Source organism: Molossus molossus, unplaced genomic scaffold (assembly GCF_014108415.1).
Source record: "Molossus molossus isolate mMolMol1 unplaced genomic scaffold, mMolMol1.p scaffold_m16_p_19, whole genome shotgun sequence".
Classification (NCBI taxonomy): domain Eukaryota; kingdom Metazoa; phylum Chordata; class Mammalia; order Chiroptera; family Molossidae; genus Molossus; species Molossus molossus.
The window spans coordinates 12664316-12771404 of NW_023425354.1; the positions used below are offsets into that span (position 1 = coordinate 12664316).

The 107089-nt window shown below is 42.9% G+C and overlaps 1 protein-coding gene and 2 non-coding genes across 6 annotated transcripts; 1 reads left to right on the top strand and 2 right to left on the bottom strand.

Moving 5' to 3' along the window:
• Window positions 1-458: 458 nt before the first annotated feature.
• Window positions 459-97969, top strand: TEX2 (testis expressed 2). 4 transcript variants are annotated; one of them, XM_036267953.1, is made up of 12 exons: window positions 459-598; window positions 43863-45525; window positions 58057-58257; window positions 59232-59571; window positions 60767-61014; window positions 69678-69824; window positions 74643-74742; window positions 83972-84104; window positions 89803-89928; window positions 92534-92743; window positions 94662-94782; window positions 96366-97969. In XM_036267953.1, exons 2-12 carry the CDS (start codon window positions 43888-43890, stop codon window positions 96486-96488), a joined length of 3387 nt encoding a protein of 1128 aa, XP_036123846.1. In that variant the 5' UTR covers window positions 459-598; window positions 43863-43887; the 3' UTR covers window positions 96489-97969. The 4 variants fall into 4 exon arrangements, with proteins under 4 accessions (XP_036123846.1, XP_036123849.1, XP_036123850.1 ...); XM_036267956.1 differs by having other exon boundaries at window positions 494-598; window positions 96370-97969; XM_036267954.1 differs by lacking the exon at window positions 459-598 and adding an exon at window positions 28577-28724.
• An 885-nt stretch (window positions 97970-98854) lies between these two features.
• LOC118635165 lies at window positions 98855-98986 on the bottom strand. Its single transcript, XR_004960498.1, has one exon. It is a non-coding gene; the product is annotated as a small nucleolar RNA SNORA76 (small nucleolar RNA).
• A 191-nt stretch (window positions 98987-99177) lies between these two features.
• LOC118635140 lies at window positions 99178-99247 on the bottom strand. Its single transcript, XR_004960478.1, has one exon. It is a non-coding gene; the product is annotated as a small nucleolar RNA SNORD104 (small nucleolar RNA).
• Window positions 99248-107089: the final 7842 nt, after the last annotated feature.

Below are 107089 nucleotides of genomic sequence, written 5' to 3' on the forward strand. Positions count from 1 at the left end.
AGCCAATGTCTGCGACTGGACGGGGATAGCCGAGTCTGACGGCCCTCTACAACCCGAATTCGAGTGGATTTGCCCAGCGGCAGACTCTTGGTTCTCGGCGCCTCAGTTTCTCCCCCAGGCAGGATCTAGTTCTGTTTCCACTTGTTGCCAGGCTGCAGGACAAGGGACTCAAAGTGCAAAGAGCCGAAGAAAGAGCTGCAGCCCGGCTGGGAGAGAAGAAAAGCTCTGACTTCTCCCACCCCGGATTCCCCCAAGTAACCCTCCCCGCAGCCGCCCCTCTCCCCAGTCTCTGTGGGCGGCAGCCCCTTTAACAGACCCGACCAATCGCCCGCCCATCTCCACGGCCGCTCCTCGGCGCGCAGGTAGGGGCTGAATTGGCTGGGCCTGGCGCGCGGCCTGCTCCGCCCCACCGCTCTCTGGTTGGCGGCGGCTGCCGCGGGCGCGGGGCAGGTCCACCGGCGGGGCGGGGCGGGGCGGCCGGTGCCCAGGGTAGGGCAGGCGGCAGTACGGCAGCCGGAGCCCGAGCCGAAGCCGGATCCTAGGCGGCCGCGGAGTACGGACGCCGGCGGAGTACAATGAGGCAGCCAGCGGATCCGGGGTGAGCGCGCCCGGAGCCGGGAGGGCTGTGGAGGGAGGGCCGGCGGAGAAGGCCCGGGCTGGGGGCGGTCCGACCCCGCAGGGTCTTGGGTACGCTCAGGGACCAGCGGCCGTTGGCTCGGCGGGGCGCCGGGTTCGGGCCCCCCAGGGCCCTTACCTGCTGTCACAGCCCGGGGGTTGACGCGGACGCCCCCCGCGACGCACCCCCGGCGAGCCCTTCCTTCCTTTGGGGCGGTGTGGGCGGTGTGGGCTGACCCCGGCCGGACGTGCCGTCCAGTCCTTCTAGCCTGCAGTCCGCGGGCTCCCGGCTCCGGGCTCGGCTGGGGCCCAGGAGAACCGTCCGCTCGCAGACTAGGAAAACAGCTTGTAGTTTTATGAATGGGGCCCCGGGTTCCTGCCGCCCCCTTGCCGACGTCGCGGAACGCTTGGAAGTCGAGAACCGCAGTTACTTTTACGCGGATCTGTCAGAGGCTGTTGGCGCCTCGGGTTGTTTTTCTGCAACTCCTGGAAATCGGGGGTGGCCGTGGGCTGGTTTGCATGCCGTAGACAGGAGCCGGCGGCGTGCCCAGAGCCAGGGATCGGAAGGTTAACAAGTGACATTGGGCTGAGGCCTAACGCCAGGTGTCCTGCCCAGGAGCGCGAGTGTGACGGTGGAGGCTGTGGCTGCTGGTGAGCCCAGAAGGAGACGGTGGGACCGGGCGAGGGAGTGAACCGCCCCCTTCGGTTGCACCACGCACGCTGCCCGGAACGCGCGGCTGACGCGGGAGTTGGTGCAGGGGAGTTTCGCCGCTTGAAAAAGGCTTTTGGAAAACTTCGCCCCTCAGTGGGTTGATGGTTACTTCCTCGGTTGTTATGGTTACAGGGCATTAAATGTACCGGCAAAGTCTGTTTACACCCTCGCTCTCTTACCAAAGCTATGAAGTACTTTGTCACTCCGTTTCACAGACACTGCACAGGGAGGACATGCCTTTTAGAGTTGAAGGAACAGCGTGGGCTCCTTCAAGGCAGGGGTGGTGCCATGTTTATGTTCGAAGTCCCACATCTTGACGCAATGGCTGCTCCGCACGAGAATTGATGGGAACCAGCCTCTTGCGTGTTTTGATGATTTTCATCAAAGGACCTAAGTCCGGTCAGGAGCCAGATGTAAGCTGGAAGGTAAACAATGAGTGACTTTTATATGGAAACCAGTAAGGGAAAACGGAGGAGCAAAAGATCCTTGAGCTCGGGGTCAGGGAGTGTTGGAGGAGTCCAGGTGTGTGGGTTCAGAGCTTGGTGACACAGTGAAGCCTGTCTCATAGGAAGTATTAGAAGTGTGAAACTGCCATTTCTGTTCGCTCTTACCCAGCCCTTAAACTACTTCAGGGTTCTTTAAAATCCTTCCAGAAGTTGGTAGTTGGTCTAAATTTGTGGAAAACAAGTAAGCCTCCTGAGATGATGGGGACAGAGTGGGTCCTTGCCATATCTTTCACAGGGGCTCTCCAGGAGTGTCAGTGAAGGCTTGAAGCAGGGGTGTGGAGGGGCCCTGGGTGAACTCAGCTTGCCTGCACATTTATCTGTAGGAAAAGGGTCTGTGTCTGAGAAGAAGGAGATTAACAAACTGATTCAGATCAGAGGATGGTGGTAATGAGACAACTGACAAGTAACGTAAGGGCGGGGACCGATGAGAGGGAAAGGAAAGTGCAAGAGTGTGGTTGGGCCGAGTGTGCTGGGCCTTGTTGAGGGTTGAGGAGCCACCTTGTGTGAGAGGATTGGAGACATAGCATACACCAAGAGTATTATTTGTTAATTAGAAATTATGTTTTAGAATGTGTCTGGAGGAGAAGTAGGAAAGACTAGGCTTTTAGGTAGAATAAATGTATAGGATATTTTGGAGTTTTGGTCAAAAAGAAATTGCTTGTAGTAAAAATATTCAACTAATCTTTATTGAGAATCGTGTGTGCTAGAAATTGTGAAGCACTATGGGTATAATGGAGGGGAAAAAATGGCTTAAGAGTTTGTTTCTATGGACTTTATGATTTACCTTCCCTCCAAGTCAAAAGCTCTCATCTTTTGAAGGTTTTCTGAAGCTCTCCAGGAAACAAAAGGGAGAAAGGCATACAATATTAATCTAAGAACAAAAGAGAGCAACAGGGAGCCCTGGCTGGTTTGGTTCAGTGGTTGGAGCACTGACCTGCATACCAGAGTCCTGGGTTCAATTCCGACCAAGGGCATGTACCTTGGTTGTGGTTCATCCTGGTCCCAAGTGGGGTCATGCGGGTGGCAACCAATCAATGTATCTCTCTCACATCGATGTTTCTCTCTCTCTCTCCCCCACCCTCCTTCCCTCCCTCTCTCTCCCTCCCTCCCTTCCTCCCTCCCTCCCATCTGAAGATAAATGGAAAAATATCCAGGGTGAGGATTAAAAAAAATAAAAGAGAGAGCAACAGGGAAATTCTTTTTACTGTAGATCACTTTTGGTATCAAACTGAATCTTCAAAGACTGGTTTTTCTGTTAGGTTTGGTATAAAACTATCTTCATCCTCAGATGTGTCGAGTTCCTGATCTTTCTTTTTTTCCCCTTTTCACTATCAATTCATTTATTCAGAAGTTTGGAAATTCATGAAACAAATAGTGTCCCAGTCCTTCAGGTGCTTCTAGTTCATTTTCTTTGCCTGAGTATCCCTCAGGGTCTACTTTCTTCTGTCTGATCCTCATTCTCTTCTGATGGTCCCCTTTGGGAATTGTTGAGGTCACAGGGAATGTTTCTTCTTTGATTCTGTCCCAAAGTGGAAGCAGAAGGTAGCTAGTTTAGAAAAGAGCATTTGTTGAAGTCCAACACTGCCATATACTACTTTTCCCATATATATATATATATATATACACACACACATACATACATACACATACATACATGTATCTCCTCTCCAGCCTTTGAGCAGCCCCCTAAGGGAGGTAGCCTCATTTTGTATAAGGGGGAATTGAGGCTCAGAGCATTTCAGTAACTTGCCCAGGGTGATAAGTTGGCTAGATGGTGGAACAAGAATTTCTATTGGGACTTTATGATTTCAAAATGTGCTTTGTCCTTTAGAACATGTTTCTTTTCCCAGAAGAGGAACAGCAGTTTATTCAACGTAGTCTGGCACAGTGCCTTCTTTGGACATGTGAAAGGTCAGGTTCAGAGATGTTTAGAGAATTGTTGCAGTTAATGTGCTCATGGTAGAGCAAGAATTAGCACCCCATGTCCTGCTTCTCTACCTGGTACATTGTTTTTTAAAGATTTTTAATTGATTTTTAGAAAGAGAGGAAAGGAAAGGAAAAGAGAGAGAAATGATGTGAGACGGAACATGGATCAGCTGCCTCCTGCACACCCCCTACCTGGGCATGTATCCTGACTGGGAAATCAGCAACCTTTCAGTGCATGGGATGATGCCTAACCACTGAGCCACACTGGGCAGGGTTCTACCTGATGCATTTTTTGGGGTATATCATGTGGCCATGGGGAAGTTTGAGTTTACTGCTGTGAAGAGTGATTGGACTTACCAGGTCTGTATCCCAATGGTTCCATTTTACCAGCACTGTGACCTTGGGCAAATTATTTTCTCTCTATATATCAGTTTCTTTATCTGTTAAATGGGAGCAGTATTCACATTTCAATAATGCTAAGACTGTACAATTTGTCTCATTTTAACATTTTTGGGAAAAAAAGTGGCTTATAATCTGTGGAGTCTTACAGTTGTAGTTGTCAGTGATTTCCCATTTTTGTACATAAAATAATGGTGTCTTACAATCAGTTTGATCTTAGATTAGATGAACTGTAGTAGTACATTCTTTTTTTTTAAAGTATGTTTTATTGATTTTTTAGAGCAAGAGGAAGGAAGAGAGAGATAAAAACATCGATGTGAGAGAGATACAGCGATTGACTGCCTCCTGCACGCCCCGTCCTGGGGATTGAGCCTGCAACCCCGGGCATGTGCCCTGACTGGGAATGGAACTGGGACCTCTCAGTCCATGGGACGACGCTCAATCCACTGAACCACACCGGCCAGGCTAAAGTCTATGTATTTTATTTATTTATTTTTTAATCCTCATCTGAGAATATTTTTTCATTGATTTTTTTTAGATAGAGTGGGAGTGAGGAAGGGGGAGAAAGAGAGAGAGAGAGAGACATTGCTGGTAGTACATTTTTTATAGGTAATTGTGAGGATTCCATGAAGTCACTCATGTATCTTGCACATAGGGAGCACCTAGTAACAGTTGATGCTGTGGGATGACAAAATGGACAGTTAACTGGCAGGTGGCTCTGGGGAGCATCTGGTGAGATTTGCCACTCAGAGCCCAGGCGGTATTCCATGATCTGTGGGCCAGAGGAATATTTTCCAGTTTGTGTGGGGCTCTGTCCTTTGGCTGACTTTTGTCCCCGTGAGAAGCATTAACTTAAGGAGCTAACGAGCCATGGACAGACAGCTCTCTTTGTCCTGCCTATTTATTAAGGTCTTTGTCAACTTTAAGTCCCAAGTTAAAAATAAATACCATTATAAGAAGATTGGAAACCTATGCTGATGTGAATACTCTTACATATGAATTTTAAAGCATGTCAAGGTTATATAGAAGATTGTGTGTTGCCCTGGCTGGTTTGGCTCAGCGGTTAGAGTGTCAGCCCGTGGACCAGAGAGGCCCAGGTTCAGTTCCCGCTAGGGGCACATACCTCGGTTGCAGTTTGTCCCCAGCCCTGGTTGGGGTTGTGTGGGTGGCAACCACTCGATGTGTCTCTCACTTTGATGTTTCTCTCTCTCTTTCTCCCTCTCTCCCTCATGCTCTATCTGAAGATAAATGTAAAAATGTCCTCGGGTGAGGATAAAAAAAATACCTCTTCTAAACTGCTTATAATGCTTAACTGCATTGTGTGAAATGTCCATGAGACATTAATCAGAAGGATGCTAGGAGTCATGAAGTACAGAAGGCATTGGGTCCAGTAGAGAGAGCACTGGAGTTGGCATCAAGAGACCTTGCAGTCCTGGGGGTTTCACCTATTGTCTTGTTAATTCTGTTTAATCCTCACATCCCTCTATGAGTAATAGATACTGTTATTAATCTTATTTTAAGATGAGGAAACTGAGATTCAGAGAAGTTAAGTAACTTGTCCAAGCTCAGAGAACAAGGACCAGGGCTTGTGGGTAGACTAGAACTCAGGCTTATTTATGCTGCTCCCCAGTACAAGTTCTAAGGTTGTTTCAGGTGGACCCTGCCTCATCTTGGAATTTTTTCAACTCATGCACCCTGGAAGTTTTCCCAGTTTAAAAAGGAAGATTCCTGCCCTGCCGGTGTGGCTCGGTGGTTGAGCGTCAACCCATGCACCAAGAGGTTACTGGTTTGATTCCCGGTCAGGGCACATGCCCAGGTCATGGGCCAAATTCCCAGTGTGGGGCATGCAGGAGGTGGCCAGTCCATGTTCTCTCTCATCGATGTTTCTATCTCTTCCTCTCCCTTCCTCTCTCTCTAAAATCCAGAAAGAAAAAAAATAATAAAAGGTAAGATTTCCCCTGCTTCGAGGTCACAAATTCTAAGCCTTTTATTATGTACTGGCACCTGTCTAAATTCTGAGTTCTCAGTCAGGACATCTGCTGTGTATTGGGAGATCTTTGCCAAACCTAATGAATAACCCTTATGGAAGTTGCAGAAGTCTTGAGTCCTTGAAAGGAAAGTTTTTCTTTGGTGAACAAAAGGGATAGACCAGGTCACTATGAGTATAAGTGGGACTGTTTTAGGAAGAATCTGACCTTTCCGTGTTGAAACTGGTGGTAGGATGGGAAAGGTGGGTGGGCTTTGAAACAACCAGGTAGCCTTTGTCTATTGGGTTTGCCTGGATGTTTGTTCTAAGGACTCCTAAGAAGATGATTGGAAGTAACAAACAGTGCCTTCCGGCTTATCCTGACAGTTGAGAACAGCACAGACAGAAGGAGCTCTCCAGTCATAAGCTTATTTAAGATTTGAGATTTAAATCCACCCCTTGGATTGCTCCTGCAAGTAACCTTTCAGAATCACAATATGCATTTTATAAGAGTTTCATTTCTCTTTTGTTAGTTAAAGCTGACATAAGCTGGCCTGTTCTCTTATTCAATTTTTAATCTTGTTTTACATTTAATGCTGTCTTTTAGGCAGTGTTCCTAAAGCTGGTTATATTTATCATTTGGGGCTTGAAATAGAGAATTTGAAAACCTTTCCACTGACTGAAGAATGATTATCAGTCTTTCAACAAAAATGTAAGCGTCTTCTGGAGCGAAGCATTGTGTTTGGCATTGGAAATCTACTGGGGAGCAAAACAGATGTGTTCCTGCCAGCACATAGCACATTATCTAGCCTGGACAATAAATAAATCAACAAACATATGCATTATATATATTAAATTGTGATAAGTGTGAAATCTCCCTCCTCTGAAGAAAAAGGAATGGGTATTGAGAAAGAATAAAAGAAAGGAGCCACCAACTTGGAGTGCTGGGAAGAGCATTTCCAGAGAGGGAGCAACATGTGGAAAATATGGCCACGACGAGGAGGGACAAAGGGAGAGGGGTGAAGATGGGAAAGACAGGCATGTCACAGGAAGAGCAGCACAGGGTAGAGGTGAACTGAGGCTCAGCAGCCAGACACTGCTTGAGGGGCCTTGGGAATTTCTTCAGCTCTTGGTGCCTCAGTTTCCCACCTCGGAGTGGCTGTGAGGATTGCATGAACTGGTGTCCCCAAAGACCCAAGAGGAGTGCCTGGCATGTACAGGGAGGGCTGTGAATAAGGGTTTGCTGACTCTCGGGCAGTGGGGAACTTGACTTAGAGTGGATAAGCTTCTGTTCTTGATCAGCATTTCCATCATTCCATGTGTAAAGTAACCATAGGGCTGAAGGTAAGACTAAGATAGCTAAAATGCCTGTCCGCTGGAGGGATTCTAAGGTAGTTTGGTGATGGACGGTCTGTAATAGTTGTACTTGGGGAGCACCGGTGGGTGCAGTGCCCAACTTGAAGCAAGGGTGGACCGGAAGCAGTTGATTCTCTGCTCCTTCCTGCAGTTGTTTGCGTTAATGTTTGGATATGAAAGGTAGATTTTTAGCTTTATGTTCTGATAAGAGGAAGCAGAGGTCAGTGGCCTTATTACCAGTTGATCAAACATGGTGACTCAGAGCTGCTATGTGGAGTACCCACATGAACCCCATCCCAGTGTAATTCGATGTGGTGCTTTGTCACCTGGAGGAACAACCACACCTTGAGATCACACAGGAAAAGAACATCATAAAATGAATCACTGGCTTTGGTTCTTTGGCTTGGCTTGGATGTCTGGATGTTCAGTAAAATACTATGAACCCAGCTATATCAAAGTTGATAATTAGTCTATAGCATATTTGTTAGAACTTATGGAATATATATATAATTGCATTCATTCTTTTTTTAAAAAGAAAATTTTATTCTGGAAACATTTTTTATTTTTTAATATTTTCTTCTTTATTGATTTTAGAGAGAGAGGAAGGGAGAGGGAGAAAGAGATAGAAACATCAATGAGAGAGAACATTGATTGGCTGCCTCCAGCATGCCCCCCACTGGGGATCTGGCCCACAATCTGGGCATGTGCCCTGACTGGGAATCGAACTAGCAGCCTCTTGGTGCATGGGTCGATGCTCAACCACTGAGCCACACCAGCCGGGCTGGAAACATTTTTCAAATTCACAAAAATTAATAATAATATAATGAACCCAATGTAATGATCATTCAGTTTCAGTAATTATTGATATTTTGCTAGTTTTATTCCAAAATAGTTCCATGTTTGAAGCATTGTTGGTGGATTTTCTCTCACAGTAGAAAACATGGTAGATGTGGTCCTAGAGAAAAAAAATGTCTGCATGCTGCAAATTACAGGATTGGTGTTAGTTGAAATTCAGAATCTGAAATGAACATTTCTTAAAAGCCTTTTATAGACTTGCTAATGAAAAGCAGGCATTAAAAATTAGAGTGTTTTCAGTTAATCTATGTATTTACTAAATAATCTATTGACTAAGTATTGGATAGTGTGTAGGGCATGTATTTAAAAAAGTAAGCTCTAGCCTAGCTGGTGTGGCTCAGTGGATTGAGCATTTTCCCATGGACTGAGCGGTCCCAATTCAATTCCAGGTCAGGGCACATGCCCAGGTTTCAGGTTCCATCCCCAGCAGAGGGCGTGCAGGAGGCAGCCCATAGATGTTTCTCTCTCACATTGGTGTTTCTCTCTCTCCTGTCCTTTCTCTCTCTCTCAAAAATCAATAAAAACATTAAAATAAATAAATAAAAGTAAGCCTTGGCTGGTGTGGCTCAGTTGGTTGGAGTGTCCTGCAACCCAAAAGGTCATGGGTTTGATTCCTGATCAGGGCACATACCCAGGTTACCGGTTTGATCCTCCATCAGGGTGTGTGCAGGAGGCATCTGATTGTTGTTTCCTCTCACATTAATGTTTCTCTCTCTCTCTCTTTCTCTTTCCCTCCTCTCTAAAATCAATAAGAGTATGTCCTCAGGTGAGGATTTAAAATTTAAAAAAAAAATTTTTATTTATTAATTTGTTTTTGTTACAGATGTTTCTCATTTTTCCCCCATTGACATCTTCCTCCCATTCCCTCCCGCCCCATCCTCAGCTTTGTTGTCTATGTTCATTGGTCATGCATACATGCATGTAAGATCTATGGTTTATCTCTTCCCCCACAACCCCTCCCCCCTCCACTCCTCTGAGGCTTGTTATTCTGTACCCCACCTCCATGTCTCCGGGTTAATTTTGTTCAGCAGTTTGTTTAGTTCATTATATTCCACAAATAAGTGAGATCATGTGATATTTGTCTTTCTCAGCTTGGCTTGTTTCGCTTAGCATAATACTCTCCAGGTCCTTCCATGACATCTCAAGAGGATTTAAAATTTTAAAAAAGTATGACAGTCTCTATCCACAGTGACTTGTAAAATCGTGGACCTTTTGTTCTCCACAAGGAATCACAAGGTTATTTTCAAACATTTAGTGAATGAAATTTACACAAAGCCCAAACTATGAAATTGACTAAAAACCAGTGTTGCTGGTATCTATTAATTTAAGTTCAAATTATAGCATTTACTTGTAAAATCAAAGAGGACACAGTTAATATGTTGAAAGTCTCTTTATGTTAAGCTTTTGTGTATTTTTATAAGTGGAAATTCAAATCAACTATGCAAGACCCTGTGGTAATGACTTTTGTGGAACTCTGTCCCACAGACCTTTCGGTAATGTTAGAAGTGTGCCAGATCTGCGCTGTCAGTCTGGTAGCCACTAGCCACATGACTAACATTTGAAATGTGACTAGTGCAATTGAGAAACTGATGTTTTAATTTTAATTAATTTTCATTTAACTAGCCACATTGGACAGTATAGCCCCAGGGTTTATAAAACCATCAGCCTCCATGATAAAATGGAATCCAGGACAAACTAATTTCACCAATAAATGAAAGAGCACAATTCAAATGTAGTTCCTGAACTTAGTGCATTTTAGAGAAAAGGAGTTTGATTACATAGAAAGAAGAACTGCCTATTGGGGTTTATGGTCTTCCTGTAAGAGCATGGTTTTGGTGGTTCAAAGACCTGGAGAGGTTAGATTAGATGTCATGTCTTCTGGGGCTGAAGATCTTATGAAATGAGAAGGGAATCACCTGAGTGGAAAGTGCTTGTGCTGCTTGTTGCACTGTGGATTGACCCTGCGAGGTAGAGAGGAGTCTGTTAAGTGATTCATGTGAAGGTTTCAGGAGGTAGGATGACCCAGTTTTGAGAGTTGTATTCTCTGCCAGGAGGATTTAGAGGCTCAGAGGAGACATGCCAAGGGTCTAGGTCACCTCTTTATCTCCAACATATAGTAGATGCTTGGTAAACATGTTTCAAAAAAGGATGACAGTTTTCAGGAACAGATTTAAGAACAAATAAAAAGAATGGCTTTAAATTTATCTAGAAATTCTGACAAATAAATGCCAAAGGAAATTTAATACCAGTGAGCTGCAGAGTGTGCACAGCCAGTGTTTTCTGCTAGAGGAAATTGACATTCCTCTTCACTGAAAATGCAAGCTGGCCTTTAGGCCTTAGCAGTGTTGGTTTTCATCTTTAAACATCTCTCGAATGGTGTCTTTCCAACTCTACTGCCACCTCTCTAGTCCAAACAACCATCTTTTTGCTTGGAAGACAGCAGCTGCTGCCGTACTGCTCTCCCCAGAGCCACTTCTGCTCCTTTTTAATCTGTTAACCCCACTGCAATGAGTGGTTTTAAAAATTCCTAATATGACCATGTCGTCTCCTTGCTCAAAACCTTATGAAGTCTTCTTGTTGCTCTTGAGATAAGAGCCACATTCTGAACCTGTTCTGAAAAGCTCTTTGATTCAGCCCCTCCTACCTTTACCTTCTACTTCTGCCTGCCCCCCCCCCCCCCTTCTTCTCCTGGTTTATTATCTTCCAGGCACCTTTCTGTCCTCAACTGGAAGGAAGCTAGCCATTCAGGAACTAAGCCACCTACTCCTTCTTCAGGAAATAGCCGCCACCCCCTCACCTCACCATCTTTTTCTCTGATCCTTTAAATCACTTCTCACCATTTCTTATTCCGTATTTGTTAGTAGACATCTGCTTTTCCTCGTCCTCCACAAGGGCAGGGACCTTGTTGATTTGGCTCACCATTATAGTCTGACCCATTGCACACGCTTCTAAATGTTTGTTGGGTGATGAATGAATAAATGAATGCAAGCACACTAGAAAACAAGGGGAAACTTGAGAAATGAAATTTAAAACTTGTGTTTATTAACAGGGTTGAATAGTTTTCAGAGTAGAATAGCCCAGGAAGGGAAATAAGAGGGGGAAGAAAGAGTCCATGGGGTTTCACTGTTGTTGGTCTTACAAAAGAAGCATTTTCTGTGCACTTGACCCAGACTTTGAAAGGCTTTTGCCACCAAGTTACAAGGGTGGCCCTCTTGTCAGGAGTCATCATTGTCTCACTAAGTATGTCATCGGTAGCATGGGGCTCCAATTAGAGACCTCAGGGTTGCAGTCTTAACCTGTGCAGCCCACAGTCAAGGATGTAGTAATCTTCTTCTCTTTCTAGGAGGAAGGGGTTCTGCCTGTTCATATTTGTCTTTCTCCTCCCTCTTACCCAACTGTCTTCAGAGCCATCAGCAAACCAGAGTACTCTGCCCCTGGGGGGGTGTTGGCCAGGTGTTTGTTAATAGCCTTAAAGAGGCCTCTTAGGCTGCAGTAGGAAGGAATTTCTGGTTGCAGCTTGGTGGGGAAGAGGCTTCCTGGTGCCTGGAGAAAGAAGGCAGCTGTGTTTAGACCTGATCCTGCAGCTGGGGAAACTTGTGCCCTTCTGAGGCCAACTTCTAGATGAGAGGAGGAGCCTAACAGTGCTCATGAGAGCCACTTGTCTTGGGGGAGGGACTCATAGACACCTGGATCTTCATGGGGAACTTTGAAGTTCTAAATAGGAAAGGGAAAGACTTGAGGCAGAGATAGTGGTTAAATTTTTTGTGTGATTGTGATTCTGAAAACTGATATGGGATGTCACTAATTGGTGTTTTAGGTAATGTTTCTTTTGTTTTGTTTTGGAAGGAAGGGACTGGTTCCCTAGACCAGGTACTTTGATAACCAGAGAAGAGATATTTCCTAAAGACCAGAGTGATGTGTTTTCTGGGAGACTTGCAAGTGTGGTTAAGAAGGTTTTAAGCTGAATATTAAGGGTACAGAAGAAAAAAATGTACAGGAAAATTGCAGAACTATATATCATAGAGACCTGGGCGCTCTAGTGGTACCCAGGAACTCTCAAGTAGAAGTTAGCACCGAAGCTGGTTGAGAACACTGCTGAGGGGAGGGATGGGAGGTATCTGTAAACTCATGCCTAAGGGTGAGCAACAAAATGCCTTCGTGCACTGGAAACCATAACAGTACAGCCAGGTAAATCTGATCTGGTGGTAGGTAGGGTTGGAATAGAGCAAAGTAGTGTGGGTACATCTGGCTCCAACTGGCTGGTATGGTTCATGCACCAAGAGGTCGCCGGTTCGATTTCCGGCCAGGACACATGCCCAGGATGTGGGTCCAATCCCCAGGGGGGGCATGCAGGAGGAGGCCAGTCGATGTTCTCTCTCATTGATGTTTCCATCTCTCCCTCTCCCTTCCTCTCTCTTTAAAACCAATAAAGGAAAAAAATCTGGCTCCAGAAGAAAACCCTAGGAGAGAGGTGTGTGCCCTGATCATGGAAGACTGATGGAAAACATTTCAGTTATGATGGGAAGAGCAGGGCGAGTTACATCATTGTAGGACTCTGCCTGCCAGACTGGGGGGAAAATGATTTTTTTTCATAGACAGATTTTAAAAGAGGTCCCCTGGCAGGTGTAGTAGACCATATAGATGTTTGAGGGAAATTTTATTTAAAGTGGACCATGTAACCCTAACTTGCTGATAACTTTACCTCTGAGAGCAGGCAGAGGGAAGAGAGAGAGAGAGAGAGAGAGAGAGAGAGAGTGTGTGTGTGTGTGTGTGTGTGTGTGTGTGTCGTTGGGGGTGGTGCTGCTTGGACCTAATGATGACAAATAAGGAAAAGCTGGTTGGCAGGGAGGATGGGGTAGAGCCTTCAGAGGGCAGGGGAGCCAGTGACTAGGAGCCTAGGAACAAGCACAGAGCTCGTTCATGCAGGCTGGCTCCACAGAGCCTGCTCTTAACCACCAGTCACGGGGCTGAGCATCTTCTACCTTACATTGTTGTTTCCTTTAATAAATGATGGACCTGCCCCTCATGGAAGCTGCAAGAGGAGCCAGCTTGGTGTCCTTGAATCCAGATGCCTGTTAGAAATGACCTCTTGAAGATTAGCCTACAGCAGTGACTAATTTGATGTGGGCCCTCCTTGGTTTCCCATCCAGTACCAGTGTTAGGAAGTCTGAAGGGAGCTGTCCTCAGAAAAGGTCGAGCTGCTTTTCCTGGCTAAGTTCTGAGGCAAGAGCGGAACGGAAAATCAGTCAGAGTACTAGAACACCCGTGGGAAAGGGGTTGCTTTAGTTTAAATTTCCCTGGGGAGGCTAATGTCTGGGGATATGATGAATGTTACTCGATTCTGATGGGGTAGGTTAATAGTAAAGCAGGAACATTAATTTTATTTTAAAGCTGAAACTCCCAACAGAAATGACTATTGATCATGCTCTGAGCCAGGACCAAGCTCATTTGGTCAGCCTAGCTTTTGTCGTGAGGCTTGACTGTGATCGAGAGGGTTTGGCAGAGGCTAAATATAGCCTGAAGTGAATTTTATTTCACGAGGTCTGGTTTGTGGTATGAAAATCTTACGGAAGGAAGAAACACATCTTGAGTTTCTGAATTAGGTGATAAAAATTGTTTTGGCAGCAGATGTAGCAAGTACAGGGCCTAGAATTTTCTGGGGCAGATGGTCAAGAGGTTCTTCTAATGATATGAATTTATAATGCCAGAATGTTAATTTTGAAAAGTAAAATATAAAGCATGTTTAAAATACACATTTTTTTTATACACAACTTAGAAGAAGTCTTCCAGAAATTGCAGGTTTAACATAACTCTACTATGGCCTGATAAGAATTTTAGCTGTTTTGTGTTATTTGTCAGAATTGACTCAGTAATTTCAATTTCCCCTCCCAGAAACGCTCTCCTGCTCATCCGGGCTCCCTTCTATGCTTCAGATGGGTACCCTAGCCTTCTTACCCAACACTGCTGAGTAAGCACAGAGCAGGTGGGAACTGTTGAGTGGTTAATGTTGAGTGAGAAGGGTGCTTTATAGCAACCTAAGGAAAAAAGGTGCCTTGGGGGGGATTTTTGCCACGTTTTTCTATTTTAGGAGTTTATTTATACAGGTGCCCAAATTGGGATTTAAAATGGGAATCATGTTTTTGTAACAGTAAAGCAGGGGCGGGTGTGTAGTTCAGCCCTTCAATTCTTGTTTCTGCCTGTCATTGTAGGACACCCATCACACTCACAGTGGCATGATGCTATTGCTAAGGGAGTGGCCCTGTTGAACAAGCAGAAAGCCCCGAAACTGGCTTCAGAAACCTTCATCCAACCACTAGGATGATTTCAAGCCAGATTCCTTGAGGCTTAAGAAAAGGCTGATTAAATAGATCGTCCCCACATTGAGTTAATATAGGCTGGTTATCCATTGATCCCTTGAGAATTCAGCAGATGACTTGGCTCAGAAGACAATGGCTGTGCTTGGGGATTGTCACTGGGCAGGTCTAGACTCTTGTAGGGAAAGTCAGCCTTCTGTGAATCTCAAATGAAGTCCTTACCCACTTTGCCACTCCTGTTAAGAAAGGTCTTTGAAGAATCTTAAAGCAAGTACTATTTGAATAGTACTACACATGATAAATTATTAATTATAAATGGTTAATTAGGTTCTTTTCTCCTAGATTAATACCTTATAAATCATTGTGCCAATTTTTCTTTTTCGTTCTTTATTAACTTCAGTAAGCACTTAAGTGTGTTTTGGAATTTTAATTTGTTTTTTAATTTTTTGGTTATTTTGGAGTGTCTAGAAAGGAAACAGCTATTTTCCCATTAAGATCTTGGCACCAGGAGTAAAAATAACAGCGAAGCATTGGGAGGCACTAGAAGACTGTCATCTTCTGGAGCAAGACTTCACCCTGTTCTCCCTCCTCTGCTCCCAAAACCAGCACCCACCATCCAAAAGGTGGAGATGAAAACTCTATCCCTCTTACTCAAAACAGTGTAATGAGTTCTTTAAGTCAGGGTTTCTGATCTTGGGGACAGGAAAGGAAAATCTGTCTTCTCAAAAGCTGACTGACATCGTATGGTACTTATGTATGCACATTTGATGGTGGCTGTGGGGTCTTTGATAGTCATCAGGCTTTCAAAAAGCCCTTGAAAGAGAAAGGTTAAGGAAGAACTCCAGCTCTAAAGTCTCTTGTACCTCTCTTCTAAAATGCTCGAAAGCCAGCTTTTTATTTTTATTTTTTACTTTTTTATTATTATTTTTTCTTTTGTGTATGTGCTTTATTTTTTTATTGTTGAAATAAAACAGATGTCTCCTTGTTTTCCCCATTGATCCCCTCCTTCCCACTCCCACCCCCCTCCTGCCTTCCCCAGCCTAATGTCCATGCCAACTGGTTGTGCACATATACATATACGTTCTTTGGTTTATCTCTTCTCACCCCTCCCAGCCCCCATCCCTCTGAGGTTTGTCAGTCTGTTTCCTACTTCCATGATTCTGGATCTCTTTTGGTCGACAGCCTATTTTGTTCATTATGTTCCACAGATAAGTGAGATCATGTGGTACTTAACTTTCTCTGACTGGCTTATTTCGTTTAGCCTAATACTGTCCAGGTCCCTCCATGTCATCTCAAAGGGTAAGAGATCTCTCTTTCTTATAGCTGCATAGTATTTCATTGTGTAAATGTACCACAGCTTTTTTATCCACTCATCTGCTGATGGGCACTTAGGCTATTTCCAGATCTTAGCTATTGTAAATAGCACTGCTCTGAACATAGGTGTGCATATATTCTTCCTGATTCATGTTTCAGGCTTTAAAGCCAGCTTTTTAGAATGGAGGGACCAATTGGTAGTAGGGGAAGAACGTAGAGCACAGACTGCAGGTTCCTGACTGGTGGGAGTCCACACAGGCCAGCCTGGCTTCTCCTCCTCACAGTTATACCAGGCTATCCCTGGATCCCTTCTCTTTCCTCACTACTGGCCTCTCCACCTTCAAATACTGAAGATATCCTTTGTGGGAGAGCATTGGATAAACTTGGCCTTCAAGCCAGGCAATTTGTGCCTGGATATTTTCTCTTTGGTTTCCTTAGTGCCTTTTGATCAATGCCCTGATTGACACTCTCCCCGCACCCGCTCAAGTTCTCAAAGGGCCTCTCTTTTCATTTTTCTTGAGTTTATCACTTTTATATTGCCTTCTCTTCTTCCTTTTTTCTCCTTTTCCCCCTCCCTTAATGCATTCTGAGTTAGTGTGTTCCCTGTCATTGGCTTTTCTGTTAGGTCTAATAATTCTTATCTACTATGAGGTAGACAGAGGACCCAGGGGGCTGATCCTTCCAATCCTGTGACTCTGGGTGGTGGATTCTGCCCTTTCCTGGAATGCCTGGGGGTGGGTCTCAACTCACCCCTTCCAGCCCAGAAGTTTTGCAGCCTCTGACTGCTCAGGAACACACATTTGTCATCGCTGTCCACTGGCTCTTTTTTGTGTGGACTTCATATGTGTCCCATGGTGGTGAGCTCTGCTCATGAAAGTATGATTCTGTTTTATATTACTTATTCCATTTTCTCCCAGAGGCAGAAAATACAGAAGTTATTGCTTTCAGAAAGTTAATTCTTCCAGAGGCAGGCCAATATATACGACAACGCTAGTGACAGATGTACGTTATTGCAATAGAACTGTTAGCAGAAATTTAAATTCCATTCAAAGATGATCATCTTCTACCTTCATAGTGTAAGCTTCTTCCCCCCTCCGAATTTCTCCCCCAGTGCTCTGGGGGTCAGGGATTTGGTCCTGAAAGGGTTTTGGAGGAAGGTCTTCTCTTGCTACTCCTGAGGATTCATTAGTCCCTTGGCAGCACACACCTTCACGCGAGGGTGAGCATGTGATCTGGGAGGCCTCTGCTTAGGAAACCAGATCTTTTAATTGATAGAGCCACCTCATGAGCTAGTAATGCAAGCGGTTGGTAATTACAAAAAACCTACTGTGAAATTCATTTAAAATTAATAAAGAGCCAGCACTGTGGATTTTAAATACAGAGGAAGTTAAGATGTTGGCTGTCAGTTATCTTGCCAGTCTTTAAACCTTCCCCTTTGCCCCCCATTGTGCCTGTTGGCTCCCTTCCCACTCCACTCTATTCTGTTTACATTCCTCCAACATGACCTGCTTTAATAGAAAGCTACCAAAAAATGCAGAGTATTCCCAAGTCAGTTGTTTGGGATTATCCATTTTATGTTCTTTTCAATGAAGGCAGAGAAGCGAAAGGTCCTGTGTATTTAAAAGAAAACAATAAAACCCGTGGAGAAGAAAAACTTGGGAGTGAAAACCAGCTAGATGAGTAGAAAATGTCTGCTTTTCCTGACTTTAATTTTTTTTTAAATTTAAAATATTTTTATTGATTTTTACAAAGAGAGGGGGAGGGAAGAGAGACGTGGGGGGAGAGAGAGAGAAACATCGATGTAAGAGTGAAACGTTGGTTGGCTGTCTCCCGCACACCTCCCACCCAGCATTAAGCCAGCAACCTGAGCATGTGCCCTGTATGGGAATCACACTGGCAACCTTTTGGTGTATGTGACGACATGAAACCAACTGAGCCACACTGACCAGGGCTGATTTTTTTTTAAAGGAGCATTGTTCAGTACTCCATTGTGTATATATGTTAGCATTTGAAGGTCTCTAGATCAGTACTATATATACCATGATGAATAGTTAAGGAATTTTGAAGGCTATAATCTTTACTGCTTTGGTGACCTTTACTTTATAGGCATACCGTCCCCTGATTTAATAGGAAGGATCTCTGGTCTATATGTGCTTTTATGTGACTTGAAAAAGAAATAACTATTCCATTTAAATAGATTTCAATTAGGATAATGGCTTCAAGACATCTCACAATGGTACATTTCCTAGACTCTTAAGATAGAATTGTCAAATTATAGCAAATAGAACTAGAAATTATTTTGCAATTTTTTCAGTGGATGGTAATTTCTCCTTCTGTACATCTAGTCATTCTGAAAATAATAGTATAAAGGTACCTTTTTCTAAAACCGATTATTTTCCAAATATAATGGGCGTTTGGTTTAGAAGAAATGGTAGAGGAAGATTGTAGTTCAGGGGAACAAGTAGACAAAAGTCATTTTCATCCTCTCTTTTTTGTACTTTTGACTACATTTTTGAAGAAAGACCAAAAATTGCCGTAGGTGTGAAAGAATATTGGTAGCTGGGTTGCCTGGAAGTGAAAGTGAGATTTTCAGTGGCTTGTAGAAACAAAGGATGTGTGATTACCACAGGTCCAGCAGCCAGGGGTGGTAGAAGTAGAGAGTTCATGTAATCTATAGGATATTTAAATTTGTATGATATTTAAATTTCCATATTAGAAAAACCTCATAGAGAGCAAGAGTTTGTCAAAACAAAATACGCGAATTTTGAAAAATGGGAGGGGAAATGTACATGTATTAATTATTACAGAATGTTGAAAAAAGTTTAAATATCTGGGACACAGTTTGTTGAGGGAGCCAGAGAACAGTGGGAACAGTGACTAAAGGGTTACGTGTGATGTGAAAATGCTCAAGCGAAGGAAATCCTGCCTGGGAAGAAAGTTTCTGTGGAGATGTGCCCTGCGTTTTGAGTGATGTACTGAAGCGTTGGAGACTCAACATTAATTTTGATCTTTCTTAGGAAGCTGTATAAAGTAATGTGTTTCTGAGAAAAAGTAGTAACTTATTTTGAAGTGTGAAAGCCTTGCTGTGGAAACGCCAACATCCGTGAGTCCAAAACAAATTCAAGAACCAACAACATCCCAAGCGCAGACCTCACCGACTTGCCATCTTGATTTCAGGGACTGCATAGCCGTGCAGTCCAGCAGGTGGTTGGTGGGCACCCCAGAAATGTGAGGGAGCCACACCCACAAAAGGAGCGTAGCAGTTAGTATTCTGGCTTTCTAGTATTTGTTCTGGGAAAAAGTGTTTGATTCTAAAACAATTCTCAACTTGAAAGAAACCTTGCTCACCAGGGCGGCTCTGACAAACTTTGGTTTCCCGAAATAACCCAAAGGAGAAAGTCCTGCAGCCCTGAAAAGAGTGGTGTTTAACTTCTTTTGGGACATACACCTCCTTGAGCCTCTGAACACTGTGAATTCTCTCCTCAGAAAACTACACATGTACACACAGCCCAAATTTTGTATGCATGTAGATGTTAAGAATCCTTCATTTCAAATAGTGAGATGCAAGGTTTTAAAGAGAATGTTAGAAAGGAGTTCGCTGCTCTTGCAGATGCCATTTTTCACTAGAGAGTCGAGGTGCTTGCTTGAGAATGTACCTTGTGGGCTGGTCCACAGTAAGGTGCAGCAGGGCTGGAACATGCAGCCGGGCCTCATTTTGAGAGAGTTGTACTGTTTGAGAGGAGTGTTTCCAGAAGGTGCAACTCCTCATTCCCCTCAAGATCTGGGGCCCAGTATTTCCTGTCAGAGACTTGGTGGAGAAGGTCTTCTTGTCTGAGGGCAGTTTTATTATGTGTATTTGAAAAAGCAATATCAACTCTGCATTTACTTCCCTGGTTATTTATATGCTTGTTCCTTTTAGAGTAGAAAGACTGATATGTAACCTTTGACCTAGAGGGTTTTTAGAGCCTGAAATTCATAGATAAGTTGCTTGTTACATTAGTTATAAAGGAGGCATTGCATGCTTTATTGTGCATAATGTGATTTCCAAATTCTCCCACTTGAGAATATATGTTTTTAAGAAAGTACTTTGTGAAAACTGCATATATTGGATATGTGTTCTGCTTTCACATCCTCTGCTGTATTCTCCAATAGGCGTGGCCTTTGAGAGAAGTTAGGAGTGGGGGTGATTCTGCCGCAAAGGCAGGGCCTGAGCCACAGGTCTAGAGCCTGGAGTCCTGTTGGTGGCAACAGCTCTTTGATTTCCACTTCAGAACCCCTGGTAGTTGGTGACTTGCAAAGGAGCATTTATTTATACCATCAAGATCAAAGAAGTTACCACTACCTAGGAATAACCCTCTCTCCCCAACCCCTTCACTCGCTTTTTTTTGAAGGATTCTTTTCTTTGATACAGCAGCTAGAATGGAATTTCAGTACCTAAAAGAAATGCATTTGCCCAGCAGAAATAACAATATTCAAGGTGGTTCTTTGACAAGGAGAGGTAGGTACCATGGCCACAGATGTCAATCAGGAAGGCTTATGTTCCTGGAAGGATTCGATTAGTAGAGATGATCTGAGTTTTAAGTTAGAGCTCATTTTATTGTAGCAGTGGTAGCAGTAGTGTTATATGTTACATACTCCAGCAAAGATACCCAATTTCTAAAAATATATTCAACTGTAAATGATACGTTTATCTTCTGTACTAGATAGAATTTTCTGAAAAGGACATAAACAGGTTACGTAAGTATTGTGTACAACACTTTGTTTTTAATTTTACTTTTCAGTTGCAGTTTATTTAAAAAAAATTTTTTTTCCTTTATTGATTTTTTAGAGAGAGAGGAAGTGAGAGGGAGAGAGAGATAGAAACATTGATGAGAGAGAACATCGATTGGCCACCTCCTGCATGCCCCCCACTGGGGATCGGGCCCACAACCTGGGCATGTGTTCTGACTGGGAATCGAACTGGCAGCCTCTTGGTGCGTGGGTTGATGCTTAACCACTGAGCCATACCAGCCGGACTGAGTTGCAGTTTGCATTCAATATTATTTTATATTAGTTTCAGGTGTACAGCATAGTGGTTAGACAATCACATCCTTTGCAGAATGTCCCCCTGATATTTCAGTATGTGCAGTGTTCATTCATTCATTCATTCATTCAACCAATAAATATTTAGGTGTCTACTCTGTAGAACATTGAGGACATAGCAGTGAATAAAGTTTTTGCCCATATAAAGCATATATTCTATGGGATGACAGGCAACAAGTAAGTAGCCGTAGAATGCAATGTCAGGGGTAGTATTGTTCTGAACAAGGAGAGTAAGGAGATGGGTAGGGTGTTCTTTTAGAGTGAGGTGGTCATGAGGGTTTTCTGAGGGGGAGACATTTGAGTTGAGTCCTGCCATTATTTTTACTATACCAGATTTGGGGGATTAATAATCATCTTTGGGACCATGGAATTCAGTGGTGCTTTTTTTGCAGAGATTTTTGACTGATTAATTTGAAGGAGTCAGGACTTCGGTGTCAGTGACCTTTTGAGAGAGTGATTCAGCCTTATCTGGTTCCGCGCTATTTTTTTCTTACTGCCAGTTTCCCTGCGACAAGAACAGGAGGAGGGATGAAGTTGCTCTGGCCTCTTGGCTATACTTCAAAGCAGACTGAGCATCTCCCTGCTCTCCAGGTTGGTTTGGAGCTGCGCCACTGAACCTAGCTTACTGATGGTATGCATGGCCAGTCTTTAAAATGCATGAACCGCCCTTCACCAGTCACTCCACAGGTCTGACAACCTGAATGCTCTCCCTGGATCGGTTACCACATACAGAGGCCAGCTAACCTCAGCTTGGACCTGAGTCCCAGAATTCTGGGGTCTGGGTACAGGGTGAAAGATTGTGGCTGTTGGCTTAAGACTTTTTTCTTGAATGTCATTTTTAAGCATGAAGCTCAAAATTCTTAAACAATCTTTCAGGAAACAGTATACTTCTGCCAGTGATGCTGCCACTGTTCAGAATACTTTTTTGCATGTGACCTGTCAATCAGCCCAGCAGTTATTCCCATTACTCCATAGTCCCAGGGTATATTAATAACCAGTATTTGTATAGGGCTGCGATTGACAGACCCATTGCCATACACCTTTCTTTAATCCTCATGACATCCTATTATTGCTGTCCCTTTGCAGACCAGGAAACTGACTCTGTACCAGTCAAGGAAGGAAGGGAACTAGTCATACAAGGGGCTTGTATGTACAGGGGCTTGTGGAGAACTCCTTTCACCCCACACAGATGTTGTGAGGTGGCAGGATTTATTTTTCCCATTTTGTAGGTGAAAATCTTTCTGAAGCTCAAAAAGATTATATAAGTTGCCTGAGGCCACACGAGGGGGCGGGGCAGAGCTGGGGTTTGCTCCCAGTGTGTGTAAGTTGGAAATGCCTGTTCTTTCCACTCTAGCAGGTGCCTACCTCCTCTACCTGAGGCTCCCTGCTTCTTGTTTCCTCTGTATGTCCAGCTCCACCCTCCTCCTCTTCAGTGTCACCTCAGCCATTTTGCCCAATATGAGCCAGCGGCCTACCTGAACCTGTGCCAGTGCAGGGTGTTGTGGGCAGGGCTGTGGGCATGCAGTGCCAAGTTGAGAACTCCTGCTAAGGTACCTGGAGGTTAGTTAATAGACTTTATAAAGTGTGTTGACAAAGAGCTTTATACACACACGTGTGTATATATGTGTGTATGTGCATGTGTGTATATACATTTCTATAGAGGAAGGTTTACCTCTATATACCTCTAGCATATCAGACATTTATTTACAATTTTAAATGCTGTATAATCAGTGTACTTACTAGTTTGTGTTTTTTCTCTGTGATTATCATGATTTCATTGCATATTGTTCCATTTCTTTCTTTTTTTAAAATCCTCACCCAAGGATATTTTTCCATTTGTTTTCAGACAGAGTGGGAGGAGGAGAGAGAGAGAGAAACATCAGAGAGACACATCAATTGGTTGCCTTCCGAACAACCCCAACCAGGGCCAGGGAGTGAACTGCAACTGAGGTATGTGCCCTTGACCAGAATCAAACTCGCAACTCTTGGGTCCACAGGCTGATGCTCTAACCATTGAGCCAAACCAGCCAGGGCTGTCCCATTTCTATATAGTTGCTATTTGTGAGGACTATGTAATGTTTCTTGTTAGCATGCATAGAGTCCTTGGTTGACCATTGAGTTGTTAAGCTTTTGTGTCCTGGCAAGAAATTTGTCTCAGCATTTTTTCTTTAGGAAAATAAGTTCTGAGTCAGACATAAGAATTAAGGTTTTTTAAAAATATTTTTCTTTATTGATTTTAGAGAGACAGGAAGGGAAAGGGAGGGAGAGAGAGATAGAAACATTGATGAGAGAGAACATAGATTGGCTGCCTACTGCATGCCCCCCACTGGAAATCAGGGCGTGTGCCCTGACTGGAAATTGAATCGGCGACCTCTTGGTGCATGGGTTGACACTCAGCCACTGAGCCACACCAGTCGGGCAACTTTAACTTTTAAAGAGTTTTCTAAAAATTAATAAAGGAGGGGAAAAAAAGTTAAAATTATCTTGAGGCTAAGAATGTAATTGCAGAATTGCAGATGATCATACAAATCTTTTCGAAATAAACTCCCAACATTCGACCTCCACAATAGAAGATTGGGACCAAGGAAATAGGTGCTTCTTCCCTTCTGGTCTTGGTTATTGGTAAAGGGAGTTGCCTAGACTGGTCCATTTCTGACCTTACTAGTCACTACTAACCCTTAGGCAAGTTTCTTCATTTCTTTGTCTTAGTTTCCACATTTGGTGAATGAAAACACAATTCCTGACTCATAGGGCTATGAGGATTAAATGAAGAGTGTGTTGATGTATCTGGGACATAAATCTTCAGTAAAAATGAATTCTCTTACCCTGGCTGGTTTGGCTTAGCGGTTAGAGCGTCAGCCTTCGGTCCAGAGAGACCCGGGTTCCCTTCCCGCTAAGGGCGCGAACCTCAGTTGCAGTTTGTCCCCGGCCCTGGTTGGGTTGTGTGGGTGGCAACCACTCGATGTGTCCCTTTCACGTCAATGTTTCTCTCTTTCTCTCTCCCCTTCCCACTCTATCTGAACAAAATATTGAAAAGTGTCCTCGGGTGAGGATTAAAAAAAAAAAATAACTCTCTTTTCTTACTCTTAACTCAAAATTTTGAGTAAATTAGTACATACCAAGTGAGTTGTTTAGGTGATGCAAAGACCCCTCACTGCTCATTTTAGGAAACAGTTATTTTTCCTTCTCTATTTTAACATTTCTTGTTTGCTTCCTAGTTTAAATTAGTAGCCAGCATTTGAAGGATTTGTGTGTGTACTTGTGTGTGTGAGTGTAGAATAGTAGATGGAATTAAATTTCTCTAGAAAGATATATTCCAAAAACTTGAACTTTTGCAGATATTTCTGAAGCGGTTTTATTATATATGTTTCTTGCACAGTATTGTTAGAAGTTCCTGACTACAAAAATTATTTAATCATCCAACAAGTTCTCTTTCTGCTGGTTTTAGGTTTTTTGTAAGGAACCATTAGTCTCCTGTCTGGGTGGATATGTAATAGTATCAGTTACTGAACCAGAGGTTTTTTTTTTTCTCTATATTGATTTTAGAGAGAGAGAGATTGAGAGGGAGAGAGAGAGATAGAAACATCAATGAGAGAGAACATCGATTGGCCGCCTCCTGCATGCCCCCCACTGGGGATAGGGCCCACAACCTGGGCATGTGTCCTGACCGGGAATCGAACCAGCGACCTCTTGGTGCATGGGTTGATGCTCAACCACTGAGCCACACCAGCCAGACTGAACCAGAGTTTTCAACACCTTTCTGACATCCCCCCCTTGGAGGTCACCAAGTATTTGCCTCTAAATTTCAAACTGAACCTACTACATTCCCCTTAAATCTGTTCCTCCTATTCTCAGGCACAGTGACCTTCTTGTAAGCCTGAAGTCTTGTAAGCCCAAAGCCTAAGGTTTGTCCTTAAGAGCACCTTCTTCCTCACTCTAGATCCTACCCACCAAGTCCCATGCATTTTATCTTGTAACTCTATCTCAAGTCCTTCCTTTCATTTCCACAGCCACTTCTCTTGTCTGGGCTACCATTGTCTCTCACCTAAAATGTTTTAAGAGTCTAACTGACCTTCCTGAACCTTCTTGCCTCTTTCTAGTCTGCTTTTACACTGCAGCCAGAATGAGCTTTTCAGAATGTTCATCTGATCACCTTCAAAGCTGCTTCCTGACCACTTGTAGTAACCCTTCAGTTCGTCATTGCTCTTGGGATAAAGACCAATTCCTCGGTGCGGCTTTTAAGGCCCTCTGTGACCTGGTCCCTGCTCACCTCTCCTGTTTACCCTATATGACATCCAAGGTGGGTTCTTTGGATTCTTCCATTAGGCTGTGCTTCTACCTCAGATCCCTTGTCTTTTCTGGACTGCCCATGTTACCACTCCATAGCCAACTTTGATTCATCCTTGAAATGTCAGCCCAATTCCCCCTTGTTTCAGGGACACTTCCATGACTGACACTCAAACTGATCAGGTCTCCCTCTGGCTATGAACTCTTGACACCCTCATGTTCCTTCATAGCTCTTGCATTGATATTTTGATTGTCTCTCCCTCCTAACCCCTCTCCGAGCTCCCTAAGGGCCACTTGAGTACTGTGCTGCTTTGTGAATTGTAATGCAGGTTAAAATGACAAATACTTAATGTTAAATCATGACCTCCTTTATCAGAGCATAAATTCCATGTGTCCAACTAGAAAGGTTTGGCTTACATTAAAATGTTTGTGCAAACAGACCTGTAACAGTGCATAAACTGTGAAATTAAGAGAGCCTTACATCTATAATCAATTCCAAATGCTTGTTTTATATACATAATACATTGAGGAAAAAATAAGAGTTTGTCTTTAACTAGGTATTATTTTTTAAATTTATTTTTCGGTTACAATTGACTACAATATTATATCAGTTTCAGATGTACACATAGTGATTAGACATTTATATACCTTACAAAGTGATCATCCCGAAAAGTCTAGTACCCATCTGACACTAGGTGTCATTTTTGAAGTTATTTTTTGTATGGTAGTACCTTGAGACATTTAGATGAATATTTTGTGGAGCAGTTTACATAGGGAAAATCTAAGGTAGCAACTGTCTGAGACAACAGTATAAAAGGGAAGACAGAGACATCAGTAAAGTCACTAGGTAATAATATGGGTTGAATATTTGCTATAGATGGAGCCTCTCAGGGAGCCTCATCTGATGTAGCCTCTCTTAGTCTCAGTGAAGTCCCAGCTAATTGTCACCAACTTCCCTAGAGGTGGAAGTATGTTCCCATATGCATACAAAAAGAGATGTGCAGTATTTTGGGGCGGGGGAGTTATGATTTTATTTTATTTATTTTTTATTAAAGAACTTCATTTATTTTAAAATAGTTTCAGATTTACACAAAAATCACAAAGGTAGTACAGAGAATTCCCATGCATCCCCACCCAATTTCCCCATTATTAACATCATACATTATCATGGTACACTTGTCACAACTACTAACCCAATATTGATATACTATTATTAACTAAAATCCAAACTTCATTCAACTTTCCTCAGCTTTTGCTTGCTGTCCTTCTGCCAGAAGACCATGGTACAGTTCCCCCATGTCTCTCCAGGCTCCTTTCGGCTATGACAGTTTCTCAGACATTTTTGTTTTGTTTTTGATGACTTGACTGTTGTTGAGGAGAGCTGGTCAGGTATTTTGTGGAATGCATGGACACGCATCTGCGTTTGGAATAACACACTGTGCGGGCAAGCAATTCTTTGCAAAGCATCGCAGGGTCGGCTGTGCTCCAGACTGACCAGCGCAAACCTTCGCTTCACTGTTGTCTGTGTCCATTGGTTGTGCACATGTGCATGTAACTTCTTTGCTTTATCTCTTCCTGCCCCCTTCACCCCCTTGCCTCAGATTCTAAATATGTCAGTTTTAAAATTTGTCCTTTGACTTCAACTATTGCAAGTAATATGGTATTTTTTTTGTCAATTCTTTTTTCTCTTTGCCCTGTCAGTGTGATCAGTTGTCTCATTTCTGCATTACTAGGTTATTCCGTACCCACATTTGTGTGAGCCCGTTGTACTGTTAAATATGCGAGTCTTACTTAAGTCCTTTCATTGTTGTTTCTCTTAACGTCTTTTTGTTAGCCAAGGACCAGCTTTCCAGATGGCCATGAAGACAGTCTTCTCCTGCGTTCGCGCACCTTCGGAACTGTTTGTGGGCCTTCTAGCTGAAGGACATTGACTGATCCTAAATCCTCAGCACATTCTGTTTCTTACATGTCTTTGTTGTGTTACAAAATTTGCTTGGGCTCCAGCAGAAAGAGGGAAAACTGGACTAGAGCTGTGTGAGGAGAGTCAGGGGTTCATGGCACTGGGGAGAGAGCTGGGAACGAGGCCATCAGGAACTCTATGCTGAGTCATTTTCCCACCATTTTCCTCAAGAAGCTCCTTCCCACCAGAGCAGCTTTAGCCTGTGTCGGGAGTTATGATTTTAGTTCATGCAATAGAACCTTTACTTCTATGTAGCAATGAATTAGAGGGTGGGCTAGGATAAGTAGTACTGAGGACTGATGAGGGCCTGTTGGATTTCTTTTTTGCTGCACACTGTGGTTTACTCTACTATGAGAAAGTCTTCAGAATATGGAGCATATTACCTTAATAGGTTGATGGTTATCCCAATCAGGCTTTGAGGGGCTGATGACAGTAGAGAGACTAAAGTATTTTTAGCCTGTTCTGTGAATTACTGCAACTTTTAAAAAACACTTTCAGTGCTTTCCTGAGTTGTCTTTAGAGTCAGGGTCCCTCCAGAATTGATGCTCCCTCTGGATAGATAGGGTGAAGATCTCTGTCTTTCAGTGATGGGCTTGGCAGGCAGCCAGTGCTCAATAAATGTTGAATGGATGAGCTCTTCATTGGAGTACAGGGATCTGTAGAAAGCTTCTATTGGCTCTGAATTGATTTGTCCATAAAAGTATCTGACTGAGGCAGTATAGTGCAGTGGTGAAGATCGTGGCCTTGGAGCATGATTTCTAGATCTGCTCATTAGTAGCTTTGTGACCTTGTTAAGTTGCCTAAATCACTTTTAGTCTTTTTTCTCGTCTGTAAAATGTGGAATAATAATAGTACCTACCTCACAGAGTTGTTAGACTTGAACAAGATATTGTTGGTAAAGACCTTAGAGGTTGATTCAGTGGGATGCTTACTTAACTATCCTAATCCTCACAGATTAGGACTGTGTCTGACTTGGATCTCTGTGGTTCTCAGCCCTCCTTTCTTCCAAGAAATAATTCCTGCTGCTTCAGTTGTCTGGGTCCTGTACTGCTTAGTACATAAACAGTATTCTTTACCATGGAAATGTAAACTGCTGTTATAAAGTTTTTGGAGGGAAAAACTGTGTTTTCTCAAGAAAAGAATAACTGTAATACATCTTTATTTCAAAGGAATAATTGCCAAACATAGGTTCTTTTGAGAACAAATAATAATTTCCTTTGGCATACTTTACTCCATCATATCCATGGGGAGAGAATAGCTTTATTATAACAACATTCCTATGCTGTCAATGTCCAAACTTTAGTTTAGGAAGTGCTGTCCCACTTTTTTTCTTTCTCCCAACAATCTAGGGCTGGGGTTTGACGGATCAGAAAATCCAATCCCAGTGAGGCGGCCACCAGAGCCCCAGATCTCTTCAGCTGTCCCAGGCAAGGTACTTTGGGTGGCATCTGAGTGGGATTTAATGGGATCCTAATTGCAAATGGATGGCCAGAAAGTTCTCTTGTTTTAGTGTTCTGTTTTGGCAGAGAGTACTCTCTGAAGACCCATGTAAGCTAGAAGAAAAAACCCACCAACAAACTCAGCACTAATCATCTGGAAAGGGCGGGATACTGCTTAGTTAGATAACTGTTAGGCAGTTATTGGACCTGTGAACAGAAAAACATCAAGATCACAACTTTATAGCCTTCCTGTCATTGAAACATCAATGGAGCCCCAGTAGGGCCATCAGGTTTATTGTGCCTCCAGAATTAGACAGTTTGGTTCCAAGCTGTGTACTCTTATTTCTGGTTATGAAATACAACTTGTGCTTATTTTCCCTGATCTGCCAAGAAACAGCTTTTTCTCTTGTTCCTTTGTACATCCAAGTTTCTTTTTTATTCCACTTGCTTTTCATTTCTGCCTTCTGTCTTGCTTTGGGTCTTGAGATAGCAATAAAACATACTTTTAGGAATGGGCAGCTGTGGAGGCCCTGGGTGGGGTCAACTCTACAGCCTGGGTTTGGGGGGGATGTTGGAAGGGGGTGGCTAGGACTAGCCGCAGGAGATGATGGTACATGTATCAAAGATCAGAAGCAGAACTCAGTCTAGTCTGATTGTGTCCTGTGCCCATGGAATCAATGGCCTACCTTTGATTTCTCCTCTAAAATATCTGAAGTAGTTGATTGACCTTGATGGAAATGGGCCTTTTTTCATGTAGGCACAGAGCAGAAGCCTCTTACAAAACAGTTGCCTCTAAAGTGGTGCCTTCTAACATAGGTGTAGACTGGATTAACTAGTTACTGGTGTCTAGGGATAGCTGGTATAGAATCTCTAACTGAGCTCTTGGTGATTCTGTCACCTTTGTGTGTGTGTGTGTGTGTGTGTGTGTGTTTAAGTTAGTGTAATGTGTTCATGATATTCCAAGTTGATTAAATTCCATGGTAGGTATTGGTGGTGGGGCGGAGCAGGGTGTGTGCACACACACACACACAGGCTGTAATTACTGGGGAATGTTTTTCTAATAATATGTCTTCCAATCTCTCCTCCTCAATTAATAAATCCTGAGATGGGGAGGAATAGCTGGGTCATCTGTGTGATGTTTCCTAGGATTTTCTGATATACTTCCCTCTACCCAATTCCAAAATGTATCTGCCCATTTAGAACTAGGATTAAGGCCCTGGCCGGTTTGGCTCAGCGGTTGGGGTGTCCGCCTGTGGTCCGGAGAGACCCGGGTTCGGTTCCCGCTAAGGGCATGTACCTCGGTTGCGGTTTGTCCCCAGCCCGGGTTGGTCGTGCGGGTGGCAGCCACTCGATGTGTCCCTTTCACATCGATGTTTCCCTCTCTCTCTCTCCCTCTCTCTCCCTCCCACACTATCTGTACAAAAAATGGAAAAATGCCCTCGGGTGAGGATAAAAAAAATAATAATAATAAAAAAAGAACTAGGATTAAGAAAGTAATTAAGGCTGGCTGATCAGTTGTCCCACTGCAGTCTGCTGGGTGGAGCTGACCTGGGATGGTGGTTCCAGCCTGGACACCTGCAAAGGAACCCATGGGCACTAGGGGTACATTTTCATTTCAAAAGGCTTAATAGAAACTATACATTTACCTGGGATACGGACACAAAAGCTACCCAGATCATCAAGTTTCCTTGCTTTTGTTTGGATTGCAAGTCTGTATGGTTTCATGCCGATTCCAAGTTCTGATTGGCTGTGGATGACATAATAGGAATTTCTGAGACAGGATTGGTCTAACTGTAGACATTATTCCTAGGCTGGTATCAGGTCTCACTCCCAAAACTAACATGCTCATTACCTTTAGAATGAGGTTGACCTTGAATGTGAGTGCCCTTGACTATCAAAATAAAGCAACTGGATTGTTTCTTGCTTTCTTAACTATGCTTATCATATTCACACCTGTAGCAGTGATTTGATTTCATAATATTATTATGAACCCTTTAATGTGGATTGTTGGGTAAAATTTGGATCAGCATTGAAATGGAAAAATTGTAAACAGAATTAATCAATTGCTGTTCAGCATCATTTGTTAGAATCTTGCAAAACATATGACAAGCATGGGGAAGGGACAGAAAAAAAGAGGTTGGTGAAACTAGATCTTATCCAGTGTCTTTATTCTTAAAATGATCCTTTTAACCAGCTCGACTCTAAAAGCAAACAAAGATAACGAACAATAAAGCACCAACTGTTATTGCTTAGTGTCTGTAGCCTCCTAGGATCTTGTTGATTGTACATTCTTTTTATGTAATTGTGTTTGATGTATGTACATATTCCCAAATTCTGCTTTCTCATATTGTGTTACAATGTATAGATCTTTCCATATTTCTACTTTGCCCCTGTGTTTGTCATTCTTAATGGTCACAGCTGCCTGAACTAAACCTGAAGTCAGACAGTCAGAAAAGTCTAGTTCAGGAGATTAGAAAAGGCTGGAAACAAGCTGTTTCATCCTTGATAACATGGCTCTGGGGTCAACTCTGGCCAAGTCAGCATGGAAAAGAAAGATGTGCTCATGGCTGCTGCTGCTGCTGATAATAATAGCTTACATATGCTAACTGTTATTTCTTAATTTTCCCAGCATCACCTGTGAGGTAGGCACTGTTATCTCCATTTTATTTACATATGAAGGAAAAAAGGCTTTCTGCAGTAAGTTGTACAGGGTCACACGCTGGAAACAGTGGAACTGGGATCTGAAGCAGGGTCTGTTTAATGTTTGAGTTATTAACCAGGTTTTTCTGTGCACCATGGGGCCCATCCAGTTCTCAGCTCACTTAAGAAAACTAACCTCTTGCCCTGGCCGGTTTGGCTCAGCGGTTGGAGCGTTGGCCTGCGGTACAGAGAGACCCGGGTTCGGTTCCCGCTAAGGGCACGTACCTCGGTTGCAGTTTGTCCCCGGCCCTGGTTGGTCGTGCAGGTGGCAGTCACTCGATGTGTCCCTTCACATCGATGTTTCTCTCTCTCTCTCTCTCTCCCCCTCTCTCTCATTCCCACTCTGTCTGAACAAAAAATGGAAAAATGTCCTCGGGTGGGGATAAAAAAAAAAAAAAGAAAACTAACCTCTTTCCACCTTAATCCTCACAACAGACACATCTACTGTTGTACATTAAGGTCACAGAGACTTAATATTAAAACAAGATAGAGTAAATGCTGCAGGCAAGCTGGAGTCCCTAAGAACTATCCACATTAGAGGTTTGTTAGTCTTCCTAAGGACAGAGTGGTGTAAATGGCCAACCCATACTCAGTCTTTCCTTTAGTTCTGTTCGTTAGTTGACCTTGAAGTCTCTCAAACTTGAATGGGACCAGCAATGATATGTGAGGTCATCTGAAGCTTGTATAACAATACTTTGTGGGAGACTCATGATTCTTTTATATCAAGCATATGAAGTCACACAAAAATATATATTTAAAGTATCCAAATATTTGAATGTATTTTTATGTACATGCACAATCTTTTTTTTTTTTTTAATCCTCACCTGAGGACATTTTTGGATTTTTATCTTGAGATAGAGCGGGAGGGAAAGAGGGAGGAAGAGAGAGAGAGAAAAACATTGACATGAGAGAGACACATCGAGTGGTTGCCACCCACATGACCCCAACTGGGGCCGGGGACAAACTGCAACCGAGGTATGTGCCCTTAGCAGGAACCGAACCCGGGCCTCTCTAGTCCGCAGGCCGACGCTCTAATCGCTGAGCCAAACCGGCCAGGGCTACAGTCATGTTGTTTTTTTGTTTTGTTTTTTTTATTATCCTCACCCGAGGACATTTTTTTCCATTTTTTGTACAGATAGAGTGGGAGGGAGAGAGAAGAAGGAGAGAGAGAGAGAAACATCGACGTGAAGGGACACATCGAGTGGCTGCCACCCGCACGACCAACCAGGGCCGGGGACAAACTGCAACCGAGGTACGTGCCCTTAGCGGGAACCGAACCCGGGCCTCTCCGGACCGCAGGCCGACGCTCTAACCGCTGAGCCAAACTGGCCAGGGCTACAGTCATGTTTTTAATCAATCAAAATGGAATTCTTTTATAAAACTGAAAAAAGAATCTCAGGGGTAATTTCGGTTATAGGTAGCTTTTGCCCTGACCTTAGAACCTAACCCCTACTGGTGAGTGGCCACCAAGTTCCTATGTATGTTAATTAGAAGTTAGGTGTGCCCTGATTTGTTTTCTGGACAAATTAGAAACTTTCCCATGTTCTTCCTGATACCTTTTTCCATGGCTATGCTTAGAAATCACTGAAGCAGTCCTTCTGCTGCATAGGTTGGTCTGGGAGGAAGAGGTTCCTCTGACTGCTACCTGGGTTCCTGTGTGTCTGGGGGTAGGCAGGTCCAGTTCCTCTGTACTTTTCCAGGGTCTTGCTTCTATTGAATGAGAAAATTTCACACATGAATTAAAGCAGACTTGGGCTGCATGAGAAATTGTAATTCAGATGATAGAAGTCTGGTTGGGGCAGATGGATGAGAAGTGTCAGGGTTTACTCCCTAGGCTTTGGCTTCTTGTTCTCTAGAATTGTCTTTTTCCAGAGTGTGCACAGGCCCTAATTCTAGGGTCTTGGATTATCTGAACTCAGAATGTGTTTTTCTTTTGAGTTATGTTTTAAATGGTGGTTCTTTGTAGTTGTAAAGGTACATTTATACTCTAGTTAACTTATAGTATGGACTATATACCTTTCTTGGGCCTAGGAACCTATTTCCCATTTATTTTGCTTCAGGATGAATGGATTTTGAATTTCAAACAGTTGACTTACTGATGAACTTTTGAGACTTAACTTTCTCTTGGTTGAGGACTCATTTTTTCTGACTACTTGTGTGGCATAAACTTCATAGGAGGTCAGCTGAGAGTCTGGAGTTGTTTAGGGGGAATTCCTGAGGTTCAGTTCAAGCATCATTGCCTTCGTGGAGGATGTTAGGCCTTGACAAGGCAGAGGAGAGAGAGGAAGGCATTTTCAGTACAGGAAGTTGCATAAATGGAGGTGGGAAGGAGGATGATTTTCACATGAACCATTGGCCCATCAGACCCAACCAGAATGTTAGGAACACTTTGGAGAATAACTGAAAATAAAGTTGCATAGATAGAGGGGCTGTGTTATGTTGGGCCCATAAAGCCAAGGAGATTAAATGAGACATAAGAACATGATAGGTTTTTGAGTAACAGTATAATGATGAGCATAGTATTTACATTTTTTTTCTTTATTGATGTTAGAAAGAAAGGGAGAAGGAGAGACAGAAATATCAATGAGAGAGAACATTGATTGGCTGCCTCCTGCATGCCCCCTACTGGGTATTGGACCCACAACCTGAGCATATGCCCTGACCGGTAATCAAACTGGTGACCTCTTGGTGCATGGGTCGATGCTCAACCAGTGAGCCACACTGGCCGGGCGATGAGCATAGTATTTAAAGAAGTCTAGTCTAGTGGCAGAATGCCATTTGAGCTGGAGACTGGAGGCAAGGGATGAAATCAGAAAGAAACGATGAAGTGTGAGGTGATGAAGGAACTACTCAGTCAACTAGGGGAACAAAAGGGGTATGGAAGATAAAGAAGAGAACATCAGGGATGACCTTTTAGGGTTAGGGCCTTGGTGGTTGGAAGAGTAATAATGGTCCTTGATGGATGCAAGAGAGTTAGTATGGAGTCGGGTTGGGGTAGGCAGGAATAAGGAAACAAATGGGTCTATTGGCTTTATAATTACGCCTCTTAGGACTTGGATAGGGTGGAGAGTAGAGAGGAATGGATAGAAGAATTTCTAGCCAAGGGATAGGAATAGTGGTGCATATAATTGGGCATGGGAGACAAAATGGTAACTCCTACCACCTTCCTAGTAAATTAGGGACAAGGCCATCTGCTTTGAGAAAGGAGGGAAACAAAATTGGAGACCTGGATAATAGACAAGGTGGGAAGAGGGGCCGGGTCTGACTAGGAAATAATGAGGTCATTCAGGAATTTTCTGGAAACGGCAAGGACACGGACCAGGTCTGCATGGACCACCTCTTGGCTGGGGTCTACAGTAACTCCCACCTAACCCTCTCCTCCCATCCCCTTCCTAGCTGGCATGGAGATCCCTGGCAGTGGTAGTGACTCAGGCCTGGTGGTGGGGATGTCTCACATGCAGTAGATAGCAGTGCTAATGATTTAAAGAGGGTGGTGTAGATGGTGATTTGGTCTGAAAATACAGATGGTGGTTTGGCCTCGAAAAGTAGGCCAGCTCTTCGCTTACTTTGCTGTCCTCTCTAAAAAAAAAAAAAAAGCCAAGTAGAGTCAGAGGAGAATTGTTTTTTTGTGTGAGAGAACAGGGAGTTGTGTCCCTTAAGGATAGGTGGTTGCTGGAGGGCTCTGCAGGGTACATGGATGTGGTGTAGTTTGAATCCACTAGAGGTTGAAGCCAAGAGGTTGTACTTGGAGTGATGTTTGGTTGGAATAAGAAAGAACAGAGTGTTGGGGTAGAAAGTCCAATAGGAGTTCTGTCCTTATCGCAGCCAGAGCAGAGGCCTCCTGGGCAGGAGTTAACCTTTTGTACAGTTTGGCAATGGGTGGAGGAGGGATGCGTGATGCTGGAGGAGGATTCACACCTGTTTTCTGTTGCCACAGCCCATGTGAGTGCTGATTATCTGCAGCTCATTCTTAGTTGAGTCTGTCATTAGTAGACACCTGTGACCAGAAGTAAGGGCTGTTTCTATGGCTCTGTTAAATAAACAAGACAAGTCCAGAAGGTCTAGAAGTGTTTATTAATGTGAGACGAACTGTTTCAATATTAGAAAAATATTTTGACTTAATTGCCTTCGGCACATTAAACAGTTCAAGTGCACTCTGGTTTCCTTTGCTGGACTTGAGCAGTTGCCAAGAATTTCTCTGGTGCAAAATGGAAAAGTAGGACTCTAAGTAGGTTCTGTTCCATGGAAGTTGAATCATAGAATCATAGATGTTGAGAATTTAGAGCTTTCTGGAAAATTTCTTGAAGACAGTGGAGGAGGGTCCCCGCAGTTTACAGTGAAAGAACCCAGAGTTCAGGGAGAAGTGGATGAGCTCTTTCACTGGCGTGAGGGTCTTCATCCTCCGAGCTCCTGCCTGCTGCCACACGGCTTCACTTGGTATGTAGTTTTGGTGACTGATTCTACTACCAACTGAGCAGTTGCTAGAAATGGGGAAAAATATTCACACCACATGTAGTAGAGAAAGTGTTAACTATCCATGATACATAAGTGAATAAGAAAAAACCCTTGGGCAAGAAATATGAATGACAAATGAACAGAAGAGAAACAGATGGGGAAAAACTTGAAATGATTATCAGAGCATTGAGTGCCATTTCCCTATGTATCAGATGGGCATTAATTAAAAATAATGTTCAGTCTTGACAAGGGTTCAAAAGATGGACACTTTATACACAGTTGGTAAGTTGGACAATTTGGCAAGACAGTGTTAGAATTGTAAATGTGCGCTATCTTTGACACATCGACTGCACTTCTAGGGATACAGTCTACAGATAGACTTGCCCTGTGCAGGGGATTTATATAGAAGGCTTTTCAAGGCAGCGTTTTTCTAATAGTGAAAACTGGAAAAACCTCAAATTTCTATCTAAAGGAATAATTAAGTAGATGATGGTATATCTGTACTGTGTAGAAAAGTGTGTGTGTATGTACCTGTTGACTTATGTGTATATCATAGGAAGAGGTTCAAGAAATAGTAAGTGAAAGTTAAACTGCAAAGCAGTATGTATTGTATGATTTAACACTAAAATAAAAAACAGCTTGTGTGCATTTGTAAATGCATACAAAAAGGACCGGAAGGATACATTCTAAACATGACTTTGAGGGGAACAGAAAAAAGTTCACTTTTTTCCTACATATATCTGTTTTTGAAGTTTTTTATGATGACCTGGAAATTGTGGGTTTTTAAAAAAAAGAACTGAAAATGTATATATGCTATTCAACTGTATAATTTTACTTCTAAAAATATTTACTAAGGAAATAATCAGAGAGACAGTCAAAGGTTATGTATAGTATCATAAAGTAGTGCAGCATTGTTTGTAACAGCAAAAAATTCATGGTATCCTATGCTGAAATGGTTAGATTATGGAATAGTCACTTAATATAACTATTCAAAATCATGTATAAAAGAATCTTCCTTGACTTGAGGAAACACAAGAACAGTTAACATTTGGGGAATGCTCTGTATCAGGGACCATGCTCAGTGCTTTACATATATTGTTATTAGCTAATATTCTGAACAGTATTCCCTTTCCCATTATACATGTTGAGAAACAGAGGCTTGGTTAGGGTGAATAATTTGCCTGAAGGTCATTCTCCTACCGAGTTGGGAGAACTAAAGCCAAAGGCCTTCATGGTACTTCCCAGTCTAATCTTGAATATAAAAACAGATCACATACATAGGTACGATGTTATTTATTTTATAAAAATGAATCTTTCTGTGCCTTAAGTTTTCTATGAGTAAGATGTGGGGGGTGCTAGTACATTTTTATATTCTGAAGATAATTATTTTATTTTAAAGAGTGATGTGCATTTACATGAAATTTTTCCAGATTACAAAAGTACTGGGAAATAATTAAAAGTAGAAAATAAAACTGATAAGCATGTTGTATAGAGAAAACTAGCCCCCCCGCCCCCGCATGTATATGGATGTGAACATTATCTATGTACTTAGCAGTTACTGCAAAATTGTTTTTAGAAAACTTTTTAGTAATTGTGTTCCAACTATTAGTGTAATAGAGGGTTTCTCTCACACAGTATATTTTAATGATGGATTTGATGACTGAAGTTGATTTGTTTTCCAATTTTGTGTTGTGTTTAGTAAGTTGAGTTTTTCTGTTTGTTTGCTTATTGACCATTTGAATTTTTGGGTGAATTGCCTGGGAAGTATCTATTGGTGATGCCTTCCTATATTTAACCTTAGGTTGTATTTTTTCCATTGATTTTTTTTTTTTTTAGATAGAGCGGAAGAGGATGAGGGGAGAGAGAAACATCGATGTGAGAGAGACACATTGATTGATTGCCTCCCTCACCATCCTGACCAGGGCAGAGAATCAAACCTGCAACCCAGGTACATGTCCTTGACCGGGAATCCAACCCAAGACCCTTTGGTCCTTAGGCCAGCGTGCCAAAATGGCTAGGGCTGAATAAGGAACATCTCAGATTCTTTTCTAGGTTCACCTGTTGTTAACATTTGACCCCTTGAACATCACCTTTTGAAATGCATTATTTTGTGACCACAGCCACCACCCTCTTCTCTTCCTCCTTCTGAATTTGGGGCACCACAGTCTTCTAGGTTCCAGACATTCATTGTCCTGAACCAAATATTTACACGCAGTTTTCAAACTTCTCAGAAATCTACTGTGGTTCTGATTCTAAGATTTAACTATATGTTAATACAAACACAAAACCTTTGAAGGTTTTAAACTACAAATTGTTTCCTGCCCTTCAATTCAAATCTTAATTTTCCCACTCCCCCCAGTGCAGCCCCTCACTGTAGCTGAACGAACTGTTTATTGACCCTCTTGTTCTTATTTGACTGACTTAATCCCATCTCAATTTCATCCCCTGTGCTGTTGTTTCATGTATCTGCCATATTCTTTTCTCCGCCTCTTCTTACTAAGTCCCAAATTACTTTTCTGCTAAAAAAAAAAAAAAAAAAAAATGAAAATTATTCCCAGACTTCTGTACTCGATTAGCACTATCTGGTCTGGGCATACCTGTCCTGAGTTTCATTACCTTAGGGATTTTTTTGCTTTCATATAGATGACATTATATGATGTCCATCTTTGGTTCCTTGAGGTCTCACAGTGCACGGCACTGGCGTTATCTTTTGTAAACCTCCATAGGCCTGTGTGGTTGTGCAGGAGGTGTGACCTGGTTTTAAATGAGTTACTGTGAACTGAATTTGGATTTCATTATTAGAACCATCTATAAATCTATAAAGCAAAATTCTAATTGTGTTGATGCTTTTGAACACCTTTTGCCTTCAGGGACAAGGTAGGTAAAAGCTGGAGCAGTGGCCTAAGGGGTGGACCTGTTGTTTACTAGCAGTGCTAACTCTGTGTTGTGTTTTTGGTGGTACAGGCCCCTGCTGGGTCCTGAGAGACTTTGAGGGACCCTACTAAGGGAAAAGGAGTTTTGAGTTTGTAACAATTAAGGTCTCAGTGCCTTGGGGGGATTGCCTGCACTGAAGTACTTTCTTTTCTCTCTCTCTCCCTTCTTTGTAAATGAAACTAAGGCTAGAACTAGTTCATTATCCACAATGTTGATATTGATTTTTGTTTACAAGGTGGAGTATTAACAGATTAGAATGGCTGCTGGCAATTCTCAGCTGCTTCATTGAATTTAAATAAATCAAGGGATAGCCCTGAAGATTTACTTGAGATTTTTAGGCTAAGTCAGACCTTACTGTGGTTGATTTTGACCAGATTCACTGTTTCCTCTGCAACATCAAGGTGGAAAAAATAGTCTTGAAGGCCCCTTTCCTACCTTTTTTGGGGGACAATTTATTTATTTATTCTCTTTATTGATTTTTTTGAGAGAGAGAGGACGGGAGAGGGAGAGGGAGATAGAAACATCGATGAGAGAGAACATCGATTGGCTGCCTCCTGCATGCCTCCACTGGGGATCGGGCCCACAGGCTAGGCATGTGCCCTGACCAGGAATCGAACCAGTGGCCTCTTCTTAGTGCATGGGTTTAGCCACACCGGCCGGGCTTCTCTACTTTTTATAAAACTAATTCCTATTTTAAAATGCACAGATAAGTGCCCTGGCCAGTGTGCTTAATTGGTCAGTTGGTTGGAGCATCATCCTATACAACAAAAATTGTGGGTTTGGTTCCCAGTCAGGGCACATACCTAGCTGTGGGTTCAGCCTGTAAGAGAAGGCAACCAGTCTCTCTGTCTCTCTCTTTCTCTCTCTCTGTCTTTCCTTCTCCCTCTCCCTCCTCCCTCCTCCCACCCCAAATCAGTAAGCAAGTCCTGGGGTAAACATTAAACAAAAAAAGCACAGATAAGAGGTGTTAAGAAATCCTCTGCAATACTATGCTGTTGCCTCTTCCTCTGCCAAAAGAAGTTTTTGAATGAAAACTATTGACTCTCACAAGCCCTGCTAGTGATGGTACTCATACATCATATGTTCAAGTGCAAGCTTGTGCAGAGTCCTTAAATATTTAACAGGCTGAATTTTACAAAGACAAAGAATCTTAATAATGACTTGGAAGGATTTGTGATGCTCCTGAGAAGTGAAGCATATTCCAAATCCAGCTCACCTGTTATGATGCTATATATTACTGTTACATTCCATATCTGGAGACTATAGGCAGGCATACCTTGGAGATATTTTGAGTTCGGTTCCAGACCATTGCAATAAAGCAAGTCATAATCTTTTTGCTGTTGGAAGGGTCTTGTCTTCAGTTTATAAAGAATGTGGCATCTGTGATGCGCAATACAAAGTGCAATAAAACAAGGTATGCCTGTATTTTAATTTTCAATTAAAATTGCTTCCTTTCCTCCTTGCCTCCCTCCTTGTTTTCTTCTTTCAGCACTTCCTCTCATCTAGTATATGCATTAGAAATTAATAATAATGATGATATAATGGCCACAATACTATTTGTTCCAAAGTGGAAGGATCCAGTAGTTGAGTTGGTGATAAGTGAGCAGCCTGGAGGGAACTATTTTCTCTCTTTATGGCTTTATGGGGCCCCAGGATTGAATTGTTTCAAATACAGCTGAAGGTAGGAAGGACAATTATTAATAGAAAATTAGCCCCTGCCTCCCCCTGCCCTGGCCGGTTTGACTCAGCAGTTGGCCTGCGGACCAGAGAAGGCCCAGGTTCGGTTCCCGCTAAGGGCATGTACCTTGGGTACAGTTTGATCCCGGCCCTGGTTGGGGTTGTGTGGGGGGCAACCACTCGATGTGTCTGTCTCACATCGATGTTTCTCTCTCTCTTCTTCCCTCTCTCCCTCCTGCTCTATCTCAAGATAAATGCAAAAATGTCCTCTGGTGAGGATAAAAAAAAAGAAAGAAAGAAAATTAGTCTCCCCCCCAAAAAAAAGCCCTTCCCAGATTCAGAGGATATTGTATCTGAGTTAATAAAAATACCAACATTAAGTCTTACAATAGTCTTTCATTTTTCATTGTACAGTATGATTTATTGTGGACTTTTTTTTTATTGCCTAATGAATGATGATAACCTTTTTGAGTGACTAGAAATAAAATAAATTTCATGGATGTTTGGTATTTTAACTCTTGACTCTACTGAGGTTGGTAGCCTTGTTGGAATTCATGATCGGGAGGGCAATTGGCCACTGGCTTCCTGTTTGAGGCCTTTATTTTTTATGAGTTCAAGTTAAATAGGAGGCATTGATTTGTTCCGGTATTTAGACTGGATAGATCCTGCATAAGTGCTGGGGAGAGAAACCTTTGTTAGAGGTTTTCTCAGTCTTGGTGAGAACAATGACCATGTTTACTAGGCATAGTAACTTTAATGGGGAGTTACAGTCAGGACCTTAGGAAAGACCCATCAGCAGAACAGTTTGAGGTCTCCTGCTTCCGGAAACATACCTGACTAAGGCTAAGGTTCAGGGAGCATTTGGCTCTAAACAGCATTTTTTTCCCCAGAGGACCAACTCATACTGTTCAACCCCCAAATTGTGCTCTCTGTATTTGTACCTGTGCCCACAGTCACCTTCACTTGCAGCCACCATTACCCATGAAGCAGCCTCAGAACAGCAGAGTCTTAGAGATCATCCTTTATCTTACTAAGGCCATTTAAATGACGCTTATTTTTCAACCTACCGTATTGAGAATTATCAAGTACCAAACTTCTTTTTAAATTACCTCTATAATTTTTTTTTCAAATTACCCTTATAAAACTAGGTGACAGGTAAATGAAAAAATGTGTTGCACTTAGTATTTTTCTTATTACTAAGCCTACAAACCCGTTGAACACTGTGAAGCTCTTGGAATCTCCTCCTCTGGTAGCTGCCAGCTCCTGGGTTTAAATTGCTTTATCTGATGGATAGAGATTGTTGCCTTTTCCTGGATTCAGTGGGGATAGGAGACCTTGAGGGTCATGAATGAGCCTGGGCAAAACTCCTTTGGAAAGTTTTTATGAAAGTAATTTCTCTGAAGTATTGATACTGAGAGTGTGCAGTTTCAGATAGAAGTGTCCTTATTATGACTGGACCTTTTGTTCTTCTCATCATTAGATTATTTATAGTGATTCAGGATCACTGTTTTCTGTCCCCCCATTCACCTTTTCTCATGTCAGTAGTATCAATTGGCAGCATTTTGAATATGAATATTTGGCAGAAGATTTAAATGTAGAAGTTCTTCAAATTAAAGAAACAAGCAAGCACCATAATGTTGATTGTCTGTGGCAGCAATTTTCAAACTTTTTCATCTCATGGCACACATAACTAATTACTAAAATTCTGTAGCACACCAAAAATATATTTTTGCTGATCTGAAAATAAAGGTATAATTATGATTCATTTACACTGGACGGCTATTGATGGCTGTTATCATTTTTTTATTTGACAATCTGAGTGAAAAGAGGTCAGTTATTGTATACCTGGCTAGTCAGGTATTGTATGTTTTAAAAATTCTTGGGGCACACTGGTTGAAAATTGCTGGTCTATAGTATATTACTTGTATAAGTGTATTATGTTGGGTTGTGAACAGCCACCTATAAATATAAACATGTAGGATTTTAAGTCTGGAAAGGACTTGTATCTTCCATTTTACAAATGAAGATTCTGAGACCCAGAGAGGTGTTGGCTTTTTCAAGGTCCCTGAGAATGAGCTGGAAAAGGAGGAAGTACCAGAAGCCCCATTTCCTGGTCCCCAGGCTGTTCTTTCTACTCCCCCACGATGCTTCTCTTGTACCTATGATCTCCCACTGCTCTCCAACACCCACCTTCTGCCCTGGAGGTAGAGAATAGACCCAGGTGGCAGGATACACCATGCCCACGCTCATCTTCATGCCTTTGACCCTTCTTTCTAGTCATGCCCATTGTGCCACAACCTACTCATCAATTTAAAAGACTGAGCAAATGTTTTACCTCCCACACTGATCTCACCTTCTTCTGAATACCTGAAGTTCACTCCTCAAGTGTGTTTTAGCCCTTTTAACAAGGTCTCTTTCCAGATTGTGGTGTTAATTTAAACCTTATAGGGCCTGTTATGATTCCTGGTGCCCAGTAGATGGGCTTTAACAAGATGGGCTCAGTGTCTTATGTTTTGATGCCCAGCTTTTCAGGTGTCTGTCTTCTCTTCAGCTAGCTACTAAGTTCCAGAAGGGCAGAAGGCATAGCTTCCTTGTCTGTCACCATAGCCCTAAGAAGAGTTGTTGGTTGAATCTTGGATTCAGTTTAAAATATAAGTTTGCTTGTTCCTGAAGCCTCAGAACATAGGCATCTTCATGGCTGCCTAAATACTCTGGTTTTATGGTACCTACCATTTGAAGAATGAAGAAGACAACAGGTCATAGTAATTAGTATACAGATTTCCCTTTCCACTCTTGGGTACTTTGCTACTTATTTGCAGTGGCAAGATAGTATGTGTTGGTGGGAGATACGAGCCAAGTAATTGTTAGGATTGCTGCAAAAATTACAGTGGAAGCAATCACCCTCCTGGGTTAGCTTTTTATAGGCAGAAAACCATGGGTGAAATTTTTGTTCCAAGATTCTCAAAGTCATCAGGATGTTGCGTTTTATCTTGTTGGGCTTCTGAAGTAATGCAGGTAACATCTATTGTGCAGGTATTTCAAGCCTTGAAATATGGAATTGCTGAGAGAAGTGAGCTAGTTAAGAGGGAGGAAACAATTTCTCGGATGTTGTGAAGTAAGACAGATTGTATGGCATTTTTTAACACTGGTTTGTAGTTTGCTCATAAAAGAGAATGCCTAACTGGAATGTATCTGGTGAAAATTAAACCATTAAACCTGCTCAAGTGAAAAGCAGTGGCCATCTGCCAAGTAAAAGCATCATCACCGTTTCGAAGTGAACTTCATCTGTGCTCCTGTCTGCACATGACAGTGTCTCCTGTGGAGAAACCATTTTCTGACTTCTGGTTTTCTTGCTGTTTTCACAGAGCCTAAGCCCTTGTGAAGCTGGCAATGACAAGTCTGAATGGTCGCCATGCCGAAAAAGCCATTGACATGCCAAAACCATCAGCCCCCAGAGTGCACGTGCAGAGGTCCGTGTCCCGAGACACTATCGCCATCCACTTCTCGGCATCCGGGGAGGAGGAGGAGGAAGAGGAGGAGGAGTTCAGGGAGTATCTTGAGGAGAGGCTGGACGACCAAAGCATTGTAACGGGGCTCGAAGCCAAGGAAGACCTCTATTTTGAACCTCGGGGTGACTATGACCTCCCCGGCCCTGCCTCCCAGCCCATCCTGGCAGACGGACTGTCCGGGTCCCCTGCCGTTTTGCCTGTCTCTGAGAACACTGTAAAGCTGTTGGAGGCCCCTCCTCTGGCGGTGCAAGTATTAAGTACAGTGCCATTGGCTCTGTCCCCAGGGTCATCTTCATCAGGGCCCTTAGCTAGTTCTCCCAGTGTGTCATCCCTCTCTGAGCAGAAAACCAGTTCTTCCTCTCCATTGTCCTCTCCTTCCAAGTCTCCTGTCCTCTCATCCAGTGCCTCATCCTCCACCCTTTCCAGCACGAAACCCTTCATGAGCCTTGTGAAGTCCTTGTCGACCGAGGTGGAGCCAAAAGAACCCCCACACCCTCCAAGGCACAGGCACTTGATGAAGACATTGGTCAAGTCTCTGTCCACAGACACCTCCAGGCAAGAGTCAGATACTGTGACCTATAAACCACCTGATTCCAAGCTGAATTTACACTTGTTCAAACAGTTTACCCAGCCACGAAACACAGGTGGAGATTCCAAAACTGCACCTTCTTCCCCACTAACGTCTCCCTCCGATACACGCTCCTTTTTTAAAGTGCCCGAAATGGAGGCAAAAATTGAAGACACTAAGCGACGCCTTTCAGAAGTCATATATGAGCCTTTTCAGCTCCTTAGCAAAATTATAGGGGAAGAAAGTGGCAGCCATAGGCCCAAAGCCTTATCTTCAAGTGCTTCAGAACTCTCCAATCTTTCCAGCTTGAATGGTCACTTGGAAAGCAATCACAACTACAGCATCAAGGAAGAGGAGTGTGATTCTGAGGGGGATGGTGACGGAAGCAATCCCAGCATCCCCAGAAGTGACTACCCAAAGCCCACTGATGAGCCCCCAAAAGAGGTAGAACAGAAAAGTTCCCAGGTGAGCAGTCTAAAGGATTTAGGCCTGAAGACAAGTTCTCTAGTCCTTGAGAAATGTTCTTTGTCTGCCTTGGTGAGCAAAGAAGACGAAGAGTTTTGTGAACTATACACTGAAGAGTTTGATTTGGAAATAGAGGGGGAGAATAAAGTTGATAAGCTCCTAGATACGCCTCTCAAGCCAGAGGAGCTGGCAGACGATGATCCGGCTCTTGACAGTGACGAAGAGGTGGACTCAGCCATGCAGCACCCAGACTTACCAGTGAAAACGCTGGGCTTCTTTATACTGTGTGTCTATGCGTATCTCATCCTCCCCCTCCCCCATTACGTGAGTGGACTCTTTCTGGGAATCGGCCTGGGATTCATGACTGCAGTTTGCATGATTTGGTTTTTTACACCACCAAGTGCTCATAAATATCACAGACTACATAAAAATCAAAAACACTGGAACACAAGCTCTCTGGATATCAAGGAACCAGAAATACTGAAGGTAAGCAAGCCTCTCCACCGCAGCTAGCTAGTGCACGCATTAGCTCCCAGAGAACCTTGTTTTAGACTCGCATTAATTGTTTTAGTCTGTTGAGTTCATTGTCACAGATTTTTGCATAAGCAATATTTTTAAGACTTGGGGATCTCTTCATTTTTCAGGCAACCAAGAGATTTATCAAGTAAACCTCATTATAGTTCAAGGTTTGCTGATTTACCAAGTAGTTTTTCAAGGATCTCCATGGCCCTAGAAAGTAGCATTTACATCCAGTTTCTGTGTCAGTTTCTCCCTAAACTTTCCAGGGATTTGCTACTTGCTGAGGATTCGCTATAGCTGACTTTGTTAGGATTAAATATTCTTGAGACCCTGAAGAAGGGTTAAATATTCCCTAATGCAAGAGAAGGAAAAGAGGAAGAGTAGGCAAATATGTCAGCAGTTGGCCACTGCTATTTTTCCTCTTTCCTGTGTGCACAGCACGACACGGGCTGGAGAAAGAGACATAACCTTTCAGTGCGTGTCAGATCTCAGGATCTGGGCCTCCTGAGGGGTGCCACTAGGGTTCAGGAAGACCGTATTAGAACTTCTATTTATATATTTTTTTGCATATTTAAAAATTTCTGTCTATTATGCATGTTTAATAATATACATGATATAAAAGTACACTTATAGCTCATATAGTTCTTAAGTTATAGGTATGTACACACATTTACATATATATGTTTTTTAGAAATTGTGGTAAAATAGACATAACAAAATTTGCCATCTTAACCATTTTTAAGTGTATAGTCCAGTGGTATTAAATACATTCACATTGTACAACCATCACCACCATCCATCCCTATAACTCTTTTTACCTTATAAAAGTGAAACTTTATACCTGTTAAGTAATAACTCCTCACTCTTTCCTCCCCCCAGCCCCTAGCAACCAGTTCTACTTGCTGTTTTTTTTGTTTGTTTGTTTTTTTAATATTCTGAGTACCTCATATAAGTGGAATGATATAGTCTTTTGTCATTTTGTGACTGGCTTATTTCACTTAGCATAATGTCCTCAAGGTTCATTCATGTTGTAGTATATTGCAGAATTTTCTTCCTTTTTAAGACTGAGTAATATTCTATTGTATGAATATATACTACATTTTGCTTATCCATTTATCCATAAATGGACACTTGGGTTGTTTCCATAGTTTAGTTATGTGAGTAATGCTGCCATGAACATGGGTGTACAGATACCTCTTCAAGACCCTGCTTCAAATTTTTTTTGGATATGTACCCAGAAGTGGGATGGTGGGATCATATGGTAATTCTGTTAATAATTTTTTGAGGAACTGCCTTACTGTTTTCAGTAACAGCTACACCATTTTAGATTCCCACCAACAATGCATAAAGGTTCCAGTTTCTCCACCTTCATATCTTTGCCAATACTTGATATTTTCTGTATTGTTTTTTAAATAGTTTTTTTTTTTTGATAGTTGAGAGCTTGTTTGATTTCTCTGTTAATAGGTTTTCCTCCACTCATTTACATAAGAATGCTCAACAAATGACACCACGGTATTTCTTTATTGCAAAACAAACAAACAAAACAAGGGGAAGACCCCCTCAGGGTCTAAAATACTGTTTGTTTTGGTTTTTAATTTCATAAATATTTTACCTTATTCAAAATAAATACATGGTCATTGTTTAACAAACACAGGGAAAGCCAAAGAGGAAATGTATTCTTCATCACACTAGTGAGAGGGAATTACAGTTAGTGATTTGGTAGATATCCTACTTTTTGTTTTTATTTTTAAACTTCTGCATGTATGAGTATATACATCACATACGTGCATACTCATGCACTCTTTTTGTTTTGATTTAATGGGGTCATATATTTTGCAGTCTGACCTTTTTCTTTCTTTCACATGACAATATGTTATGACACTTTCTTTTTAAAGAGAAGCTAGTGCTAAGTCTTGAGAATGTGACACACTTAAGCTAGTATTAATGTTTGAAGTGAAGCAGAAGTGACTCATTATGCATGGTTGCTAAGTTTTTTCGATAGAGTGGTGCTGTGACTACCTAAGTTACATGCCCTCTAAGTAAGTTACTGATAACTTTAGCAAAGAAAAATGGTACTTATCTTTAACTCCAGTGCCTAATGACTGACTGTGACATTCATTTTAAACTGGTTTAAGTATGTAATTGTTCTGGGAGGATTTTAAAATCTTCACTATTGACTCCAATTACTGATATGTCAAGAGTTTACTGACTATGCAGAGGATGCTGATAGAACAGGATTTTAATGTTATGGCACAGTCTGGTTGCTTTGATCTGATTATTGAAGGCAGCACTGTGATGCTGAGCACCTATAGTGGGCTGAGTGTTGGGTACATTATCTCATTTACCCCTCATCACAAACCTTTTCAGTTTTAAGGTATGTGCTAATGAGGAAATAGAGGCACAGAGAGGTTAAGGTACTTGCCTAAGGTCACAAAGAGGTGAAGCCATGCGGGACTATTCTTTTTTTAATCTTCACCCAAGGATATATTTTTATCGATTTTTAAAGGGAGAGGGAGAGAGAGGGAGAGAAAGAAACAACAATCAGGTTGTCTTCGCTTGGGATCAAACCCGAAACCTAGGTATGTGTCCTGACCGAGAATCGAGCCCACAACCTTTTGGTGTATAGCACGACACTCCAGCCAACTGAGTCACCTGGCCAGGGCAGGACTGTTTTTTTAAGGAAGGTGTTTTGCCCTTAGTGCTTGTATTTGAGGTTGAGAACAAGTACTTCAGTGCTGTCATGGACTGATACTTGTAATCCATGCAAATTGTCTTAGGCTGTTTTATGAGTGTGCTTCCTGATTGATGTTTGAACAACTCTATTTGATCATTTTGGTAATTGTTTATCATTCTTAGCCTTAACTTGTCTATTAGAATAGCTTCATTGCTAATGAGGAAAAGTACATTTTTTACCTGAGATCTTTTGTTTGGCGTTCAGGGATGATTTTAGAAACCTGGCTAAATACGTTCCTTATTTTTAAAAGGGACACCACTACAGATTAGAAGGGTAGGCTGTGTGTTGCAAGCCAAAGATTAAAATGCAAATATTCTTTGGTCTTAATTAATTTTACTGAGTAGGAGATTATACTCTTGGGAACTATTTTTAAAATATGACATTTAAAAACATTTAGCAGCATTGACATTAAATTTGAGACCTTATCACAATAAGGAAAGTATAATGAAGTCTAACTTTGAGCAGATCTCTGAATGTGTTTCTAGGGTGAATCTAAAGAGCTATTTCTTTAAAATAGCTTGATTTGGGGGGGGGGTTAGTCAGCTGTTTTGAATTATTTTCTGCATATCTGATTCTGTTTAGTTGGTATTTATAGAGGATATAATGGTACAGTTCTTGAGGGCACGTTTGGAAACTTTAAAAAATATATTTTTATTGATTTTTAGAGAGAAAGGAAGGGAGAGGGAGAGAGAGAAACATCGATGTAAGCGCAGAACACTGATCTGCTGCCTCCTGCACTTCCTCTTCCTGGGACTGAGCCCAAACCCTGGGCATGTGCCCTGAACGGGAATCAAACCATCAACCTTTTGGTGCATGGGACAACGCCCAACCAACTGAGCCACATTGGCCAGGGCAGAAACTTTTTAACAACTTTAAAAAAACTAAATTTTAATTTTTTAGAAACATCACTAACAAAGAATGCTATAAAAGCTGCCTGTGATAAAGATCTCTAGTAGAGAGGCCCAGCCCCTTGACAGTAATCCTGCACTGAGGGCTCCATGAACCATTTAGGCAGGGAGCTTGGTGCTTGAGGACCATTTTAGACCATGTGTTTTTAAAGCTCTGAGCCATATTGTCTTTGATGGATCTGGGCAGTCTTTGCAGCCTGGACTGAGAGTCTGGTTCCTTTATTGGCTCCTGAAACAATTCAAGGAATATTGCAATTGTCCTCAATGTAACTTCACTTGATGAAGAAAAGTAAAAGTAAAGCTTTTCTGTACTTTATCTGGCTGATTATATTATTCCATCACACAGCACACATTTGTATTTTATTTTTTTACCCTCACCTGAGGACATTTTTGCATTTATCTTCAGATAAAGCAGGAGGGAGAGAGGGAGGAAGAGAGAGAAACATAGATGAGAGAGTCACATCAACTGGTTGCCACCCACAAGACCCAAACCGGGGCTGGGGATAAACTGCAACTGAGGTACATGCCCTTAGCAGGAACCCAACCCAGGACTCTTCGGTCCGTGGGCCGACACTTTAACCGCTGAGCCAAACCAGCCAGGGCCACATTTGAATTTTAAAATGATGCTGCAACTAGTGATGAGTATGTGGGATGGTGAGCCAAAAAGACCAGTTTGCAGCCAAGTAGTAGCTGTGCTCAAAGACTAGTGTGCAGTTGGTCAGGCCTCCTGGTACTCTCCCATCTCCCACTCTGAATCTTGCTGATCAGCAGTTGTACTATCTGGAATAGAAATAGTCAAAACTTCTATGAGGCCAAAGAGCTGTCACAAAGTCCACAGAAGAACTCTCAGAACCTCCTCCAAAGTCTGCTTGTTCTTAATGTTTGGGAATCCATAGCTGATGCATAGCAGCAAATAGGAAAAAGGTTGCCACAGGCATTCAACACAAAGTGACATGTGAATGTGTGAAAGTCCGGAGGAACACTAACATGTTAATAGAAGCTATTGTGACTTAAAACATGGGTAAGTTAACTGAAGGCAGAACCTCGTGTATGCTGCAGAGTCCAAGGGCATCACTATCAGCAACACCCCTGGGGTGATAACCTTCTGAGGGTTTTATTTTGGGTGATTAGTTAGATACTCTGGGCTGGGGACCCTGGGGAAGAGTGGATTTGAGCATGGGGAGAATTTAGAGTCAACACATTGCAGTTGAGATATTTGTTTTTGCTGAGCATTCTTAGCAAGTTGAATGCTCCTTCTCCAAGAATGAGAAGTCACTTTGCCAGGAGTATACTTAATTCAGTGCCATTCCTGCACACCAATGTTTCTACATGTCTGATGAGATGCTTCCTGAAGATTCCATAGAGTTCTTGGATTTATGTTTTGAGTGTATGACTCATGCAGTTTTGAATTATATTCACGAGTAAATTCTTTATCAGGCTTATAAACCACCTGCAGAACACAGCAGTAGGGTGTGTCAGTTTCCAGATTGATGATCTCTTTTTGAGAGAGAGGGCCTACCAGGTTGAGTAAAATTCTATTTACTCCATTGCAAGACTAATAGAAACAAATTTTGGAGAACCTCTTTTCCTTTGGTCATGTCACATTTAGATATTTAATAAGAGGGATTTTATTTTTAATATTTAGATTCTCTAATTATTTTATAGGCTTTGGCTTTGATATATAAAATAATAATTTTGTAGGGAGAAAGAACATTATCAGTTTTGCAAAGAAATTAAACTTGTAAATTTAATCTCAATTTCATGCAATCATTTCTTTTAAGAAATTAGAGTGAGCAAATCTTAGGGAGAAAACAGCCTCATTACATACAGCCAAAAGAGACTTGGGTTGATTTTGGCTGGTCTCTTACAACCTTCAATACAATGAGTACAAGAAATAAAGCATTTATTTCTACACTATAATTAACTGAAACTGTCCTGCCCCTGTAGTGGGTCATTTGAGTTTTTATGTATGGCTTTTATAAACTCGGCTGTTTCCCTTTGGCCAAAATCTTTGGAAATGTTCGACACTATTTGAAATACGGATTTACATTCAGTATTAACCATGAGCCTTACCGTAAGTATACATATTGTGCCTTGAGGTGTCAGGTGAAGATAGAACAAAGCTATCAGAAAGGAAAAACTAAAAATTAGCAAAAAGGCTAATTACTTCATCTTCTTTTTATTTCTATTTTGTACTTTTTATAAAAACTGTATTATATTAGAACATGTACATAATTTATAAGTATGTAGTTGTATATATTAGGGGTACATACTCAAAAATTTTTTTACTGTGATCTAAAAAGTTTGGAGGCTACTAATTTATTTGCTTATTAATCTATTTATCATCTTATAATTTTAACACCTGTTTACATGGCTTAATGTTTATTATTACATGGCTTAACGCTTATAGTAACATAAATCAGATCTTGATTGTTTCAGTGGTTCATCAGAGATCATGTTATTTTCTATCTCATTTGAATGCTTATTATCTCTTACCTCTATTACTGTTTGCCATTGCATTACTAAAAGTGTTCTTTTTTTTGGTACGTGTCCCTAGCGGGAACCAAACCCAGGACTCTCTGGTCTGCAGGCCGACGCTCCAACCACTGAGCCAAACCGGCCAGGGCCTAAAAGTGTTCTATAATCCCCTGAATTGGGAGATGCTGCCCCAAAGGATAGGTGAAGCTGGGATAAAGGCCATTTTCCCAGGCACAGGCAGTCTGTGGCTTTAGCCCCGACTCCATTGCTTTTAGTGACATGGCTGTGAAGGTGACCTTGAAATAGGCAGTTGGAGGATGTGGATGGTATTGATGCTGGCGCTTCCTCCCACTAATGGAGTTTTTTGTTTTGTTAATCCCCACCCAAGGAAGGTTTTCCATTAGTTTTTAGACGGAGTAGAAGGGGGGTGGGGAGAGAGAGAAACTTCGATGTGAGGGAGAAGGTCGACTGGTTGCTTCCTGCAGGACCCCGACCAGGTCCAGGGATCAAACCTGCAACCAAGGTACGTGCCCCTGACTGGGAATCGAACCCGCGAACCTTCGGTCCATAGGCCAACACTTTAACTTTCTTTTTTTTTTTTTTTATCCTCACCCGAGGACATTTTTTGTTCAGGTAGAGTGGGAGGGAGAGAGAGGAACAGAGAGAGAGAGAGAGAAACATCGATGTGAAAGGGACACTTCGAGTGGCTGCCACCCGCACGATTGACCAGAGCTGGGGACAAACCGCAACCGAGGTACATGCCCTTAGCGGGAACCGAACCCGGGTCTCTTAGGACCGCAGGCCGGTGCTCTAACCACTGAGCCAAACCGGCCAGGGCCAACACTTTAACTTTTAAGCCAAACTGGCCAGGGCTTTTTCTTTTCTTTATTCTTGTTGGTGTCTTCAAGCAGCATTTATTTTGAATGTAGACTATTTGCATGAGGCTATCATTTATAGTATGAATTCTGTATGTCTATAGGTATGTTTGTCTTTCATGGGAAAAACCAAATTTGAATCTAAAATTCTGTAAAGTTTAATAGACAGTTCCTGCAGTATTCTTTAACTCCATGATCTATGATACCATGTTTTAACTGATGACTCTAGTTCTGAACCATCAAATAAATACATCAAAAGGGTTTAGGCCTAGCAAAAAGAAAATCCTGCTTATATTTTAACTTGAGGGACAAAAGAAAAGTAATCACCTTTTTGCCTGCTTTAGAGATAATTTTCAGCAGCAGGGACCTCAGGTCATGGCTCTGTTCTTCTGTTTAGGATTTGTACCTTCCCTGTTAGACTAGATGAAGGAACAATACTGGGGATCTGAGTGACAGGCAGCCTCAAATGCCAGCACAGCCCTGTGACAGCAGGATGGCAACCCAGGCACCCCAAGCACTGAAGATGGAGAAATGCCCATTGCTTCCTCAGGCTAAAAGGCTGGTGTTTTTCTCTGGTCAGCTCGGCATCAGGCTGACCAAGAGAGCACTGGCCTTAACCTCCTGATTGGCACTGTAACTGAAAGTGAGCACAATAGTGGTTCTTCCAGACTTTATTATTTTGCAAAAGGTTAATTGTGGCTTTTAATCTTTCCAAGTGTTAAATGAGTCCCTTTATAGATTGCAGTTTGTACTTTCAGCCAGACATGGCTTCTAAGTCCACCAGAGAATGGAAGAGAAAACCCTAACCTTTTTACAAACGGGATCACAGGACCAGACTGTGGGCCAGACAGCTGCAGCCTGGCTGACTGTGCTCATTGTCCCTCAGTGGCATGCACTATTTCCATTTTAACAGTTCCAGCTTCAGAAAGAAACAAGGCTTGTCTGAGTCGCTATAGTGTGGGTTCAGAGCATCTCTGAATTTTGTAGTTGACTACTGAAATGCAATGAGTTGCTGACTATATATACTGTATCTCTTTATACCCACTCCCATGTCCCAAAACAAAATAAAGTTGGAGTAATATCTTGGTAAGAAATTCAGAGTTAAGAATTTAGAACAGCTAAGCAGTGGAGGGTTAGACATTATATAAGGAACAGGGTGAAGGCCTTGGTGTTGCTGCGCTGCTCTCAAGATTTGATATTTGAACACTTAGGTCTGGAAGTTCCATGTGCAGCTTACTAGGGAGTTGGTTAAGCCCCAGGAAAAAATGGGCTGATTGATGGTGCAAAAGGCAGTTAGGTTTTGCACTGGGAAATTGCTTTCTGCAAGGACAGCCTGGTTTCGGGTCTGTAAGGGTGCATTAGGGGGACAGAATGAGAGGGACTCAAAAGTCATGCCTAGCCACCTCTTGGCCTGAGCCTTCCAATGGTTAGTCTGCATCCTGGATGCCTGATTAATGTGGGTTAAGTAGCAGCCCCTGTGAGTGTCTTCAGGTTTCCTATCAAAGCTTGTAGTATTCTGGAAAGAACCCTACATGGGAGTCAGGAACCCTGGCTCTAGTCACAACACATCCCTCTGCTACAGAAGACAGAGCTTATTCAGTTTCTGTTCTGAAAAGCTTTTTTACTCTTAAGATTCTTTCTGAGGTTACTTATTTTCCTCACCATTGCTGTTCTGTGTAATTATAACTTGGTATTTCTTGTTGGGATCAAGTGACCAAGTTGTCTACTTCAAAGTAACCTCCACAGCTCCCTGCACTTCATAGGGTCCCAGCTCGTTCTTTTACTTGTCTCCTCTTGTACACCTGGAACTATAATTACAGGCTGTGAAGGGCACACCAGCCTGTCCTACTTACACATGCTTTACATACAGCTTCTGTTTAATCCTCACAGCCAACCTCTGACTAGGCTACATTTATGTGTGCAGTTGACAAATGTTTGTTACAACTGTGAATGTCTTGTGGAGTTTGTGACCAAGTAAACCAGGCAGCTAACAGATACAGTGCTGGGAGGAAAGTAACCCAGGGCATCCTGGGTGATCAGGGCATCCTGAGAGAAGTGTCATCTTTGCCATGACCTGAGGGGTGACCAGGTGTTAGACTGAAGGTGGGTCGCTGCTGAGGAGGTGAAGTAGGAGCCTGGACCTCGGAGTCAGGTAAGTAAACTTGATTGAAGTATCAGATTTGCCACTCTCAAGACCACTTTTTTTTTAACCACTCTCTAGACAAATGACTTAACCTCTCTCACCACTTTTCTCAACTATAAAATTATAAGGAATTGGCAGAAGTGAAGGAGATAATTAATGCACCTTGAAGTGCCTGGATAATAATATGAGCTTAAATGTCAGCTATTATTATGAATATTAAAGTTAATACTTTTAAAATCATGTGTGTAAGCCCTGGCCAATTTTGCTCAGTGGTTAGAGCCTTGGTCTGAGGACTGAAGGGTCTCAGGTTCAATTCCCAGTCAAGGGCACATGACTGGGTTGCAGGTTCGATCCCCCACCCTGGTCAGGGTTGTGCAGGAGGCAACCAGTTTGTCTCTCACATCAATGTTTCTCCCTCCCTCCCTCCCACTCCATCCAAAAATCAATGGAAAAATATCCTTGGGTGAGGATTAACAGGAAAAAAAAGCAACCAATGAATGTATCAGTAAATGGAACAACATCTCTCTCTCTGTCTTTCTCTCTCTCCCTCTCTCTAAAATAAATAAATAAAAAACTTGCCCAGGTGGTATGGCTCAGTGGTTGAGCATCAACCCAGCAACAAGAGGTCACTGGTTCAATTCCTGGTCAGGGCACATGCCCCGGTTGTGGGTCTGATTCCCAGTGGGGGCATGCTGGAGGCGGCCGGTCAATGTTTCTGTCTCATTGATGTTTCCATCTCCCTCTCCTTCCTCTCTCTCTAACATCAATAAAGAAAAACTTTAAAAAAAAATAAAAGACTCAATAACAAATGTTCTTTTAATAAAAATAAATAAATAACTTTAAAAAATCATGTATAAGATTTGTTCCTTTTACTATTTGCAAATTGTACCTCAATAAATTACTGTTAGCATGGAGAAAGTCATTAGGGCTTGAGCAGTGTGTCAACTTAGAGGGAAAAGAAAGTATTAGCTAATTGAATTCAGCAATATATATAAAAAGGATAATAATAGTGTTGTGCTTGTAAACTGGCTCTTTGGGGTGGGCTGGAAGCCCTTTTTGTACTGTTCATGATTTCATTGTGTAAGAACTCCCACCACAGTCGATTGCAAGCTACCAAGGTGAAGTCACTGAATGTGTAGTTGGGAAGAAAAAATGTAGAATCAGCTCTCATGAGCTGGTGTGATCCAACTTCAGCTCATCATGATCAATATATAATTTCGCCAAGAATGCAAGACTTGTTTAGCATTTGAAAATCAGTGAATGACCCAGCCAGTGTGGCTCAGTGGTTGAGCGTCAACCCATGCACCAAGAGGTTACAAGTTTGATTCCTGGTCAGGGCACATCCCAGGTCGTGGGCCCAATTCCCAGTGAGGGGCATGCAGGAGGCAGCCGATTGATATTCTCTCTCATTGATGTTTCTCTTTCTCTCCCTCTCCCTTCTTCTCTCTCTAAAATCAATAAAGAAAAAAATAAAGGAAACCAATGAATGTACTTCATCATAATAACAAACTAAAGAAAAAGACAAAAACTATGAAGCAAAAATGTACTTGGTTCTACACTTAGCCACACAGAGCCACCCAAACTGATGCTGTGACAATACAGTCCACTTCAGGCCTCACTGTGCTCTGTATTGCTTGTCTCCTTTTTTAATTCATTGCTCTGATCATTGCTGTTTCTTTACAGACACCTAGATCACACCCTCTTCCCATGGCTACTGCTTACTGATTCAACATTTTTTAATAGTACAAGTGACTCTTTGGGAGGAGGGAGAGAGATTCCTAGCTCTTGTAAAAAAATATTGAAGTTTTTAAGTCCATATAATTGCCTCATAAATTACACACATATCTCCCAAGACAAAGAAGTATGTCTAATTTTACTTCCATGACACACATTCAGGGTACTCTTTGTGACAAATGTTGTATGGTTGCTCTAGTGGGGTCATAAGATGGTAAAATGAAGGCTTAATTCTTTACTCGTTTAGGTCAAGAATACTGTCCTATTTTTAATCTTTGTATCAACTCCTGACGTATTACTTGTGTATAGAGAAATTCACTTTATGGATAAATGAATAAAGGAGAAATCTGAGGATTCATCATTTGCAGAGGTCCTCCAGACCTCAGTGTGAGATCAAGTACTCACTGTGGAAATGGCTATTCCTTGAAAAGAATAACAATCTCAACTCCAGTGTAGTGAGTGTTAGCATTTTCCTGCTCATTAGAAAGACATTTATAAAATGGGGGTTGGAGGATGGGGTGGGAAGATATTAATAAAATCCCCTAGAGAACTACTTTTAAAGAGACTGGGCCCTGGCGGTTTTGCTCAGCGGTTAGAGCGCCAGCCCACAGACCAATGAGTCGCAGGTTTGATTCCTGTCAAGGGCACGTGCCTTGGTTGCAGTTCGTCCTGGCCTTGGTCAGGTCGTGCAGGAAGCAACCAGTCGATGTGTCTCTCTCACATCAATGTTTCTCTGTTCCTCCCTCCCTCCCTCCCATTCTATCTGATGATAAACGGAAAAATATCCTCGGGTGAGGATTAAAATAATAGTAATAAATAGAGAGTTCTGGGCCACCCATGTTATCTGAAAAAGTACTGTGGGGCAGTACTTTTACAGCTATGAGATTAGCTTTTGCATAATTTCATGGTGTGTCAGGCTTTTGTGTGTTGTTTATACACTTTAGTATGTTTGCTGTTTTTAAAAAAATCAATGTAAAAGTACATTTATGTTGGCTGGGAGGCCCTGGAGCAATATTTTACTCATTTAAGTTACTATGCACCCTTGATTTTTGACATATTGATCATATCTGTGATTTATTTAATGCCTAATTCTCAAGGATCTGCTTTACTGTATGATTTTAGTGAGATGGAAATGGAGTGGTAGGTGTTCTCTGGCTCCTGGAATGGTAGCATGAGTTAATATGGCCTGTGAAATTTCAAAGATCTTTACAAGGAGGCTGAGAAGAGGGTGTGTTTGGCTGGTTGGGAAGGCCAGGCTGGGTGGGATTACTCACCCCCAAGGTATCAGGGCAAAAGACTTGCTTTGTTGACAAGAACAAAACTTTTGAGTTTCCTGATTTTCTTGTCAGCTTTAAAAAAGAAAACGGAAAAGAACCTTTTATTTAGGATAACGGACATTGTTATTCTCCCCCAAATCCAACTTTTTAGTTATCAAAAACATATCAAATTACTCCTCAGCATTGGTTATCTAAGCACTTGTCTCAGCAACCTCTTGTCATCAATAAATTGACCCTTAAATCATAATCAGGTTTGGTTTTAGTGTCCCAAATAACAGTGGCCATTATTTTCATATTGACTCTGATATGTGTTTATTCTGATTTTACTAATGGAAGTTTTTTCCATTAGGGATGGATGAATGAAATTTACAACTACGATCCAGAAACTTACCATGCAACTTTGACACATTCAGTCTTTGTTCGACTTGAAGGTGGAACCTTAAGACTTTCAAAGCCCAATAAAAATATATCCAGGAGGGCAAGCTACAATGAAACAAAGCCAGAGGTCACCTACATCAGCCAGAAAATCTATGACCTCTCAGACAGCAAGGTGAGCCCAACTAATTTTGGAAACTTATATGAGTAGAGAGCATTTTTTCCCTAAAAAGGTTGTGTTTCCAGTAGTAGTATAATTGAGAGCAGAACCTTTAAAATATTAATGTGCATATGAATCTCCTGAACGTCCTTTTAAATGCAGATTCTAATTCAGCAATTCTGAGTAGGGCCTGAGAGTCTGCATTTTTATGAACTCCCAGGTGTTAGCCTTACCCATGCTGCTGGTCTGAGGACCATACTTCGAGGAGCAAGGGCATAGCACACTCTTCTGACTTTGAGAGTTACTTTTTTAAATCAAACAAAAAGCTATGTATGGTGGTGCTATGATAATAACTAATGAAGTCCATAAATGTGAAAATTATGGATATGCAAAATAACTACATTTTGATAAAAGTATTATATACTTGTGTTTTTGAGAAATGTAAATTGTTATTCCAAAAAGCTGTTGATTCTCTATTCTTATAACTCACATGCGTGATCTTTAAGTTTCTCCAAAATAACAGAAATATTTAAAATAACTTTTGTACAAATTTATTCTTAACTTGAGGGTATAAACTTGAGTTTTCCCTCTAGATCTGGTTTCATAAATTTTTTTTTTCCCTCCCAGCTTATGTTTCATCCAGGGTCATTAAACTCAATTGATATCTGTACTTAGTTGATGAAGATTCACTAAATAATTATTGTGCTATCATTAACTGAAATGTATAGATATTTGAACTCTTGCAAAATTCTTAAACATCTAATAATTTTGGAGAATAATTTTCTGGAATAATTTTGAAGAATAACAAGTCATTTCTAAAATTTTATCCCAATTTCTATAGTCATGTTATAGTTAGGTAGTAATTATTTCACATTCATCATTTTAGTAAAAAATACTATAAAGTTTGCATCTGTGCTCTGCATATTTTAATAAACAATGTAGCAAATATTTAATTTAGTATGTAAATCATTATATCCCTTTCTCTATAGATTTATCTTGTACCTAAAAGTTTGGCTCGAAAACGAATCTGGAATAAAAAGTACCCCATTTGTATTGAGCTTGGTCGACAAGATGACTTTATGTCCAAGGCCCAGACTGATAAAGAGACTTCTGAAGAAAAACCGCCAGCTGAGAGAGACCTGGGAGGCGAGGACCCCAAAAAGCCACCCCATCCTCAGGAGGGAACAAGAGCTGGCCAGCGAGATCAGATATTGTATCTCTTTGGGAGAACTGGCCGAGAAAAAGAGGAGTGGTTTAGGAGATTTATTCTGGCATCTAAGCTGAAGTTGGAAACCAAGAAGCCACCTGGTGTCTCTGGAAGTAAACCAGGTAATGACGTGTGCTAAATGCTTATGTATGTTTAAAGGGCCTATAGGAGAATTGAAATTTCCAGGTAGGAAGGAAGGAAGCCCACTATGAATGGATGACTGTCTGCCTACCACCTACGGTGTGTTCTCATGAATCCTTTACCTTTTAGGCTAATCACCGCAGCCCTTTATACAGAATTGTTCAACCAATGATGGAACCATTTGCAGATGTATGTTTCTGGCCATTGCTGGTTCCTTAGGATTATATTTATTTTTACATATTGGGATTCCTCTGAGAGAAGAAGCAACAGCAGAACCCTATTTGTAATAAGGCAGCTAGTGTTGTCAAGCTCCTGGCCCCACATATGTCCTCCAACAAAATGCAGGATCACCGGAGAAATGCAGGACCCTCTGGCCTCCAGACTCACTGCATTTGCATCAATAACCATGACCTCTGCTGATTCCTATCCCTCTGTCCCATGTCCTCTGTTGGAACTTCCCTGAACTTGACCTGTTCCTGCTTATTACATATACTATTCCCTTTACCTGGAATGCCCTTCCCTTCCTGGGCTAGGAAAATACCAACTATTTCTTCAGGAGGCAGTCCAGAGGTCACTCACTACCTGTGGAAATCAGTACTGGGGTGAGTGCCTCTCGGCGGTCTTGAGCAGAGGTGGTCACCCCCTTCTTTCTGCCCTAAAAGTCCTTTAGTTGTGCTTCAGCTCCGATGCTTATTACAGAAAATTGTGATTTACTTGCCTAGGTGCCTGAGTTCAAAGGCAAGGATTATGTCCTATTCTTTTCGATGTGGAATTGGCCCAGAGAAGTGCTTGATAAAAACCTCACTGAATGGAAGATGGCACATTTGGAATTGCCATGGCTGTGGAGGAATAATTAGCTTTCTATCCTCTTGCCATTTGCCCCTGGTGGTGTGTCAGTCCATCATTTGACCCTAAGAGATCATCAGAAAAAAGAAAAAGGTACCTCCCAGTGTCCTTCATGGCTCCCATTACTCTGAATTGTCTTGGGAGGAATAAAAACGGTTATAAAAATTGTGTTATAAGAGTAGAAGTATAACCTTCTAAATATTTTTTAAATAGTCATTTGGTAGCATTTTAGCTGCTTTTCTCAACGTAACCCAGTGGAGTTTGTTCTACATTTCATTTACTTTGCAGTCCTCTTCATCTGTATTAACAGCCCTCACTTCTTTGCTCCAGGGGTTTTGCCCTCACACAGCAGACACAGCAGTCCCTCGGGACACCTGACCCACAGTCGCAGCAGCAGTAAAGGCAGCATGGAGGAGATTATGTCCCAGCCAAAGCAGAAGGAGCTGGTAGGCAGCGTGCGGCAGAAGATGCTTCTGGACTACAGTGTGTACATGGCCAGGTGTGTCCCCCAAGAGAACCGAAGTCCCCAGAGGAGCCCCGTGCAGAGTGCGGAGAGCAGCCCCACGGCTGGAAAAAAGGTAATGCTAGCTGCCAGGCCGTGGCTTTCTGATCTTCCACTTAAACTGCTTTCTTCATACATAAGTACCTCTGTGTGCCAGGCCCTGCTCTAGGCATTGAGGACACAGCGATGAATAAGAGAGAGGGGGTCCTGCCCTCAGGGAGCTTGTACTCTAGTCAGGGAGATAGCAACAAACATCAGGTGGTGATAGAAACAAATAAAGCCAAATAAGGGAGGATAGAAAGTGGCCAGAACTTCTATTTTAGATCAGTGGTTAAAGAGAGCCTCTTTAAGGAGGTGACATTTATTTGGGCAGAGACCTGACCAAAGTGAGGAAGTGAGCTATGGTGATAGATGTGGGAGGAGCATTTCAGGCGGGGAACCAGCAAGTGCAAAGGTTTGTTATTAGAGTATTCAGGGAACTGTGTTGAGGACAGTGTGGGTGACAGCAAGGGGCAGAGAGGCAGGGTCACATCAGATCAATTCCAGGGGGCATGGGAAGCCCCAGTAGGGTTTTGAGTAGGGGGTAACATAATTTAAGTTTTGAAAGATAAGTGGCTCTCCTTGGGAATTGGCTGTAGGAGGAATAGAGTGGGTGGGAGGCGATGATGGCAGTGGAGATTGGGGTTGAGATTAAGGTAGTAATATCCCTGGCCAGTTTGACTTAGTGGTTAGAGCACCGGCCCGTGGACCAGAGAGTCCCGGGTTCGGTTTCTGCTAAGGGCACGTACCTCGGTTGCAGTTTGTCCCCGGCCCTGGTTGGAGACGTGTGGGTGGCAGCCAGTTGATGTGTCTTTCTCACATTAATGTTTCTCTCTCTCTCTTCCTCCCCCTCTCCCTCCTGCTCTATCTGAAGATAAATGCAAAAAAGTGTCCTCATATGAGGGTTAAAAAAAAAAAAATTATATTAGAGGTAGTAACAACTGGTGGTTTGAAGGGGCTGCTTTTGTGGTATGTGTTGTAGGGGAGCTGACTAGATTTGCTGATGAATTAGATGTGAGGTGTGAGAGAACCAGTTTAGTTTTTTTTACATTAACAACTGGATGATCAGTAGGGAAGTTCACTTAATTGTTAGTAATAGAGGTCTAATTTCTCAGTAACCATTGCATTCTCAAATTCTCAGACTCTTCATCTATGTCCAGTGTTTTTGAAGATTTGCCACCAGTGTTGTTTCCAAAGTGTAACAATCTAGATATTGACTCAAGACCATCTGTGATCAGATAAATAATATAAGCTGCCAGACTTTGTTAGGTTCTTTATTAGAATTTCTCTGACCCCTTGAGCAATCTTGCAAACTAGATGATATTCTCTTCATTTGGGCTCACAGAAGGTAAGTAGCTTAATTTCACAGTTGCTGTGATGGAGTGAGGCTGCGATGCCTCGGCTGCCATTTTGGTAGGTCATTCTAAAACTGTGCTTGAGCCTGGCCAGTGTGGCTCAGCGGTTGAGCCTTGACCCCTGCCAAGATTCCCAGTCAGGGCACATGCCGGGGATGTGGGCCCAATCCCTGGTGAGGGGCGTGCAGGAGGCAGCCAGTCAATGTTCTCATCCATCTTTCTATCTCTCTCTCCCTCTGCTTTCCTCTCTCTCTAAAAATCAATAAAGAAAAAATAAATAAATAAAATAAAACTGTGCTTGACCCCGAGGCCTCTTGCCACCACTGTCATTAATATTCTGAGACACAGCTCCCACCTGTGAAGCAGGAGGCCTGTTTGTTCCATGTTCAGTTACTAAAATGACCTCTTACAGGGGCCATATTTCTGTTCTTAACAGGAAGCATTTGATACCTTCCTCTTTGTGCCTTTAGTCTTGATTCATTTCATTGAGCCTGTTCAGTGTGGAAGAGGCCCTGAATCCTCCTCATGTAACCTACTTTATCAGGGCAAATAAAGACCATATGCCTTTGCTGGCCCATGGCTTTTGCCCTAAGTTACCAGCCACAGTGGGAAATAGACCTCCCTCTAGGCTGGAATGGGTTAATATAAAACTGTTCTGGAAATGTCCAATTTATCACTAGTGAGTCCCCCTCCCCCAAATTCCCTTTCTCTCTGGATTCATCAAACTCAGGAAATAAGGAGCAGAATTACGTGCTGATGTAAGAAAATTGTCTAATAAAAATCTTGCATTTTAAAAGAACTCCTTAAATGAGAACAAACAGGTTTTAGAACATTGTTTCCTCAGTATGAGTTCCATGTGCTTTTTGTATCAAGTAATCACTGGGGTCTGTGGGAGCCCCCAAGGGCTAGGAGACCCTGATGGTCAACAGCCTGGTCTCTCAACCCAGTGTTGCTGGGATGGGGGCGGATTTCTAGTACAAATCTCCTTTCCAGTAAACATTTTTTTTTTCTTCTAAGTCTGATGAAAATCTAAAAACCATATTGTGCTCCTGGCCCCCTTAAACAGAGCAGGCAGGAATGACTTAAACTTTTCTCAATAAAGAGTACAACAAACGGAAATGCAGGCTTGTCATCATACAGGGCTGCTGAGGTCAGAAGGCCTTTCTCCCCCAGTCTGAGCCTTCCCAGGCTGCAGACTGCAGTTTTCTCTCTCGGTTGTCAGTAGGCTGGTGTGGGTCTGTGTTTTCCCAGCTGGCTTTTCCTTGAGCACTTATCCCCATCTCCCACCCCCACCCTATTAGTTTAGCGATTTTAATCTGCATGGGCTAGGAAACCAGAGAGTCAGAATTGTGTGAACAGAGATAAGCCTTTGAAAGAAAGGCATTTGAAGGAAGCGCATGAGTTTCAGTGCTGGACTTCTGCATTCATTTGGCCTGCCTGAAGCATGTGTGGGTCACATCCTGGCTCTCATGATTTGTTGGTTGAGACGATCCTGAATAAGGCATAGGTGTGTGTTTTAGTTATCTATAAATATATAACAAAGAGCCCCCAAAGTGCTGGTTTAAAACAATAATTATTTATTTTGCTCACAAATTTATAATTTGTCCAGGCTTGTCAGTGAAGGCTTCTCTCTGCTCCACACAGTGTCAGCTGGGCAGGCTGGACTGGGGGCAGGAGGATCTGCTTCCAAGATGGCTCACTCACATGGCGGGCAAGTAGATGCTGGTTGCTGGATGAGAGCTCAGCTAGGGCAGAGGGCTGGGGGCCTCAGTTCTTCTCCAGGTGGTCTGGGCTTCCTTCAGCATGGTGACTGGGTTCCAAGGCAAGTGTCCTCAGAGGAAGAGCCAAGTGGATACTATATTGACTTTTATGACCTAGTCTCAGAAGTAAAATAATGTCATTTCCATTGTGCTGTATTGGTCAAGGCAGCCACATAAGCCCTCCCAGTTTTAAGGACAGAGATTCCACCTCTTGCTGAGGGAATAGCAGATTCCTGGAAGAGCATGTGGGATGTGAAATATCATTGTACCATTTTTGGAAATAAGATCTGCTACAGTGTTCCTATACTACTTCTACTGCTTTTCATGCTTTCCTTTACTAGTTTTATTTCGTATTAATTATGCACTTTGAGCAAATAAGGACCGTTTCCCTCATCCTTGATTTCATTTCCTTATTTTGTAAATGTGAAACATTAACATGGTTTCAGAAATCAAAGCTGTACAGACATACCATGGAACCTCCGTTCTCTAACTTAATTTGTTCTGGAAGGCTATTTGAAAACCAAATCACTTTTTACCATTAGAAATATTGTAAGTTGAATTAATCCATTCCAGACCCCAAAATGATTCCGTTTTAACCTTTCTTATATACAGTACATATCTAATGTACTGTTGCCTCTATACATAAACACTTTAAAAACAAAAAGGACATGAAAGGTTAACAAAAAGGAAATGAAATGTACAGTAAAAAATGAAAATTTAATATTAAGCAACAACAAAAGCAAACAAACATGGAAATGTTCATAGCACAATTTCCGGACATTGTTAACAACGTAAGGCTTAGAGGTAAACTGACTCATACTTGCACATTCTCTCCTTTGTTGCCTGAGAGACACGTGATTGATTATACAGGTATCAGCATGGAAGGTTTATCCGGTGGAGAAATGAATTGTTCAAAATGGAAGATGTTCAAGAACTGAGGTTTGGCTGTACTCAGAAAAGTGTCATCTCCTCCCCCACCCTCTTCCCTCTGTTAATCTATGCTGTTCTCACTCACCTTTGTTGTGAGCCAATCTCTATAGTCTCTGGTTAATCCTTTCTGGGTTTATTTCCTTTTCTGTCTTACTCAAAGGGTAGCATACTATGGCTAATCTTTTGTACTTTGCTTTTTTTCCCCACTTAGCAGTACATTCTGGAAATCACTCCACATCAGTTCATAACTATCTCTCCCTCGCTTTATTTTAAACAGCTGCAGAGTACTAACTCCATTGCACAATGTTTCATAGTTTATTCTCTCTCTCTTATATGGACATCTAGGTTGTTTCCAATATTTTGCAATTACAAACCATGCTGTGATGAATAATTTTGTGCATGTGTATTCTTTTGTTGTTGGGGGTGTATCTCCAAGGTGACATCCTAGAAGCGGGATTGCCGTGTGCCTGTCTTCCAGTCTTCAAATCACATCAGGCACTTCCTTGCGCCTTTCCAATGAGAGGTTTTAAGAAATGTTTAGAGATAATATAGGCTGCCCTGGGTGAAGGGTCTTCGCTGTGCCTTCTCCTGGACCCAACAGCCCTTTATGAAACCCTTAAGTGGCACCAGATTTTGTGTGACCAAACCTTAGGATCAGAGGCACTAAGCTCTCTTTGTAACAGAAAACCTGGGCTGGACTCCTAGCCATTTGTAATAGGAAAGATTACACAACAAAATTAAGTAAGTCTACTACTTTACTTTGGAGGTTAGTTTTTAATAAAGTATATCCCAAGAGCTACTCAGTTATGATAGCCTTCTTCACCTTCAGACCATTAACCTCTCCAAACTGCTTTTTGGAAGCCATTTTTTAGAAAGTTGCCCTTTGGCCCTGGCCGGTTTGGCTCAGCGGTTAGAGCGTCGGCCTGCAGTCCGGAGAGACCCGGGTTCAGTTCCCGCTAAGGGCGCGTACCTCGGTTGCAGTTTGTCCCCGGCCCTGGTTGGGTTGTGTGGGTGGCAACCACTCGATGTGTCCCTTTCACGTCGATGTTTCTCTTTCTCTCTCTCCCTCCCACACTCTATCTGAACAAAAAATAGAAAAAATATCCTCGGGTGAGGAAAAAAAAAAAAAAGAAAGTTGCCCTTTGTAAATGTATGTATATAGTTGAAATGGTAAAATTGGTAGTCTTCTCAAATTCCTTCCTACAGCCAAACAGCAATATTAGGAAATGTATGCACATTTATTCTTTAAGCTCTTTAATGTTTATGACATTCATTGGATGTGAGTTCTTTCTAGCAGCCTGTTGAATCCAGATTTTGTTCATTAAGCTGCTTTGATGCATTCTGAATGTTTTGCTGCTCTTGGATGTTTCTTTGTTCCTAGTGAGTCTGTGGAGAAAAGTCTGGATTAGAAAAAGGAACCATTGAAAAGAAAAAACAACCTGCTTGCCAGTTATTTCAGAAAGTTATTTCCACATCATATGTCTTTGGCTTGGACACAAATTGTGAAATAGCCTTTGTTTCTTTCTTTCTTTCTTTCTTTTTTTTTTTGGCTAAACCTGTTTCCTGTGAATAACTAGAGTTGTAAAGAAAGGTTAATAAAGGGTAGACTCTCCCACTTGAGAAGGGAAAGAGGAACCTGTTCCTTATGTAGACTACAAATCTAAGGAAGACATGCAGTGCTCTATGTAGGCAGCAGCGAGGCTCGGCCTGAATTCCCCAGGGGAGGAGATAATCTGATGTGACTCAAAGACAATAACTTCAGAGAAGCTGGACCAGATCCCCTTGGGGGTGGGGTGCAGGTGTTCAGACAGAGAAGTGATTCCATGAAACATGTACAGTCTGTGGCATGTCTGAGTGCTTGCTGGTCACAGGCTTCCGCTCCTCCACCCAGGGCCCGCTGGTAGAAGTGTCTGGGCAATATCCGAAGGCATGACCGCGCTAGAAAAGCACAGAGAGAATACTCTCCAGCCATTAAAATAAGTGAGGGAGAGCCATGTCTTCTCAAAAGAAATGATCAACGTGTATTGTTTTTTAGATTTTCACTGGAAAGGGACCAGTATTGAGATGAGTCTGCCTTGCCATGGTCTGGAATGTGTGGTTTCTTGACTTTGTGTAGGAAATATTTCACAACACAAAGCCTGATGATTTTGAGAGTACATTTTTTTTTTTTTTATCCTCACCCGAGGACATTTTTCCATTTTTTGTTCAGATAGAGCGGGAGGGAGAGAGAGGAAGAGAGAGAGAGAGAAACATCGACGTGAAGGGACACATCGAGTGGCTGCCACCCGCACGACCAACCAGGGCCGGGGACAAACTGCAACCAAGGTACATGCCCTTAGCGGGAACCGAACCCGGGTCTCTCAGGACCGCAGGCCGACATTGAGAGTACATTTTTAAAGCTAGGGACAGTGAAACAAAGGAAAGACCTAAGATAGAAGAGGCCAAATCACAGCAACAGGAGTGAGCCTAGACTGGGCTGCATGGACTCAGGAAAGGGAACTACAGAGGCAAAAGGAGACCTTGGAGACAGGTTCGAGGGGTTAGCTAAGGATGAACTGCCGCTGCCCACTGCTCCCTGGTTGCAAGTCTTGTGGGGACCCTTAGAGCTTAGGAGAAAGAAAGCTCTTTCCACATTGAGGAGAAAGAAGGGGGAGTATAGTTCTGCTCGAGAGAGTTAGCACTGGGTCTTTCGTCTTAAGCATTTTTATCTGTTTTCTGAAGGTGGGAGTTTTTGGGAGGTCTCAGGGGAGGGTCTGAATAGAATATTCAACAGCTTTCCAGGTGTGTTTCTTTAATATTCTGATGAATCAAAATGAGCTAATAGTGGAGTTTGGGATCACTTTCTGGTCACCGTCACTGCTTTACTCTTATCTTGGATTTTCCTGGCCCTAATCCAATTAAGAATTTTTTCTTTATTGATTTTTGAGAGAGGAAGGGAGAGGGAGAGACAGAAGGAAACGTCGATGAAAGAGAACATAATTTTTTTTAAATGAAACTCACCAACATTTATAAGGGAGACCTTTCAAAACACCCAAATTTGAAGGACTCCTGGAACACAGATTATCTCTGTTTACATGCAGTAACATTAGACTGAAAATGCATGTGAAGCCCCAGGTCCCCAAAGAGAAAGATGGCACAAGCTGGGAGTCTACTAGGCCCTGTACAAGCTCAGTGACCAGTTCACCTGGTCAGAGCCTCAGAACTCCAGGCTTCAGAAAAGTCACACTTAGGTACATGCTGTGGACCTTTGAGGTGCTCACAAGGCATCACATCCTCAAGTGTCAAATCCATGAGTACCAAGCCCCCTGTGCACTGTGCCTTGGCCTAGGCACACAGCTGCCCACAAGAGATCACACTGGCATGTGTATGGAGCATGGAGACGACGAGGGTGTCTGGTGTGTGCTATGACTGCAGGCAACCCCTGGGGGCAGGACAAATACATTTATATAAACTATAGAAGTGAAAGGGTGAACAAGTCACAGATTTCTGCATTTCTGGTTCTTTTGGTCTTTGCTTTCCAAGGCTAATTGCTTCTATAAAGTTATAGTCTCATTAGAGACCTCAGCACAGGGAAATGTCTGTCATACCAGGAGCCAGTCACACTGCCTTCTCCCTCCCACAGGACCGAGCAAGTGGAGATCCAGGAGAAGGAGGCTGTGAGTCAGGCTCCACTAATCAACAAGGGGCCTCAGGCAAGGCAATGCAAGGTTCTGAGTCTGTTTTCTCATCTCCAAAATAGACATAAAAGTTCTGTCTTTCCGGCGTATTGTGAGGCATAGAAGAGAGAACCTGAGAAGGAGTCTTATTGTAGGGCCTGGCATGGGCTCAGTGGACAGCAACAGTGACAACGGTGATGACCACCAAGCATTACCTGCACTAACCTCCTAACCTCAGCACGCACTTGTGGATGTCACTGCTGCTTCTTCCTTTTTCTTCACCCTCACCAGGCCAGAGTCCATGGTATCACCATTCTTAGAAATTGCAGACTAACCTAGGTTTGCTCTTCTCCTGCCTCGCACACTGACCATGACAGATGTTTTAGATGGATTATGTCATGTGGAGGAGAGGCCCAGGTGAGAAGAGCTACGGGACTTTCACTGAAGTCCTGAGAGTGGCGCTCTCTAATCCAAGGCTGGGGTTCTCAACCTCACTTGTTCATTATATCAGTGAGAAAGATTCTAAAAATCTTGATACCCGCTTAAATTAGTGTGTCTGGGTGTAGGATAGAGGCATCAGTATTTTGAAGCACTCCCTTGCCCCTCGCCTAAGAGAATCACGAGCCACAGAATCAGGCTGGATGGAAGAGTCCTGGGCATTGGGAAACTGTAGGGCTGCCTGGGGAGGAAGAAAGGTGGGCAGACATTTGCTCAATACCAACCTAAATTGGGGGGCAGGGCAATTTGGCTGAGCTAATTGTATGAAATATTAGCTGATTCACAGGAAGACTGGTAGTAGGTTAAGAAGAGTTTTTATCTGTGATGGTGGCTTTTCTTTTCATTGACATAATGTGGAACTTGTAATTTATAGGGAAGAAATATGACTCACATGGTCGCCCATCTCTATGGGGAAGGACCTTCAGTGACTTTATAAAAATAAGCACCTGTCTTGTTCTCCAGTTGCTTTCTAGCTAATTTTGGTCTCTTTTCTTTTGCCAGTTGCCAGAGGCTCCACCCTCTGAGGAGGAAGAACAGGAAGCCTGGGTGAATGCCTTGCTTGGAAGGATGTTTTGGGACTTCTTAGGAGAGAAGTACTGGTCTGATCTGGTGTCTAAGAAAATCCAAATGAAACTCAGCAAAATAAAGGTATTCCAAGTCTTCACGTTTCTTAATTTCTGGAAATTTTGTACTATTGTATTTTCAGTGAAAAATAACTCAGTTTAAGGCATATAACATATGAGAGTGGTAAGTTCTCATTAAACAATACCTGGGCTGTGACCTTGACTGTATGATTAATTGCATTATATCATTAGTAATGGGAATTTAGTGACTGTTCCTATTATTTTCTGTGTTGCCCTCATTGTTATCCATTCTAGGTGATAATCCAGAATTTGGTTTGGGAAGTGTGAGCTTTTGTAGCTCACATTTGTCGTATAGACTTCTGTTATCTTAAGTTAGTATTTCCGGATCCCACCCAACCCCCCAGTCTGAGCTGCACAGTCTATGCTAAGGAACATGCCTCATTACTTAAGACCTTTTTCCCCAAGTCGTACTCCCTCTCCAAGCTGGGGAAGTTAACACTGTACTCTAAATGTGTCTGGGTTTGACCTTTATTTCTGGCCAGATGGTATTTTATTTCGGGCTCTCTCTTTGCTGAAGAAACAGTCCTAGTGCTGATTTAGACCCACTTGGAAGTGAGTTTAAACTGCATTAAGTATTCCTCATGGTTGCCACTGAATGACACATCTCGGACCACCTTTTGGCAACCAGGAGACCTTGTTTAGGTTACTTAGAAGTAAGTTTTTGACCCAGCGAAGACCCAGCCAAGGAAGAGTTACTGCGGCCCCCAGGTCTTCACTGAGAGGTGGCACAGTAAGCAGCTTAAGTCAGTGGATCTTTGGGGTCATAGATACCTTTGAGAAGCAGAAACTGATGGATCCTTTCCCTGGTAAAAAGTACAGTGACACAGAGTCGTGCCCACGACTTCAGAGAGTTCAAGGAGTCCATGTTATGAGACTGTGAGCTAAGCCAAATTGCGGTAGAAGGGAAACGGCATGAAAGAGCTTTGATTGGGTTTTGTGTAATGAACAAGCTCTGTCTTCCTTCCTCAGCCCCTGATGAAGAGGAGAGGGTGCCTTCTAAGTGGAAAAGTGGATTTGGGAGCAGAATTCAGGGCAGGGATTTGGGAGGCCTCTGTTGACAAGGGTCAGTTATGTTTATTCAGATGGGTTGAGGGTTGAACCCACCCTGCTCACCAGGTCTGTAGGGGGAGCAGGAAGCAGCAGTGACCCTCCCATGTTTAGAGATGAGAGGCCTACAGTCAACCTGGAGCTCACTCAGCCTTATTGATTTTGGGATGTGGGCTTGAGTTCCTTGGTCAAGGCACAGGGCCAGGGCCAGTACTTCTCTTTCCCCAGAGACTTCCATGGGCCCTTCCCTGAGCAGGTAGGCTGTGGGTCCTGGCATTGTGTGGCAGAAAGCAGGACATGCCTGGACTCCAGATGGGACACTGCTCTCCTTGTGACACACATTCCAAATAAACGGAGAGGCCAGTGTCCCACCTTCTCTCTAGAGTTAGAAGCCCATAGAGCCTCTGCCCCTTTGGTAGAAAACGGGCATTCCTTCTTCCCAGAGGAAGTTGAGGAAAAGTCTTTTATTTTCATTTTCTCCCTTTGCTTGTCATGTGGGCTTTTGCAGTTCACAAATTGACACTCCCTTTCATTTTTTGAGGTCAGAAGTGCTGCAAGGTTGGGATGGAGGAAGGGGGCCTGGAGCCAGCTGCACCAGCCATTCCGGGTGGGGGTGGGGAGCAGTACGCTCTGCATGGCTGGCCTTAGCACCTCACCTCAGCTGCTACCCATGAAGTGCCCCGCAGACCAGAGGGGACCCTGGCAGTGGAATAAACAGAAAGGCAGCAGAATATTCTGAACCTGCCACGACCCCTGCCAAAGAACTCTTATTATTATTACTACCAATATTCAGATATCTCTGGAAGAACTAGTTCATAATATAGTGAGTGTTGGTTAATGGCCAGTCAAGAGTCAGAATGAGCTGTCCCTGTCACAAAGCTCTCCCTGCCTCCTGGTAGCCCTTGAAGGCCTGGCATTCGGAGAACTCTTTGCTGGCTTGTCCTACACTCCCAGATTGTCAGCCTCGCACGTGATAATTACTCATTTTGAAATAGCAGCCCTCTGTGTAATATGGTGAATGGTGGGTTTAAAACAGGCTGAGCTTCTGCTCCAACAGCAACTATACCCTTGGCCTTGGCGGCTGCTCTAACACCACTGTGGGGCCCTCAATAGTTAGGGGCTTCTGTGCCTGTGTCAGCAAAAGCTGCTGTTACTGCGTATAACTGCTAATATGCCACCCATCGACCTGAGAATGTCCCATACTCCTGACTGTCCAGTACCCCTTGGGTTTACTCAGGAGGATAAAGAACATGCAGTGAGTTTCTCTCACACTGTGGACTCTTGGGTGGGCAGAAAGGTTCTGGTTGAACAGAGCAAGAGGAGTGGACTTTCCTTGTCTTCCCTGCAGGGTAGGAATGAGTCTGTTCCAGGGCCTGGGCCTGAGAGTTTTGATTCAAATCAGAGATTTGAATGAGGAGGGGGTGGGAGGTGAGTGAGAGATGTTTTAGAATCTTAGAGTTGGGTACTTAGGTGAGTAAGTAGGTAACCAGACCTCCCTCCGCATTCTGCTTATTGGTAATGAGAGCCCACCACACACCCTGCTGCGTCATTCTCAGTGCCTGGTTCTTCTAGTCCCCTCCTTCATCTTAGGTCCTTGCAGGACTGCAGAGTATAGAATGGGATGGGTGGGAGGTTGGACAGGCCATGTGGAAGGACAGCATGTTCTTGTCTCTGTATTTGCTCCCCCGGCTCAGTGTTGGACTCCTGTTCCCATAGAAACTCAGCATGCTCCTGACACACTGGGTATTAGAATGACAATAATAGACCAAAAGGATGGGGGCGGGGGCAAAGGTCCAAGATTTGGCTACATTCTTGGCCAAGTAGCATACTGTAGGCTGATTGGGAGGCCAACAACCACATCACATTGATTCTTTGGAAAAAGCTTTTCCAAGTACAGCAACAACCAATTCAGAAATGTACATTTGAATACTGTCTCTGGTCATTTTTTGTCCACCACAGACTTTATAACCTCTTTACATTAACCCCTCCCCCACTACAGAAACTCAGAGATGAAGTTCTCTGACCGATGAATCCTAAAAGTGTGTAATTTTCTCTGCAGGGAGACAGCTAACAAAGTCCAGTCAAAATAGGCATCACATTCATGCCAGGCGAGATGCTACCTTGTTTTATGGGAAATGTTTACCATGACTTTAATTTATTTAATTTTTTTTTTCTTTATTGATTTTAGAGAGAGGAAGGGAGAAGGAGAGAGAGATAGAAACACCAATTAACCCCTCTCCTGCATGCCCCCCACTGGGGATTTGGCCCAAAACCTGGGCATGTGCCCTGACTGGTAATTGAACCGATGACCTCTTGGTGCACGGGTCGACGCTCAACCACTGAGCCACACCAGCCGGACAACTTTAATTAAAAAAAAAAACACAAAAAACTATTCTAAATTTTACAAAATTATTCTAATGTTCAAATGGAGAAATACTCATGAGAATTAGAAAATTCTGGGGGAAAAGAAGAGGGACTTGCCAGGTTTAAAATGTATTATAAAGCTACAGTAATAACAGCAGTTTGAGACTGGCAGACAACAGGGTGCTCATTACAGTCCCCAGTGTATTGGGAATCTCATATTTAAAGGTGGCATTAGTAGTGAAAGTATTGGTGGTTCAGGGTAAGATACCTGACTATTAGAAAAAAATTAAAATGGATTCCTAATTTACATCTTACACTAAAATTAGGAACGGACTAAAGATTAAAAGAAAATACATACACATACATAAATCAAGGTGGAGGAAACATAAATGAATTAATTTTGTAGTCTTGAGGTAAAGGAAGAATTTCTACGCATGATATTAATGCTTTTATGATATTTTCTCCAGAGTAAATCCCTACTGATAGCTGTATTAGTCGGGGTCCCACTCAAATGGAGGAACCCAAGGGGAGAGTTTAATAAAGGGGAGATTTATAAAAGTGTGAGTCTACGTAGAGAAACCAAAAGGGATGGTGCAGCACTCCAGGGCTGGCAGCAGTGGGGAGCACCTATGTGGGGGGCTGCCTGTCTGTGAGGATCTGTGGCCTTTAATAGAGGAAGGGACAAATGCCAGACAGTACTCTTCTCTGAACCTTACCTCCCTACAGGTACATCCCTTGGCCAAGTCCAACGGAAGCCAGAGGGCAGGAGAGCTTATCAGTGTGATTTTTGCAGGCCAGCTCCAGGGTAGAGGGAGGAACTTTAATCCACAGGGCAAATGGAAAATGTCTGCACAGGGTCAAGGGACGTGATTTTTTTCCCAAGGATTTTTAATAAACGTTGTGAGTTTGCCTATAAGAAATGTTTCTTAACTCCCCACTGATAGTCTAAGAGCGGTCCATTTTCCCACACTTGAGCCAACACGGGGTATTATTAACCTGACCAATACGGCCCGCTCCTTCTCCACAGTCAGGTCTCTGGCCCACGCTGCTCTTCAGAGATGCCTTTAGTGGCCTCCTTAGACAAGATAGCCAACCCCACCCATGCCCCAGATTCCCTCTCTCCCATTTTATTTTCTCTGTAGCACTAACCACTCTCTGAAGTTATTTGCCTATTTATCTGTTTTTGCCTCTCCAAGATAAACCCCATGAGAGCAGGGACCTTCCTGACTCATTCACAGCTCTGTCCGTAGTACACTGCCTAGTACTTACTGTATGTGGTATGTGCTCAATAAATTTGGATTAAATAAATGTTTTCCCCAAACCTTGACCACCATTCCTTCTGAGGGTATGTTGAATTCTAACATTTACCAGGATACTAATGTTTCATTCATTGTTTACTTCTTTTCTCCAGCTACCCTACTTTATGAATGAACTAACTCTGACGGAACTTGACATGGGGGTGGCTGTGCCAAAAATCCTTCAGGCCTTCAAGCCTTATGTTGATCACCAAGGTAACTCTTAATTGACTTTAGAGAAGAATGACACTTATATGAGTGTGAAATGTCTTCATCACTGAAAACTGAATACCAAGGCTTTGTGTTTAGAGGGAGTTGGGGACTTTTTAAATCATTTATTTCATGTTGGTTATCTTTGTTCTTAGCAGTCATGGCCTCAAACTGATAAGGAATAGATCGGGACTCCTCCTATTCCTTCTATTCTCTTGGATCCTTAAAAGTCCTCCTTCAGCCCAAAGTTGCCCATGTGCCAGTTGTGGCCTGTGCTTCTGTGTGTCTTAGAAAACAGTCCCTGCCCTGGATGGCTGCAGCCCTTGATGGGGTGAGAGGCAATGGCCTGGGTTTCAGCCTCACTCCCCTCCCGGGCCTCACACGTGCATCTGCCCAGCCTTGAACTCTTTCCAGAAGCTGCCACTGTTCTATGTATCCACACCTTTACATCGTCCCCTCTTCTAGCTCGCAGATTTCTTCGATCTTCATGTTTCACATCTTTATGTTCCTTACCACTCCTAGGAGGCGCTTAGTAGGTGTTTGAAAGAGGAAGATGTTGTCAGGCACTATTGTGAGAGTAAGGCTCTGCTGGAGGGAGGTGCCCAGATCTCCTTTTCAAGACATGCCACTGACGTTATTTACACCTACGCTGTGGGTTGGGGAACAAAGAGTTGATTAGAATGCATAGGGAGTTTAAATAAATGTAAAGATTTATGTGTGTTTTGTGGCACGTAGTCAGTCTTAGAAGGACTTGATGGAAAATTTAGTACACGAGAGTTTGGTGAAAAGGAGAGTGAGCCAGGTAGGCGAGAACAGTCCGTGAGCAGGCAGGGGAAAAAAATCTCCCCATCATAGAAGCAGCTGACTCTTTTCTGTAATATCCCTTTTCAAGTGAACCTCTTTCCACCTAAACTGGATTTACATTATTCCTCAAAAGGCTCAGGAACAAGGTAGGGAAGAAAATAATTATAACTTTTTGAGAGAGTGATATTTCTTTTGAAGTAAATATTTTGGAAAATTTAGAGATTCTAGCATCTACTTGTGTCTCTGTATAGCTATATCGGGTGGCTCTTGAACCATTTTAGTGAAATCATTTTCTGTGTTATATACATTTGATATAAATCCAAAGGGATTTTTTTCCCTAGTGCTACAATTAGCAAACCTCTCTCTTTAGCAATGTTTCAGCCGACAGTGAGCCCATATTTTTATGTTTTGAGCATCTCATTGATTTCAGAGAAAGGTAGACCAGAGTATTCACAAATGTAGAAGTCCACCTAATACTGCACGTTGAGATCACCAATAACCGATAATTATGTCTACACTGTAATAAATCTGAGTGCTTCTTGGTTTGGTTAATTTCTGGTTCACGAGGAGTAAAACTAGAAAAGATTCTTTGCAAATGATTTAGCTAGAGTTCTCTTAACCACATGTAGAATTTTAAAAGATACATCATCTATGTGTTAAGTGTGTAGCTAGGATCTCCGCTCCATTGTCAGCATACAAGCGCTGTCTGCCTTCGTCTGCCTCTAGCAGGCTCTGGGTTGCCCTTTGCTCTTTGTCTCTTCAGGAATTGACTTGTATGTAACAAGCTGGTAAATGATTAGCTAACATAACCCTTCTGAGAGTCAGGCTTAAAGAAAGTGAATAGCCCGGCCTGTGTGGTTGAGCATTGACCCGTGCACCAAGAAGTTGCTGATTTGATACCTGGTCAGGGCACATGCAGGTTGTGGGCCCAATCCCCAGTGAGGGGCATGCAGGAAGTGGCCAATTGATGTTCTCTCTCATCCATGTTTCTATCTTTCTCTAAAATCAATAAAGAAAAAAAAATTTTTTTAAGAAGGTAAATAATACGTGTACATGCTCTGTTTTCTATTGCATTAGCAGTTTCTTATCTCAGGACTGAATTCACCCTTTGTTGAATTAACAGAAATTTCCAACAAGAAGGGAACAGTGCCACAGCTGTGCTTTGCTGCGTCTAAGAAGTATCCCTGTGGCTTTGGACTCTGCAGCCTCCCAGGGCAGCTTTGTCAGGCTCTGAGTGACATTCACCAACTGTCAAAGTCTGCAGTCTCTTTCCTGTACCTCTGAAAAGAGACATTTCACTAGATCAGCTATTTTCAACTTTTGTCATCTCATGGCTCCCATAAACTAATTACTAAAATTCTACAGCACATCAAAAAATATATTTTTTGCTGACAAAAAAAGTATAATTTTGATTCATTCACACTGGATATCTATTGTTATATTTGGCCATGTCATTGTTTTATTTGACAATCTAAAGGAAAAGAAGTCAGTGCATGTTTTAAAAGTTCTTGTGGCACACCTGTTGAAAATCACTGCACTAGAGAGAGCAAAGCTTTGTCAGTTTTTAATCCATTTTAGGCTTATTTAACTCCTTTCAGGGCAAGTTTAAGAGATCTTCCTGCTTATGTAACAAGGGAGGAAAGGAATGATAAAGACATAAAGCCTGTGGGTTTGAAAAGTTTGATCAAATTAGGTTTCTCCAAGTCTACAAAGGACACAAGTGATGGTAAAACAAATGATCACAAAGGAAATACATATTTTGGATTTCATTGCTCTAAGGGAAACTCTCCTTTTAGGGAAATTAAAGTCAGGAGTGACTTGTTCAAACTGACCCTGAAAGCAGAGCTCACCTTCCAGGTAAAGGCACCCAGGTGAAGAGGCTTTAGCAGCTCTCGGGAGAGGCACCTCCCATGGGATCCCCCCACACACACTGTAAAAAAAAATGTTTTCTAACTTGTGCTTGTTTGTTGGAGGCACATGGCTCAGAGGGGATTTGGTCCAGAGCTGGCTGGATCACCCCATTCTCCAGATGCTCTTTTTGAGGCAACCTGGAGTGCTGGTTCTGAGTGCCAGCTGTGGGGCCAGAATTTTGGGTTCACAGATGACCCATCCTACAGCTTAAAGCTGGCAGATCCTACCAGAATAAATGGAAAGGAAAATGCCGTTTTCAGCTTTCTTGGCCCTTGCAAAGGAGCAAAGTCTGTAGTTCCTCTGAAAATGACACATTGGCCATGTTGGCCTGTTCGAGTTCTAGGACCCAGCCAATTTTTAGTGTAGAGAATAAGGTTAAACCACCACCTTCCCCAGGGCATCTTCACTTCCCACCAATGGCAGGTGGCTGGAAGTCGGCTTTGCACCTCCTGCCTCATCTCTGACTCCTCCCCACTCCACATACATCTCTAACCCTGGAATGTGTGTGTGTCTCCTCTCTGTCTTCAGGCCACACAGTGGGGTCCAGAATCCTGTCTCTGTAACCCCCTCCCCAAAAACTGGCCTCCCCTTCCCACCCCATTATCCCCACCCAAGCTGCGGTGCCCAGGGCCAGGCCTCTGGGATCCACAGGCCACACCTCTCAGCCAAGCTCTTTCCCGTTGTTTTATTAACTCTGTTAGGGTAGATAATGTTTGCTCCTTCATTTATTCAGCAAATACTCATTATAGGGAAAACTGGAGTGTTTGGAAAAGGTAAAAAGAAAAACATTACCCATTATCCCATCATTCAGAGATAGCCAGGGTTACCTTTTTGGTACATTTTTGGTATATTCTCTCCTAATAGTCTTTCTCTTGTGGTTAAAAGTTGATTTAGAACCAAACACTTAAAGAATTGGGCAGATGGACTGCATAGACTTGAGTGGGCAGCCAGAGATAACCTAGCTGGACTCTGCTATGTTGTAGATGTAAGGTGTGTAAGCCAGAGCCCAGAATGGGTATGACTTGTGAAAAGTCACCCAGTAGCTCGCCTTCCATCCCATTCCACAGCTTCTAGGCCAGAGGCTCTCCATGAACAATGGCTCTGCAGCCTGACCACCCGTGTTTGGGCCCCGCTGCTTCAGTGGTGAGACCTCGGGAAGTTACTAACCAACCACGTGGCCTCAGTTTCCTCATCTGTAAAATGCTGTTGTCCAGTTGTGGTGGAGATAAATGTCACATGCAGAGTGCTCAGAGAGGACATGTGGCACATAGTAAGCCATCAGTGTTTGCTACTATTGCTGTCACAAAGCTTTGTTGTTAGTAAAAGCTTCCTGATGGGACTCAGTGGGGAACCTCTTCTGTCAGCCAGGTTTTCATCTTCCGTGCGTAGGACCAGTGTCAGAATGAGCCAAGGATGTGGGCTGTGCTCCTCAGGTTCAGATGAATTCATTTAGTCTTCAGGATGTTTGCTGCATGTATTTAAGTCTGCAAATAGTCGTTGAGCATTTGCCATGGCAGTACTGTACCGGTTTTGCCCCATTTCAGGATACCCAGATAACAACCCATGTTTCGACTGAAGGTGTCACATTCTGTAGAAAGATTACCATGACCAATAGGAATAGGAACTTTGTCTTCCTTCAGAGATGCCCTTACTCATGACTGGTGGTGTCCACCATCTACCACTCATCTTCCAGACCTTAACCTATACTGCCTGGTGCCTTACCCAGGTCTGGGATTGACGTTATTTTGCCAACTGTTTCAGAAACTGGAACCAGAGTTAGGCTGTGAACCTGCCCATTCCTCTTGCTACACCCTTGTCAGCAGTAGACGTTAGGACAGCAGCTGTCCAGGGCTGAGCACAGTGACAGGGCCAGACTGAGGCCTGGCGCTGACAGGACTGGCATGCGAACTCCCTGACTAGGTCCTATTGCAGAAAGAAAAAAGACTTTGTGGAAAGAGAGAAAAAGACCCCTTTATGGATGTTGGTAGGAAAGGGAGAGAAGAGATTGATTTGTGATTGTGTCTGCCTTGGAAGGCGGAGCTGTTTCAGAGAACAGTTACAGGTAGACAAAGCTAAAAATGACGTCTATCCTAAAGACACAGCCAAGGACAAGGAATGCTAGTTTTCTGTGGTGTCTGAGAACATGGCAGCAGTCTGTTTGCCAGGAACAAAATGGTCACTGGTGAGATCTTCTAAGAGCCGAATAACTCACACACCTGCTCTTGGTAATATATTATCAGTGCTCCATTTTAAGAAGTTTTCTTCCTTGGATGCCAAATGTTGACTTTCAGAGTGAAAAGCAACCACTGATAGTTAGGGGTAGAGGAAATGGAGGAGAGATAACATGAGGGCCAAGCTCAGGTGAGCAAGGCTTGGCTTCAGGTTCTCGCAACTCCTGAGCCGCAGGTGCCCTGTTAACCCTATCCCAACGAGCCTGAGACTTGTAGTTATTTTAATAGTAATGAAACAGTGAACAGCTGAGTGAAACTGCTAGATGGATATGGCTGTGGTAGCACTATTCCAGAGGCTATGGAGTCTGTTAAATAGAATACTGGGGAGAAGGCCGAAGAACTCAGTTCTAGTTGTCTCTGGGGATACCCACCAAGGCTATTTATTACCTTTGGTGGCATCGGTCTGGTCTGTACCAGTTGGCCCAGGCATCTTTATTCTTCTTCAAGCGTAAACTTCCTGAAAGCAGGGATTCATCTCAGTGTCTTTAGTTCTGATATCTTGCATTAAGAACTCAGTAAACACTTTTGGATAGAGTGAGCTCTAGCTTTTGCCACAGTCTCCCTGAGTCGTGGTGGTGGCGGTGGTAACTGATCCTTTCCTCATGAATCTGAAGAGTGGAAAAACAGTCACCTGAGCTGCTCACAGGTCCTTGCATGAAGGCTCACAGAAGAAGCTTGCCATTGTCATTGTCAGTTGTGTTTCCCATGTTGCAGAATAAAGTGCTGGTTTTATAGGGACTTGTTGGTAACCAGGCACCCACCACCCCTTACCACAGCACAGCTCCTCAACATGAGGACCCCTTGTGTGTGGGAGACTCGTTATGGACTGAACATTTGTGTCCCCCCTAACCCCAAATTCATATGTTGAAGCCCTAACCTGCTATGTGATGGTATGTGGAGGTAGGGCCTTTGGGGGTAATTCACTGTAGATGAGGGAGGGGTGCTCACCATGAGAATAGTGCCCTTCATAAGAAGAAACCAGCGCTAGCTTGCTGCGTCTGCCATGTGAGGACAGTGAGAAGGTGGCCATCCACAAGCCATGGAGAGAGCCCTCACCAGGGAGTGAATTGGCCAGCACCTTGATCTTGGACTTGCAGCCTCCAGAACTGTGAGAAATGAGTCTGTTGTGTAAGTCACTCAGTTAATGGTATTTTGTTACCACAGCCCAAGCTAAGACAGGACTCCATGTTCACATTCTTTTTTTTTTTTCTTTATCCTCACCCGAGGATATTTTTACATCTGTCCTCAGACAGAGCGGGCGGGAGACAGGGAGAAAGAGAGAGAGAGAGAAACATCGATGTGAGAGAGACACATCGACTGGTTGCCACCTGTACAACCCCAACTGGGGCCGGGGACGAACTGCAACCAAGGTACGTGCCCTTAGCGGGAACCGAACCCGGGACTCCCCAGTCCGCAGGCCAACACTCTAACCACTGAGCCAAACCAGCTAGGGCCGTGTTCATGTTCTTTCCGAGAACCTCTCAGGACTGATTGCCTTACTATTTAAAGGCTTAAAAACGTTCCTTCTCAACTTCTGGTTTTTGTCTTTGAGCACTACCAAGAGCAGATGGTTACAGAAACCAGCATTTAAAATGAAATGCCTCACAATAAAGTCTTAACATTTGTCAAGAGCACAAAAGAAACAACTCTAACTATATTCATCTAGATGAGTAGCATTCAGCTTGGTTAGAGCTAAGACACCACTCATGGAATAGTGTATGTTCCCCTCTTCATTGTTGCTGCGTTTGTCCTCAATGGGAAGGCAACCTTTCTAGAAGCTGTTGCTTTCACCTTTCAGTTGTGGAAGGTACAGCTTCCTGACTCACCCATTATGTAACCAGTTGGCCTAGGCTCTGGGCTGTTGTGCTTCAAGGTTTTCAGGGTGCTTTCTGCCTGCTGAATCTTGTCAAAGAAGCAAGTTTTTCTTGCACTAGTGCTAAAATTGTCTCCTTTCCCTCATTTGAATGCAAACATGTCAGATGAAAGGAATTTGTTGAAATGTTTGCAGTGTATATCTATTTTTAAAGGTTCTCAAACCATTCTTGAATCCTTCATTTTTTCACTGAGAACCAGAGCCTCATGGGACATATATAATGATATAAAACACAGACCTTGTCACCCCATGCAGAGGCTCGGTCAGCCGTCTACCTGTCATCCCCTCCCCCGCCCAGGCAGGGCTCCTGCCGGGTGCAGCCTCTTCCCTCTTGGCCCTGCAGCCTCCTCTGGTCTGGCTCCTGCCTGCCATGGCAACGGCAGCAAGCCAGGCTGGCACAAGGAGTGTGGAAGTAAGGAAGTGGGCTGGCTAGGATGTGCCAGGTGCTGGAGTACAGGCATCAGTGTGGTCTCCCTTGTGCAGATGAGGCCAGAGAACAGAGGTGGAGAAACTTCCAGTGAAACTTAAGCCCCCGTGACTGGGCTCCCTCCATGTGCTTTTCCCTCCTGTTCCCTGCCTCAGCTCCTGGAAGGTAGGGCACTGGACCACGTGTCACTGAGGGAATGTCCCAGTGGCTGGGGCATGGGCCAGAAGCCTACTAAGCCTGTATCCATACCCTCTCATTTAAAAACAAACAAGCAAAACCTTCCACTTTATGAGAAGTAAAATTCTGGTGCCTTTAATACGACAATTTTCAAAGACAATACATACTACTAATATTTATTGGAAACCTGACTAGAATTTTCCAAAGAAATGATTAAGAATGAATACATACAGCAACCAGATAATTTGAGTCAATTGATTCTCAAGTTAAATTAAGCTGGAGGTATAGAAGACATATTTTCTTTATTGATATTATTTTTATATTGAATTTAAAACCTATTAATATCATGCCTTTTGCCCTGATTCTTCTTCTATTGGGAATGATTCATGACTAAATGTCTTTATGAAAGCAGACATGCCCTTTATTTCCGGTAACAGTACCTTTGCAGAGCAAGCTAATTAATGCTTTCTAACTGCTTAATGTAAGCAAGAAATAAAGCAGTTTTGTGAGTTGCTGCGAAGAAGATAATCACAGTTGGTCTGCATGTCACTTAATTAAACCTGGTCATTCATGGAAAATAATTACCTTCAGTTATGATAAAAAGAATTTGTTGAAAACAAATTGGAAATTATTCTGCCTTCAGTGAAGAATTATATACCATTAGTGCTTCTTGAGGTTAGGCAAAGCTTTTAGCCGAGATTGTGGTCAAATGGGGGATGGGTTATTTACTGTAATTGCTTGAAAATGCTGTCGTGTATGAACAATAGTTTTAGATTAATTTCCTGCTTCCTTTAAATGTTGTCATTCATCTTATGAAGATCTCTAAAAGTTTATTAACATTTAAACACCCACTTGAAGGATCGTATTTTGATTGGAAGTCCATGAGGTATTATTATGGCACTCTGAGCCTGGAAAATGCCCGTCTGCCCTGTCCTACCTGCTGAGTCATAGAATGTTGGTGGTGGATTAGGTCCCAAGGTGACTGGTCCCTGTTTGCATTTTAGATTTCTGCTGGTGGGCCATCCCAATGAAATGGCCTCTTAGATATATGATTTCATTGACATCAGTAGCTTTTCCAAGGAATAGGTTTTTAAACTAAGGTACAAAGTGATTACCAAGCTTTATCTAGATAATCCTGGGGCTGGAATATTAATTCTTTTGTTTCCATTACTAGGCAATTTCCAAAAAGAAAAGAGTTCTAAAAGTTTTTGTCACTGTCCTTATCATACCAAGCTGAGACTGAACCATTTTCTGTGTCCCTTCCTTTCCACCCCCACAATTGTAGATACTTTTAAGAAAGACAGTGGTTCTCACGTATGTCTTTAAAGAACAGCCCAGCTTGCAGTGAAGTGTCTTGTCTGCACCTCTCTTCTGCCTCTTACCTTCCTGGGAATCAGCACACCTTGTCCTGGCTTTGCCTTGAGTCAAGCCATCCTCTTACTAAACATGAGAAGAACCCGGAGGATGGACCCTTCCCTCGAAAACATGTACTGAGCTCACTGTGACCATTTTAATGATATTGAAATGCCGGCAACTTGCCAGGTGCTTGAACCATTTCCAGAAGCTTTTCTTTTCACGGTTTCCTCTTGCATGCCTTGGTAGTACAGGCGAGATATAGAAAGATAAAAAATTTTATATATATGTACATATGTGTGTATATATATATATACACACACACACACACACATACACACACACTTTCAATGTGATACCTGTTTAGATACTTTCAAATATAAATTTTTATACTGTCATTTATAGTCATGTTTTTCTAGGGGGAAAAAAAAACCTTCTGTTTTTTCACCATTTCTCCAGGACTCTGGATCGATTTGGAAATGTCCTACAATGGGTCCTTTCTGATGACTCTTGAAACCAAAATGAATTTGACCAAACTAGGTAAAGAGCCTCTTGTTGAAGCCCTGAAGGTTGGAGAAATTGGCAAAGAAGGGTAAGGGGCTATATGAATTTATTAATCACCCAACCCTGGAGAACCACCCTCTCCGTCCAGCCTTTGAGAACAGATTTGATGTGTAGTAGTCCCGGATGTTGAGTGAGCTTCCATGTGAGTGCTTCTGGACCACAGAGAGTTTCAGGGAATGGTTCCCCCGTTTCATCCTCTGCACACTGTGAGTCCTCACCCCTATTCAGCACCTTTTGGCCTCAGTGCTGCAGTATTGACTTTCCAGAAAGCATTGACTGCGACAGCAGGGCAGGCTTGTCTGCGCAGTAAAATGCTCTGTGAAGAAAACCATCATTCAGAAACGTACAGCTCCTCCAACTTACAGCCACAAACAGCCACGGTGGGCAAGGCCAAAGCCCTTAGGGGGTCTGTCTGCTTTAATCACAAATATTTATAACTAGTGATTGATTTTACAGCCAAGAGGGTGCTCCTAAAGTGTTCTGTGATGCATTTTCCCTAAATAATACAGTATTGACTTGTTGGGTAAATGCCTCTCTTTGTAGAAGATACTGTATCTGCTGCCCAGGGTTTGTATGATTTAGTAAATATTCCAAATTTGTAAACTAATTAATAAAGTTTGATTTTTTCCCTTAAATGCTTAGAATGGATAAGCTGGAAATTTTACATTCCCACACACCTTTAAAATGACTGACTACAAATTTAAATTATATAATCGTTTTTACAAAACTAAAAATGCTGATTAGAGTCTGTCTCTCACATCTTTAGCCCCTCTGCATAGAATTAACAGTGCAATGACTGGAACATTTCACAGGGAGCCACCTTCTCAGAGTCTAAATATAAGACACAGGCTCTTAAATTTTTACTTAGTTATGATACTGACCTGATACTTCTATTTATATTGTGCTAATAGCAGATGAAGGAGCTAGGTTATATATTTGAGAATGTTCTTTTACTTAGATTATTCTGATTTATCCAGGTTTCTTAATGAAATGTAACTATTTTAATAATTGGAGAATTTCACCTGCTGTATGCAATCTAACCTGCATTTGTGCTATTTCCCTTTCATTTTTCTATTTGTTAAAATGTGTTTGGATTCGGCAATCTGTGGATTGTATTTTCTGGTGAGTGGTATTTATCAAGCCTCTGTGTAGCATTTCATACCCTGTCAGTGCTGAGTCTTGTTTGGTCCCATGTGATACCACTAGGAAGTTTATCCTTTCATCATGTTCTTGGACATAAAGGCTCAGTTTGTAGACCGAGAGGATTGAGATCAGGAGTATTTTAGAGGCTTTCCTGGCAGGGAAAGTCATACAGACCTCCTAGATTTGAATTGCTGGTAGATCTAGTCCTGTGTTCAGATTCAACTTCTGTCCCTGCATGCCCCCCACCCATTGCCATGCACACCTGAGCATCATCAATCCAGTGTCATGACCAGAGTTGCAGAACCAGCTGCCTAGACAAGGAAGCACATCAGGCAGGACCAGTCTTGAACATGAGGTCTCTCTAAACGGAAGTAGGACACAACAAACACCCGTCAGCAGCGTTTGTACAAGGAGCCCTTTCTGGAAACAGCCTGTGCCTGGCATAAGGGCTGCTGGACTCCATTGGAAGGGGGGTGGGGTCTTGGACAGAAAGTGGGGCCCCAACACGGCTGGGTCTTTGAGATCCTTGCCATCTTAGGTGTTTCACGTTAACTATTATTTATCCAGTGCTCTTGGCACAATTTCAAGTTCATAAACTCTGGCTGATCAGAAAATAGACATGTTTCTGAACAAGCAGTATTCTCTAGACTGTGGAAAAAAAATCCTCTGCTTTTGCAATGTGATAGTATTATATTTAGTTTGTAATATATATCTAAAGTACCACTTTTTTCCCCCAGTAGAGTCTGGTATGAAATGTTTTGCTCCTTCCTGTTAAATTTTATATTGACATGTAATTGGCTGTCACTTAATTTTAAAAGCAAGGAATACTACAATTCAAAAGCACTTCACTTGGGAGAAAAGTCCTGGGCAGATGAACCCTTAAACCCTTTTTTCGTGAAGGACCTTTTGGGAATCTTGAGAGCTCTGGATCCTTTCCCCAGAAAATGCCCACATGTGTACCATTTGGCTCAGGTTTCTGGGAGCATTGAGAGCCTCTGAAAGCACATCCATAGCTAAGAACCTAATCCCAGGAGTGATTCTGGAATCCACTTCTTCACTTCCTCAGTCCTGGGTGTATGGAATCACCGAGGCTACGTGCTGGAGGAGACACAGTCAGTATGCACTTAGCTGTTATTAACATGTGATCTTTGTACTGACATTCCCTTGATGTTAAACTCTCCAAAGAGCAGGATGTCTGAGGAGTTGGCCAGCCGCAGCCCTTTCCCTCCAGGCGCTCCCTGTAGCCCGTGGCTGCCAGTCCAGGGCCTCACTGTCAGGCAAGGCTTGTTCCTGGGCTGTCCTGCTTTGGCAGGATCTCTGTTGTGTCTCCTGCCTTTTTCATCCCCCTTCAAGTGCACAAATGATTGTGCCCTTGGGATGTCTGAGGAGATGCTGCTCAACCTGTGAGAAGTCCTACTCACTGGTAGAAGTTGGTTCATATTTTCCTGTTATTACCCTGAGGGTGATGGTGAGAAATTGAAGTATATGTTGCTTTATTCTAGTGAAGTCCTTTTCCCTTTGAAATGTTTATGCACTTTATATTTGCAGATGTTTTCCTTTAGTCTTTTTACTTTCCAAATTATCTTCTTTTGACATATACAGTTAACATAACTGGGAGGCAATAATGTACTCAGTAGAATTCAGGTAGTGAGCTCAACAGTCAGCTTTAGGAATTGCCTGAAGAGGCCAGAGTAAGTTGGTCAGGGAGAAGTTCTGTGTGTTGGCTGCTCTTCAGTGCAGGTGGCCTCGGAGTGGGCGTTTCTTGTAAGGCACTTGGCCTGTTCCTGCTCTGCCATTGCAGCCCAGGCCCAGGGTGCAAGTCCACATAGGGAGGCCCCCTCTGTTCTCCATGCTGGGTCATAGTCCTCAGTGTACCCTGCACACTACCACAACTCTACCCTGAGACACTGTGTTAGGTCTGATTCTGTGGATGTTCACAGTGGCGATGTATGGGGCGGATTTCTCTTAACTAAAAGAAAATGAATACACTGGATGAGTGTGGCCCCACAAAGCAGTCACCTCACTGGGCTGTTTAATCTTATTATGCATCCTTCACTTAGAACATTTTGGAGCTGCTTTTTTAGAATTGCCTCTGGTCTCTGACATTCTTTTAACCATCCCGAGGGACAGAAAATCATCCTGCTCTGTAGATGAAGTGGATCTTTGAGAAACTGCTAGAAGTCGTTCAGAGCCAATGACAGTGATGAGACCAAGAAATAAAATGTGTGGTCTGAGACATAGTATCAGTGATAAAATAATTACCTTTTCTTGGATGTTTGGCTCCGAACACGTTTCCCAAAAGATTTTTAGCAGGGGCAGCAAAACTGCAACAGCCTTTTAAGGTGACTCTTTGAAAGGATATCACACTCATCTAGAATTCTAAGGTGTGTTTTGAAAAATTAGGCTTTATTAGATCTAGCACATCTTATATATATCAGGATGTGTGCAGTGTGTCTTTCTCTGAAGTTCATGCTGACATCATAGATTGAGAACATAAAATGCATGTTCAGTTATAAAACTATCAGCCAGTGAGTTACACATTGAATTAGGAAGTATTGGGTGCCATGTGACATAGCTTCCCCTGCAGAGTAGAAGTAACATTTGGTAAAAATCAGAATTTTGTGTCATCTGATCTGCTTTAACCGATAATAGCATTGTCTAAATTATAAACTCTCAGCCACAAAATGTCCTGTTCTCTGCCCTGTGGAGGATTAATTCAGGAACCTGAGAGCTCACTGCAGTGCTCGGCCTTCGGCATCTGCTGCCCTGGGTCTGGAGGCTGCCAGATGACAAATGCCGGTGAGGACAGGAGGGGCAGTGGCTCAGCAGCTTCCCCTGGGGCCCCAGATCTTGAGGCAGCCTTTCGTCTAGTGGATGGGGAGCAGGGCAGTGCCTTACCTGGCAGCACTGGGTGAGCGCCAGGGAGCCCAGTCATAACTGGTAGAGAAGGACACATTTCTGAGATGGTTGTGTTATCCTTGGGGATTTGTGTCCCCAACTTTCCTCAAGACCCTATTTAGGCTTTCTTGGAAATCGTGTTTTGCTCTGTACATGAGAAATAAAAGAAGCTCTAGTAAGGGCTGTCTAACCATGGAAAGTTCTTTGTGACCAGCGTTTCTGGGACGGGCTAAGCCTCTGATGGAAGAGGAAGAACAAGTCAGTTAGGTGCTGTTGCTGTTTCCCTGGCCAGAGACAAGAGGCTTTTGTGTCTGCAGAGGGAGTTTCCCTTTAACACTACACTCAAGCCTGTTGGCTGAAGGGCTGGCTCTAATGTTTCAGAGCTGGGGTTAAGGAGGATCCGGGTGTCCTGCCAGGGAGGACACTGGCAGGGTCCTCTTACAGCCAGGCTCCTGTTTCAGGGCGGAGATTTCAGTCCCGCAGCCCAGTGCTGGGGCCTCTGCTGAGCCTTCAAGTGTGTGTGCTCTGCCCTTGGGTGCCCTTGGCTGCTGTTGACTAGGAGACGACTGCACCCTAGGCTTCTTCTGGTGGCCCAAGGGCAACATCAGAGGAAAACCCCGAAGGATTGTACCTGCAGGGAGATAGGACCCAAGTTCTACTGCCTTGCCGTGTCCTGGTAATTTATTCCTTGTCAAAAATACAAGGTCCAGTCTCTGCTTAGTGACCATTTGGTTGCTTAATAGCTTTCAGAGACTACTCTGTCCCTTGTTCATTTTGTCCCAGTTAAGTCTCTGAGCCTCAAGAGTAGGGCCATGCCCTTCTGCCTCCCTTCTGAAGCGAAGCTGTCATCCAGGGAGGGAGCTGCCCTTTGTGGAGCTGAAGCTCAGCCAAGAAGCCCCTGGTGACCCTGAGTGGGGAACCATGATCACTCACTGCTGCTTGGTGATCTGACAACTCTTTTGCCTCTAGAAACTGAATATCCAACCCGGAAAGATTAATGAAGGACATTGCTCTTCAATGAAGCCTTTTATTATTTTGTTTTTTCAATGGTGTTGAAATTTGTACTTCTTTGGGACAGTTCCTGGGTTCTCGTGTCAGTTGCTTCCTCAAGTCCTTTGAGATTTGTGCCCTGTGGCTATTTGGCTGTTGGCTTTTTCTGTGGCCTTCAGGAGCTGGGCCAGGTATGGGATAAGAAAGGGTGTTGAGTCTAAACAATTTGGAGGTGACAAAGCCAGAGAGCAGCTTAGTTTTTGAATTCAGCCAGGCAGGGGACTTGTTTGAACATTCCTGTCATTGGTGAGGAGTGGTCATGTCTTCATAAGCTGTCACCTCACCCTTGCAGCCATCGTTCTTTCCATCCACCCCCCCTCCACTTGGCTATTGTTGCACTGTTGATGAACTCACTGCATTTTGTGTTGACTGCACCAAACTCCCACCACCTGTCCTGATGCATGTACAGACATGAACTCTTCACACCCAAGTCCTCTGTGTCCTCTCATGGGACTTGGCACTGAAGCGTCTCCCGGGTAACCAGTCCAATCCCAGGACTGTTGGATTGGGCCTCTTCTTTTTGGGGTGGGTTGGGGAGAATGATGTATAGTAGTGGTGGCAGTGGAGTGTCTGTTCTCTTTCTAAGCAGAACCTGGGTGATGGGCAGGCTGCGGTGGTGACTCTGTCCTGTTCAGTTGCAGGCCCAGAGCGTACTGTCTGGCCGACAGTGATGAGGAGTCGTCAAGTGCTGGCTCCTCCGAAGAAGATGATGCACCAGAGCCTAGTGCGGGAGACAAACCACTTCTCCCAGGAGCCGAAGGGTGAGTAGATCTAGTTTCCGGGGTTTCCAGCAGTCAGGGCAGCAAGTTGGGAATGAGCTTTTATTCCCTTCTTCCTCTGTGTTTTTCCCTTCTCCTTCACATTGAGTGAATGGTTTTTGCATTAATAACCCATAGTCAGTGGCTTGTCTAAATTGTAGGCCCTAAAACAAAAAACCCCATATAGCTTTCTTTAGTTAAGAAGGTCCCAGCCCTGGCTGGTTTATCTCGGCCGTTAGAGCATTGGCCTTCGGACCAAAGGGTCTCAGGTTTGAATCCTCGTCAAGGGCACGTACCGGGGTTGCAGGTTCTATCCCCGGCCCAGGTCAGGGTCTTGCAGAAGGCAACCAATCAACATGTCTCTCTCACATCGATGTTTCTTTCTCTCTCTCTCTCTCTCTCTCTCTCTCCCTCCACCTCCCTCTTTCCCTCTTCCTCCCTCCCCTCCTTCCATGCTATCTAAAAATTAATGGGAAAATATCCTTGGGTAAGGATTAACAAAAAAATAAATTTAAAAAAGGGGCCCCAAACAAAATGGCTTTCTTGGGCCATTGGAGTAAATAATAGAACTGAAGGGCGGGTGTTTATCACAAGGAGCACAAATTATATAACATCGCCCCCTGGTGCCCAGTGGAGAGCATTACTCCCCCTTCCCTTGGGTTCATTTCCAGGGCTCTCTGCCTGTTACTTGGACTGTGGAATGATCAAAGTGCTTAAATAGCCTCTCTGTACCGATCTTTTAGTTATTTAAAGATTATAAAGAAGCCAGAAGCATCTGTAAGAAAGTATCAGTCTATTCACTTTTGAAATCCTACAGAAGGTGAAAAGAGAACCGTTGTTTGAGGAGTTGGTTCTAAAGTTTGTGTGCATTATTTAAAATCTACCTGCTTGAGTCTGGCTGGTGTGGCTCAGTAGTTGGGCGTTGACCTATGCACCAAGAGGTCACTGGTTCGATTCCAGATCAGAACACATTGCCTGGGTTGAGGGCTTGATCCCCAGTAGGGGGCCAGCAGGAGGCAGCCAATCAATGTTGATGCTTCTCTCATCGATGTTTCTGTTTCTCTCCCTCTCCCTTCCTCTCTCTAAGAAAAATTAATAAAACATTAAAAAATAAAACATAAGTAAATAAATCCTACCCACTTGACCTTAGGAATGCTTGCTTATCTCTACACACATGGACATACTACTCCTGACCTCTGGAACTGTCATGGACTGTGAAAAGCAACTACCCTCTCTTAGGGCAGTCTGATGGCAGATTGACTGGATACAAAAGTTTGCTTTCTTGGCCTGCTAGCACGTCAGCTTGATGCAGCATTTTCCTTCAGAAGTTCCTAAGCCCTTTAAAAAGTAGTTGTTCAAAGTTGGTATGATAGCACCCAAAATGTGGTCAGTAAAAAATTATATTTTGTGTCCCTATTGATGAAGTATGATTCTTAGTGCCATCTAGAGATGATGAGATTCCTCTAAGAAGACACTGGATTTATAGTCAGTATTTGCATGTTATAAACATGAGATGCCTTCTCAGTTTGCCCTATGAGAATTTTATGTGACCCTCCATTGTCATGACTCAGCTCCGTGTGATCTTTCCACCTTGTCTAAAGTAGTAGTTTTCAATTGGGGATTATTTTGCACCCAGAGGACATTTAACAATGTCTGATGACCTTTTTTTATTTTTATTTTTTAAATTTTTTTCTTTAGAGAGAGAGAAACATCGATGTGAAAGGGACACATCGAGTGGCTGCCACCCTCACGACCACCCAGGGCTGGGGACAAACTGCAACCAAGGTACATGCCCTTAGCGGGAACCGAACCCGGGTCTCTCTGGACCACAGGCCAACGCTCTGACCACTGAACAAAACCGGCCAGGGCGACCTTTTTTTTAAAAAATCCTCACCCAAGGATATTTTTCCATTGATTTTTCAGATGGGGGAGTGTGGGGGGAGAAACATTGATGTGAGAGAGACATAGCAACTGGCTGCCTCCTGCACGACCCCGACCAGGGCTGGGGATCAAACTGCAACCAAGGCACATGCCCTTGACCAGAATTGAACCTGCGACTCTTTGGTCTGTGGGCTGACACTCTACCGCTGAGCCAAACCAGCCAGGGCCTGACGGACATTTTTTTATTGTCATGACTGAGGAGAATGTGCTAATGATACAGTAGAGAACAGCAGTGCTGCTAAACATTTACAGTGTACAGGACAATCCCCACAGTAAATAATTACCCAGTCCAGAATGTCAGCGGTGCTGCAGCTGAGAAACTCTGGTCTCAGTTAAAGTGAACAAAGCCCAGCCAGTGTGGCTCAGTGGTTGAGCATTGACCCATGCACCAAAAGGTTGCAGGTTCGATTCCTGGTCAGGGCACATGCCCAGATTGTGGGCCTGATCCCCAGTGGGGGGCATGTAAGAGGTGGCCAATCGATGTTCTCTCTCATTGCTGTTTCTATCTCTTTCTCCCTCTCCCTCTCCTTTCCTCTCTTTCTAAAATCAATAAAGAAAAAAAATTTATTTAAAAAATAAAAAAATAAAGTGAACAAAGAACCACAAAGTTTTCATTTGTGGAGGAGCGAAGTTTATATTAACACCCATTTGTGTTCTTCATTGAAAGGTATGTTGGAGGTCATCGAACAAGTAAGATTATGAGGTTTGTTGATAAAATTACCAAGTCAAAATATTTCCAAAAAGCAACAGAGACAGAGTTCATTAAGAAGAAGATAGAAGAAGTCTCCAATACACCCCTGCTGCTCACTGTAGAAGTACAGGAATGTAGAGGAACCTTGACGGTCAACATTCCACCTCCCCCAACTGACCGAATATGGTATGTAAAGGGGCCCTCCAGGACAGCTGTGATTTCCCTTGTTGCATGACCATAAAAATCCCAGCCTGCTTATCCTTGACATTATGGAAAGTACCTGTTCTCGGGCAGAAGCACTTTCAGATGTTTTTTATGGAACCTACTTTCTTCTGTGAATGGTTAATTCACATTTAAAGATTCATCTTCACATGTTAGTAAGAGTTAAAGTCATTAAGTGAAGTTGATGGGATGAGCTGCTTCTATTCTTGATCTTTGTCCTCTCTAGAGCCAACTCTTTCCACCAGTAAGAACAGCTGCCATTTGTAGAGCTCTCCTCTGCCTGGCCAGGGGTGTAGCTGCTTCACCGGGTCAGTCCTCACAGCATCCTGTGGAGATAGGTGCCATTGTTACCCCCACTTTACCGACGGGGATCACACATTCAGCAGAGTCCCAGGCGGTTAGGGAAGACTTCCCTGGGTTGGGCCTACATGTTTAGGAGGCAGGAGCATGTGCACTTGGGAACTGTGGTAGGCAGTCTATCCAAGGAGTTGTAACTGAATGAACCAGTGGTTCTCAGCCCACCTGTATATCACAGTTAACATGGGGACTTGTTAAAGACAAAGCTGTTCCCAGACTAGCACCCTGGCCAGGATTGAGAATCACTGAAATAAATTATTCATGGGTCCTACAGAGGAAAACTATCTGTGAATCTCAGTTTAAAATTGACATTCCACATCCTATAAAATGCACATAAGTGTATACAAGAATGTATGAGACCTTGTGGTGTACCATAAACTACACTGGTATGAAAAATACAGCTCTGTTCTATCATGAAGTGAAACCAGCATGCTAGTAGTACATGTCCTTCATGTTCAGAAGGGTTCGTAGGGAAGATCTGCAGAGGCTTTTTGAATTGACTAATCATTTAATGATGTTATTGGTGTTTCCCAGTAAAAATGCAAAAATAACATTTTAAGATTCTTTTTTTTTAATGTAATATTTTCATTGGAACAAAATGGAAAAAAGGCCTATAATCTTACCATCCAAAAATGACCAGTTAATACCCTTCTGTACAGTCTACCACACCTAATTTTAAAATGTTTTAAAATACTAAGAGTTGGTAACATTTATTTCCTTTCTAAGCTTTATCAGTTATAGATGCCACTGCTCAATGGGAGATAAAATTGAAGGCCTCTAGGATATTGCTACCCAGTGAATGCTCAAATGTTGAACCATTTGTTAATGGTCTACAAAGAGAAGTCTAGATTTTGAGGATGTTTAGAAATATTTCTAGCAATTTCACATTTTTATTGTATTTTGAAAACATTGGTCCATGACAGATTGAAGTTTTTAGATAGTTGATAGCACACAGTCTCATCTGGATCCATTCCCAACAGCTCTGTGCGCCAGTCGGCTCCATCGAGAAGCCATAGTAAGCGTGGTGTGGAGGGTGGAATGAAAATGCAGGTTATAGAACATTCTCTGTTTACACGCGCCTATTAGGAGTGTGGGGAAGAGGACCACTTCTCTCAGCCGTCCCATCTTGGGAAAGGTGCAGAGAGAGGCACTTTCACTTTCAGCTTTTACACTTGTATATTTGGGTTTTATAATATGTATATACTACTATTATAAAAATAGAAACAAAAAGGTTGTTGCCATTTTAGGAAAAATGAAGCCCAGGTCACTGACTTTTCCTTGGGGGCTTCCTGGCTTTCCCAGTTTGTCAAAACTGTTCTCAGATCATCACAGCCCTACACATGGGGCAGGGACACAGAGAGTTCACAGTTCATACTTGCTGTGCTGAATGATTTTTAGAGGGGATTATCACAATAAGAACGTTTAAGTAGTGATGAAGTCCTGTGTAAATGAGGAATGTGTGTTGGTATTTGTTGCTTTCTTTCTTTGCTCTTAAATGTGGTTATTACTCGTCTGTTTTTAAAAGGTATGGTTTCCGGAAGCCACCGTATGTAGAGCTGAAAGCTCGGCCAAAACTTGGAGAGAGAGAAGTGACTTTAGTTCATGTGACAGACTGGATAGAGAAGAAACTGGAGCAAGAGTTTCAGGTACACCTGCAGTGTCATCTCCTATTTCACACCGAGGCTAAAGGCTCTGGGTGGAGAACAGAGGCTCTGAACTCCATGTGGGTCAGGATCCTCCTCTGAGGAGCCTCATCCCAGGGAAGTACACATAAGATCAAACAGGTGTAAAGTCTCAGGCAGCTTCAAAGACTGAAACTCACCCACAGCACCCTGTTAAGTAGTCTTCAAAACGGAAACCCAAAAGGTGGGGGCCAAAGAGCACAGTCTTATACTAGTAGGCTTGGCAAAGGTTAAGCCCTCTGCTTGCTCAGGCCATCTTTGGATTTGTGGGCCCTGGAATTGACCAGCTAATAGCACTCATGGTCAGTGAAGTTGCTCCTGCCCTGTGTGATACACACCTTGCTCAGTTTGTTCAGTTCTCATGAAAACCCTCCCACGTACAGCTACCCCCGACCTGGGATTCTAAAGATGCACCAGGCCAGTCCCTCCCCTGTGATCTTCTAGGGTAGACTGATTCCTAAGCCAGAGCTCATTCTCCGAGCCTGTCTGCTGCACTCTGCCACCAAGGGTTAATAGCAGTGTAGCCCAGGCCCTGAGACGAGCTATTTTTATCAAATTGTAATCAGATATTTGAGGCAGTTATTTTTCAAGGTTTTATGGATTTGCAATTTACTTTGTATTGAAATTCACCTTTAGAAGACCCAGATATTTTTGCAGTGGTATGTTTTGAGATACAGCCTTGAAAACTATATTTTTATTATTTAAAAGCTATAGATTAAATATAACTGAAAACCAGTTTCTGGAAAGCTTATTTATTATCACCAAATAGAAAAGTGTTTTGAACCTAGCTATGGGAAACACCTAGTGCCTTCAGTTAAAAAACTTTTTATCTCCTAGACTGTATGTTAGTAATTTGAGCAGATCTTCTTTTTTTTTTTTTTTTTTAGGGGTATTGGGGTACAAGGAGCAAAAGAAGGGACAAGGGGGCAGAGGTTGGTGCCTGGTATTTTTGAGGCAAATTGGGAAGTTGAAGGGTAACTGCTACATTCTCCCAGAACCACCTGTTTTTGTTTTCACTTATGCTTTTGGAAGAGCGCTACTCAAGATTGAATGCATTGCCAAAACTCATTTATGTAAGACTAGTTCATAAAGAGGCAAAACACCATTACTATCAATCACTGATTATCCTTTGGGTCTTCATTATAATAGGATTTTTTGGTCTGGTTCTGTTTCTTTTTGTTTTTTAAGTGTACATTTTGTTGCTAGATTTAAATGGATAAATTCGTTTAGAATGTCTTCTGGACCTAGTAATTCAGAAATGTTATGAGCAGCTTAGGCCAATTTTCTTAATATCAAGTCCATTTGCCAATTTATGAATAATTTTATTATATGTACATGAAATCTGCCTTCAGGGCTGGCGTTTGGGTTCATGTTCACACACTGACATGATTGTTCAACTGTTTCTAAATAGGGCAGTTTAGAACATATAGGGAGTTCTTTCATCTTTATTTTGAAAATCTGTCTATAGCCTACAGTATCAGAATAGTGAGGATGGCATCCTTTGAAAACAAAGCCTCTTTCCACATGGCTGTTCTTTCTTCCTACAGAAAGTTTTTGTCATGCCAAATATGGATGATATTTATATCCCTATAATGCACTCAGCCATGGACCCCCGCTCCACTTCCTGCCTCCTGAAAGACCCCCTTGTGGAGGCTGCTGACCAGCTGTGATGGGTGAAGACCTGACGTTGCCAGTATTGAGATCTAGCTCCAGGTGCGGGGTTTTCGGCTGCCGTCTGTGCTGTAGCACAAGCCTTTCCTCTTGCCACAGCTTCTGCCCTCTGCCTGCCAGTGCCCATTCCACTGTGAGGTGTCATTCCACGTGTCCAGCAACCAGTGTCTGGATTGCCTACTGCAAAGCTTCGACTCAGAAGAGATTGGAAGAATCATGGTGGATCCAGAGGTTACCTGACTCACACCATGGCTCTTTTTTTGTCTACCAGTTTTTGTGGCAGCAAAAGAGCACATTAAGAGCAAAGCTACAGCTGGAAGGCTTCCTTCCCCTTGCCTCAACTCCAAAGCTTTTCCTCAGGCAGCCAGAGCACAAATGGAACATTTTCTCACCCCTAGTTTGTATGTGATGCAGCCCTCCACATCCTGAGAATGTCAGTGTGGTAACATGTGGAGGGTGGGGAATGGAATTTTGTAAACTGTTTCATTGGTGATAAAGAGGTATGCATAGCAACTTACTTTCCTTCATATTAAACTGTGTGTCTTGGAAGCAAGTAGCCATAGTACATACATGGATACATGATCAAACCATCCCAAGCCTTTACCAATGAGATACAATCATACAATCACCTGGTTCTAATTCCAAATGGTTTCCTAACATGAGCATATGTGAAAATGTCAAACTCCACACCATGACCTGATCAGTCTTCTCTAGTGTGCTCCAGGAAACTTTAATTGGTTCTGGATGTTCTGTGGGCAGTTTTTCTGATGGCCCAAACTGAACAGCTATCATCACAAGAGTCAAGACCAAAAGTCTACTCAACTGCAGACACTACATTTATCTCAGAATTAATGTGACATTTCTTCAACGTTGCCAACTTTGATTTGTGCATTTGTGTCAGAACGTTTCGTTTACAAGTGTGGAGGCCCTGTCTAATTGTATAATTTGCTTTGAGAAGTACATTTAAAATGATTTGTTTAAAGCTGCGTTCAACATCAAAATTACCTTGCGTAACTTTTGATAATTTACATGTGTACTAAGCTAATAGTGATTTTTTAAAACAGCACCTTGCCTGAACATGACTTTGAAGAAATTAATATATTAAAAAATATTTGAACCCTTATTTGATTAATGGCACCATTAAACCATTTGACTTAAATTTGACCATTCCCGTTGGTGTGCTGTTCTAATTTCTCATTGTGTAAGCTAGTTTGCCAGTCAGTCCGCATGTCTTGTTCACTGGTCTTTATAATTTGTGCAATAACTAAAGGCGAAGGACTAGATGCACTGTGTAGAGATTACACGACTGTACCCTATTGCACTTAAGTAGTAATGTGGGGATTTACAATCGCTTGCCTTGTTTCACAGAATAAATGTCAAATACTAGATAAAAGCATCTCAGTTATTTCTACTAAATCCGGTTTAAATAGGGACAGAGTAAACAGTGGGTACAGGGCACTTGGGCCCTCAGCTGCCAATAGCAACTTCAGTTTCCTGGGTGATCATAAGACCAGAATTTTTTTTCTGTCCTCACCCGAGGGCATTTTTCCATTTTTTTTGTCCAGATAAAGAGGGAGAGAAACATCAACGTGAAAGGGACACATCAAGTGGCTGCCACCCACACAACACAACACAACCAGGGCTGGGGACAAACTGCAACCGAGGTACATGCCCTTAGTGGGAACCAAACCCGGTCTCTCTAGACCCCAGGTCAATGCTCTAAAGGCTGAGCCAAACCGGCCAGGGCTAGACCAGCATTCTTAAGGATCCCAGGTAGTCCCTCACACCTGACAGGAGCTAGGTGCTATTCTTCTCACCCACCTTTGATCTGAGGGGGTCAATCCTGAACTGTATTGCCTAGTAGTTCTGTTCCATGGGCCCCCTTCCAGTTGCCAAAGCAGCTTACACTGTACTTGTGCTTCCCTGTACACATTAAATCTAAGCCCAGGTGAGGCTGTGTATCGCCTGGAATCTGGACTGCCAAGGTTTGAGTGCAATTATTTGTGTGCCCAGTAATACATAAAATCTACCATCTCACGTAGGCAGTTTAGGCTAACCCACACATGCATTTGCCCAACGCTTGGCCACGGTATCCAAATAAGCAGTTGGCCCTAACGGGTCCTTTTTTTTGTAAAAAGGTCGCAGCTACACCTTAGCCACGTCTCCCTTCTCAACAACCATCCACACCGCGGTCATGAAGATACGTCTCTCACTTATCACCAAGGAAAAAGAGCCAATACAGGAAATGTGCGGGGCACTAGGTAGCAGAGCCTACAGGATCCCCGCCCTCTCCGTAGGGCATTTCAACCTTTGCTAAGGGCTGGGTCGGTCATAACCCCCGAAAGCCCGTCCCCGGCGGCGCGGTGCCTGTCGCCAGCGGTTAAAAGGGCCACCGGCGGGGAGCCGTCGGCCCCAGTTATGCGCTTGCACGTGCTCTGGCGCTGCAGCCTGACCCCCGGCGCCACGCGCAGGCGCAGCGGGGGCTCAAAGGCAGCGCGTCACAAGAAAACACCGACACCAGCGCTAGGATCAAACCATTTTATTGAATGCCTTCTGGGGAGGGTCGACGCGCTGGGAGGACAGTGAGATCCGACGTCCTCGGCCCAGCCGGAATCTGCAATGAGAGCGGTGAGTAAGCGGGTGTCCCTGCGTTGGCCCGTTTCCTCCTCGCCGCCCCGCGACGGCCAGGCTCAGACTACAATTCGCATCACCCTTGTCAGCAGTCTAACACGTGCTTTGATTGATATGTCATCACCGCTGGCCACCCGTCTCCACCCAGCTCCAGAGTCCCGAACACCCGGTGCAAACGCGCCATAGCCCGCGCCATAGACCACCTCACCTCCCCATCTTCACAGCTGCCAAAAGGCGGAGGACTGCTCACGGGTTCTACTTAAAGGAGCCGACAGGAGGTGGTTGGGCGGGCCTTACCATTATTAACCAATAGCAAGCCAAACTTCCGGCCACGTGCCTGGAAAGTGGCCTAATGATTGGTCATGCTCGCTGAGTCCTCCAGAATATAGAGGGGTTACAAGCCAACCATGGAGATGGGAGGCTAGGAGAGACCGAGAGTAATGCTGTGTCTAAAGTTCTTCTGGTCTTCTTTCCGCATCTCGGTCACGGCCTTCTAATTAGCACATCTCTCTACCATCCTCAAAAGAAAACTTTACGAACAACAGAACGCAAGTAATGTCTAATTTGTTTGAGATATTCTGTGTCAGGAGCTCGGTTAGGAGCTGAGGATCCAAGGGTGACAAACGTTACCTCCGAATTCACAGTAACCTTCCTGTAGAAAGAGCTTGTGTGTGAGAGAACTGTGTGCAACCAGATCCTGACAGTGTGATGAATTCGCTCTGTGACCTTGATCCCTTAACGTGTCTGAGCCTCAATTTCTGAAAAACTGTGTCCAGAAAAAGTTGTGATGATTAAGTGAATTAATCTCCATCTCCTGGCGCATTCTGAGTGTTAAAGAAATATTTGTTTTTAAAGGACTGGTGTGATGTTGAAAACTTATGTGATTGCAATACTTTAATAAATGCTAAAATAGCAGCCTACTGTGGAAGCCCAAGGGAGAGAAGGGCTAACGCTGGGAAAGCTAAAAGTGATTCCAAGTATTGAGCTCATACTGAGGCAGGCGCACTATTCACCAGTGGATTATAGGACTACTGTATGACCTTACCTTCTAAGAGCTTGATTTACTGGGAAAAAGAACAGTAAACAGTCACAATTTCTGGTTATCTTCATTTCAATCATATGTTTTCCTTAGGATTTTTGTAATGATGAAAACATCTCAACCTATGACTTTGTAGTTGAATGGGGCTCTTATTTTTATTATCACATAGTCTTTAGTTAAACTTAAAAATTTCTTTTTGATTCAAAGCAATAATTATTTTGGCAAGTGTTTTATAACTTATGTGCAATTATTTTTACTGCAATTTAAACTTTTGTTATTAACTTCAACATTTATTACGTTGTGGCACAGTGTCTACATTGGGAAATGTATTAAAAATTTTTGTGGCCTAGAATATCTATTTTTATATGTTCTACAGATTTTTGAAATGAAGATGTTTTCATTATCATGTACAAATATTGACATGAAATATTTATCAACTCAGCTTTAGTTGTGTTGTAATTATATTGTCCATATCTCTATTTTTTACTTGATTGTGAGCGTATGCACTCTCACTGATTGATAGTGAGGTGTTAAGATTATGCTTCAAATACCAAACACTTGAAAATGCAAAGCATCAACTTTGCTCCATTACTATTTGGGAACAAAATAGTACAACCATTTTGGAAAAGAAATTGGACAGTTTCTTTTAAACACACACTTACATATATAAATGACTAAGCTGTCCCTAGGTTTTTATCCAAGAGAAATGAAATTTTATGTTCACACAAAATCCTGTACACAAATGTTTATAACATTATTCATAATCCTTTCACTCCACAATGAACAACGCAAAAGTCCTTTACTGGGCAAATGTTAAGGATGGTAAGCGATTGTGGTGTATCCATACAATTGAGTGCTACTCGGCAATAAAATAGAATGAACTGTTGATGCATGCAACACTTGGAAGAATCTCAGAGGCATTATGCTTCGTGAAAGGAGCCAGACTTAAAAGATGGTATAATTCCATTTCTATAACATTCTAAAGAAGACAAGCTATAAGGATGGAGAATAGATAAAAAGAGTTCCCAGGAATGTGGGAGGGGATGTAATCTGACTACAAAGGGCAGCAGGAGGGCATTTTGAAGGGTGATAGAACTGTTCTGTATATTGATTGTGGTGGTGGTAGTGACACAACTTTATGCATTTGTCAAAACTGTTCACCCAAAATATTTTATTTTACTGTGTGAAATTTAAAATTAAAAAAATAAAAATAAAATTATGCCTCAGACATTTTCCTTGATTATTTCTATTATTATTTGCTTTGTACATTTTGAGGCTACTATGTTTATCTCATAGTTTGTGACTGATAATATTTCTGTCGTGGATTACATATATTTATGTATGAAATAACACACTAAACTATTATGTTTTTTGCTTTGAGTCCTAATTTATCTTACATTAGATAACTTTTTTATGTGTCTTTTTTTGTCTGTGTTTGTCTGATATAACTTTGCCCATCCCTTTATTTTTAACCTATGTTATTTTGTTTAATATGTCTTTTGTGTTAGGTATATGGTTGGATTATAGTGTTTAGCCCAATGTGATGTTTGCCTTTTAAAAATTCACTTAAAATTTTTATTATGGCCCTGGCCAGTGTGGTTTAGTTGGTTGGAGCATGGAGCATTGTCCCATGCACTGGAAGGTCACCGATTGGACTCCTGGTCAGGGCACATGCCTGGGTTGCAGGTTTGGTCCCCAGTTGGGCGCATGCAGGAGGCAGCTAGCTGATCCAGGTGGCCCTTCTCTCTCTCTCTCTCCAACTCCCTCCCTCCCTTCCTCCCTCTCTAAAAGTCAATAAAATTATTTTTAATTATGAAATATCTCTGTATACAAGAGTACATATAAAGTATATGTGTGGTTTGAAGATAATAATTGAATATTTCTATACTTACCACTTAGTTTAAGAAAAATGACATCATCAGTAACTTTGAAGGTAACTTTTTATCCCTTCTGATTCTATCCTCAGAGAAAACTACTATCCTGAGTTTTGAGTTTGTTTTGTTTTGTTTTACTTTTCAGTTTTTCTTCATATATTTGTTTTTTTTTTTTTTTTTCCTTTATTGATTTTAGAAAGAGAGGAAGTGAGAGGGAGAGAGAGATAGAAACATCGATGAGAGAGAACATCAGTTGGCCGCCTCCTGCATGCCCCACACTGGGGATTGGGCCCATAAGCTGGGCATGTGTCCTGACCGGGAATTGAACCGGCATGAGTCGACACTCAACCACTGTCTGAGTGAACTGTTGATGCATGCAACACTTAAACCTCTTGATGCATGAGTTGACACTCAACCACTGAGCCACACCGGCCGGACTTTTCATATATTTATATATTATTTAGTCTTGCTTGATTTTGAGCCTTATAGAAATAGAATATACTGTATAAATTTTTCTGTGACTTGCTCTTTTTATTGCTTAATATTGGTGACATTCATGTTATTGCATGTAATGCAACCAATAATTATAGTAATGCAACCAGATTCACTGCTGTGTGGCATTTCAGTACACAAATATTCTGCATTTTACACATTCTCTTTATATTAGATGTTTAAAATAGCCTCCAGTTTTTACTATTACAAGCTATTACAAAGCTGCTTCAAATATTCTTGTGTGTACACAAGTTCCTTTGGGGTATGTACATAGAAGCACAATTGCTGTGTGGTAGGGTAGGCACATTTCCAACTTTCTAGGTAGTAAGACATTATTTTCCAAAATGGATGCTTTAATTTGCACTCTTACATTTTCCTACACCCTCACCAATTCTTGTTATTGTCAGACTTTATATGTTTGCCATTATGGCGAGTATAACATGGTATTATAATCAGCCATAGGCCAGGTGTAGTCATATACATTTGTCGATTTGGTGCTCTTGGAAATGCTGAGCCAGCGTTTTAGTCAGGGTTTCTTGATTTAAGTTATGGAAACCCAATTCAAACTAGCTGGGGTAAATAAGGAAAGGTTTAGTTAAACAGGAGGAGAGTGGGGCAGCCTGATCTCGAGCCAACTAGAATCAGAACTCAAGCTTAGCTGGGGCTCCCAGACTCATCCATGCTCCTCTCTGTCTTCTTTCTTTTGAATTGGCTTGCTTTCTTTGCAGGATAGAGGCAGCTTCTGGGCCTCACACCTTCTGGCTTTGCCGCTAGAAAGGGAACGCGTCTCTTTTCATGGTTCTAGCAGGAGTCTGATTGGGTACATGCCTACCCATGGGTCAAATGAAGGTGGCCAGATGTGTAGTTACATTGGCTATCTATTGCATAACAAACCACTTTGTAACTCAGTGATTTAAAACAACTGCCATTTTATTATCTCTTGAAGAATGAACTAAGTTAACTGGACTCAGCTGGGAGGTTCTTGTGCTCCACCTGTCAGCCGAGATCACCCATCCTAGGGGTTGGCTGGGCCATTCAAGATGACTCAACTAAATGTCTGGCAGCTGGGACCTCAGCTGGAGCTGTTGATGAGAGCAACTCTGTTCTCCTCCATATGTCCTGTATATGGATGGTTTGGGCTTCTCCACACGTGGCAGCTGGTTTCCAAGAGGGAGCATCCAAGAGCTAGTATTCTAGAAGGAAGGAAATGGAAGCTGCCAGGCCCCTTAAACCTGTGCTGGGAGGTCCCCGGATATTACTTCTGGCCAAAACCAGTCACAGGCCCAGTCCATATTGAAAGGGAGGGGAAATAAGCTCTACCTTTTGAGGGGTAGAGCAGCTTGTGCATAGAGGGAGAGAAAGTATTGTTTGGGGCCATCATTGGGGCTACCACAATAGAGTAATATGATTGGGCCAGCCTGGGGAGGTGCCCTCTAGGGGACAGGTAGCTTGGTCGACACCACTTAGTGTATCTGCTGCTCTTGCAGAGCTGGTCCCAGTTCCTGATTGCTTGCTCCCTCTGTGGTCCCAGCAATGGGAACAGCCCCTTGAATGTGGTACATGTCTGATGAACTATTGTTGGACGACTCCTCCTCAGTCTTGTTTGTGAAACTGCACCAGTCAAATGCTTGCCATTCTGCCTTGGCAAGCTTTGTGTCTATCCTGTCCCCTCTTCCTCTTGCTTATCAGCGGTTTTCAACCTGTGGGTCGTGACCCCCTTTGGGGGTCGAACAACCCTTTCACAGGGGTCGCCTAAGACATAACAGTAGCAAAATTACAGTTATGAAGTAGCAACGAAAATAATTTTATAGTTGGGGGTCACCACAACGTGAAGAACTGTATTAAAGGGTCGCAGCATTAGGATGGTTGAGAACCACCAGAGTCTAGATGAACCGTCTCCTAACAGACTCTCAAATGCCTGCCTTTCCCCCTAACTCCCCCCTCCCCGAAACACAACTTCAGTCCTGTCTCACTGTGCTGCCTACTAGAAAAAGCCCAGCTTTACTTAGGTGCTCCCGCCCCCACTGGCCCATCCTGCCTGCCCTCCTAGCCCCATCTCCCACTGCTTCTTCCTGTAGAAACCAAGCCCACGCTCAGTGATGAGTCTGCTTGGGCTCCCATGAAGCACACGGAGCTTTCCTTTCTCCAAGCCTCTGCTCAGGTCCTCCTCTCCCCGTAGGATATCCTTTTCCCTGCCAGATCTGACAAAGGGCCAGGCACAGACACCACTTTTTCCATGAAGCCTTCTCTGCTCTCTCCTTCCCACCCCCTTCCTTCCACCAGACCCACCTCTGCCTTGAACACCATAATTCTATTTCTAAGTTTATTCCTGCCTCCTCATACTTTCTCAGTCAGCCTTGTATTCAATTATTGCTGTGCGTGTCCTGTCATCTTTACCAACTTGCATACTCTTGTGATGTTCCCTCGCGGTACCACTTCTTTGTGCTCAGAAGCCCTTAGTGATGTTTGTCAAAAGGAAAGAATGGCCCTGCCGCTGTGGCTCAGTTGGTTGGAGTGTCATCCCCATACACCAAAAGGTGGCAGGTTCGATTCCCAATCAGGGCACATACACAGATTGCAGGTTCAATCCCCAGTCGGGGTGCGTGTAGGAGGCAACTGATTGATGTTTTTCTCTCACATTGATGTTTCTATCCCTAAAAATCAATAATAATAATAAAAAAGAATGAATGAGTGGTAATCCATGTAGAGGTCAAGGTCAAAGATGAAGTCATCTGCAAAATGAAGCTGATTAAGTTATAGCTAAAGTTTCTTTCTGTCCTAAAATGTGGTTACATCTGCGAAGGAGCTCTCCTAAGGAAAAGGAGATAGACTGGGTAAGGTAAACATATTAAACCTTGAGAAACACAGTCTGGAAGGAGGAAAAAGGGTCAGAAAATGGTAATATTCAAGGTAGAAAAGTTTAAGAACAAGGAACTGTTAACATACCTGAACTGAAGAGAGGCTTATGGAAAAAAAGATCAAACATGGCCACTGGGATTTTGCAAGAGGAAGAATGTTTATGAGCTGCTTGAGAGATGCTTCCAGAGTTCTCTGGAAATAAGCCAGACCCCAGGGGTTAGGAGGGACTGGCCAGCGAGGAAGTGGAGGCACTCTGAGAGGACACTGTTTCCACATTGATGCTGCATTGGGCCATTGAGTATATTAATATACTGGTGACACTGTAGACCCCATGGTGACAAACAGACTTGGCACAAATGGGTGTGAAACAGAACAGCTCAGAGGCAAGTAGACAGATAGTCGGGATTGGATTGAACTATTCCACAGGGCAGAACCCCAGAGAAAGCTCACTATTCTCTCCCAGGTGGCAGCTGTATTTCTTACATTCTTTTGCACAACCTCCAGATAAGATCAGGAGACTGACATGTTATTTGAGGCAGTGCCTCTTGTCACTACATATTTGTATAAACTTCTGGTTGTCATTCCGGGGGCATGCCAATCTGGGCTACTGCCTAACTACATTTACAGGTCACCTAATTTTACCTTGTCATAATGCTGGGAAGGGCAACAATAAAGACAAGCTGATGGGGGAACACGCTCTAGCATCTGGGGCAGCCTCGATAAGCTCAAAGTCATGTAGGTAGCCAGGTTCTAATCCAGGTTGTGCCTCTCACTACCTTTGTGGTACCCTCCCAGCTCTTAACCTTTTAACATTTCAGTGTGGCTTCTGGAAAAGGGGCTAATAACACCACCTCCTAGAACTGTTGTGAAGATAATGTGAGATGATCCTGTAAAGCAGGTATTTTTGCTCCCACAACTACCCCACATGTGCTGTAAATTCAAGTCTGTTTGGAAGCTGAGGCAATAGCACTGGGATCACTAAAAATAAATCGGAGTCGACTTATTCTGATAAAGACACTTTCTTTGAGATGTTACTGGAGCTTTCAACCATGACCTCCCTGTTTGGTTTTACCAGCTTTTTCTTTCTAAGAGAGCTACCATCTCATTAAATAGCTATCTGCAAACCAACCTCATACTCTTTTTTTTTCAAATCTTCACCTGAAGATATTTTTCCATTTATCTTCAGATAGAGTGGGAGAGAGAGAGAGAAACATCAGTGTGAGAGGGACACATCGATTGGTTGCCTCCCTCATGACCCCAACCAGGGTTGGGGACCGAACTGCAACCAAGGTACGTGCCCTTGGCTGGAATCTAGCATGAGACTCTTTGGTCTGCAGGCCGACACTTAAACCGCTGAGCCAAACTGGCCAGAGCCTCGTAATAATTTTTAAAGGAAATTTTGAAGTGTTTTAAACAGAAATAAGGCATAAACTCTTTTAAAGGCTAGGTCATAGTTTGTTCCACTAGAGGGCGACATTTACTAAAAGAAAGAAAAGGGACTCGGCCAAAAGGGATTAACACCAGACATTAAGAGGAAGCTGGATCCCAGGATCTTGGGTGCCCTTAGTCACCTGAGGAAATTGGAAAACACAGAGTCTTTGGGCTCCACCCCTGGAAATTCCGAGTCAGTAGGGGAAGAGGGCACGAAAAGGTATTGGAAATCGATTTTTTAAAAACTCTCCAAGTTTGGGAACCACTGTATCAG

Coding starts and splice junctions, on each gene's coding strand:
- TEX2 (XM_036267953.1), top strand. CDS start 43,888: ATGACAAGTCTGAATGGTCGCCATGCCGAAAAAGCCATTGACATGCCA. Junction 69,825..74,642: donor TGAAACTCAGCAAAATAAAG/GTATTCCAAGTC, acceptor TCTTTTCTCCAG/CTACCCTACTTTATGAATGA. Junction 94,783..96,365: donor AACTGGAGCAAGAGTTTCAG/GTACACCTGCAG, acceptor TTCTTCCTACAG/AAAGTTTTTGTCATGCCAAA.